We start from the raw sequence: 144179 nt of genomic DNA, 5'->3' as shown, positions 1-144179 counted from the left end.
TGTACATATATGTGTGCATGTTATCATCTGCAGTTTAATATAAGGGAAGCATGAAGGATAATGAAGTAATATCAATATTAAATATGTATGCGCCAAGTGGTATAGCATCCAAGTTCTTAGAGGAGAAGTTAAATGAGTTACAAGAGGAATTAGACAGTAATACTATACTAGTGGGGGATCTGAATCTCCCCCTCTCAGAATTAGATAAATCTAGCCAAAAAATAAATAAGAAAGAAGTGAAAGAGGTGAATAGATTACTAGAAAAGTTAGACATGATAGATGTCTGGAGAAAATTGAATGGGGATAGAAAAGAATATACCTTTTTCTCAGCAGTACATGGCACATTTTCAAAAACTGACCATGTATTAGGGCACAAAAACATCATAGTCAAATGTAGAAAGGCAGAAATAGTAAATGCATCCTTCTCAGATCATGATGCAATAAAAATTACATGTAAGAAAGAGCCAGGGAAAAGTAGAATGAAAATCAATTGGAAACTAAATAATATCATTCTAAGGAATGAATGGGCCAAACAACAAATCATAGAAACAATAACTATATCCAAGAAAATGACAATAATGAGACAACATATCAAAATCTGTGGGATGCAGCCAGGGAAAATTTATAGCTCTAAATGCTTACAAGAATAAAAAAGAGAAAGAGGAGATTAATGAATTGGGCATGCAACTTAAAAACCTAGAAAAAGAACAAATTAGAAATCCCCAATTAGATACTAAACTAGAGATCCTGAAAATTAAAGGAGAAATTAATAAGATTAAAAGCAAAAAAACTATAGAATTAATCAATAAAACCAAGAGTTGGTTTTATGAAAAAACCAATAAAATAGATAAAATATTGGTTAATTTGATTTAAAAAAAGAAAGAAGAAAACCAAATCACCAGTATCAAAAATGAAAAGGGTGATGTTACCACCAATGAAGTGGAAATTAAATCAATAATTAGGAATTATTTTGCCCAACTGTATGCCAATAAATTTGACAATTTAAATGAAATGGATGCATATCTACAAAAATATAAACTGCCCAGGTTAACTGAAGAGGAAATAAAATCCTTAAATAAACCCATATTAGAAAAAGAAATTGAACAAGCCATTAATGATCTCCCTAAGAAAAAATTCCCAGGGCCAGATGGGTTTATGGGTGAATTTTACCTAACTTTTAAAGAACAATTAATTCCAATATTATACAAATTATTTGGAAAAATAGGTGAAGAAGGAGTTCTACCAAATTCGTTTTATGACACAAATATGGTGGTGATACCAAAACCAGGCAAAGCAAAAACAGAGAAAGAAATTTATAGACCAATTTCCCTAATGAATATTGATGCTAAAATCTTAAATAAGATATTAGCAAGGAGACTACAACAAGTGATCACCAGGATAATACACTATGACCAGGTGGGATTTATACCAGGAATGCAGGGCTGGTTCAACATTAGGAAAATTATTAACATAATCAACCACATCAATAAGAAAACCAACCAAAATCATATGATTATCTCAATAGATGCAGAGAAAGCTTTTGACAAAATACAGCACCCATTCCTAATAAAAACACTAGAGAGTTTAGGAATAGGGGGAGCTTTCCTTAAAATAATAAACAGTATCTACCTAAAGCCATCAGCAAGTATTATATGCAATGGAGATAAATTAGGGGCCTTCCCAATAAGATCAGGGGTGAAACAGGAATGTCCATTATCACCCCTATTATTTAATATTGTCCTAGAAATGTTAGCTTTAGCAATCAGAGAAGAGAAAGGAATTAAAGGAATTAGAATAGGCAAAGAGGAAACAAAACTATCACTCTTTGCAGATGATATGATGGTATACATAAAGAATCCTAGAGAATCAACTGAAAAATTACTTGAAACAATTAACAACTTTAGCAAAGTAGCAGGATATAAAATAAATCCACAGAAATCATCAGCATTTCTATACATGACCAACAAAGTCCAGCAGCAAGAGATAGAAAGAGAAGTTCCATTTAAAGTAATGGTAGATAATATAAAATACTTGTGAGTCTACTTGCCAAGACAAACCCAGGAACTCTATGAACACAACTACCAAACACTCTTCACACAAATCAAATCAGATCTAAATAATTGGAAAGATATCAATTGCTCATGGATAGGCAGAGCTAATATAGTAATAATGACAATACTGCCTAAATTAATTTACTTATTCAGTGCCATACCAATCAGACTACCTAAAAATTATTTTATAGAGCTAGAAAAAATACTAACAAAATTCATCTGGAAAGACAAAAAATCATGAATATCCAGGGAAATAATGAAAAAAAAAATTCAAAGGAAGGTGGGTTAGCGGTACCAAACCTGGAGCTTTACTATAAAGTGGCAGTCATCAAAACTATGTGGTACTGGCTAAAAAATAGAGTGGTAGATCAATGGAATAGGCTAGGCACAGGAAATGCAGTAGTAAATGACACTAGTAATGTAGTGTTTGATAAACCCAAAGACTCCAGATTCTGGGATAGGAACTCAGTGTTTGACAAAAACTGCTGGGAAAACTGGAAGATAGTATGGCAGAAATTAGGCATAGACCAACATCTTACACCTTATACTAAGATATGGTCAAAATGGATACATGATTTAGACATAAGAGGTGATACCATAGGTAAATTAGGAGAGAAAGGAATAGTCTACCTATCAGATCTTTGGAAAGGAAAACAGTTTATGACCAAACAAGAGATAGAGTATATTATAAAATGCAAAATGGATGATTTTGATTACATTAAATTAAAAAAAAAATTTGTACAGACAGAAGCAATGCATCCAAAATTAGAAGGGAAGCAGAAAGCTGGGAAACAATTTTTGTGGCCAGTCCTTCTGATAAAGGCCTCATCTCCAAAATATATAGGGAACTAAGTCAAATTTATAAGAATCCAAGTCATTCCCCAATTGAGAAATCGTCAAAGGATATGAACAGGCAGTTTTCTGATGAAGAAACCAAAGCTATCTATTCCCATATGAAAAAATGTTCTAAATCACTATTGATTAGAGAGATGCAAATTAAAACAACTCTGAGGTACCACCTGACACCTGTCAGATTGGCTAAAATGACAAAAAAGGAAAATAATAAATGTTGGAGAAGCTGTGGGAAAATTGGAACACTAATGCATTGTTGATGGAGCTGTGAACTGATCCAACCATTCTGGAGAGCAATTTGGAATTATGCCCAAAGGGCGATAAAGCTGTCCATACCCTTTGACCCAGCAATTCCACTTTTGGGTCTTTTTCCCAAAGAGATCATGGAAAGGAGAAAGGGACCCACATGTACAAAAATATTTATAGCTGCTCTTTATGTGGTGGCAGGGAATTGGAAGTTGAGGGGATGCCCATCAATTGGGGAATGGCTGGACAAGTTGTGGTATATGAATGTAATGGAATACTATTGTGCTGTAAGAAATGATGAGCAGGAGGAGTTCAGAGAAATCTGGAGGGTCTTGCGTGGGCTGATGATGAGTGAGATATGCAGATGCAATGGTACAGAAGAGTTCCAGGGAACTCATGATAGAAGAGGATCTCCAAATCCAAGGGAAAAACCAAAAAAGAACTGTGGAATATAGATGCTGAATGAACCATACTATTTCTTTTGTTTTTGGTGCTGTTGTTTTTGATATTATGAGATTTTTCATCATTGCTCTGATTTTTCTCTTATAACATGACTATTGCAGAAATAGGATTGATGTTATTATGTATATGTATATATACATGTATATGTATATATACATGTATATGTATATATATATATATATATAACCTATATCAGATTACCTGCTGTCTAGGGGAGGGGGGGAGGGAGGGGAGGGAGGGAGAAAAGTCTGAAATTGGAAAGCTTGTATAAACAAAAGTTGAGAACTATCTTTACATGTAACGGAAAAATTAATTAATTAATTAATTAATATTAAAAAAACTCAGTTGGGTTGGGCTAGTAGGATGCTCTAGCTGATTACTTCACTGGGACAAATATTGAATGACAAGTAAAACTGTACCAACAACCTAACACAATAAAGCATCTAAATTATAAAAAAAAAGAAAAAGAAAAAGAAAAAGTTAGTCAATTAGCATTTAACAAGCACATATTTGTTCCAGGCATTCTGGTCAATAAATAAATGCTGAGTGTACAACAACAACAGCAACAGCAACAACAGCAACAACAGCAACAACAGGCTAAAGACAGTCTCTTCTCTCAAGAAGCTCATGTTTTTCTTATGAAAAGCCATTTTATGGGACTACATTCTTCCCATAGAGGAAGAAGTTAATTCTGTTTCAATTAAATGATCTTTCTTTTTCATGGTCATTAAGACTGCTTTTATTTATCAAACAAGCATCTATTAAGTACTTATACTGTGACAGACACTGAACTAAGTATTAGAGATTCAAAGAAATGTAAAAAGATACTGTCTCCTCAAGGAATTACATTTTAATGGGAAGGGGACTAGTAAAAGGATCCTATAACAGGTGGTATTTGAGGGGCTGCTAGGTGACACAGTGGATAAAGCACTGGCCCTGGATTCAGGAGAACCTGAGTTAAAATCTGGCCTCAGACACCTGAAACTTACTAGCTATGTGACCCTGGGCAAGTCACTTAACCCTCATTGCTCCACAAAAGCAAAACAAACAAACAAACAAAAAGGTGGTATTTGAGCTGAATCTTGAAGGAAGCTTGGGATTTGAAGAATTTAGGATGAGATGAGAGAATATTCCAAGTTAGAGTACAAATGCAAACAGAAGGCAAATAGAGTTTTCTTTGTTAATAACAACCACCATGTCTAGTCACCATGACTGGATTTTATAGGATGCAGAATGGAGTATTATAATATGTAAAAAAACTGGATAGGTCCCAGTTTATATAGGACTTTTAATATCAATGAGTTGACTATAAACTACTGCATAGAGTAGGGTAATAACTGTGATAATAAATATTAGCGATATCAGTAATAATAACATAGCACCTTTACATAGAGCTTTAAGGTTTTCAAAGTAGTTTATAAATGCCATCTCATTTTAACCTTCAAATAACCCTGGGAGGTAGGTTCTATTATTATCCTCATTTTTAAATGGAAACACTGAGGCAGATAGAGGTTATATTAAATATTATATATTTAGTTATATTCCTTTTTGGCTCACACCAAGATACCCTATTTTTTATATATATTCTTCCCTCTTTTGCTTTTCTTTTTTTTCAAGTAATAAACATTTTTGTTTATAGTTTTGAGTTCCAATTTTTATACCTCCTTCTTTCCCTCCCCTCCTTCCTCCCTAAGGCAGTAAGCAATCAGATATAAGATATACATAAGGTATTCTAATATTAAAAGAAGATGCATTATTTTAATTTATATTTGTGCTACTTCCCAGCCATGTAACTTTGAAAACTTACATAATCTCTCCAGGGGTATCTAGATGCCCTGGTGGATAGAGCCATGGGCCTGAAGTCAAGAAGACCTGAGTTGAAATCCAATTTCTGATACTTAGTATCATTGTAACTCTGAGTAAATCATTTAACTTCTGTTTGCATCAACTTCCTGAACCATAAATTGAGAATAATAATAGCACCTAGCTCTCAGGGTTGTTGTGAGGATCAAATGAGATTTATAAAGCACTTAGCATTGTGCCTAGAACATAGTAACCTCTACATAAATGTTTATTCTCTTCTCAGTGACTGTCCACATACAGAGCCAACTTTGTCCTCATATCATCACCACTTCTCATTTTGTGGTTCCTAAGGTGTATACGATGTTACCACCTCCATTTCTCCTTAATATGATGCATAGTGCCCTTCTTCTGACTACAGCTGTATTGGTCATAGTTTTTTGTACTCCTGTGCTATTACGCTTCCCCTTCTATACTTAATATACTTTCTTTTGTGTCTCTCTCCATACAGAAGTGTGAAGGAATGTCATAATTGTAGTTTTACCTAGTTATAACTATATTGAGAACATCATAGAAAAACATCCAGTTTCTAGGCATTTCTTTCATATTCCTATTTCTTCTCTAAGCACTTGTCAAACTTCATATACATTCAACTTTAAGCTGTCTCTTTCCTGTCCAATTGACTATTAAATCCTTTCAGTCCATCCTAGATAAGTTATCTTATACATTACCATATCAGTGTCTAAGTTGCTCATGTCCTTAACTAAAAGATTAAGCTCACAATCAAACACATCATTTCATGTGTAGGTCAGATCAAGGCACAGAATATCAGCACTATAAACTTTGTGGGAAAGTCAGTATACTGGGTCAGTTCGAGCAAAAAAAAAAAATGCACGTAAGAGAACCTTGAGAAGCAAACATATTAAATGGAGACAGATTCTGAAAAGCCTAAACTAAGCAATTAAGGAATTTTAAAGCACTACCTGACTTGAAGTTCCTTGAAAAGTGGATTAAGGAGTTTTGATTTGAACCTATATGCTATAGGAATTTTAGAGGTTTTAAGCAATGAAGTAGTTTGAATTAAAAAAAAAAAAACATCCAACAACATTATTATTGGAAAAATATGTACATATATAGGAGGAATTGGAATAGGAAGAAATTAAAACATAGGAAAATCTGTAGTTTGGGTATTTCTGATTTAAAGTGATAGTTGGCATTAACTGGTGACTTGGTGGGAATGAAAAAGGAGCAGGTACAAGAAATGTTAGGGAAGAAAAATCAATAGGACATGGGAAAATATTTGGCTTGGGGGCAAAGAAAAGAGAGGCATCAAAAATTAGGTTTCACAATTAGGAAGAAGGAAGGCCAGTAGCAAAATTAGTCATTCAGGAAGGAAAACTGATTTCATATGAAAAATATATTATTAGGAATGTTGAGTTTGAACTGATGATGGAATTTCCAAATATATAGTTTACAATCAGTTAATGATTAACTCTACATGGGCATTATATTGGCATTCTAATAGTACCCTTTGGAAAATTATTCCTTAACCCAAAGTGATAAATATAATAATTGAAAAGTCAAGGAGATATTTTCATTCAGGTATGCTCTTTGTCACCTTTCAACTGATGACATACATGTGTTTTCCAGCTCTATTTAATTTCCAATCCAGATTTCTGAGGAAATGTATCCAATAAAGAACAAAAACCAATAGTGCTGTATAAGTTAGGAAAAGAAAAGAATACAATTAAGACATAACTTTCAGAATTCAATGATAAATTTTCCTTATTTCTAGTCTGGATTTGACTTTAGTTATTTTGTGATTCTAATATTCCATTTAAAATTCATTATACTTGGCATATTTTTAGTATAACTTTTACCACAACGTATAAGGATTTATTTGTTGTTATGAATAACTAGAAATGTATTTTTCAGATGTTCAAAGATATGCACTTTTTAGACACCCCAGGGCATGGAAGGCTTACCAAGTTGAATTTTATGTGCTTTTCATGGTGTTAGCATATGTAAACATTTAATAAGCTATTTCCTTTGAAAGAACATCACTGTTCTAAGTGGAGTTTGTTTTTTTTCCATACTAAAAGCTATTTCCATAATCCTTCCACTAATTTTTTTTTTGTTACAAGGATAGGTTTAGAAATTGTTATTATAATTAATTTCCAGTGTTCCATGCTTCTATCTAAAGTACTTAATCTCTTTCAGAATAGCTCACAGGCAGAGATGGTGTGGAATACTGGATAATGTTACCCATCTTGGATTCAGAAACAGGTATGTTACTGTCCCACTATTCAGGCTTACTTAAATTTGGGACCACAGGCAATTCACTTAACTTTCCACCACAGGAAAAAAAATGGGAAAAGTGGTACCTACCTTAGGGTTTCTTAAAGTCTCAAAAACAAATATATAGAATTACATACTATTTATTAGTCAAGAGGGTCCTTACAGATGCTCTAAGTAGTCCAGGTTGGAGCTGGAATATCAAGGACTTTCATTGTTCCCCCTCCCTCCAAAAAAAAAAAAAAGGTATATACTTGATCTGAGAAGCAATAAGGGGGAAGTGGAACTTATTGAGAAAGTAACATGGTCAGTCATGGGTCCTGTGAAGTTTATTGTGCTGTTTCATGGAAACACAAAAATATAGAATTTTAAACCTTGGAGAGACCTTAGAAATTACCTAGTTCTATTCTCCCATTTTGTAGATGTGGAAAACATTTTTCATGTGTCAAGTATCTATCTAATTCTTTTGTGTTATAGAAATTCTTAAATTTACTTCTTGGTTTTAGATTTGTTTGAAATATTTTGGGTCAGAAATATTTTTAAGTTTGAGCAAATTTCTAATGCTGAAATATTTTGGTGCAGATTTCTATTTTTAATCTAAAATTATTATGCAAATCTAATAAGTAATTTAAAAACACATGATGTCCTTTGAGTCACAAAATAAATGCACAGTATTTCAAGAAATGTGTTTGGCAAATTTAATGTGGATCTGCAAGAATCCAGTTGTTTTTTTTCTTTTACTAATTCTTTCCTTTCCATTTCATCTGTGTTTTATTTGTTGTATACATCTTAAACTAAGCCATCCATAGAGCACATGATATAAGGGTGTTGGTATGTATCTGTTCTTACAACCCAGTATTTTAATTTATAGGCATTTAACTGCTACCACAATGTTACTCAATATTTGGGGAGGGAAATATACTTCAGGCCCTTTCATCTGAGTTATTTATAACTAGGCTGGATGAAATCCTAGGAAATGCATTCATTATAGTAAATAAACCCATATAAGATTTCATTAGATTTCTCATTTCCAACTTCTAGAAAATCCCTTCACAGAAAGATTCTTTCAAACACAGATTGGGCACTTTGAAAAAGATGCATTCAACCAAAATCTATTAAGCACCTATTTATTCAATGCACAATACTGTGTGTACAAAAATATGTATTGATTAGACCCATAATGAAGCTCATATAATAGGTAATAAAGATAAATGGATGCATATGTGAAAAAGCAGTATTAGAGTTTACCATATGCAAAGTACTGTGTGTACAAAAGAGAAACAATCCTTGCCCATTAGGAGCTTATAGTCTAATAAGGAAGGCAGCACATATAGGGAAGTGGTTCTTCAGTAAGGTTGTTTTGATCCAGATGGTGAGTGGAACCATAAGACAGTCTATTTACATGCCCCTTCCAGAAACAATGGTAGTGTTTAATTTAATACCGTTTGCTGAAGCAGAGGTAGATAGTTAAGATTCTCATTGTCTTAATGGTTTATAATCCTTGAACCCAGACAGAAATAAATTTGAGGCAGAAAGAAATGGGGTTGAGGGAGAATTAGGGAGAAGTACTGATGGGAACCTTAAATCCCTTAATTGTTTTTTTTTTTATCTGAATGCTGAATAATGTAAGGTGCTAAGAAAAAAGTGAACATTTATCCATTTCTTAATATGACTGAATTTTCACATATTTATGTATTTATATTCATGTTTTCTTTGTCTGCTGTTGGTTGGGAATGCCATTGATAAATAGAGGACTTCAAGGAGACATTTTTCTTTATAGTGAATTAAAAGTATCAAAAGGAAGCATGAAGTAGTGAGTAGAGAACTGGCCATGAAATGAGAATGAACTGAAAAATGCATTTTCTTTTAATTTCAGGTGAAGGAAAAATTTTTTTAAATTAATTTTATTAACCCATTAGTGGTCTAAGAAAAAAAGTGAAGCAGTTAAGTACCTACCGTATAGTAGTTGCTAAGTAATTGTTTTATTATTGTCAAAATTAGAAGTTAATCCTCACCACAGTGAATCATATTTTATTCCAAGTTTTGTGGAAATAATTTCATCATGTTCTTCAAACTGCTAGAACACCCCTGATATTGACATTTTATTGCTTTTTTCACTGAGTTGAGTGTTAATCTGAAATCACTGGGTTCTTTTTGTTTTGTTTGTTTGTTTGTTTGTTTGTTTTTTTTAGTGAGGCAATGAGGGTTAAGTGACTTGCCAAGGGTCACACAGCTCGTAAGTGTTAAGTGTCTGAGGCCAGATTTGAACTCAGGTACTCCTGACTCCATGTCCGGTGCTCTATCCCCTGCACCACCTAGCTGCCCCTGAAATCACTGTTTTGATGACTTCATCAAATCTAGTTGATGATTAGTACTATTAATTATGTGTAATATAACCATTAAAAAAAGCTGAAAAATGAGCCCAAAGTGTGCTGGGTAGGAACCCCATTTTCATGCAAAAACTAAGTTCCAAACTTCTTCCCTACTTTTTCATTTTCACGTAAAACTGTGTTCCATGCACCAAGAACACCTATTGGTGTTCTCATTTAAAAAGAAAGAAACAAACTCTTCTCTTTCCAAATGCACTGTTTCTGAGGTAGGTTAGTATTATAGTAAATTAAAAGAAAAAATGCAAGGAAGTCAAAGAATGCAAGATTCTTATTCTTTTGACTTTTAGTTTATTCATTCATCTCCCTTAATAAACCAATTTTGGCCTAGATGTTTTCTACTAAAGAACTGGGAAAGCATTGGGGTAGGAAAAGTGGAAATCCATCTATTTCTTTCCTTCAAACTTGTTAACCACATGGATCTCATTAAGTTTCAAATGAAGCCATGACTGAAAACATTAGTATGAGACCTGCATAGTTCTTCTATGGGATCTCTCTTGTAAGGGTGTTATCAGTCATTCTTTGAAATAATCCATGTGTTGCAAAGCAGTCCTGGCCTCTCTCAGTCTAGGATTGCTTTGGTCATTTGCATGATAGCTCTGAGGACCACATTTCAGAAGGAGCCTGGACACAGTTGTATGTCATCAAAGATAACTATTGGTATGGGGGAGGACTGACTTTCAGAGTTTAACCAAAGCTATTTGAGAACTCTTCAGGAGGAGATAGACCAGAAAAATATAAAATTACACACATAGACAGAATTTTTAGTAATATTTCACACCCAAATTATATATCTAGCTCAAAAATGTGAGGTAATACTTGTCAGAATGCCTGCCAAATAGGGAAGTGTGTTCCACCCAAATGATTTGAAAAGTGGTTTTGAAGATGGAATACCTACACAAAGTAAAGCATCTTTTTTTTTTTTTAATCACCCACAGGAAATTTGAACAGCCAGATGTTTTATTGCTGTCTGAAAGTATCTTACAGAAGAATTCAGGAAATGGAAATGAGGGAGTTCAAAGAATTCTCATATTCAAATCCCACTGATATAAATACTAAAAGAACAATTGTTTTGTAATACTGCTTAAATTTCTAGTCCAAGTTAAATTTTAGTATATCTTTAGTGTCATCTAATCTTAATTGTTTCTGAGAGTTCACTTATTTAGGATAGACATGCTACTGTCTTAGAGTTAGAAAATTTCAAAGCTGGAAAATAATTTTGAAAGATGACATAGCCCACTTCCCCAGATATAGTAGATTTATAGTAGATTTAGTGATTTTCCCAAGGTCATACTTTTATTCAGTCACAGAAGTGGAAGAAGAATCCAGGATTCCTGGTTTACAATTCCTTTATGATTAAGACCAAAAATGTTTTAAAGACCATTGAATGAAGGTAGTCCAGATAACTATATATTTAAGATGATGTATTTCATAATCATTTTTAAAATAAAAATCCTTCTCTGTTGCCTCATTCAATTCAATCCAACTTAAAATTTTAGTTAGCACTTAAAATCAATTCCAAGGGCAGCTAGGCAGCTCAGTGGATAGAACACCAGCCCTGGAGTCAGGAGGACCTGAGTTCAAATCTGGCATCAGATACTTGATACTTACTAGCTGTGTGACCCTGGGTAAGTCACTTAACCCTCATTGCCCTGCAAAACAACAACAACAAAAAGAATAAAATCAATTCCAAGTAATTTCAAAATATAGAAGCCACTAATAGATAAACTAGCCCATCTTATGAAGTTCATACCATCTCAGTATAACCACAAGGTTAGCCAAGTGATAAACTTTATTTTTCAGTCAATCAATCTACCTACTGAATTCATTTGTTTACAAATGCATTTTTATTTATTCATTCACCTTTTATTGATCTATTTATTTATCAATTCATTCATTTATTTGTTCATTATTTTTCTTGGTCACAGTAACTTATGGAGACCATCTGCTAAGGCATGGAAAGGATACAAGTCACCAATGGAAGTACCCAGCCCTTGGAAGGCACATTTTTTTTCCCCAAATTTTTAAATTCAGTGTCCTAAGCTATTAAATATTTCATTATTGTTATTTTTTGCAGGGCAATAGTGGTTAAGTGACTTGCCCAGGGTCACACAGCTAGTAAGTGTTAAGTATCTGAGGTCTGATTTGAACTCAGATCCTCTTGAATCAGGGTTGGTGCTTTATCCACTGTGCCACCTAGCTGCCCCACCTAAGCTATTAAATCTTAAAATTGCACCAAGATTTTGGGACATCTTATATAAAAATTTAACATAAATGAACAAAACAATTGCCAATTTTACTTTATATTGTTGAAATTTTTTTTCTTTGCAACAAACATTTATTTTATTTTTTCCATTTACATGTAAGGGTAGTTTTTAACATTCATTTTCATAAGATTTAGAGTTCCAAATTTTTCTTCCTCCCTTTCCTCTCCCCTCCACAACACAGCAACCAGGTTATATATGTAACAATCCACAAGTGCTCTTTTTATAAGTTCTTTTTATGGGAGTGGATAATATGCTTCGTCATTAGACCCTTGGGATTGTCTTAGATAATTGTATTGCTGAGAGTAGTTAATTCATTCATAATTGCTCTGAACAATCCTGCTGTCACTATGCACAATGTCCTCCCAGTTCTGCTCACTTCACTATACATCAGTTCATATGAGTCTTTCCAGGTTTTTCTGGTATCATCCTGTTTGTCACTTCCTACAGCACAATACCATTCCACTACAATCATATACCATGCTTTCTTCAGTCATTCCTTAACTGATGGACATTCCCTTGATTCCCAAATCTTAGCCATCAGAAAGGGTTGCTATAAATATTTTTATACAATTTCCCCCTCCCTTTTCTCTTTTTCATGATTACTATTGTTAACTGTTTCCCTCCATCCTATTCTCTTCCCCATGATATTTAACCTATTATTTATGTTCTTTGAACCTATCCCTTTTCAAAAGGGATTTGCTTCTGTCTGTAACCTCCCCCATCCTGCCCTTCCTTCTTTTGCACCTTTCTCTTTATCCCCTTCCCCTCCTATTTTCCTTCAGGGTTAGAGAGATTATTCCACCCATTTGAGTGTGAATGTTATTCCCTCCTTGAGTCAATTCTGATGAGATTGAGGTCTTTGAGCGAGTTCTGATGAAAATTAGGCTCATTTACTGCCTAGATTAAATAGATTACTCCACCTAATTGGGTGTATGTGTTAATCCCTCCTTGAGTTAACTCTGATTAGTTTAAGGTCTTTCAGCCTATTCTGATGAACGTAAAATTTATTTACTGCCCTGCTCCTCCCATCTCTTCCCCCACTCCTTAAGCCCTTTCCTGTTTCTTTCATATGGGATTTCACCCCATGCTACCTCTGCCCTTTCCCAACCCCCAGTGCATTCCCCTCACCCCTCAATTTAACCCTAAAGATGTCATCATGGGACAGCTAGGTGACATAGTAGACAAAGCATGCCCCCTGGACCCAGGGGAATCCCAACCAAAACCCAGGCTTCAGACACAAGACAGTCACCCACTGCACAACCCCAGGTATGTCCCCCAACTCCAATTTTTTATGATTCCCTAGGGTCTTGTATTTGAAAGTCAAATTTGCCATTCAATTCAGGTCTTTTCATCACAAATACCTCAAAGTTCTCTTTTTTCATTGAAGTCCCATTTTTTTTCTTCTGAAATATTATATGCAGTTTTGCTGGATACATAATTATTGGTTATAATCCCGATTCCTTTGCCCTCTGGAATATCATATTCCATGCCCTCTGGTCCTTTAATGAAGAAGCTGCTAGATCTTGTACTATACTGACTGAAGCGACACAGTATTTGATTTCATTCTTTTTGGCAGCTTACAATATTTTCTCCTTGACTTGAGAGTTCTGGAATTTGGCTCTAATTTTCCTAGGAGTTTTCCTTTTGAGATCTCTTTCTGGAGGTGATTAGTGGATTCTTTCAATTTCTATTTTACCTTCTGCTTCTAGAATATCAGGGCAATTTTCCCTGATAATTTCTTGGAACATGATTTCTAAGCTCTTTCCTGGATAATGGTTTTCAAGTAAGCCAATAATTTTCAAATTTTCTCTCCTGGACCTATTTTCTAGGTCAGCAGTTTTACTAAGAAGATATTTCACATTGCCTTCTATTTTTTTATTCATTTGAATTTGCTTTATTGTGTCTTGGTTTCTCATAAAGTCACTGGCTTCCATTTGTTCAATCTTAATTCTTAGGCAATTATTTTCATCAGAGAGATTTTGTACCTCCTTTTCCATTTGGCCAATTTGGCTTTTCAACTGTTGAATTCTTTCTCATGTCTTTCCTGCATCACCCTCAATTCTCTTTCCATTTTTTTCCTCTACCTCCCTAACTTTATCTTCAAAGTCCTTTTTGAGTGTTTCTATGGCCAGAGATCAATTCATATTTTTCTTGGAAGCTTTAGATATAGGAGCCCTGATGTTGACATCTTCCTCTGATGGAGCACCTCGATCTTCCTTATCACTGAAGAAACTCTCTATGGGCCTCATCTTTCTCTGTCTACTCCTCTTGCCTTTCTTTTACTTGACTTTTAGCTCCTTAAAGTGGGACACTGTTTCCAGGTTGCAGAATCCCAAGCTTCACAAGTCCCACATGGTATGATTGAAGCAGCAGCAGGTTCCTCACTTGCCTGGCCTGGTCCCTGTTCCTTTAGTCCATAGATGACCGCAAACCAACTTGCTCATCAACCAGCTTTGTGTGTTGTGGTTGTCAGCTCTCCTGAGACTGTGCTCCTCTTCCACCTGGGCCACTGCTACTCAATCCTACCTCCTGGTTCCCATCAGGGGTGAAAAACCCAAGTTCTGCCTCAGCACCAGCATAAACCCTTGTAATCTCCCCTGTTCCAAGGGTTCATCCCTCTCACCAGACTGTGAGCTTAGTTCCAGACGACACTGGTGCTTCAGCTGATTCAGATTCGCGGGGGTGGGGGGGTGGGGGGGGGGTCTCTTTCTCTGACAAGGCCTTCCTGGGACTGGATCTGTGTCAGGGTGACTGTGGGGTTGGGTTCCACTCATTTCTCAGCACAGCAGCTCCCTCCTTCCAACCTTTCAAGCTGTCTTTGGTTGGAAGATGACTTCAGCACATTCTTCTGTGTGTTTTGCTGCTCCAGGAATTTTCCTATGGCATTATTTGGATGTTTTTTGGAGCAATCATGTCATGAGTTTGGGAGCTCCCTGCCTTTCCTCTGCCATCTTGGCTCCACCCTGGAAGTCTATACTGTTGAAATTATAATTCTTTAACAGGAGCAATACCACCTCCCCTTCTACTGACTGATGTTTCCTTTGCCTAGATCAACAGCATAAAGGATCCTGACTGGCCTCGTTTTACTCCACCCTTCCCTCTTCAGACTTCCACATCTACTCCAGCTGCCTTTCTCATTTGTGGGCACTTTTATTCTTCCCACTTTCCAGATCCTTTTTATGTATTTTCCCTCATTACTATTGTTTTTATTGTCATTTTTTGCTTGTATTTTTATCTCAATGCTTAGCTAAGCAATGCTTAGCAAAGTACCTGACACATAATAAAAAAAACTTACTAAATATTCTCTCTATTTACCATCATTGTGACATTCTATTATTTATCTATATTAATGAAAAAATGCAATAATATTTATATTATAGATAAACAATGTCTCCATAAAATCAAAATATGCCTGTTATTGTTGTCCTTGATGGTTGAAATAGTGGTAATGACAGCAAATGTTTATTATGCATGTACCACATTTCAGGCACTGTGCTAAGCACTTTACAAATAGTTCATTTGATCAGCAAAACAACCCTGGAAGTAGTTGCTATTATATCCCCACTTTAGAGGAAATGGAGATGAAAACTAATTGAGATGCCTAAGGCCACAGGGTTAGAAATTACATAAGGCCAAACTTGAACCCAGATATTCCTGACTCCAGGGCCATAACTCTATTCATTGTTCCCCACAAGCTGAGGAAATTGATGCTAAATAAGCATTTTAAATTTTTCATTACTAGGGTTTTTGCTGACCCAGACATGTGGAAAGGACCATAGTGAGCCTTCATTGTATGTTTTCACTTCATTTTTTTTTGTTCAGAGTGAAATACAAAAAAGAACATTTTAATATATAAGGTGCCTCAAAAATATTATTGAAGTTTTAAATTTTAATCACTTAAAACAACATAAAACATTAAACTATAAAACAGCATAAAACTTTTGAGAATTATATATGTACATATGTGTATAAATTATTGATATGTATGTGTGTGGGGGATGTCTGTATGTATCTATTTGTGTGTCCGTGTATCAGGACTATTTTTTAAAAGGATGGTACATGAAAATGTGAATTTGTATTTCATAAATATAATTTCTAAACAAGCTACATATCATCAAAACATTGTTTTCCAAACTGACCTATTTAGCTATGCATTTTCATATATTATTTTTCTTTTGTTGCATCATTATTGCTGTTCTTCAGTGGAACGGGAAAAACAACAAAATCTAGGAAAGGTACCAAAAAGGAGTTAGATATTTTAAAAGTATAAGGGTTGTTTGAAAGCCAACTAGATAAGAGTGTAAAGATCTTTAAGATCTCCTAGCCTTTGGGGCTGGAGAGGGATGATTTTAATGATAAATATCTGGCTTGCCTTGACTATAGTGCTACTTAGGAAAGGGGATTTCCATATACAACTCCATCCAGCTCTATTTGGGTGCCAAGTCCAAGTGCTGCTATTTAAATAGAAGAATAGGATTTAACTTTCCTATGTGCCCCCTAGAGATCAGCCAAAAAGCTTCTTGAGAAGGGGATCTCTCCAAAAAGTTGCCTCTGATCTTAATCTGATAATGAAACTAGCCCAGAGATATTTGCTCTAAGGTTAAATTTCTCACTTTCAAAACTTCAACTAAACTATTCCCTAAGAGACTCCTTGTCTAGAAGATTAGCTTAGTGTTCAGAACTCTTTTTAATTCCGTAACTAGCCTCAGCTCTTCCCATCAGTGAAATCATTAGTCATTTCTTTTTCTTTCCTATCCCTATTTCCAACATTCATCCTTTAGCTATTTCCTGCCCCATGCCCTCCTTTGGTAATTTACATGATTCCCTTATGCCTACTCTCTATATCATACTCGAGGATTTTAGATATCTAGAGACATGAAAAAGGGAATAGGGACAAGAGGGCCAACCTTGGAATAGAGGGATTCAAGTCATGCCTTTGACTGTGTGACCCTGTGCAAATCACTTAAGCTTTCATGGTTTTTTTTCCACTTTATTTGCAGCACTTTAATTTTTGAATATACAATGACCTGTTGGGCATTACAATTCTCACCTCTTAGGATGACTTACATATTTTGGTAATCTATTCTCATGTGAGGACATTAAAGCAAAAAGCTAAAATATTTAAGTTTTCCCAAGCAACTATGACACTATGAGTTTCAGAGGAGATGCTGATTTGCATTGATAATAATAAACTGTTATTATTGGATTAACTTTAATATTTTAGCTATATTTAATTCTATTAAATATAATTAGATGATGATAATTTAAAAGTATATTTAGATAGCAATTAAATTGTGCTTTAAAGTTTTCAAATTGCTTTACATGTCCCCTTTTAACCTCACAACAAACATATACAATAGATACAATAATTCCATTTAACTTTTGGAGAAACTGAGCCTCAGAAAGGTTTAGACACATAAGCTTGGGCCCTGAGTTACATTTTGAATTCAGAAAAGAGAGGAAAATTTATATGAAATGATATAGAGTGAAATAAGCACAATTAGGAATTTAATTGCCCCTGGTCACAAGTGTAGAAAGTATCTGAATTTAAACTCTTCCTGACTGAAGTCTCCCATTCTATCCACAACACCACCTTGCTGCTTTTTCAGTTAATAGTACCTAGAATTAATATAGTTTTTATACACTAACTATACTGTTGTTTTTCTATTGTTTTTCAGGCATGTCTGACTCTGTGACCTCATTTGTGGTTTTCTTGGCAAAGATGCAGGAGTGGTTTGTCATTTTCTTCTCTGGGTCATTTTACAGATGAGGAAACTAAGGCAAATGGGATTAAATAATTTGCCCAAGGTCTCATAACTAGTGTTTAAGGCCAAATTTGAATTCAGGGAGATAAACCTTACTGACTCCATGCCTAGCACTCTTATCAATATATCACTTAGCAGCCCATTAAAAAGATAAATATTCTCTCTCTCTCTCTCTCTCTCTCTCTCTCTCTCTCTCTCTCTCTCTCTCTCTCTCTCTACCTACCTATCATCTGTTTACCTACTCATCTAATCTAATCTATTTATCTATCTGTCCATCTATCCATCCATCAATCTAAAACAATAATATATGACTTTATATTTGCACACACACACATGTTTATTAAAGATCTTTACATATGTTGTCTCATTTGATCCTCATAACAGTTCTATGAAGCAGATGCTCTAATTATCCCCTTTTTAAAGATGAGAAAATTGAAGCTTAGAGAGTATAATAGATACCTAGTAAGTGTCTGAGGCTGGCTCTGAACTCAGGTTTTCCTGACTTCAATTCTATCACTCTATCTACTATAGCATCTAACTCACTGATAAAGTGAGTTTTTTCTCCTCAGAAATTCCCTATACTAGTGAAACAGGCTAAACCAAAACATACATACACATTTACACATGTATGTGTGCAGCACCAAAAACACCCATAGTTGGGTTCTCAGAGGTACTTAACACTAAAATGTGAGCTAATAGTTTGAGGTATATATAATGAATCCCATGAATCTCACCTGTCATATGTTTTGCTTAGAAAGCAAAAGAAAGAAAAATAATTTATTATTGAATTCATTTTAGCTTCTCTTCCCTCACTTATTCTGCAGCTTAAAATAATTTACCATGCTTTTTAGACAACTCTGTTTGGTAAAATAGTGGCTCTCATAAATTATCATGCTGTCTCTGTTATTTCCAAAAGAACTCCTTCACTGTTGCCACAGAGGAAAACCAATTTTTGTCTTTTTCAAGAATTTGGTCAATGATGCAGGACACCTGAGCAGTTATAAAGGAACAGATCCTTCCTGAACTTGAACCTCTAGAAGGCCAAGTCTGCTTGGAAAGTGCACACTCAAGAAGCTTAACTGAGCAGCCAATCCCATTCTGAGGTTCATCTCTCCCTAATAAAAACAAGAGCCATGCTGCTTATTGCAAGGCAGGGGAACTATGGTCGACCCTACTTCCTCATGAGTCAGAGCTCATTTTAGCCCAATGAGGTGGTTTCTTTTTACATGTGAGATGGATGGAAAGAGCATTTGTTATAGCCAGATAAGAAGTAATCCTCTGGCTTTGAGTCAGATGGATTTGAAAAGTATGATTTTCTTGGAAGGGATATGAATCCCTTAACTGTTTTCTCCTGCCACCACAGGCACATCACTATTGATTTACAGCAGCATGATGCCTCATTTTCCATCTGCATGATATTTGTGAAAGGGAAAGCTTATGCTAATGTAATGTTCAAATGACTAAAAGCAGAATTTGTTTGTTTCCCTTCTTGCCTGTATTGAGTTTAGAGACTTGAAAAGGGAGAAGCAGTGAAATATAGTGGATATAAAGGAAGCCCAGAAAGCAGCAAGATCTGAATTCAAATCCATCTCTGACACATAGTATCATTGTGATCTTCAGCCAATCATTTGATCTCTCAGTGCTCTTGACCACTCTCTAAGTGATAGATTCATGGAGGATAGGTTTCAGGGGTTTCAATAACTTGGATGGGGGAACCATATTGTAAGGAATTAATTGTGATTTGGGGTTTTCATAACCCTATCTTTGCTTTATTATGGTCAAATTGAAAAAAAAAATCTAAGCTTGGGTGTGTACTTTGGGAGATAATTGAACAAACAAGAGGAACTCTGACCACAGGGAACATTGTTTTAAACTAAGTTAACTAAGTGTCCCCCTAATAGCTCCCCCATACTCAGGTGGGTCTGGTCAGATTATAATAGTGATAACCCATGTGGGTGTGTTGAGCCAATTGGAGACTGAGCATGGCTAAGAACCACCCCTCCCCTTCCTGTAGGGAGTCAGATTAAGTGGGATACAGTTAAAGAGGCAGTTAGAGACAGTTCTGAGGGAAATGGGGAAGGAAGGAAGGCAGAAAATTGGAGGAGCTGCTGGTGTTTAAACCTTGGAAAAAAACAGAAGAGACTACACAGCTAATTCTCCTTAGAGCTACAAATTTTGGGTGTGGTAAATTTGTTTTGTTTTGTTTTGTTTTGAGCTAGCTGGGCTGGAGGCAGGTGCCTGTTGCCCTTTTACCCCAGAGATTTATACATTATTTCTACTTCTATTAATCTCACTTGTGTTTTAAACTTGTTACCGTTAATAAATCTGTGTTTTGTGTTTTTGAAAGAGGCTGTTTCTTTTCTTACCCCAATATTAAGGCGAGCTGCCCAATTAACTCTTTTCATGCTAAATTTGGCCTTTACAATATGTATGTTTCACATATATGAACAAACATATATATATATATATACATATAAATAAACATTATACATACATACATATATACACACATACATACATATATAGATTCTGTCACCCTAGCTGTCAAAAACACACAAAAATAGGTAAATAGATTGATTGCTTGATTGATCAGTAGACAAATAGAAAAAGAAAGAAAGAAGGTAGAGAGGGAGGGAGGAAGATAGATGGAAAGACAGAGCAATGGATGTGTGGATATACATGTAGGTATGTAAATCTACATAGATATATAAATTTATGTTGCTGTTCAATTTTTTCAACTGTGTCTGACTCTTTATGACCCTGTATGGGATTTCTTAGGAAATAAATCAGAGTGGTTTGCCATTTCCTTCTCCAGCTCATTTTACAGATGAGGAAATTTAACAACCAAGGTTAAGTGACTTGCCCAGGTTTATACAGCTATTAAGTGTCTGAAGCTAGATTTGAACTCAAGTCTTCCTAACTCCAGGCACAGCACTCTATCTACTGTTTCAACTAGGCTCACTCAGCTTAAAAAAGGTTTATTGATTGATAATTTTTTAAATATATAAAATGCATGAGATTATGAAGTAAATAAATTATTTTGAAATTGCAATTATAAAAAACAAAAGCTTAATTCAGTGTCCTTAGGTTAAGAACCCATGGACTAAATTATGCTTAATAGTGTGTTTTCATGATGAGGAACTGAAGACTGGGTGTCAACTCTTGGGAACTCACTGAAAAATCATGGAAAACAAGTAACTGCAGCAAAATAAGGAAACATTGAACATTCAAAGTATTTTTTAAAATGTGAAAACTTGTAAGTACCACTCTAATTCAGAATATTTTTTAAAAGTTTTATCCCAGTTAATTTACACACTACTGTAATTGGCTGGCATTAATTCAGGAGAACTTTAACATTTTTATCAACTGAATTTTAAAATTGTTTTGTTCTCTGATCAGCACAATAACTAACTATGATTTCAGGAAGACCCAGTGATGAAGAATATTACTATTTTTTTTAAAGTGAGGCAATTGGGGTTAAGTGACTTGCCTAGGGACACACAGCTAGTAAGTCTTAAGTGTCTGAGGCTGAATTTGAACTCAGGTACTCCTGACTCCAGGGCCAGTGCTCTATCCAGTGCGCCACCTAGACTCCCCAGAATATTACTATTTATCCCAAAACAAATGCTTTTAATTTTAAAAGTAAAGAGAATTTTTTAAAAAATGGTTTATGGGTGCATTTTTTTTCAATTGAAGATCTTTTTAGGGCATAAAAATGTGGATTTTGTTTTTTGACTTAGATAATGATAAATATCTGTTTACCTCAAGGTAACATTCCATTCCATTCAAGTATCACAATTTGGTTATTCCTCAATTTATGGGTTATGCTTTCAGTTCTTTGTTACTATAAAAAGTGTTTCAATGTTTTTTATTTGTTTGTTTCTGGGTTTTTTTTTTTTGCATACATGGGACCTTTCTTTCTACCATTGATACATTAGTGATGTGTGCTGAGCAGTGGGATCTTTTGTTCAAAGGGTATATGGGTATATGTACCCACTGTTTCCAGGATGACTAGACCAATTCACAGATCCACTGAGACAGACAATTCTTATCTTTTTTCCATCTTTGCACATTTTATAAAAATCACAGTTGTTTGGTTTTCCATTTGCTTTATGAGTGATAACATTTCCTTTCTTCAATCTCTCTCACTCTAATACACATTTCAACGTGATTTCCTATAATTGCACAATTGGCAATGTCAACACCCCTACTTAAACCACAATGGATCCCTATTGATTCTAGGATAAAATATAAATCTCCTATTTGGCTTTTAAAGTTCTTTTCCTATAATGGGTCCCAACTCATGTTTTCAGAATCATACCTTACTCCTCTTCTCACATGGTCCAGTCAAACTGGTTTACTCTCTTCCTTACATATGGCATCAGTATCTCCTAATCTCCATATTTTTGTACTGCTTCTCTAGTACATTTCTTTTAGTTGACTTTTATCTTGGATATCAGACTCTATGCAGACATTTTTGGACCAATACTTTTTTCTCAATCAATGCTTACATTTTTATGATAATTCTGTTTATTTTGTTTTTACAAAAGCCTTTATCTATTGTGTACTTTAAAATTCTAAATGTGGGTTCTAATCTGTCCCCCCAGTTTTGGGGGGAAACTGGCTAAAATCACTGATAAATGAGTTTAGGCTTTCTAAGGGTTTATTAAAAGATATAAGATAGTAAAGAGAGAGAAAGATTGAGAACAGATCTCTTAGAGCATGGAAATCCTAGCCTTCCTAAACCTCCCACTTGAAGTCCTGCCACCAAACCATGTCTGGAACCAAAAGAGAAAGAAGCCCCCTGCCAGTTTCAACTTCCTCCTTCATGTTCTCCTCCCAGAAATGGGAGGTTCTCCAACTAATTGGCTAGCATCATTCAAATTCATTGGTTCACTGGACCAGAAGGCGGTTTTAAGTTAAGTTCAAAGTTTTTAGCTTCTGAGAACAATACCCTAATATAGTTAACTGGAAGTAGGCTAATCAGCAGTCAATCACTCTCACTTAATTCAATCAGTTTAAATTAATCTCCAGGTGGGCCTTTGAACATCAGCTAAATCCCCTTATCTACCACATTCCATTATCTTGACACACTATAACTTAATTAGGGAAGGAAAGAGGTATGCTAGAACCAACTCCTACTGGTTGACCAAACACTACAAATCAAGAATTGAAGGGTTGTTTTAGTGATTGTTTAGTCTTAAGAAAGCAATGAAGAAAATGCTAATAATACAGATTAAAGTTTAAGGTGTGTCATATGATTTGAATATTAAGGATTATGCCATAGGAAAAGTAAATCAGGTACCTTACCCAGCTATTGTTGGAGAGGGGGAGGGAGTTGTGAATGTTCAAAGCTAAAAGTATTTGTATAAACAAAATTAATAGAATTAGATATATTTATATATGTATGTATGTATGTACACAAACATATTTTGGTATAATTTGTTTCCTTTTGATAGTATATTTTTATGAATTTATAAACATTATTCTGCAATGGGATCAATATGCTTCACCAGACAGCCAAAGGAGAATATGATAGAAAACAGCTTAAGAACTTCTGGACTAAGGCTATAAGTTTCAGAGAAGCAGCTAACCATCATTGGTTTGAAGGAGTAAACTCCCTGAAGAAATTATAGGAATGTCCCTATCCCATTCTTGTACAGATCCTGTTCATGGCTATTTCTTATAATGAGGTTTGCCTTCAGGACTGAGTGTGCTTTGAGACATATGTTTTCACAAGGAATTTTTTGCACAGAATAGTGCCTGGAGGTATTCGGGCTATCAGATGGTTCAACTGACAGAATATTACAAGCATAGTCAAAATGTGTGTGGATTTTAGAATTTCAAAGTTAGAACGGACCTCAGAGGCCATCTAGTTCAACCCAAATCTCAAAAATGATTCCATTCTTCTGCAACTGAAAAGTGTTATGAAGCCTTTGTTTATAGACCTCTTGCTCTGTTAATTTTTCAGAAATGTGCCTTTTGTTCTTTCTTTTATGACACTGAGACAAGAAATTGAGAAATAATTACTAGCATAAAACTTGCCTTTGAAGCAGATTGCCAACTATTAAAATTACTATAGGGGCTAGCTTGAAATTTCAGATCGAGGCAGAATCACTCAGATATTATATTCCAACCCCTCATTAAAGCCATAGCCATTTTGTCTATATACCATTTGGCTCGAAATGGGGCTTAGAATATAGGCCTCAATTGTCTTTCATCTTTATGTAGCCACTCATTAAATCAATTTGTATCTACACATGCATGCATGCATGCACGCACATAGGCATACACACACAGTATTCCTGTTTTATACTATAATTGTATACATACATATAGACATTTATCTAAATGCATATACATATATGCTACCTGACATATATGTCTACCCAAATAATCAATATGGGAGGTCTCTTTTTTTGGTAATTATCTTTTCAAATAATATTTTATTTTTCCAATTAAATGAAAAGATAGTTTTCAACACAGATTTTTGCAAGATTGTGAGTTCCTATTTTTCTTCCTCCCTCCCCCCTTCCAAATTCAGCAAGCAATCAGATAAACAATCATATTAAACATTTTCCATATTAGTCATGTTGTAAGAAAAGAATCAGAACAAAAGCCAAAAAAATCCAACAAAAAAAGAAACATTGGATATAAAAATATTTTGCCAGCTTTCTAATTTCTTTCTAATCTTGGTTGTATTGGTTTTGTTTGTGCAAATACCTATTAATTAAATACAATCAAATTGATCCATTTTGCATTTTATAATGTTCTCTATTACATCTTTGGCCATAAATACCTCCCTTCTCCACAGATCTGTGAAGAAAGCTATTCTTTCTTTTTCTAAGTTGCCTTTGGTATAATCCTTTATATCTAGATTGCATACCCATTTTGACTTTACATTGGTATATGGTGTAAGATGTTTGTCTATGGTTAATTATCTTTAAAGACAATGTGAATATATTCTAAGAAATTTTTTATAATATTATTCCTTTCCAGTGATATAACATAGAGGAACAAAGTTAGACTTTGTTTTCAGAGACCTGGGTTCAAATACTAGCTTCTTCACTCACTATGTCTGTGACCTTGAAGAAGTCATTAAACCTTGCCTGATAGATTTAGTTTCCTAAACTGTAAAATGATTTAGACTTTCTATAAATTGGATTTATGGCCCCTGTGCCAGGCATGCCCTAGACTCAAGGGGTCCGTGCCCCCTACTGCATGGCAGGGGCCTTTGCAGGGGCCGCACCACACCGTGCCACACCTGGGGCCTAGGAATTTCCTCCATGCCTCTTAACCAGGCTCTTAGGCCCCTGCATCTGAAACCGAGTGGGAGAGGCAACTCAAGTCTAATTTTAGTGCTTACAGAATGATGAATGAAAAGACACTTTTGATCACTTACTATGTGCCAAAATAAAACATTAAACACTGTTAAGAAGTGTTGAAATGGTACCCATTCTCCAGAGCTCCCCTTCATATAGGAATGAAGAGACAACAGAGAGGAAGTTTCAGCTACAACTCAGATGCAAAGGCACCATTGTTGGTAGGGTTCAGCAACACACACAAAAATCGTTAGGCATCTTCTTTAATATCATTTACACTAACAAAATCTTCATATTCTAATGCTGAATCTTTTGATAGTGTAAAGGACTCTCAGGGAGAGAGTTTCTTTTCCAGGTCTTCGCTAGCTGTGATTATTGAGTCCAGGGCTATGACACTCATTGAAATAGCTGACAGGTCGCATCTCCACAGTCATTGCTTTCTGGTACAATGCACATAGTTTGGAAACAAAAATAATGGTCATAGGCATAACACTACTCTTTATGGTTATCTGTCAGTGGGAATTAGTGGTTGATGTTTGTGGTGATAATGAAGGTGGACCACTTCTACTCTCAGTGATGGTGGGTCCCAGGGATTTCTCCTCTCAGTGATGGCTTAGGGACTAGGCTGTAAGGAGGACCAGTGGTCTTGGGAGGGGGGCACTATTATTCACTAGTCTCTTGGGTTCAAATCTGTGGGCTCTCTCCATGAGAGTCTGTGAGGTAATTTCTAGCCAGACAGACTGTTGGTCTCCCCCAAGGAGATCAAAAAAAGTCATATGATTAAGAGATAAAACGTTCAATAAATTACAAACAAAAAACAAAACAAAACAAAACAAAACCTGGAGTGGTTTGTCATTTTCTTCTCCAGCTCATTTTACAGTTGAGGAACTGCAGGAAATAGGGTAAAATGACTTGTCCAGGGTCACATTCTGTGGTTAGCTAGTACATTCTGATTCCTTTCTCTCACTCAGGTTACCCTGGTGCTTCAAATAGTCTGTCTTGATTGCTCTGAAGGTGACAGTTGGTTAGCTGTAGTGAAGGTGACTCTTTCTCCACAAGAATTGCTTCATGCTATTATGTCTGGTTGAGGGCAATCAGAAGCAGACTAGTGATATGGTAGAAGCAATTCTTCTAAGGGCTTTTCTACCTAGCTGTCCACAATTGGTGTTGATAGTAACTGTACCCACCTGAAGGTCAGATGAGATTATGTAAATAAGTCATTTTAGGGGGCAGCTAGGTGGTACAGTGGATAAAGCACTGGCCTTGGATTCAGGAGGACCTGAGTTAAAATCCAGCCTCAGATACTTGACACTTAACTAGCTGTATGACCTGGGCAAGTCACTTAACCTTTATTGCCCTGCAAATAAAATCATTTTGTAAATGCATTTTACAATATTTCTATATCAATGGGAGTTATAATTATCATTGTAACCATACTGAGAATTAATAACTAAATTATCAATGAATCTACTATACTCCCAAACTGTTAAGGCCCAATACTCTCAGTATCTTTCTACTCCAGGGACAAGAGACCACTTGGAAAGCTGACCCAGATTTAAGAAACACATATTTTTGCTTGAGAGAGAAATTTAAGGGGTCCTATAAGCAGCTATATCACCAGAAGAAAATTCCTAGATTAAAACAAGTCTATCAAAAAAGACTTCTTTAAAGTGAAAATAAAAAATTGACAGTAATTTCAAAGATATGAGATGCATAAACATTTCTGAAAGGAGGATGGTAATGGATTATCAAGAAAGACCCTTTAAAGTCCTTCAGACTTTGCTCTGTGTTCACAAGAGAGCTAAGCAGTGCTCTTTTGCAACTAATAAGAGGTAAATTGGAGCCAATCCTTTGTTCTTCTCAGCTAACAAGAAACAGAAGATTCAAAAGAGTAGAACAGAAGATCCACATGTAAATCTTTTTAGGTCCCATCTGTTGATTCTACTCTAAATCAGGTCACATGTTCTCTCTTGTCTTCTTATTTTCTGCTATGTTATCATAGGAAGAAATGCCTTATCTTCTATAGTTCAAGCTGTGCCAAATCTGAAGGTGGGAATATCTCCCCCTTTTACTGGGAAGGAGTCAGTTTCCAAGGGATCCTCCAATATTCAAGACAAGAGTTGTCTCAGTTCTGTCAAAATGATTCCTTAGGTACAGCTGTTGTAAATCAAAGTGTCTCTGCCCTTCACAACAGAAAGTCAATATCTCAGTACAGTCAGTTTGGAACCCTCTCCTGAAACATTATTCTGGTTGAAATATTGCAAGGATGAGGTACTGTCCTCTACCTTTTGCCTAGAAGTCAACTGGCTGTCAGTTGCTAACTTTTCATATTACCATGGATGTCTGAGCAGACAGATCCCTAATGATGGACATTTGTTTTTTCTGAAACATAAACCAAGATAATTAACATTTCATGATAATAAAATAGTAATGGAAAATTACACAGTAAATGTGGTATGTTTGACCATTTAATTAATGCATTGCATATCAAATTTCTTAAATATTTTAATAGATTTTTTTTTGTTCTCCACAAAAGAGTTCCAAATTATTAGCAATAATCTTAGCAAAACTATAAGGTATTTTAAAGTATTTCAAGGTGAGCATATTACATTTTGTATGTTTTAAGTATAATTAAATAAAAATAGATATGATTATGCTTTAATAAAATGGAATGCAATGACTGTGAATCATTAAAATTATGGTGCTTTGTTTTGTTTTTGGCTTTGTGAAGATACATTTTCAGTTATTTTCTTTTTTCTTCCATTCAAGGAACTTCATCAATTTTAAATACTTCTTGATTTAAAGTGATGCCTTGAACCTCAGGGAAACTATAACTTTGACATGTTTAGCAGTTGCCATCACATTGACTTTTAAAGAAAGCAGGGCTTTCCATGACTTCATCTCTATAATTAAATTTCTCATTAAATTTCTTGAACAACAGAACTAATAGAAATAGTAAAGTATGTTTCTCTTATCAACTCAGATTTCATTTAACCAGTTAGTGGTTTACCTGCATATAACTTAATTTTCCATAAACTTTCACTTAGTTTCAAAAGTTATTTTTTTCTCCTGCTTGTCTACTGTGCTGTGTGCTAATGCAAGGTTTTTACAACATAAAAATAAATACATTTGCATGTATAATATAAACATATGTATAATGTGCTTTAAACATTTAGCTAATCATGTGTTTTGACTATATTATGTCAAGCACATAGAAATTTGGAAAATCTTGAATTACTTAATATTTTTGTTTGTATTTTTTTAGAAACATTTCATCTGACCTCTGACACTGGACAGCTACATTCTCTAGGTCATATGTTTGTCTTGGCTTGCTGGTTTGAAATGCAGGCAGCAATGGCCCCCAAATCACATTAGTCCTCAGGCTCATTGGGACTTAAGTGTAGAAGGGAAGGAGCCTCCAATCACGTCACATCAGAGACTACCACTGCTGTTGTACAGGTAAAGAAATAAATGGGGGTTAGGACACCCCAATTTTTATAGAATTGATGAAGAGATCCAATTATAAATAGAAAGTAGCAAATACATGTCAAAAATAAAGCAACACACAATTGGAAATACCTTTCAAGTCAGTCATTTTTCAGTCAAGTCTGACTCTTTATTTTATGACCACAATGGCTGTTTTCTTGGCAGAGATACATGAGTGCTTTGTCATTTCCTTTTTAAGCTCATTTTATAGGTGAGGAAACTGAGGCAAACAGGTTAAGTGACTTGCCTAGAGCTAGTAAATATCTAAGGGGAGATTTGAACTCAGGAATATATATTCCTCTACGACTAGTACTCTACTGAACCACCTAATTGCCCTGTGAATATCTTAGGGAAAAAATGAACAAAAAATGTTTCTTTTTCCCCTCAATAAAATTAAATGAAAAGATAAGAAGTATATAAATAATACTTGGTAATGTCAGGGCTTTGAAAATAAGAGAAAAGAAAAATGCCATTTTCTCTAAAATAAAATATCCCCCAATGAAAGATACAACTACAGAAACTGGTATAGAGAATAAAGGATTAGATCTGTATTTAGGGAGACCTGAGTTAAAATAAGACCTCAAACAGTGAATAGCTATATGACCTTGGACAAGTCACTTAATCTTGGTTTTCCTCAATTTTCTCATCTTCAAAATAGTAATAATAATAGCACCTACCTCTCAGAGTTATTGTAAAGATCATATGAAATAATTATAAAGTAGCACAGTGCCTAGAATATACTACATGCTATATAAATGTTAGCTATTATTAATATAATTATTTGTGTTTTGCTAAAGGTACATATATTGTGATACTTAATGATCATCTCCTATTCATATCTATTCAGCCACTCTATATACTGTAAGGGCCTAAAATTCAAGCTAGTCTGTCTAAAATATCTAAGGAGTGGTCACCAATAAATTATAAGCTTTAGAAAGAGTATTTAAGTGTTTAAGTATTTATTAAAGAACATTAGGATCAGAGAGAAAGGTAAAAATCTAACTATTTCTAAGAAACCCCATCATCCAACCCGCCATGGCGAGGTCAGGAACAAAAAGGACCTAAAGCTTCCTCCTTCCTACCAGAAGCCTCCGATGAAACTGGGAACATCCCCTGCACACAACTCCAAACTAATTGGCTGGTAGCTTTGATAGACAGTACCTATGAGCAAATGTCACTTCCGGATGCCAAAGAAAAGCCACATGGCTTGCCCTCAGATGCCTTCTCCTCATGGTGGAGCTTTCCTACAGTAACTCTCCAGCAGGTGGAGTCACTCCAATCGTTACAATACTTAATTGGCATCAGGGATATTAGATCTTGAATATGAGGGGATTGATAGAGGGGCTATATCTACATCCACTAAAAAATTATATTTCAATTAAGAAAGAGTAAAAGAGAAGATTCTGAAAGATTTAGGTAATGAACTCCAATTGTTTTTCACATAAATCTCTGGACCTCTCCTTTCTACTTATTATATTCTACCTAAGCTATTTATTTACCTATTTTTACCAGTTAATAGAGCCCGGTTTCTGAGTTCTTCGAAGCTTTGAAATTTATATTTGTGAAGGTAGCTGTGTCTGTTATCTTAGTTTTAAAATGACCAAGCAGTCGTAAAATAAATAATTCACCTTGTACTATGATGAATCAATGGGGTCAACAGAAGGGGTTTATACAACACAAGTGTTTCCACCAAACACAAAATATTTCAAATATTTGACAAAAAGAGTACCTCTCACCCTCAACCTTCTTCTCTTCCAATAATCTGGTTACAGAAAGTTGAAGAATGTTTTTTGTTTTTTTGTTTTTTGGTGAGGCAATTGGGGTTAACTGACTTTCCCAGGGTCACACAACTAGTAAGTTTTAAGTGTCTGAGGCTGGATTTGAACTAAGGTCCTCCTGACTCTAGGGCCAGTGCTCCATCCACTGCAGCACCTAGCTGCCCCATAATGTTCTTTTAAAAAAGACAATGAGAGTTGGAAAAATTAGTTTAAAATGTTACAAACAAAAAAGTTGTGAAAGAAAACATAACCTATAAACAATGGAAAATAAAGCTAGGCTCATATCTCTATTCATGTCCTCTTTGCTAGTATCACAAGATTAGGTAATAAGGGATAGAGGGCAAGAAGTAGGAAAAGAGAAGCATTTAGCTGAATTCTCCCAAATTTGCTTCACTTAATCTTGCTTTTCCTCAATTTTCTCATCTTCAAAATAGGAATAATAATAGCACCTACCTCTCAGAGTTATTGTAAGGATCATATGAAATAATTATAAAGTAGCACAGTGCCTAGAATATACTACATGCTATATAAATGTTAGCTATCATTAATATAATTATTTATTATTATTATAATACATTTAGTGATAAAGGATGTTCAAAGCATTTCTGTTGAAAATGCTAGAAACTTTGACATTTAAATACAAGAATTTAGTGACAAATAAAAATAAACATGAGTGAGAAATCATAAAGGAATTAATGAGATTAAATTGTTTACATTCCTATATGGAAAAATGATAGTAGTAACCTCAAAACAACATTATAATCATTAGGGAAGTTATAAGGAGTCTACTTAGAAGATATGAGTATATTTTGTTCTGGTGATCTCAAAAGAAGAATGGAAAGGTGACAAAGAGGAATGCACTGGAAGAAGGGGGAAGGGAGAGGAAGTATGGGCAATTTTTTCTCACTTAAGGGACATGCAGAGAATCAGAGTTCTGCTTACAGTTTAAAGAGCAAGCAGGTCCGTGGTTACTTACAGGCCAGGAAGGCTGAGAATGATCCTCTCTTTAAATCACACCACCTGGGACCCCTGAATCTTAGGACAATGTATCCTGGAAGTAGTGCTCCACTTTAAGAAGGAGTAAAAAGCCAAGGAATAGGCAGGCAAGATGGTCAGGAAGAAAAAAAACAGTAGACCATCGAAAGTTTCTTTGGTGACAAGATAGATCAAAATACACCCTCAGAAAAAGATAACAAAGCCAAAGTTTCTGCATCCAACACTTCCAAGACAAATATGAATTGGTCTCAGGACTTGGAAGATAAAGTAAGAGAAGTAGAGGGAAAGGTAAGAGAGGTAGGGGGAAAATGGGACGAGAAATGAGAGTGATGCAGGAGGGTCATGAAAAAAAAAATACAGCTTGAAAAGCCAAATTGGCCAAATGGAAAAAGAGATACAACAGCTCTCTGAAGAAAACCATTGCTTAAGAACTAGGATAGAGAAAGTAGAAGCTAATGACTTCATGAGAAATCAAGACACAATAAAGCAATTACAAATGAATAAAAAGATAGAAGACAATATGAAATATCTCCTTGGAAAAACAGCTGAAATGGAAAATACAACCAGGAGAGATAACTTGAAAATCATTGGACTACCTAAAAACCATGATCAAAAAAGAGCTTAGATATCATCTTCCAAGAAACTGTCAGGGAAAGTTGCCCTGATATTCTAGAAGCAGAAGGTAAAATAGAAATTGAAGGAATCCACTGATCACCTCCTGAAAGGAATCCCAAAATGAAAACTTCTAGGAATATTATAGCCAAATTCCAGAGATCCCTGGTCAAGGAGAAAATAATGCAAGCAGCTAGAACGAAGTAGTTCAAACACTGTGGAGCTAGAGTCAGGAAAACACAAGATCAAGCGGCTTCTACATTAAAGGATCAGAGGACATGAAATATGATATTCTGGAGGGCAAAGGAACTGGAAATACAACCAAGAATCACCCTACCCAGCAAAATTGAATGTAATCTTTCAGGGGAAAAATAGGACTTCAATGATAAAGAAGACTCAGGCATTTGTGATGAAAAGACCTGAATTGAATAGAAAATTGATTATTTAGTGTGCAATAGTAATCAGAAGTGTCTTGTTAATAGAGCCTGATCTCTGAGGAAAAAGAATTCATGAAGGATATTAAAAGGTTAAACTGTTTATATCCATACATGGAAAGATGATACTTATAACTCATAAGAACTTTCTCAGTATTAGGTCAGCTGAAAGAAATATACTTAGACAGAGGACATAGGTGTGAATTGAATATGAAGGGATGATATCTGTAAAGCATTAATTTTTGTTAATCCTTTTTTATGGGGCAGGCAGGGTGGAGTGGCTTATGTCTAGGGCCAGATTTGGACTCAGGCCTCCTGGGTAGAGGGCTGGTGCTTTGTCCACCATGTCACCTACCTGGCCCATGAAGACATCTTTGAAATAAAGTTAAGGAGTAAAAGGACTGCACTGGAAGAAAGAGAAAGTGCAAAATGGAATGGGGTAAAGTAGCTCACATAAAAGAAAAAAGAAAGTGGAGGGGATTATGGGGAAGGAGTGGGAGAGTGAGTGATCCTTACTCTTATGAGACTTGGCTCAAAGAGCGAACAACACACACACTCAAGTTGGTATAAAAATATATCTTGCCCTGTGAGAAGATGGGAGGGGAACAGGATAAGGAGGAAGAGGTGAACAAAGGGAGGGAAGATTCAAGGAGGGGTCAGTAAAAAGCAAAACACTTTTGAGGAGGGATAGGGTGAAAGAAGATGGAAAATAGAATAAATATCAAGGGGAGGGAATAGGATGGAGGCTAATACAGTTAGCGATAATAAGTGTGAAAGAAATTATGAGTAGGATGATATCAGGACTTATGAAAAATGCAATCCATCTTCAGAGAAAGAACTGATGGCATCTGAATACAGATTGAAGTATATTTTTTGGTAGTTCCTCTTTCTAAAGTTATTTTGTCTGTTTTCCTTCACAACCTGACTAATGTGGAGATTTTTGTATGCCTGCACATGTATAATTTAGACTGAATTGCTTGATTTCTTAAGGAGGGTTGGGGAGGGAGGGAGGAAGAAAATTTGGAACACAAAGTTTTAAAAATTCAATGTAAAAATATTTATTTTTTTACATGTTATTTGGGGAAAATTCTAAATAAATAAATACATTTTATAAAAAGAGACATGCAGAGACAATGTGGGGGTATAGGAAATGCTTGAACTTCACTCTTATCTGAACTGATTCCAGGAGGTAAGAATATAGAATACAGGCATTGTTGGATACAAAAATTAATTTTCCCCAACATGGAAGTAGGAAGAGAAAGACCTAAGAGAAAGGAGAGAATGATAATAGGGAGGTAGCTTAAGGAGGAATGGAAGCAAAACAGCCTTTTGAGGAGAGGAAAAGGTAAAGAAGAGAGTAAATAGAAGAGAACAGGAAAAAGGGAAATACACAACCATCATATTTGTGAATATAAATGGGATGAACTTACCCATGACACAGAGATCCCTTCAATTCTCTTATTTCTCATGACATTTTCCCTAGATTCTTCCTTACCATTTGTCATCTTATTTCCAAACAAGGCATCAAGACCTGTTTTCACTTTCTCTTTGTTTCCCCATATCCTAGCAGCATTTCAATAAATTAACATAACCAATTCTGTATTCACATACATTAATTTTTTACTATAGATTAGCACAGATGAATTAGTATTTAGGAAATTTATACATAACCAGAGACTGAGTGAATGGGATATGGAACAGGTCAGTTTTGAAAAGAAGAGTATAAGAAAGGCCTAGAATAAAGTATAGTTTAAGAAAGTAGGTCTAGGTCTTGAATATATTAGATAAGAGGTACATGGGAAGAATAAATGATGAAAAGTTAAGGGGAACATGAAGGTGCTTCATTCAACTTTCCTTGAACTCTCTCAACAAATGGTTTTGATCAAGTTGATAAAATGAAATAAAACAGGGATTTGCATTCAGAGAAAGGCTCATAGGCTCATAGTTTACCTCAATAATGTAGTGGAAAGATCACCAGATTTTCAGGCAGATGACTTGAATCTGAGGCCTTGGATATGCTTGAGTATATCCACATATCCTTGGAGTAGTCATACCCTCTGTTTGAGCATCAGTTTCCTCATCTCTAAAACAAAGGGATTAGATTAGATGACCATTAAAATCTAGATCTTCAATCTCTAAGTATTATGTTCATTAGATAATAATCAAGATAGACCAAACAAGAAAAAGGAGCCAAACTTTCAGGTTATTACACATGGTTAATATGAGGTTAGACTAATATGTAACCATGTTTTGGTGACAAATTATACTTTTTTTTCAAAGAAAATGTCATCCAGTAAACATTTTTATATATTTTGTTTTCCTTCAAAATATTTCCACTAAAATTATTTTGAAAATGTGTTATCTAATACAACTCAATAAAAATTTATTAAGTGCCAACTATGTGCCAGGCAATTGTATCCTGGGGATACAATTAATGAAAAGGAAGACAGTGCCTAACCTCAAGGGATTTATAACATAGAAGGAGAAGACAGTATACAAAAGATAGCAGAAAATCCAGATCTTTGCACACAAGGTGCAAGTTGAAAACAGGCAGGGCAGCTGATGCAGAGTGGAGTTAGCCTGAAAATTCCAGTTTCTACCTTTTATAAAGAAGACATTGGGAGGACTTTGATATTCCACTCACCATTCCTTCTATCCAAAAGGAGAGGAAGCTGAGGCAGGTAGTATCAGTCAAGGATTGAGTTAGTGGCCTGGTGAGGATATCACAGTTGATTAAATTAACCTGAGAGGTATCTTATTCCATGGAGTTGTATGAAACACCCAGAGCAGAAATTTTACATTCTCACTTTTATTTCTGTTCTTTACTGAGATTAAAATGTTGTTTTCCATCTTATTTAAGTTCCTGCTTATGACCACTTTTTCAGAGATGTCTTCTTTGGACATTCTAACCATTACTTTTCTCTTTTTCTTTTCTTTACAATTGGACATTTATAACATTATCCACACCATATAATTTCGCATAAACAGTCTAGAATTGTCCTCTAATTGCTGTATGTATTCAATGTAGTTATAAGTATCTTAAAACCAATTAAGAATGTTTTTATTTTTGGTGGCTCCTATATCTGTTATGTGTATATATGTTTGTGTGTATACATGCATACACATATATACAAATATATGTGTGTCCACACATGTATGTGTATGCATATATTAGTTTTTTATATATGAATACATATGTATACATATATTTTTTCCTCAGAGAACTGTTCTTATAACAAATTAATATGCATATACAACACATTTCAAAGAATAAAACTGCCTTTTTAGAAAAACAAAAATCTAGAATGGAATGCCCCATAGATAGTTTAATTTTAGGAAGCATGGCAAAATCTAGCATCAAAAGCCAAAACCAAGATTATCCCAAGAAAGAAGGACCCAAATGGTCAAAACAATCACAAATATCCTTACCATATGAATACCAAATTGATCTGAAGAGAAGAAAATCCAGAGAAATGAAATGATGTGATTCTACTGAGTCATAATTTAAAACATGCCTTCATTCACTCATTAAAAGGTTTGTGGGTAATGTGAGAGATCTCCTTAACTAAACCATCATAATTCAGACTTGGCATTTCACATTGCCCTGGTCACCAAAAGCCTGCTCTAGTTTATGATTACATATTTTAAGTACTGATGTATAGCAGTGATAGAAGCCAGTTACCACATTACCATAAATTAGGTATTGTCCTACAGGTTGCTAAACACCAGAAACATCAATTTTCTGATAATATTACTAGATCTGCTGGCCCAATAGTCTTTTGAATTTTTTATCAGTAATCCCATGTTTATTCAACAACAAAATTACAGGGAGTTTGTCAGCATTCTCCAAAATAATTACCTGTAACCACATGTCTTTAGAAATATTTCACTTGTACAATGAAGAATATATGAATATATTTAATTTTTCCTTTGAGGACATATTCTATTTCCACAATTTTTCACATGATATCACAATGTCTGGAATCTATATGTTATCCAGTATTACCATTGGTATTCATTCATATTGGGTTATTGAGGAGAAACAGTCTGGCATAGAGTACATCATGGTAGAGTGATTAATGTATCGGATGTGAAACTAGGATGATCTGAGATGAAATCTTACCTGATATATTACCAGTATAACCATGGTCATTTGCCTTATCCATCTCTCTGAGCCTGATTTTCATCATTTCTATAATAATGATAACCCTATCTATGTTTGTATTTACCTTATGAGTCCTTATCTACAAGGCATTACAAAAGTTTTAGTGGAGTTTTCATTTTTAGTAACTTAGAAGTAAAAGTACTACAAACTCACAAAAAACATAATTTGAAGATTTATCTATTTACATTTATTCAGTTTTGTTCAGTTTCAATTATTTAGCTTTTTAAAAATTTAACTTTAACATGATAGGCCATCTTTTCATTATGGATTGTTTATATCACTTTCTGAATGACACTTTTTCAGACTAGAGCATCAGTAGTTTGGCCATCTCTTGCTTGACCATTTCTGTTAGCTGATCTATTTGCATTTTTTTTCTCGGGCAATCACATCTATAATGTTGTGTTTCTGTATAAGACAGCACCATGATTTTGGATGTTTGTAATGTTAGAATTACAGATGCAATCCTTTCAGTCACTGAACAGCAGATGCTCAAAACTTTTCCAAAGTTCAAAAATCCATTTAGAATCAAGGAGGCTGAAGCAAGCAATTCCAAGTATTGGTTCACAAGTAAAAGTGGATTGTGCCCAGTTTACCAATCAGAAAGGACCTTAATATAAATTAAATAATAATTATCTATAATAGAAAACCTTACTGGCCTAGGGAGATGAAAAAGAATAGAACTAGTATAAAACCGTTAGAAATCTCTTAAGGGGCCAAAACATATGGCATACGTTGTACGCCCTTTGCATTTGGAGACTTATATTTGCTAGCAGACAGGAATTCCCCAGTATTTGTCTATTTAAGCTCCTGGAGAGAGATGTCTCTGGAAATGGAAATAAAACTATCCTAAGGGTGGTAGAAAATGAGACCTGGAAGAAGAATGAGACCTGAGAAAGTATAGTGAGAGTGGGAATCAGACACATATGTGCATACTTCAGACAAGGCAAGTTTAGAAATTGGGACAACAGCAAGGGTTGGGGTGTTATCACAATGTGAGATCTGAGTTTGTGATTACTGCTGTTTTGTGGATGCTACCATTGCCATTGCTGTCATTTCTATAACAATGAATGAATTAGAAGAGGAGTGAATAGTGAAATACTGAGAAAATAGGATGAAGACTCTAACTGATGCAGGCAGAAACTAATTTAAACATTATGTTCTGGAGCCCTATTGATACTGCTAAGAATAGAATGGCTTAATCTTCACTTTCCCATTCTTTGCATCATTGTTGTTCAGTCATTTCAGTTGGTTGACTCTTTTTGACCTTATTTAGGGTTTTCTTGGCAAAATAGATGTCCAGGCATCACATAGCTAAGTGTGTAAGGTTGGATTTGAACTCAAGGCTTTCCAATTCCAGGTCCAGAGCTCTAACCACTGAACCACCTAGCTGCCCAATAATTTGTGTCAATCCCACTCTAATTATCTCTTCCGTTTCACTGATATAAAGTGGTTAACTATTTAACAGCTGAATTGTGTATATGTCTGTAAAAAGGCATGGAGGTAAAGAAGTGATTAAGTAGAAGGGAAAAGAAAGGATCTTCCCTGAAAAAAATTAGGCCAAGAAACCATATAAAGCATACTTTATTTATTCAAATGTTTTAGAGCTTTCCCAAAGAAGAGAAAGAAAACATGTATGCATACCAGTCTATGCCAAAAGAACTTAACAGTTTCTGGTGGGGGAGCATGAAGTTAAGCTTTTTGAGGTGATTGACTCCAGGAATTTGTTTTTCACATTGTTTCTTCTAGCAACAAGGTGTTTTTTTTTGTTGTTGTTTGTTTGTTTTTGTTTTGTTTTGTTTTGGTTTGGTTTTTTGGTAAGGCAATTGGGATTAAGTGACTTTCCCAGGGTCACACAGCTAGTAAGTGTCAAGTATCTGAGGCCAGATTTCAACTCAGGTCCTCCTGAATCCAGGGCCAATGCTTTATCCAGTGCACCATCTAGCTGCACCCAGCAACAAGTTTTAAAGAAAAATCTTTTCTTGACAGATAGAGCCAAAGACTAGTAAAAATGTAATACTCTTGGGGAAACCAGAGGGAGTACATGGGAAAGGGTGCTGCTGCAACAATCCCACTTAATATGTACTTCTTCCGTTCTATCTCTCCTCCTTGTTTTGGTGCTGGGTCCATAGATTTGGTACATAAACTAGATATGGAGTTACAAGGAATTAGTGTGAGAATGAAAATAATGATGATGATGATGATGATGATGAAAAAGACAGTGGTTATGTCACATTACACTTGAATGGAATTTCTTACTTTTAATCAGTGAGGAAAATATACATTTTCCATTTCATAAAGCATAACAAAAGTAAGCCTAGAAATTATAATTTTTGCTTGAGTCCTCCCTTTTATCCAAAATATTGTTGCTTCTTCCTTTCCAATTTGTTTCAAATGAGTGTGATTAAAAATTATTATGGATTGGGATCAAATAAATGTAACTTAGCCCAACATGATGAATATGATTTGAAGAATCCCATAAGGGAAAAGGAACACATGGGCAACTCACAGTTGTCTTTCCTTATGCAAATATTAATAATGGTAACTGTTGGAAAGTTACAATCTATACAAATAAGTAGACTCCTTTTGATGTTTAATGCAATTGTCTTTGCAAAGCTCTTTGTCTTGTTAGATAAGAAATTCACCAGATTATTCCATTTTTTTCTCTATGAACTCCCCCAGCAGACTGGGGCAAAAGAGTAAAGTAGATGAGATATGTTACTGGACTATATCACTATAGTTTAAGCTCCTGTAACACAGGAAACTCCTTGACAGGGTAGTAACTATAAGGATATCCATAGGGAATGAAATTATAAATAAATTAATGAAATGAAATTATAAAGAAAGGTGATAGAAAGAATAAACTAGAACCAGAGTAGGGGGGGAGGGATCACTGAAACTGCAATATGTTTTATGTCATCAAGCCAAAAGCATCATCCTCTGGGGAAGGAAAGCTCCAGATGCATATTCTGTATTAATGTACCATGGGAGAGTGCCAAGAGAAATCCTTGATTGGCATGAAAGGGAGTGAGAAAGGAAAAACTGAATTTATCATCCTTAATAAATCTGGCCTCATCGCATTTGAATGTTATCCTCATCTAGTATAATGAAGCCTTATGATTTCATTTGATTTCTAACACAGTATTTCTTTGTTGGTATTATAAACTTGTGTTATGTGCCCGACTTAGTTTTTAAGAAAAGTTTTCTGAACTTTTTCTCACTGTTAATTTCATATATGCATATAAACAAGCATTTGCATGAATATGTACATATATATATATATATGTATGTATGTATGTATTTTTCCCTCAACTATACTTCTAATGGATTGTAAAGTTAGAAGAGACGTTAAAGCTATAAAATCTCATGTCGTGAATAAGAAATAGGCAATGAGGAGTTCTATGACCTCACCAGCAGAGAATTGGATGGCAGGCATAGGTTATTCTGACTATCATTAAAATAATTCTCCATGAGCACCCAGAAATTTCTTCATCCCTCATGCTAATGGGGCCATTCAGACATCCTTGGCCGAGCAAAATAACCCTTCCAGTTATGTCTAATATGATGAATAACAAGACACTTCTGATTACTATTGCGCACTAAATAATCAATTTAGTCATATAGTTAAAAGGTTTAGAATCATAGAGTCTAAAACATGGAAACTACTCAAGAAAAAGGTTGATTCAACCCTCTAATTTTATGGATAAAGAAAGTGCAGAGAGTAGTAGTGAAATAAATTGCTCTAAGTTCCTCAATCATTTAGTGGCAGAACCAAGAAAAAGACCCTCATCTCTAGGTATCATATATATATATATATATATATATATATATATATATATATTATTTGCTATAAACACAGTGGATACAAAGAATATAAACTCTTTAAATTACAGTTTGAGACTTCTTTCTCCATTCTTTTGTTCTTTAGTATGACCTTATTAATATTTCCATTCACTCACTAATAATAGAGTAAAAATTACAAAGAAAACAATGATATTTCCCTAAATTCAACCATCAGGGCTACAATAGGGCACTAGTGAGATCATTTCTAAGTACTAGCTAGAGGCCTCATTTATATAATGTTTTTTTAAGAAAATACTACTGTGGTAAAATATGAAAGTTTTTAACAGTCGGTTAGGATAACTGAAAGACGCCAGTTTTTCAAGGACCACCCTTTTGGGGAGGAGATGAACAGTCCGCCTGCTGCGCATGTCAGACTGCCTGCCGGGGTTTTTGGGTTTTTTTAGTGAGGCAATTGGGGTTAAGTGACTTGCCCAGGGTCACACAGCTAGTAAGTGTTAAGTGTCTGAGGCCGGATTTGAACCCGGCTACTCCTGACTCCAGGGCCGGTGCTCTATCCACTGTGCCAACCTAGCTGCCCCCTAGCTGCCCCCACTACTAAGAGGCAGTTGAGAGCCATTCTGGGAGCAGCTGGGTACTGTAGACAATGGATACCCTCTTTTGGTGAAATTACTAAACCTCTCATAGCTCTTACAAAAAGTTCTGTTCCAGACATTTTACTGTTGGATCCCCAGCATCTCTCAGCCATAAAAGAATTAAAACGGGCCTTGTTATCAGCACCTGCCCTAGGACTACCAGATTATAGTAAGCCTTTCACTCTCTTTGTGCATGAACAAAGGGGGATGGCTTCTGGAGTTCTGACTCAGTCACTGGGGCCTAACCAACGCCCTATAGCCTACTATTCAATTCAGCTGGACCCTGTAGCGGCTGGAGCGCCACCTTGCCTTAGAGCAGTGGCGGCCACAGCCCTTTTGGTAGAAAAAGCCTCTGATTTCTAACTGTGCAATGTCCTCACGAAGTGGAGGCTCTCTTACTACATCACAGGACACAAGCCTTTTCAGATCAAAGGCTGGCTAAGTATGAAATAACCCTGTTAGGTAATGAGAATATCACTTTAAAACGCTGCACAGTTCTTAATCCAGCAACACTAGTCCCTAACTTACCATTCTCGGGGGAACCGTTGCATGACTGTGCTTCTTTAGTTGATATGGCTGAAAAACCCCTTGACGATCTTTTTGATATACCTTTAGAAAATCCTGATCTTGTTCTCTATACAGATGGTTCCTCATTTATGAGAGAGGGAACCCGTTTTACTGGAGCTGCTGTAGTTTCTGATTATGACACCTTCTGGGCAGCTTCTCTGCCTTCCCATTTTAGTGCACAGGCTGCTGAACTTGTGGCTCTTACACAAGCCTGTAATATAGCCAAAGATAAGAGTGCCACCATTTTTACTGACTCGAAATATGGCTTTGGCATATGCCACTTTATTGGTATGATTTGGCGTCAACGAGGCTTTCTAACATCCTCGGGCAAGGCTATTGCCAATGGGAACCTTATCAAGGACCTCTTAGATTCCCTGAAACTGCCTTCTTCCCTAGCCGTTGTACATTGCCCTGCCCACACAGGGAATAGTGATCCTGTTTCAAAGGGAAATGCACGAGCCGATTCTGCAGCCAAGCTTGCTGCATTAGAAGCTCCTGAACATGTATTTAACCTTTCACCTTCTGAGGATATTCCTTCCAACCTAACCTATGATGATTCTGAAGTAGAAAAGTGGAAAAAGAAATTGAAGGCGAAACAGATCAATGACATCTGGGTGTCTCCGGAAGGTAAGCCATTTCTTCCCCGGAAATTCTACCACCAAGTATGCCTCTCTGTTCACAGAAAAGGCCATTTTGGTACACAAGGCATTGTAGACTCTATTAAGAGAACCTGGATAGCACCAGGTGTGACTAATACAGCATCTCGAATCTGCTCGGGCTGCTCCACATGTCAGTCTTATAATCAGTATGCTTTTAAGGCCAAAGCTTATGGAGGGCGTCCTCTAGCATATACACCTTTTGAGCACTTACAAATTGATTATATTACTATGCCAAAAGCAGGACATTATAAATTTTGCCTTGTTATAGTTGATCAGCTCACTCGGTGGGTGGAGGCCTTTCCCAGCCCCCCAGCCATAGCTGCCTTTGTTGCCAAAATTCTTCTTAAAGAGATAGTACCTCGTTTTGGCCCACCAGCCCGCATCGATTCTGACAAAGGCACACATTTCACTGATTCGATTTTATCCCAAATCTACTCTTTCTTGGGAGTGACTCCAAAATTCCACACGCCCTACCATCCACAAAGTTCAGGCCAAGTCGAACATATGAATAAAGAGCTTAAGAGTATGATTGGCAAATTATGTACTGAAACCCATTTGAAATGGCCTGATGTTCTACCATTGGCATTATTCTATCTATGAAGTAGACCAAGAGGAGAACTTCATATATCTCCTTATGAAATGCTTTTTGGTCACCCTCCTATCCAAGCTAAAACTTTTTCCCCAGTTTATACATCACTGGTGGGAGGTGATACTTCTGTTGCCTCCTATATACAGGAATTACAGACCAGGCTACGTGAACTCCATGAGGCAGGAGCTGTGGTCCAGGCAGGACCATTAGACTTTTCATTGCATAACTTCAACCCAGGAGATAAAATATATGTAAAGAATTTTCAGAGAACCAGTGGAACTCAACCTGCCTGGGAAGGACCTTTTCAGGTATTATTGACAACTCCTACTGCCATTAAAATTCGTGAAAAAGACTCATGGATTCATTGCTCACATGTAAAGCCTGCACCATTCATAGGTAAAGAGATTTCAGATAAACCTGAAGTAGATGCTAAAGAGCTAAAAACCCTAACGATAGCAACTGTTAAAGAGCAAAGAGAGTTCAGAGGAAACAGGCAGTTCCCATTTAATAATCCCACTGATCAGTTAAATGCTTTGGGACTCAGTCTTCGTAAAGTATCAGGAGACGGAAATTGCCTTTTTAGGGCTTTAGCAGACCAGCTAGAAGGTCACTGTAGAAATCATCTCAGACACAGACAAGAAGCTGCTTCTTATATGATTAACCATAGACAAGAGTTTGAGTCTTTTATAGTAAATGACTCCCCTTTTGAAGAATATGTTGATGAATTAAAGAAATTTGGAAAGTGGGGAGGAAATGATACAATTGTAGCATTTGCTAAGCAGCATCAGCTGAATGTTGTGGTTCATCAATTAAATCAGCCTTTATTGAAAATCAGTGGCACAGACAAAACTGATGCTAGAGAACTCCACATTTTCTACCATAAAGAACATTATGACAGCATTAGAAAGATCAATGACAATTCAGAAACCCCTGCCACTTTGGCTTGCAGAGAATTGGGGAACCAGTTAAAACAATGTGGCATACCCCAAACTCTAGCAGCTTAAATACCTTAAAATTTAACAAGCATTTCCTTCCACAGGCAAAAGCACTGAAGCACATGGCCTAGTTTTCTGGCCCACCTCAATTTCTCCCACCCTTTCCCTACCCTATACCTATTTTTTTTAATCCTTTTTGTTTTTTGTTTTGTTTTGACTTTTGAAAGGCACTGAAAAGACCTGGAATTCACCACACCTTTAAGTTCTTTAAGAGCACAAAAGGGTGCTTAGCGAATCTTTTGCCTTTTATTTTTGGTTTTTGGTTTTGCTTTGTTTTTGTTTTTTACTTTTGTTTCTTTTGCTTTTCTTTAAAAACCCGATTTTGTAAACTAAGTGAGTTTTCAAAGGCATTTTAAGTATATGCTATTGAATATTGAATCTTGCTAATTGAAGTCTTATTTCTTTTTGATGAATTAATCACCACTTTAAGTATCTGCTACTGTTATACTAGAGAATTCATGTATAAGATGATGTGGTCTACTTTGCTAAAAGAAGATTATGTAATAATGTCTAAAAGAAGATTATGTAACAATGTCTAATATAATCAGCTATTTACATTCGTTTATTATTTATATGTCATTATACTCTGGGTATGGTTTGGAATTATTGTATATATCACTAATATGTTCTCAGTTATGCAGCATAGCACACATTTTTACCATCATACTGTCTTTGGTGAAATTAATGAGAACGGAAGTATGGAAACTTATCATTTCAGAGACTAACTTGCTGTGAACTCTGATGCAGGCCCTGGACAGAATATATGTGCAACAAAAGGAGAGACAGGTATACGTAAGTCCATGGTTTGCTTATGATGGTGACTATGTAGAGCACAATTACTAGGCACAGTCCAGTATTCATCCTCTCTCCCTCCTAATTTAACCTAATTTAACTGAACTTACTTATCTTTTTATCTCACTCAGTTGAATTCACCTGTGGCCTAGCACAATCACTGGCTGTCTCGGAACCATGAGATATGGTATGATAACCTTTCCATAACATTTTCAGGTGTCATGAACACATACTAAATTTGACTTTGATCCAGACACATAGTGGTAAAAAGTGTTACTGATTGTAAAACTACCTCAACCCTCTATTGGAAGTCTAAGGATATAAAGAAGGGAATGTAATGGAATTTATTAATTTGATCATTGACAATGCTATGCTAAGGTTTTAAAAATACAGCAATTCAAACAGTTATAGAAGATAATCCAGCTTTCCAGACCAGAGTCCAGAGTCCAGAATCCAGACCAGAGTCCAGAATCCAGTTTTCCAGACCAGAATTCAGTTTCCTCCTGATGACATCTTACCACTTCAAGAAGACAAGAGAACTCAGAGACTTTATATGAACTGTTTTGCTTTATTAGCTTTTACTATCTCCTTTCTGTTATAATATATACTATCTGTAACATGTACTCTCTGCAGAGGCTCTCCCTTTGCAAGACTAATGTCAAAGCGTCGGTTCATGAGGAAAAAAAAAAATCGCCCCTCTGGACAAAACTTTCCTCTCTTCCTTTTCTGTATCGTTGTTCGCATATTATTAGTCAACAAAAGTTATTATATTCTTTTTACTGTTCCATCAAGGAAACATTCCGTTTCTTGAGGAAGCAAAGGGGGGAAATGTGGTAAAATATGAAAGTTTTTAACAGTCGGTTAGGATAACTGAAAGACGCCAGTTTTTCAAGGACCACCCTTTTGGGGAGGAGATGAACAGTCCGCCTGCTGCGCATGTCAGACTGCCTGCCGGGGTTTTTGACTTCCGGGGTGGAGAGAACGGGAGTAGGCCTTTTTGCCTGCTTGGCGGGACTCCTGACAGCGCGGCACAGACGGTCTCTCTTGCTCCAAAGGTGGCCTTTTCAGTTTGGTGAGTTTTTATAAGGAATATAGACTAAGCCTAGACTTAAGACGATTTGTATTGTATTTCTATTTTCCTATCCTTCTAATCAACATCACCTTGTGACTACCATACAATAAAGGCTCTATCTAGAAAACCAGAAGCTTCTTCCATTTACTAGTCTGGGAGATAAATTAGGGAAAAGTTAAGTAGGGGAGATTTATGATCTAATATCCAATTTTAATCTCACACTACACAAATAGATACATTTAAGTATACTTCTTTAATTGGAGAAATAGATAAATTTAGTCTTGTTTTTCTTTTTTTCCACAAAAGAAACTCTTCTGAATAAAAATGTCTGAGAGCTGTGTAGTTTCCTTTCCGTTTTCTCTCTGCCTTAAAAATTCCTCTGGCTTCCTGCACATGATTTTTAAACTGTTCCTACCCCCAGCTATGTATTTTAGATTTGGTAGATGAAAATTAGGTCATGTCAAGTTCAACTCATGTCATCCTTCTGGACATGGAGTCAGAAGACCTGGGTTTTAGCCCCAACTCTTCTACTTGTTGGACATGTGACTTTAGGAAAAGTCTTGGCTTCTGTTTATTCGTCTGTAAAATGGGAATAATAATCATGCATAATATCTTTTTTAGAGTCTGGTAAGAGTTGATAAAATTGACTGGAGGAGGATTTTGTATTATTTAAAAAAACTAATTTGATTAAACCAGGTGGCTTTTGGAAAGGTGTTGAAAACTCACATTGACTCATTTCCTATCACATGAAAACATACTTATGTATCCTCCATGTTCAAAAAAGCCCTCAGCTGATCCTTCCAAATCTTGATTGCTAAACTCCTTGACAAGGCCACCCGCAATATGAAATTTTCTGTTTTCTTCACATTCTCTTCTTAACCTATCATGATCCAGCTTCCAACCTCATCATTCTACTGAAACTACTCTTTCTAACATTACTTTTGATCTCTTTTTTTCTTGATCTTCTAGTAGCATTGATATACATATATAATGTTTAGAATTTTATTTTCCAAATTACAAGTAAAAACAACTATTGATATAAATTTTATAAAACTTTGTGTTCAAACTTCTCTTCCTCCCTCCCTTCCTACCTGGCACCCCTAAGAATTCAACAATTCAATATATGTTATACATGAGTAGTCAGGCAAAACATCTCCACATTAGCCAGGTTGTGAGAGAAAGCAGATAAAAACAAAATTTAAGATTAGGGAACTAGGAAAAAAAAATTATGCTTAAATCTTTTTTCAGATACTATCAGTTCTTTATCTGTAGATGGATTGCAATTTTCATAAGTCCTTCAGAGTTATATTGGATCATTGCCTTGCTGAAAATAACCACATTCTTCCCTGCAGATCATCTTACACTATTGCTGTTATTTTGTATACATTACATTTCACTCTGCTTCAGTTCATGTAGGTCTTCCCAGGTTTTTTTGATAGCATCCTGTTCATCATAACTTTTATATAATACCTTAAACTTGACAAAGAATTTTCTTCACAGTAGCCCAGCAAAGTAGTTACCATACATTGTGCCATTATAATCAATCATCATAAGTTTCCCTCTATCCTATTCCCTTCCTATGATATTTACTATATTTTCTATCTTATTTTACCCTATTCCTCCTAAAAAGTATTTTGCTTCTTACTGGCCCCTCCCCTGCTCTGCCCTCCCTTCTTTCACTCTTTCCTCCTTATCCTCTTCTCCTCCTACTTTCCTATAGGGTTAGATAGATTACTCCTCCCAATTGGTTGTGTATGTTATTCCCTCCTTGAGCCAATTCTGATGAGATTAAGGTCTTTGAGATCATTCTGTATTCTAATTTTTTCTTCCTCCCTCCCTCCTCAACCCTCAATATAAGGCATGGGTAGCAAGATGGTGCAGTGGATAAAGCCCTGGCCCTGGATACAGGAGGACCTGAGTTCAAACCTGGCCTCAGACACTTGACACTTACTACCTATGTGACCCTGGGTAAGTCACTTAACCCTCATTACCCTGCCCCCCCCAAATCTTTCAATATAAGTCATACATGTGCAATTATGCAGAACATCTTCACCTTCCTTGAAAGTGTTTTGCTTTTTACTGCTCCCTCTCCAAATCCGCCCTTCCTTCCTTCCCCCTCTTCTGCCCCTCCCTTATATCCTTCCCCTCCCCCTTTCCCTCAGGGCAAAATATATAACTATACCCACTCAAGTATGTATGTTATTCCCTTTTTGGGCCAATTCTGATGATAGTAAGGTTCACTCACTCCCCCACTCCTTCCCCCTCTTCCTCTCCCCTTCAGAAGCTTTTTCTTGTTTCTTTTGTGTGAGCTACATTTCCCCAGTCTACCTCTCCTTTTCCCATTCTTCCAGTGCATTCCTCTTACTCCTTAACATTAATTTGAAAATGTCATTATGGGTTAACTAGGTAGCACAGTGGACAAAGCACCAGCCCTGGACCCAGGAGGCTCCAAACCCAAATCTGCCCCCAGACATAAGCCACCCCACCCTGCCTGCCCCACACAAAACAAGGATAAACAAAAAATAAATGCTTTACAGATATCATCCCTTCGTATTTAGTTCAGACCTGTAACCTCTGTCTAAGTGTATTCCTTTTAGCTGCCCTTATACTGAGAAAGTTCTTATGAGTTAGAAGTATTATCATCCCATGTAAGAATGTAAACAGTTTAAACTTTTAATATCTTTCATGATTTATTTTTCCTGTTTACCTTTTTATGCTTCTCTGGTGTCTTGTATTTGAAAGTCAACTTTTCTATTCAGTTCAGATCTTTTCATAAAATTGCCTAACAGTCCTCTTTTTTATTGGATTCCCATTTTTTCCTCTGATAGATTACACCCACTTTTGCTGGGTAGGTGATTCTTGGCTGTAGTCTCAGTTACTTTGACTCTGGAATATCATATTCCATACCCTCTGGTCCTTTAATGTAGATGTTGCTAGATCTTGTTTTATCCTTACTGTTGCTCCCCAGTATTTTACTTCCTTTTTTCAAGCTGCTTGAAATATTTTCTCCTTGACTTGGGATCTCTGGAATTTGGCTATAATATGCCTGGAGATTTTTCATTTGGGATCTCTTTCAGTAGGTAATCAGTGCATTCTTTCAATTTCTATTTTATCTTCTGCTTCTCAAATATCAGGGCAATTTTCCCTGACAATTTCTTGGAAGATACTGTGTAAACTCTTATTTTGGTCATGGTTTTCAGGTAGTCCAATGATTTTCAAATTATCTCTCCTGGATCTGTTTTCCATTTCAGCTGTTTTTTCTAAGGAAATATTTCATATTGCCCTCTTTTTTTTATTCATTTGGATTTGATTTACTGGGTTTTGGTTTCTCATAAAGTCATTATCTTCCATTTGTTCAATCCTAATTCTTAGGCAATTATTTTCTTCTGAGAGCTTTTTGTATCTCCTTTTCATTTTGACTTTTCAAGCTGTTGACTTTTTTCCCATGACCCTCCTGCAGAGCTCTCATTTCTCTTTCCATTCTTTACTCCACCTCTCTAAATCTTCTTTTTCTTTAACTTACCCTTCAAAGTCCATTTTTAGTGCTTCCATGGCCTGAGACCAATTCATATCTTTCTTGGAAGATTTGGATTTAGGGGTCCTGAGGTTCTTATCCTCTTCTGAGGGTGCACCTCGATCTTCCTTGTTGCTAAAGAAACTTTCTATAGTTTTCAACTTTCTTTGCTTGCTCATCTTGCCATCTTTTACTTGACTTTTAACTACTCCATACAGTGGGGCCCTTTTTCCAAGCTACACTGTCCCAAGCTTCATAGGGTCCCAGGTGTTTTGGTTTAAGGAAGGGCAGCTTTTTTTCTTTCCTGGCCTGTTCTCTGGTCTGAAGATAACCTTAAGCCAACTTCCTAATTAACTGGCCAGCAAAACTTTGTGTGCCATGTTTCTTAGCTCCTATGAGCCCGTGCCCCTCCCCAACCTGGGTCTCCCACCTCTCAAATTTTCTTTCTGGTTCCCTGCTGGGTAGGAATAGCCAAATTCCTACTTAGGTCCTGCATATACCCCTGTGTTTTCCACCTCCCTGGCCAGTCATTCAGCTCTCTCACCCAACTGCAAGCTTATTTCCAGAAGATGTTCATGCTCTAGCTGATTCAGATGTTCAGGGGTAAGTTTCTGTGGTGCAGCCTACCTGGGGACTTTATAGGCATGATTGTAGGGTTGGACTCTTCCTGCAGGCTAGCATGGCCCAATATAAGCTGTCTCTTGCTGGAGAATGATCTCAGCCTGTCTTTTTGTGGGTTTTGCTGCTTCAGGCATTGCTTTAGTGCTGTTTTGGGGGTAATTGTGTCAGGAGCTCTGTGCATTTAATGTCTTTCCTCAGCCATCTTGGCTCTGCCAACACCTACTATTTATCTCTTAATTGACAAATCCAATGGCCTTGTCTCCATCCTCATTCTTTCTGTCTATTCCTTTGACACTATTATGTCAAGGGATTCTCTTCTCCTTAATACTCTATTCTCTCTAGGTTTCATTGATACTTTTCTCTCCTTGTTCTCATCCTACATATACAGCTCCTCATTTATGTTGCTGGATCCTTGAACTCCCTCACTTTCTCCTTTCATTCCACTTCCCCTTCTCTTCCTCCTTTTCCCTTTCTTTTCTATCTTCCTTTTCCTTTCATTCTTTTTCTCACTAATGGGTAGGCAAGACAAAGTATATGTTTTATAATTTTTAAAAATAAAGGGAAATATCATTCCCTTACAAGGGATGAAACAGCAGTAAATGGAGAGAAAATCATACTCCAAGGGAGAAATAACCCAGCCCATAAAAAGCTAGGCTGGGACTATAAATGAGTGACACCTCTTCTTGCCTATTCAACAGGCCAACAGCAAGAAGCATTGGTACACTTACAAAACCTAATTCATTAGGTCACTCTGAGCATTAAAAAAGATAGTGAATATTTAAACATAAATCATTAATTTAAATATTATATGTACATGTATATAGTTGTATGGTGTGGTAAAAAGTTTTAACAGTCAGTTAGATGATGAAGAGATGCCAGTTTTTTTTTTTTAGGACCACCCTTTTGGGGAGGAGACCGACAGCATGAGCTACGCACACCAGTCCGCCTGTGACGCACGCCAGATTGCCTGCTGAGCACTCGATTTCCAGGGTGCGAGCTTAAAAGGCAAGGAGAGAACGGAAGTGGGGGCTTTTTCCTGCTCCGCTGGTCTCCTGGCTGTGCTACACAGACAGAAGCGGACTGGAGTTTAACTCGGCCCGGCTCTCGGTTAACAGCACACGCTTGACTCGGCCTCTCGCCCCAAAGGTGGCCTTCCGCTTTTGGTGAGTTTTATACGGAATATAGACTAAGCCTAGACTTAAGACAATTTGTATTGTATTTCTACTTTCCTATTCTTCTAATCAACATCACCTTGTGACTACCATACAATAAAAGCTCTATCTAGAAAACCAGAAGCTTCTTCCATTTACTAGTCTGGGAGATAAATTAAGGGAAAGGTTAAGTAGGGTAGATTTATGATCTAATATCCAATTTTAATCTCACAATGGGTATATACATATACAAATCTACTTTCCTGAATTATATCTTAAAATTTAAAAAGTATATTTGTTTAATATATTTGACTGTATATATGCACATATATGCATATCCATGAATGTATATATGTATATGTGTAGAGATAGGCAAATAGGTAGGTAGGTAGATAGATAGACAGACAGATGGATAGGTAGATAGTTAGATATATTGACTGACTGACTGACTAACTTTCAAATTTGCAAAATATTATCCTAGAAAGGGGATTTGTAAATTAAAATCCTGGAATGAAAAATAATTAAAGTTTCAAATATGTTGGTTTTTGAATTGGCAAAAGATGTCTCAAAAAGGAGAATAATTTCAACTCATACTATTGCTGATGAAGAGTCACAAGATCATAATGACAAGAGTTGGATGAGACTTTAGCTGCTATTGAAACCAACACCTTCATTTTATATATGAGGAACCAGAACCCCCAAAAGACTAAATCACCAAGGAACACAAAGCTAATATGCATCAGAAGTAGGGTTTGGACTCAGGTTGTCCTGACTCTAAGTATAGGCCTCTAGTTTAACTCCATGCTCCCTCTAGATCTTGAATGAATAGAATATTCAATGTTTCTTTGTTTATGATATGATAACACAATTACAAGATGAATTTTAGCATTTTTTCATAGAAAATTAGGTTTGAATGTCACCTTGCAGAATGTAAGCATTAAGATAATTCAGTGTAGTCAGGTTGATCCTAAACCTGTATTCCTGCTGTCTTTAGGTTATTTACGATTGATTTCCCATATTTTCTTTTACTTTTGGTGAGTCAATTGGGGTCAAGTGACTTGCCCTGGGTCAGACAGCTAGTAAGTGTCAAGGCTCTGAGATTGGATTTGAACTCAGGTCCTCCTGAATCCAGAGCCGGTGCTCTATCCACTGTACCACCTAGTTGCCCCCACATTTTCTTTTAATGTTTCCCTAGTAATGTTTTATTTCTCTGGATTATATGACTTTGATAAGGCTCTGGAGCTTATTGCAATTACTTAGGTAGTTCCACATTAGAATTCCCCATGAGATCACTTTATTTCAAAATTGTTAATTCCAAATTTAATTGTAGATTAAAGAATATATCCTTGCAACCAAAGAAAGCCTCTGTGTAAATATTATACCAGGAGGATGCTTTGGCTAGCTTCCCATTCCTTTATTTTGTTATTATTATTATTATTAATTATTTTGGCAGGGCAATGAGGGTTAAGTGACTTGCCCAGGGTCACACAGCTAATAAGTATCAAGTGTCTGAGGTAGGATTTAAACACAGGTCCTCCAGAATCCAGGGCCAGTGCTTTATCTACTGTGTCACCTAGCTGCCCCCTCTTCTATTACATTATTATCATAATTTGGATGATTTCTTTCAGGTTAAACACATGTGGATAATGGAAAATGGGGTTTATTAGTTTGTTTTTTTGACATAGTTGAGATTATTTACCTTAGTCATACTTTTTACACTTCCCCTTCAAAAGGGTACTGATGATATTTATGTAATGAACACCTGTATAAAGGGAAAGAACTTACAACTAAAATGAGCATAGAAGAACAATTTCAGTAGTCATAGAATGAATGGTTAGACAAATATTTAATTTGTTCCAAAAGTTGCTCCTCTTGCTTTAAAGTTAAATAATTCTAGGCTTTCATTTGTATCATAACAGTATGTGGAAATTGTGTTCAGAGTTTAGAAAATCACCTCCTGAAAAGGGTAAATTAACACTAAACTACTTTTAACTTCTGTTTACTCTGTGATGTTCATCTCTATACTTCAAAAATCTGATCTCAAAGATTTGTTATTTATTCAGAAAGTGTTTCTTTGGTTCCTTTATTTCAATGGATCTTTTTAGTGGGGCAAATATTTGCTGAAAATATTTCATTTCAAGTATTTAACAATAGGGATGTTGTTGTACCAAACTGTGGACTTGTCTTCATTCTTTAATCTGTCTACTCACTGTGACTATTCTACTGCCATCTTTTTTAAGTGTAGGCCCATTTCTGAAACACTGACAAGATGAACTTCGTGCCCAAAGCTATATTATGCTGGCAGAGAAAGCACAATAAATTCTTAGTCTTTTCTAACATTATTTTTTTTATTAAAAAGCTGGATATTTTTTGGTCAATAAAAGTAGATGTAAAAAAAATAAAACAGCAAAATAACTTAGGAATTTGGTTTGTTAAATTCTATGACCTGATGGCAGCCTAATGTAGTTGACCATTTTTAATATGTAGATTTTTGCCATTTTGGCCTCAGTAAGCCTATAAAACTTGTTATATATCTATATAAATTTTTTACTGTTTTTATCTTTTCTTAATAAATTTCAAAGCTTGTTTATATCTTACTTTTAACACTAAGATTTTTTTAACCTCCCCCCCCAAAAAATGATACCTTGTTGTTTCATTAAATGAGAAAACATTATGTTTGGGGCTATAATATTATATATTTATTATGAATTGAAATCCTGTTGTGGTTTCCAAATAGGGCCATATCAGTCTCACAAAATAGAGACTTATTACAAAATTGTAGTTTTTCTTTTTGCTTCTAATATATTATACAGTTGACATTTTCTGGTTATCCAACAAACATTGGGTATACTTTTCACTCTTACATAAGATCACATATTTACATAAGATCACATATTTAGAGTTGCTAGGGACCTTAGAGGCTATCTAATCCAGTTACTTCATGTACCAGAAGAAGAAACAGAGATATTGTTTTTATGATGAGTATTCAACTGAGAGAGGTACTTATTTTATTTATTGGGTGTTTATGTAACAGCAAACAATATATTGTTTTTCTCACTGTTGCCTCTTGCCTTTTTTGTACTTTTCCTTTGTTGTTGTTGTTTATTGGTGTTGATTGTTGTTTTTCCTTCATTCTTGAAGAGGAACATGACATAAGGGATCTCAATGACTAATTCCTTAGTAGATCCTTCCCTTAGCCATAGCCTTACTACCATTTGGGAATTGCTTCTTTCAACTGATTCTCATAGAATTATGTACTTACTAAATTCTGATTTGTATGATATTTGTCTACATATGTTATTATTTCCATGAGATGATTGTAAGTTCCTTGAGGTCAGGGACAGTATTTTGTCTTTATACCCCATCTATTAGCTAGCATGATATAAATGTTTTATAAATTATATTAAATAAGAGAGTGTAGTTTAAAAGTTCTTGTCTTGAAATAGTAATAGTTTGCATTTATAATGCATTTAACTATATGCAAAGTGCTTTCTTCCATCAAATCTAAAAAAAGAGGTTTTGAAAGCATTGGACTCATTCTTTCTAGTATAGTAAATTGCCTTTTAATTAAGTATATTTGAAATATATTTAAACATTTCATCAACATTCTTCCTAAGCAGAATAAGAAACAAGCAGAAAGGGGGAAAAGGAACAAATAAACCATGACTTATTCATAAGTCATTTGTGATGGAAAATTTTTTCACATTAAAATTTCTTTTTAAAAAAGCCTAATGAAGAAGTATAAGATCACAGATATACCCTATACATTAAAATTAGAATGCAAACAAGCAAAACACTAAACAGAAAGCTCTAAAGATTCTTTAACCAACAGGCCTTTGGAACTAATGTTGAAACCTAAATTGAAAAACTGTACTTTGGAATACATTCTGAAAGGGAGATGATTTCTCTGCAAGCATATGAAGGGAGGGGAATTCCATAGACATTGAAAGAGATTGCACTTCCTTCCCTTCCCCCTTAAAGTAAAAATGTTAGAATCAGTGGAAACAGACCTTACTTTGGCCTCAATTGACCTTGACTGTCATGGGCTGACATAGCATAGTTGAAATTAGAAGGTCTAATTCTGTGATGAAACCAAAAGCCACTGTGAACTCGTACAGGGCCTCATAATTGTTTAAGGTTTCAACACTAGTCATTTGTATGTGGATATATGAATAATTGAATATGATACAAGTATAGGATGGTATTATGCAAAAAAAGAACCATGGAAAACCTGTGTGAGCTAAACAGACATGACAAATACTCAAAATAATTAATTGGTTATAACTTCAGAATTTTCCAGTGATTTGAATTTAGACACCCAGATTTTTGGGAGCTCTTCATTTAATAAGAATTTAAGAAATGGTGATTTCAATCAAAAACAAACATACACACATATCCCCATTAATACACATTAGCCATTTCAGCAGATACAACAAAATCCACAATCATAGAGTTAAAGAGTGCTCAGATACAAAGCAAAGAATAGGCTTGGAGAAAAATGTAGTAATAGAGGGATACTGGACAGAGAGAGAGAGAGAGAGAGAGAGAGAGAGAGAGAGAGAGAGAGAGAGAGAAATTGTGGATATCAGCTTTAAGACCTGGTAAAAACAAATGTTTCTCAATATCTTGCCTATGAAAAAGAAGGGGAAAATAAACATGGGGAAAGAAATGATAGACTTTTTTCTGGGCCTGTGCTCACCACCAGAACAGGCTCTGAGTGCTGGAAGATGTATAATTATTTGTAAGGAAGGGCTAGGATTTTTGAATTCAAAAACTTTTCATTTGCTCCTTTTGCTTCCAGCTTCTTAATCAAATCCTTTTCAATTTCTTATCCAGAATGTCTAGGTAACAAAGGGAAGAGAAGCAGCTTTTGTGACTTGAAAATTAGAATCTACTCTATACTATAGACAGTTGGGTATGGGTTTTGGGACCCGGGGCCTCCCTACTTCCACGATAGCAAAGTCATTAAGAGAAAGAAAATATAGGGTAACAAGAATATTGTGTAATGGTGACATATATTCACCTTTCCCAAGAATTTCTGGGCCTATCTCATCATGTATTTATACATGATATTAGTAACCCAGAGTTTTTTTCCCATTGTAAAGATAAGGAAAAAACATTAAGATGAAGTAAATTCCTCAAGGTCATATGACTATTTTGTGACTGAGTCAAGACTATAATCTAATTTTCCTCCTTCCCACTTAGCCACTTCTATCTTATCTATATCTAACCTATATCAATATTGAGATGTGTGTATGTATGTATGTATGTATGTATGTATGTATGTATGTATGTAGATAGTGGTCAGTGAATTGGTGACAAGTGCATTTAACTCTTTTTAAAATTAATTTAAAATTTTTATCTAATATTTGTCCAATAAATGTCCATTAAAAAGAGCTATACTTCTGATTATCATCATGAGATGTTTAGTGTAGTTTTATTTAAGGTGGTACAAGAACAGCTATAAGATATTATTCAGAAAAGAATAAAAGATATAGGGATAGCTCCAATAGAAACTTCTATGAAACCCAAAGATTCACAACATGCTTTACTCACAAATTTGGAAGGTAGAAGATATGTGTTATTACAGTATTATTAGACCCCTACTGAGACAGTGTATTATAGTTCATAGAGAGCTGGCCTCAGAGCCATATTGGTCAATCAAAAAGGGTTTTTCTTTTAGCTAAGAAACTCATTTATCCAAGTCAAAGAAAAAGAGAATGCAGAGAGGGTATATGCAGAGAATATATATATATATATATATATATATATATATATATATATATATATATATATATATATATATATATATATGTGCGTGTCTGTGTCTGTGTCTGTGTATATTTATGTATTTATATACACACATACACATATTTATAAGTATTCATTTATATTATTGATTTTATGCATGTACACATATGTATGTGCATATAGACATATACATACATAAACATATATACATATGTACATATAAATATGTGATAGATAGATAGATAGACCTAAGAATACAGAGTAAAAGAGTTCTCCCACAGGGAGAGAGGTAACAGCTGTGAGTGGGATTATCCCCGCCCCTTAGATATAAGTGATTTAACTATGGCAATAATCAGTTTATAGACTACAAACTTTGATTCAACATGTTTATGTATTATTTAGTAGCTTAAGTAAATGATAATAGAGTAAGTAAGACAGATATTGGTAGAGTTAATACAAATGCTCTGATTTCCATCAACCTAATTCTAATTGTGTTTAGGTGTCTACCAATTAGCTTAAAGGTCAGATACCAAAAATAGTAACTTCTGAGCTGAAAGGGACCAATCAGAGTTAGAAAAAATTTGGAACATTAGTATGATAGACAGACAGACAGACAGACATTGACAATCAACTCAGTGGAATTCATAAGATCATAATCGTTTATGTCAGTAAAACCAAATCCACTAGCCTAGCCAACTGGATAATGAAAGACTAATTGTTTCTTTCTCTCTACTTCATACTTATTGGACACACCACTTGAATTGTGTTAAAATTGTGGGGAAAGCTTAATATGTATAGATCTTAATGCTCAGGGTCTTTGGGTCTTAGACCTGAGACTGACTTTATTGTGAGACAGGATACCTCTCTCAATAAACCTATTTTCTTTGGCTTGGAGATTTAGGTTTTTCTTTGTCTAACAGCTGCTTAGAAATTTTCACAACATAGCTCAACCAAGAGAGAATTACAGGTCTCACCCAAGAGAACCTCCCAGAAGTCTCCAGCATAACAAACTAGAGATAGGGACATGATGGAGACTGTCAATGTTTTTCATGCTATCTTCTTAGAAGTTCCCCCTCCCTTCATCACCTTGAAGCATGATTGAAAGCTCCCACTTTTTCTCTCAAATCTGGAGATCATCAAACATTTATTAAGCACTTACTATGTCCCAGATCTTGTATAAAGTGCTGGAGATACAAAAACAAAAATGGCCCCTACTCCAAGAACTTTGTTTTTTTAATGGTTAGGATTTACATAAGGATTTAAAGTTTGCTAAGTGATTTGCATATGCTTCCTCCTTTGATTCTCATAACTCTTGGAGGTAGGTACTGTTTTTATCCCCATTTTACAAATAGGAAGTTGAGTCAAAAAGAGTTTAAATGATATATCTAGGGTTACACTTTTAGTACATGTTTGAGGCTGGACTTGAACTCAGGCCTTCTTGACTCAAGGCCATTTTCTCTCCATTGCAACACCTAAATAGCTGTCTTGACTGTGATTCTGGACAAGACATGTAACCTCTCAGCACTCTAGGCAACTCTCAGAGATTCCAAGCGTCAGAGAAGATAGATACTTGCATTGGTAGGGGGAATTTTATTTACCTAGGAACTCCCACACACCTATGGCAACACAGGTATAGTTCCTATCCCCATTTTATGGTTTGGGAAGCTAAGAATAAAAGAAGTCACAAGCAGTTATTGTTCACAGGCCTAAAAAATATCAGAGTATGGACTTCAACCAGATTTTTTGATCTAAAACAAGTGCTCTTCGAAACTCAATATGTTGTGGGGGGACTGATGACCTGGATTAGGGGAGGGGTGGGCGATTACCTCACCAAAAGAATTGGAGACTCATTGTGAATCTTGTAAAATAAAAAGAGATTTATTAAGAGAGAAGATGGCCTGGGGACAGATCACATGGTGACCGTCCCACTAGACTAAGAGAAGACCTGGTCTTTTGTATCTTTACAAAACAAGGAAAGAGAAGGGAATTACAAAGCAATAGGAAACACAAAAACTGGGGTCAGATAACTAGGAGGGGTCTTTGATAATGGGGTATCAGTAGGATATGAAGCATCTATACATATCCTCCATATCATCTTGCAGAGCTTGATATTGTTTACCAGCATACTGGGGTCAAGCTCTGCCACACCCCATACCAGAGGTAGGAGACAACTATTTTTCCCTTGGCCTAGGGGGTTAGAAATGTTAGTTTTATTGTGGTCACACTGTATTTCCACAACAAATATGCTGCTTTTAATATTCTCAGGCAGTCTTCTAAGCTGCTCAGTTATCATTCTATCTGTTTTGAAAGGTTGGGTCTAAGATATTCCTCGGGCAACAAGTCTTTGTGCTAAGCCTCACTACAGATCACTGATCTGCTTCTCATTACTCTGGTAACTCATGACTATCAACAGCAAACCCTGACCCAGTGGGATTACAGGACTTATTTCTGCTTGTCGTAGTACCCTGAAAAGGCAAAACCCATTTCTAATGAAGTGACTGAATAGAATTCATAGACAAAAAGCCATAGTTTAAGACACCTGCTGCTTCAAGGGTGGTGTAACATGCACGTGAAGTTCTTTGTACAAAGGGATTCTACAAAAATTGTTCAACGTGAGGTCATTGTTGTTTTTCAGTTGTATTTAATTCTTTGTGACTCCACTTGTGGTTTTCTTGGCAGAGATACTGGAGTAGTTTGCCATTTTCCTCTCCAAATCATTTTACAATTGAGGAAATAAGGCAAACAAGATTAAGTGACTTGCCCAGGGTCACACAGGGTGTAAGTGTCTGAGGCCCAATTTGAGTTCAGGAAGATAAGTATTCCTGTCTCTCAGACCATCTCTCTATTCACTGTGCCACCTAGCATAACAAAACATGAATAATTGTAAGGAAAGCTTCAGTAAAGTGATATACCTTCAAAAGAGGAAGGAGAAAAGGAAATATGGAAAGCATTCATCACTAAGAATATCACTTTAAGGAGATCAAGAAGGAAAAGGTCTCAAAGATCAAAACAAAATAAAAAACCCCATGATGTAACAGCACTTTTGTATATGTATACACACATATAGACCATTATTTTCACTGACAATTTTTTCAATTATATTTGTGTGTATTTGCGTATTTTAAGTTTGTTATTTTCAGGAACTCAGAGGTTTCACCAGAGATATCCTTGAAAAAAAAAGTTCAGCACCTTTACATCAGTCTAAATAGTAATACTTCTTTGATTTGTGTAGAAACCATATCTAAGCTCCATCTATCAGTTTATCAGCTTTGAATTAAGCACACTTATTCTCTTATACATTTTTTTTTAGTGAGGCAATTGGGGTTAAGTTGACTTGCCCAGGGTCACACAGCTAGTAAGTGTCAAGTGTCTGAGGCCGGATTTGAACTCAGGTACTCCTGACTCCAGGGCCGGTGCTCTTATCCACTGCACCACCTAGCTGCCCTCTCTTATACATTTTAATGAAATAAAAATGCATTTTACAATTAGCCTCTCTCATGTTAATTTGTTCCATTTATGAGTCATGAATTACACAATAGATAATAAGAATTCAAAGACATGGTTCCTAAAATGCCCACAACTCCTTGTTTTTAGCTGATTCCTTTGAAATTACTTTCTCACACTTACCTGGCCATTTTGACTGATTCCAGCCCCATCTATTCCACTTTATGCTCATATAAAAGTACAGAATTAATGTAATAAATTAGCAACTTCTTGCTAATGTACTGGTTTTCTCCAACATGTCATTAAGTTCCCAATGTCTCCTTTTAACTCTCCTCCCTGAGCAGCTCAGACATTCTCTTTAAAGGGGGGAAAACTTTTTATCACCAATTCTGTCCATGATATTTTAAGTTTATTCAATCAGGATGAATCTTTATAAATGGAGGGTGAGTGCAATTTGACTTTTTTTTCCTTTTACCTTCTGCATAATTTGAAATGCTTTGTTTGAACAAACATATTTCATTGTTCCATATCTTGTCCCCTTTCCCATGAAAGGAGAATATTTGCTAAATACCTTTGGGACTTTTGCAAGGAAAAGAATGGCATACATGTGGCATTTTCATCAATTCTCCTTCCTAAATCACATTACCCCTGACTATAGGAGAGAATAATATGACAGTTAGTAGATGTCTGTCTTATATCAGAATAAGACTGTAGTGACAAGGGTAAGTCTAAGATCACTTTACACTTTAGTGTACTCCTTTTTCACAAAGAGATACATTTGACAATAGGTGAAAATGCAAAAGTCATCTGCCACTATATAAATACTCATGAAAAAGTCCAAAGAAAAGATCCTGAGAGATCTGTTCTATTGGCTTTTTAATAGATCATCTGACCTGGTCATTGCCAAATTGCCAAAAATTCTGAAAGACCTTTAGATTAAAAAAAAAAACAAGCAGTTTTAATAACTGCAATTTTCAGTTGATTTATGTTCTACTTATAGCCAACTAACTCTTCCCCTTCTAGGGTCATGGAACAGGACTTACATGAATCTCTATCCAGCTCTATATCAGTCCCTCCAGAGTTCTGATTTTCAGCACTTGGACAAGTCTTTGTTCAGTTGCCTAGCAACTAGAAGAAGGACAACAGATAAGAGCAAACAATTTCTGTCAGCAGCCAAATCCCAGCCAGGTTTTTTTTCCAGAGTGCATATTGCCAAAAACAGAATCAGACACTTTGAATGAAGAATTTGGCTTTGCTTAAAAACATAATAGCTACTTGACTGAAGCACTACATTTTTCTTATTATCAGGTACTTATTCAAGATTACTATGAAGGGAAGGGGTATTTTGCTTTAATTTTATGATGTAACTGATGTAATAACACCTTGCCATTAAAAGAACTTGTGCAGGATCTATTCATAATATCATATAATAAATAGAATTATTAATTTGGACTTGGAATGTACCCCAAAGTTTATCTAGTTCAACTCTCTCATTTTACAGATGAGGGAACTGAGGCTTAGAGAGGTTTTCTTGTCTCTCTACATTCTCTCTGTTAATGGCTTTGAGCTCACATGATTTGGATTAGCATCACTAATGAAATAATCCCAAATCAACCTATCTGGCCTTGCTTTCTCTTCAGAGTTGTACTCCTTTATCTTTATCTATTGAACTTTTCCAACTAACATGTCAAATGACCATCTTAATCAACATACATAGAACAGTAGTTTTTGGGTTTTTTTCCTCCTGTAAATTCTTTATCTTCTGAATTTCCCTATCATGATTAAGCAGACCACTAACCAACTCAGTATTGTAACATCAGTATCATTTACTTCTCCTTACTTTCACTCACTTGTCTATCCAATCAGTTGCCAAATCTTGCTATTTTTCCCTTCATCTCTCTCACATCTATTCCCTCTCTACTCATAAAGTTAGGTGGGGTAATGAATAGAGCACTGGCCCTGAAGTTGGGAAGAACTGAGTTCAAATCTTACCTCAGACACTTACTAGCTGTGTGAACCTGGGCAAATCACTTAAGCCCTATTGTCTCAAACATCCAAGACCATTTCCAGTTGTCCTGATATATATCTTGCCACTGGACCCAGATGGCTCTGGAGGAGAGAGTGAGGTTGGTGAACTTGAATAGCCCTCTTTCACTTAAGTCCAATTCACTGAAAGTCATGACATCACCTCCAATGTCACTGTCCTTTTTGAGAATGGACAAACAACATCAACAACTCATATAGCTACCACTCCAATTAAGTCCTTGTCGCTTATGGCTTGGACTATGCTAGACTCCTGAGTTTTTTGCTTTTGTTTTGTTTTGGTTTATTTTTTCCCATCAAATTCTCTCCTCACTAGCATCCATTCTCCACACAGTTGCCAAAGTGTTTTTAACCCATAAAACTTTGGTCTGACCATATCACTACAATAGTTAATCAACTCCAGTGATGTCCTAGAAACTGTAGCATTAACTACAAATAAAGTTTAAACTGTCAACTGTACTAAAACTTATGAGATACCCTGTGTAAAACTTCTTTCTTCAGCATACAATATCTTTTGTAACTTAGTCCTGATCTACCTACTATGCAGGATTCCTCTTTAAGAACACTGGGGTCCAGCCAAGTAGCCTTTCATAGTTTTCCTTATACATAAAAGGGATTCTATGTACCAATTTTTGTTTTGTTTTCCCTTAAGAATTTCTCCATACCACAAACTCTTAGAATCTTTCAAGGTTCAGTTCAAGCATGAAGTTCAATATAAAGGCTTTATTGATTCTGCTAGCAACTAGTTTCATCCTCCCAAATTATCTGACATCCACTTTATTTATATCTATATATTTACATGTTAGCTCCCCTGGGTAGACTGTAACCTCTTTGAGGTTAGGGACTTTCACTTTTGACTTTGTATACCCAGTGTCTAGTACAGTGCTTAGTTGTATTTTATAATTTTTAAGATAATTTTCTTTTGGGAGTGTGGGGGGGGGGCAATGGGAGTTAAGTTACTTGCCCAGGGTCACACAGCTAGTGTCAAGTGTCTGAGGCTGGATTTGAACTCAGGTCCTCCTGAATCCAAGGCCAGTGCTTTATCCACTGTGCCACCTGGCTGTCCCCCTTAGTTGTATTTTAAAATAATTGCTGATGGATTTATTGATATATTATAAATTACTCCTCTTTGATTCACTTTTTTCTGATCCTTAGGAAGAATTTGTGATATCTCCTTCCTCTGGAACCCTTGTTTATATTTCTTTAAAGGCATTTATTACTTCTGTATCATGCTATAATTACTTGTGTATTTTTCTTCCTCTTCCTATCTATAGATTCTAAGAAGTTTGAGGTCTAGGACTAGATATTTTCTACCTTGTTATTTTGGTGTTATTATTAACACCAAATATGGCACTATGATATATATCTATATACACAGTACATATGCATGTATGTTTAAGTTTATGTGTACATGGGTGTATATATACACACATATGTATGTTTTTGTGTATGTGTACATATATTTAGGATGTACTTCCTAAATATTTATAACTCAATTGAAAAAAGAGAACTTAGCAACAATTTGAGAACATCTGTGAAATCAATATAACATTTTTAAAAATGGAAATTATGACAAAGCTCATGAAGACTCTAATTCTGTCATCTTCAAGATATTTCTTGAATGTAGTTTGCTGTAGAGTCTAGATAATCTATTGACACTCACTGGGAAGTCTTCCAGTATGAATCTTGTTGAATTAAATAGCAATAAGAAGTCATTATGGTTAAATCACAATAATTACTGACATCAAAATATTGGCTTCCAAAAATTAGACTTTAAGGCAATCCCATCTTGAGTCACTTAATTTTTCATATTTCCTAAATTATTACTTTGCTTTTCCTTCCAATAATTAATTTTGATCTTTAATCACAAAATAGAAATTGTGATATTTTTTTTAAGGACATGGAGAGTTTGATATATTATCATGTATGAGGACCAATCAGGCTGGTGGAGCTAGACCATTATGTATACAAAGTGGGTTCATGCACAATAAATCTGGAAAAGCAATTTGGGGGCAGGTTGCACAGGGCTATCTAAGAGAGGAGTTAATATTTGATCACTGAAGGAATAGGAGACCACTGAGGCTATTTGATCGGTAAATTGATATGTTCAGATATGAGCTTTAGGAAAAGCACTGTAATCACTTTGTGAAGGATGGAATGGAATGGATAGAACCTTGGAAAAGGGAAACTAATTAAGGTCTTATTATAATAGCTCAGGGAAAAGGTGGGAGGGCTTAGACTGTGCTAGTGGCTGCATGCTTGGAGAACAGGTGACATTTGAATAATGTGGAGGTCAAAATGACACATTTTGGTAACCAATTAGACATATGGAGTTAATAAATTTGAAGACTGGCAGATAATAAAGTTGAGGATCTGAATGGAAAGAAGTATGGTAATGCTGTCAACAGGAATAGAGAAGTTTGAAAGAGGGGCTAGATGTGGAAGTAAAGGCAATATATTAAATTTGCGATATGTTGAATAGAGATTTCATTGAGACATCTAATTCAAAAGACCTGGTAATAATTTGGTAGGGTGGCCTTAGAGCTTAGGAAAGATCAGGGCTAGAAATATACATAATCTAAGAATCATGAGCATCAAGATGATAATTAAACACATGTGAGCTGAAGAGTTCACCAAAGGAGATTAGAGAGAGAGAAAAGAAAGCTAGTGGAAAGATATCTTCTTTCTGGAGATCAGGAAAGATTTAATCAAGGAGGACGTATTTAACAAATCAATTGGTAATTATTTTAAAGCACAACCAAACACAGTACTTGGTACTGGTAAGCCCATAGTTAGGGATATATTGTCACCAATGCTTGTTGATATTTCTGACTTCTTTTAAGAAATCTCAAATAACAAAGTGTAAAGGAAGCCTTCCCAGGCTCTTCCCACCCCCACACCCCCATCTTGTGAATCTTTTGTTTTAAGTTTGCCTTCTTTCTACTATTTATCTATCATGAATATACTAACTTATTTATGTCTCCTTTATTATTATGTAAGAATTATGAGAATGGGGAATGTTTATTGTTGTTGTTGTTGTTTTTTGTTAGCTACAGCACTTAGCCCAATACAAAGTGTGTAATAAATGCTTGTTGACTCATCAACAATTTGCCCACTTATGATTGGGCAAAGGGAAATGAGAAAGAACTGTCAGATGATAGTAGGGGAATCAAGAGATGAGAGAGTATATAGGAAAATATATTGATCAATAGTGTCAAAGAAAATGAGGATAGAAATGATGAGAATCAAGAAAAAATCCATTAGATTCAGCAATTAAGAGAACACTGATAATTTCAGAAAGAATATATTCAGAAGAATGATGAGGCCATCAGTATTCATATTATATGAGGATCTGTTGGGGAAAAAAACACCTAGGGATATTTAGTTGTTTCAATTATAAAATAAAATCTAATTAGGTTCCTAAGTCTATGATCCTTCAGAACTATTTCCAAAGGCAATTATTGTTTCTACTCTCAGTAATTCATCAGTGACAGCTCCCTTCTGTGGTAGATTTCAGCAGTTGTCAGTGGCAGTGGATTCCAAAAGATAAAATAGTTAACAACTCCTGGTATCTTTTGTTACATTACAGATATGTCTCATCTCCTAGATGAAGTGTAGTAGATATGGTGCTAGACTCATGGTCAAGAGACCAGGGGTAAAAATTTCACTTTAAACATTTGTTAGCTTTGTGCTAAGAGACAAGCCACTTCCCTTAGACAAGTAGGTGTCATCTAAATTTCTCCCAGCTCCCAATCTAGGATTCTAAGGTTTTATGAACCCATGGGATTTCAGGGTATTTTTATTGATATAGTAGGAATAAGAATACATTTAATATATACCTGCTAAGCAGCATTTTTTTGAGGATTTAAACTCATTGAGCATTGGGAGGATTTGATCACTCTCAATTCAATTTGAAAAAAGCAAAGTTTATTCAAATTAAAAAATTAGCATTTAGCATACAGATGGCACAGTTCATAAGGCTCTGGACTTAGAGTCTGGAAGAACTAAGTTTTAATTGTGCTTCAAATAATTACTAATTATGTGACCACAGAAAAGTCACAACTTCCCTGAACCTCAGTTTCCTTAAATATAAAATGGGGGGGGTGATAATAATAATACCTAGTTCCCCTAGTTATTGTGAACCTAAAATGAGATAATATGGAAAGCTCTCTATAAACGTATAAGGGCTATATAAATGCTATAATTATTTATGTTTTAATGTTCCAATAAAATTAAAGTAGCCAATCTTATACTGATATATCAGAGAAATCTGCCTAAAATAGATTTTTTTTGTCTTATTGCTTTTTCTCACATTATTTTCCAATATGTCATTCCTCAGGAAGAGAATGTCACAATGACAAGAGAGCAAGGCTCACAAACCAGGAGACTTGGGATAAAGTCCTGCATCTGATTCATACTGGAGTTATAACTTTGGGCAAGTCTCAACATCACCTCAGGGACCATAGGTAAACTTTCTAAGATTAGACAGCAATGAAGTTGTCAATTTGCATTGGTAGAGAATTTCCTCACAAAGAGTTCTAAAGAACTCAGATCTGTATTCAACAACTATGTAAAATGAGATCAAATAATGGGATTTAGGAGATACTCAAAGACCCACCTGGAGATTAATCTAGACTGATTGAATCAAGTGAGAATGATCGGGGGTGGCTAGGTGGCACAGTGGATAAAGCACTGGCCCTGGATTCAGGAGTTCCTGAGTTCAAATCCGGCCTCAGACACTTAACACTTACTAGCTGTGTGACCCTGGGCAAGTCACTTAACCCCATTGCCCCGTAAAAAAAAAAAAGTGAGAATGATTGACTGCTGATTAGCCTACTTCAAGTTAACTGGATTATAATCACACCTGGCTAGCCCTTAAGAAGGTATTGTTCTCAGAAGTTAGACTGAGAACTCAACTTGAGAACACCTTCAAAACCAATGGATTTGGATGACACCAACCAATCAGCTTGAAGCAGTGTGTAAGGATCGCCCCTGTTCCAGACCTATAAAAAGCTTCCACAATCAGCTTGCTGGAGAGTTCCTGATTGAAGTAGGCTCATGGCGGAGGACTTGAGGAAGAACCCAACCAGGCTGGAACTCTAGGCTAGATAGGCCTTTTCTTAACTTTCTGAACTCCATGTTAATACTTGTATGCTTTAATAAATGTTTAATGCCCAAAGACTGGTGCTAAAGCTTCTAATTTAAGGTGTCCACAACATGGATTTTAAACATCAATATATATGTGCGTGTGTGCGCATGCTTGTTTATGTGTGTATGTATGTATGTATGTATGGGTGTGTGGAGACATATGCATATACACACACATATATGGAAACATCAAAATATATAAAACATTATAAAATAAAAAATATTATTTATGTTCCTCCTCTGAAGTTTACTATGGCTATAAGAACAATCCTCCATAATTCATTGTATCTACAACATTATTAATATAGATACCAAGACCATAGATTAAAATTACAACTCATTTATATCTACCCATGCTGTGCAGTTATTTTCTATGTACTCACAGACATTCACTCTTATGGGTTCACTTAAGGAATTAAGGTATTCCTCCAGATATTTTGACATTTTATAGTGAATGAGAGATTTTATGACTTAGACAACAGTTACCCCTTTTTTCTTGCTAAATAATCAGACAGTTACTTCTTCCAATCATATGTTTTGGTGACATCCTTTCTAATATTTCGCCTATAGAATTCTTTATTTGTGATATTTCACAGCCTCATCATACTGATTTTCTAATAGTCTTTTAGGTGATTCTCAGTTTTCATTCTTTAAAGACTATGATGTCCCATGACTTATAGCCATGCAACACCAAGAGATGAGTACTGAGGGGAAAAAAGGAAGAAAAAAACATAAAAAACAAACAAAAGAAGATGGAGAAGTTTAGGAAACAAAGTACAATTTCCCAAAGACAATCTAGTCTTGTGGTGGAGGAAATAACCACACTGATTAATTCCTGATTCCTGAGATATTGAATTATTTACATAAGTAATCTCATAGTGAATTGTCATGATTTCTTTTTTTGGCAACATACTTGAATTTTACATAAATTTTATGAACACATTTCTCTCTTCTTCTCCTTCCAGATCATCAATACATTTTTGAAAGCAGACTAGATCTTATACTGACCCATTTATTATCTTACTCAAAATATCCTTCCAACTAGATGATGAAATACTTATTACAGTTATTTTTTTGCAGTCTGAGTCAGTTTTCAATCTGTGAGCCTGTAACTAAGCCAGTTCAAGTTTACACACACATTCACTAATCTACATCATTGGGAATTTATTTTATACATATATGTAAACATACTATCTCTATAGAGAGAGCTAGTTTATTTTTCACCTAATTCTCAAGATTGAAAAAATAACAACCACCTCAAAAATGAGGAAAATGGAGTGACTTTGAAGTATGAGATTTGGAAGGGATTTGAAATCCATTTTAAACCATACTATTTCTGGCATGTATGTACTTCATTGAACAATATTCTATAGTAGATAATGTGCTAGACTTAAGATGAGAAGGAACTGAATTCAAATACCATTTCTGGCATTTTCTAGCTTTGTGATTTGAAATGTCATTTAATTTCACCCTTATTCATTAAATGAGAATAATAATGCCTCTGCTATACTTATCATTGGACTAATGTTAGACTCATCTGAGAGGATATTTGCAAAACATCTTGTAAACTTTAAAAGTTTTATGTAAATGTCAGTTTTTAATATTTCCTCAACCACCATGCTAATATAAACTTGTCGTCTAAATTATCACCATACTCCACTGTTTTCCTTCCCTCCAGTTATTCACTTCTTTAATTTATTCACCCTACCACTGCCATACTAGCATTTCTAACTCACGGTCCTGATCATGTCATTCATTCATTGACTTACCCTTCCAAATGGAACTCAAATTTCTTTACCTGATATCGACTGAAGGCTATACTAAGTGTGCATCTACCCTATTTTTCTACCTTATCCTTGGCTTCATACACTCTATAATTAAGCCAAACAAGACTGCTTGAAAAAAAAATAATTAGTAGGCTTTGAGAACTGTAAGTTAATGAGAGTAATTGCTCACAAAATTCTAAAACTTTTTTAAAAGTATGATCAGTGAATGATGTTTGGTGAATACAAAAAGCCAACATGACTTCAATAAAAAAGGCAATGCTAAATCACTCATTTCCAGATAACTGATTCAATGAAGGAAATAAATTAATTAGAATAAAAGCACAGGACCTTTCCAAAATCAAGTTTCAAAGAGGAAAAAGCCAAAAATCATTGGGTAGTCACAGAGAAATTAATTGATTAGATTGAAATGAGAGATAACTTCTTCTAGTGTCCTCTGCATTTATAATTCAATATACTTGAACTACTACCTTAGTATTCCTGGGAATAAATAGAATTCTGGTTTAGTCACTTTTGTAACTCAACTACAAGAAAAAAAATATGGATACTTGTAAAATCAGAGCTCATCAGAAGGTTAGATGGGCAAAAAGTCCCTTGATCTCCTCCCACTGTCTCTCCTCATGAAAGTTTAGATTTTAAACATTTCAGATCCACAGCCATTTATCATACCATTAAAGAATTCCAAAAAGGGAATACCATATCTTCCCTTGATTACTAACTATTCTAATATTTATAGTGTTCATTAATGGACAGGGGAATGAATGAATTGATGAATAAACTAGGAGTTATTCAGCACTATGTGCCAAAATTTTGTTAAATGATGAGTATGGAAGTACAAAAAGTAAGGAAATCCTTATCCACAGTAAGCTTATATTATAAAGGAATAAAGACATATAATGATCAACGTCCTGGTAGGTTATTTTGGTCAGGCCAGTCACATGGTAATGGATGAGTTGATCTATATGGCAAGAATTATCAGGTCATTTTCACAAGCAATGGTACTATTGATTGGATTACTGTACTCAGGAACAGAATAAAATGCATCTGAAAGAAAAAAAATACTTAGTACTTATTAGAAGGTCACAAATTTATTTTGCTAGAATGAATCCCTGCAGAAAAAATTATTCAAGATTAAAATTAGTAATATATATTAAATTAAAATTCAAGGCAAGATTATGAAATAATGGCCAAAAAACCAGAAATGCTTGACAAATGTTTAGAAAACCACGAATAACTTTTGATTATATATCAGGAAACCCACAGAACTATTTGATTAAGATATTTTCTCCTATGGGAAGTTAAAAAAACCCCACCAACTTTGGGACAACTAAACCAAATCAGTCAAAATACAAGATGAATACTAGGATGGAATTTTGAGCTGAAAGAAGGGTGGGGTGCATGACCTTTATTTCCTCCTCTTTCCCCATAGGATTCTTGGACCAAACGGAAATTAACAGCAATGTTTTCCTGAAATAACTATGTATACAAATCAAAACCAAATGCCTTATAATTTCATTGAAAATAGCTTCATATATGTATTTTAAAATAGCAGAGTTCAACCTAATATGTGTAGGAAAGGAGGTCTTTTTCCCAAAATATTTTAAATTTACAGTTATTCCAAAAACCAAGAATCTGAGAGAATGTATTCAGCAAAAAAAAAAAAAAAGAAAAAAAATCCTTACAAGCAATTACCTAAGAAAGGCCTACTGATTCTTTAACCAGGTTTGAACTAGTCATATCCTTTGGGGAAATTCTTTCCCAGTATGATACAAAATTACTTTGACACTGAATAGAAAAGAGGGAGCATGCTGTGGCTTCTCTTTAGCAGAAATCAACTTATGGTTCTCAGGAAAACCACTTAGATACCTGAGTCAACAGAAACCCTAATTTAACTTTTCAAATTCACTGCATCAAAGTGGAAAGATTTAAAAAGACATCCCGTGTTACTTTCTGGAACCTCAAGCTCAAATCCCTGCCCAACCAGTAAAAAGGTTTTTATGTTCAAAGGATATTTTCTACATTTACTGAGCCACACCACAAAGGAGGAAGGAGCCAAGTTTGATATAAAGTAACTAAACAAGAAGTTTGCTTGGTAAGGGGGGAACTGAGAAGTAAGAAAGTGTAAATCTCTATGGAGAGTTATATCTCTTAATCTTCAAAAGAAAATTGTGATCTTTTGGCTATCTGCTTTTAGTAAAGTTAGCTTGAACTCATTAGTACTGTAAAAATGGCATTTTCTACAGCAGTCTAGCCAGTGATGGAATATGCAGTGAAATGAGGTGTTTCTAATAGTCCAGTCCCTTGAGTCCTGACTCATATAGTCTAAATTCAGACTTCCATTTTAGGATTGCTGTCCTAAAAATGTTGAAAAGAGGCCTGTGACTTTTAAGTTTATTTCTTTATATTGTGAAATTAATGTTTGTGATATATTTATTTTCTTTTTTCTTCCTTTTCTTTTGTTTTGATTTTAGTCTAGACCACTAATTTAGTTACACCAGGGTAATCCTGGTGAGGAAACTTTCAGTGCAAATCAACAACTGATATGCAACATGTATTTTTAAGAGTGTTGCCTGGGGCACTGAGAGTTGCCTGAAAGTCACAGTTAATATGTGTCAGAGATGAGATTTGAACCAAGCTTTTCCTGACTCCAAGATCAGTTGTATCCAATACATTACATTGTTTCTTTGTGATGCTTGTTACAATTTAAAATTCCTTCCCTTAGAAATCCAGGAACTTAAAAGCAATACAAAGGAATAAGCAAAAACAATCTCTCTACTAGTACTTGGGAATTAGGACCTCTCTCTTAGCCCCAGCCCAATATGCTGGGGCTCAGATGTTGTGAAGTTAAACTATGAATCCTAATGAAGTTTGCCACATTATTTTTATAACATTCTTTTATATTTGACCTGAATTATAAAAGGTGCTAAATCCATCACAAAAATAACTTTGTCTTCTTTACATATCTAATTTCCCCTTTTCCTATCCAATATACCCATTGGAGCAGATACATATATTTATATTCATTTTACCCTCATGAAATGACTGTGATTTGTATCATGCATGGTTTGGCCATCTGAACAATTCATGGAGATATTAATTGTCCTCATTAATGAGTGTCCTCTATGATAAAGGCTCAAACAATCAGTGTCAAAGTTCACTTTAGTGTCTGTTTCACTGAATCCTGACTCAAATGTTCATTTATTTAAAATTATGTGTTAATAGATAGATAGAACGAAACCACAAAAACTAATATAAGGAATGTCCTTTGAACTTTTTAACCTTTAAATAAATGGTATAATATTGCAAGGAAAGCTAAACTAATCAAAACAAGTCCACATTCTACCACAGCAAGTATAAATGGTATTAATTTTTATGACCACTATTATTTCAAGGAAGGATCTCTCTCTCTCTCTCTCTCTCTCTCTCTCTCTCTCTCTCTCTCTCTCTCTCTCTCTTTCTCTCCATGTATCTATCTTTCTATCACCCCCCACGTATCACTTCACAAGACATTAATTGAAAAACAAAGAATTAGTGAAAGGTTGTCTATATTTCAATAACTCGGGGTAAGGTTCAAAAACACCTCATCTACAACACATAGCACATTTTGAAATTGTAGTTCTACCATTTTTGTTGCCACAAGAGGCTCACACTATCCTCTTCCCACCACCCTGCCACCCTCATTGAAACAGTGGATCTATGATCTCTCTGATGTTGGTGCTACAAGCAAATATGCATACCATATACCCATTCATACTCATTCCCTTATGTAACTTTTGTCCATATCTTCTCATGAATCCTCCAATATCTTGGGATCCTTCCTGGTACACTGAAATTTCCTGGATACTAGAGGACCATAAAAGAAAGGTAGATTGGTAGAGTGAGTAGAAAAGTATTTTTGAAACCAAGACAACCTGGATTCAAGTCTTGGCCCCAATATGTGGTATCTGTGTGACCCCAGATAAAAGTCACTTAAACGTCCAGTGCCCTAAACAACCCTCTAAGGGTATAATTTGCAAACAAAGTGCCAATATCTATGGGTAGAGAAATTTTTCCCTTACTTGGAATATCTTTATATAGAGAAAAATCACAACTCCAGTACCTATTGTAACCAATAGAATGAATAGTTTGACCATCTTTTATTCCTCATTCTTGCTCTGTGACTCATTTATCTTTTCCCTTCAATGAAATATTTCTCTAATGACATTCTTTATACCACTTATCCTGTACAACTCCCTATTTGAATGCGTTGCAGATTGTGCATTGCATGTGTCTTTCCCTTACCTTTTAGATGATCCTATAATTTTCTTTAAAAGATTGTCATATTCCATGATTGATGGTCATACAATGACACCAGAAAAATACTAGTATTAAAATACTGGATTTTGATTTATATAAGTGTAAGATTATGGAAAGAACTATCCAATATCCTTAATATAATACAATCCACTCTTTTTCCTGTTTAAGGTGTTCAGCTCATTTTCCATTTGGGTGTCTGTTTTGTATTCATGGATGTTCTATGGATTCTACAGTATGAACCATAAGCATTTTAACTCTGTGTGTCTCTCTTTCAAGTGCATGTCTTGTAAACAACAAATTCTTGGATTCTGGTTTCTAATCCATTTTGCTGTTTCTATCTGATGGGTGAGTTCATTGTGTTTCTTTCCATTCTATCCCCCCCCCATTATCCTCTCTCTCTCTCTTTTTTTTTTACATTGTACCTCCTCAAAACTCTATCTTCCTTCTGAAAACTACCTCCTTTAATGTACCCTCCCTTATCTTATTTCTTTATCCTCCTACTTCCCTGTAGATTTAGATAGATTTCTCTACCCAACTGACTGTGCATTTTATTCACTCTTTGAGCCAATACAAGGAGAGTAAGTTCAAGAATTGCCCACCTCTCCCCATCTTTGCCTACATCGTAAAAACTCTTCCTTTCACATTCCTTTTATGTAAGACAATTTCTCCCATTCTTCTTCTCCCTTCCCCCTTATCCCTCTTTCTAACCCCTTAATTTTATTTTTTTGAAATCATTTATTTCATCATAGTTGTTTCACATATGTTCCCTATGTCTATGAAGACTTTTTCAAACTGATGTAAGAATGAGATAGTGCTTGGCAATTACAATTATCATCTTCCCATATAGGAATGTAAACTGTTTAACCTTATTGAATCCCTTATGATTTCTCTTTTCTGTTTACCTTTTTATGCTTCTCTTGACTCTTGTATTTGAATGTTAACTTTTCTATTCAGCCCTGGTATTTTCATCAGAAATGCTTGAAAGTTCTTTATTACATTGAATATCAATTTTTTTCCCTTAAGTGCATATGCCATAATTTCATTATTACCCTTCCCCACCTTTATGGATGTGAAAATTGCTGAAGTAGGTCACATAAAAACAGCAGTTATCTCTGCTCATTCATGCTAACCTACCCTGAAAAGGCTTTTAGTATAGCTCTGCTATTATTTTCTTTACTTCTACTTGATTCCTCATTGAATTTACCCACAAAACCTCTTTCAAATATTTTCCATTTCTTTCTTTCTTTCTTTCTTTCTTTCTTTCTTTCTTTCTTTCTTTCTTTCTTTTTTTTTTTTGCACGGGGAAATGAGGGTTAAATGACTTGCCCAGAGTCACACAGCTAGTATGTGTCGAGTCTGAGGCTGGATTTGAACTCAGGTCCTCCTGAATCCAAGACCAGTGCTTTATCTACTGTGCCACCTAGCTGCTCCCTTCCATTTCTTTTCCAACCTCCTGACCCAATCCCCTCACAGATGCCTTGGCTTCCTACAATACTCAGATCAAAATCATTCCTTCTAATGTCTCTGCCCCTATGTTTCTTCATCTCTTCAAAATTTGTCTGAACCTTTACCCATTTTATTCTCCTCTTCTCTCTTGGAGGAACAGTCTTTCTTGTTTATAATAGTCAGCCTCTCATTGTTCCCTTGTTCTATTCCCTCCTGGATCCTTCAGGACACTACTCAATCAGATGATGTCCAGCCCTTTAGATTTTTAATCTTTTCTCCCCCCTCCCACCTTTTTCCCATTGTTGAGAAATGCGTTCAATTCTCTCATGAATGAAAATATTTAAAAAGCTCTATCAAGTCTGATATTCTTATTACAAATTAGCTCATCTCTCTTTCCTTCCTTTAACTAAAATTCTCAAAAGAGAGGCAACATAGTACAGTGAAAAGGGCAAGGAATTTACAATCCAAAGAACTAATTCAAAACTCTGTCACTTACTGTGAGACTTTGGGCAAGTTGTTTTCTCTGAATCTTAATTTCTTCATCTTTAAGATAAGTGGAGATTAGAGTCAGTGACCTCTAACTGCCCCTCTAGCACTAAATCTATATGCCTCTACTTGCTTTCTCCTTGGTTATTTCTCAAACCCTTGTAATCTGGTTTGGTCTTCTATCACAATCCTGAAATTTTACTTTTCTAAGATCAGTAGAGATTTCCTAGTTTCCAAAGAGAATGGGTTTTTCTTAATGTGCTGTAATATTCACTAAATCATGGATGTTATCAATATTTCTTTCCAAAATTATCTTCACACTTTGACTGTATTGTGGTACATTGGAAAGAAAAGTAGTCTTAAAGTCAGAAGATCTGGCTTAAAATCTGGCCTCTGATGTTTACTACTAATATGAACTGAGGCAAGATGTTGTGCCTCCTTGGACTTGCTTCCTTATTTGTAAGATGAAAGGGTTGTACTAGATGACTTCTGAGATCCATTGAAACTCTGACTATATTATCCTTTGACCACATTAACCTGTTTCTCTTACTCCATTTTTGACAAATTTTGTTTACTTTACTAGCCCTTCTTCATTCCCCATTTTTAAGTTAAACAAATTCCTAAAGCCTCAGAAACTGAGACTTCTTTTATTTTTTATCCCTTGCAGATCAAATCCATTCCCTGAGGTTTGATCTTTTTGTGCAAGACTTCAAAATGTCTATGTATTTCTCAAGTTCCAGGCCTACATTTCTTTTGTTTTTGTTGTTGTTGTTGTTGTTATTGTTTGTTTTTGTTTGTTTGTTTGTTTGGAGGCAATTGGGGTTAAGTGACTTGCCCAGGGTCCCACAGCTAGTAAGTGTCAAGAGTCTGAGGCTGGATTTGAAATCAGGTCCTCCTGAATCCAGGGCCGGTACTCTATCCACTGTGCAACCTAGCTGCCCCATACATTTCTTAATAATAGTAATAATAGGGGCAGCTAGGTGGCACAGAGGATAAAGCACTGGCCCTGGATTCAGGAGGACCTGAGTTCAAATCTGACCTCAGACCCTTGACACTTACTAGCTGTGGGACCCTGGGCACATCACTTAACCCTCATTGCCCCACAAAAAAAAAAGAAAAAGAAAAAAATAATAGTAATAATAATATTTCTATAATTCTTTACTTTTGCTCTTTTTTTTACATATATTATCTCATTTGATCCCCACCACAATTCTGTGAGGTAGGTGCTATTATTATCCCTATTTCAGAGATGAGGAAACAAACTGAGAGAGGGTAAGTGACTTACCCAAGGGTCACACATTTAAATTATCATCTAAATTGACATTTGAGCCCAGTTCCTCTTAATTTCAAGTCCAGCATCCTATCTATCCACCATGCCACCTCATGTTCTCTTTATTTCTTGCTATACAATCACTATTTGTCTGATCAGCACCTCACCTTTGAGACATCCATAATTAAAATCATCATTTTCCACTCCCAAACCTCAAACTTGTTCCTTGCTCCTGTGTTTGTTATCACCATCATACGGAAATCTGAGGCTTGAAACCTCAGAACTATCTTGGCCCCTTCCCTCTCCTTCATCTACAACATCCAAATAGATGTCAAGTCTAATCAATTCTCCCTCCACACAGACTCTTATATACTTCCCTAATTTTCCATTCACATTTCTAAAACTCCAGCTGAGGTCCTAATTATTCCTGGCCTGATTTCTTACAGTTGCTTTTTTCTTGATTCCCTGCCTCCAGTTTCTCCATCAAACAATCTATGCTGCTCATTGCCTTCAGACTATTCTCTCTAAAGGACAGCACTTATTATTTCACTCCCCTTCTTAAAATGCCACAAAAGAAAGAAATTCTTTACTTTGGCACTTAGACTCTGTATGTATGTATGTATGTATGTGTGTGTATGTATGTATGTATGTATGTGTGTGTGTATATATATATTTGTACTATGTTCCAAACTGAGGGACAGTGTGGTACAGTAGCAAAGCACCAAATTTAAAGTCAGGGGATCTAAATTAAATCATTTTCTCTTTCTGTAACTCATTTAGCACTTCTGTAAAATGACAGTTTGAACAAATGACCTCTATAGTCCTTTCCAGTTCTAAATCTCTTGTCTTACTTTGTCTTACTTCTCCCCAATAGGCTCTTATGTCTTTGCTCTCACTACTCATTTTCCTGGAATTCACTTCTCCCACTTTGCTTTTCAAAATTTAAGCCACTTTTTAAAGTTCAACTCACATATTGCCTTTTCTAGGAAGTTTTCAATAATTTCTCTAAGTGAGAAGTAATCATTCTTGGCTCTGTATACATAAATTCTCTTTTTGCACCAAATTGGAATCTCTGTGGGGGCAGAGAATATTGCTTGCTTTTCTTTATAACTGTGATCTTCTCTTGAAAAGGGGACATGGAAAAGTATATTTATTGGATTGAATTAATAATATCAAAATGAGTAAATCTGAGATTCTTAGAATTTGTGGGCAAGTTTACACTGTATATGATAAAAGTTGAATTAATATAATATTCATCAACATTTTCAACCTTATTTAAACTGAATATTAAACATCATTTCAAAATGAAAGAAATCATATTCATATATATACATATATATACATACATATATATATATATATATATATATATATATATATATTCCCTTACAATGTATTTTAAACTGCTCTGGGCTTTAGGGGAAATCTGAGTCATTATTTGTACCAATGCCACTAAAAAGAAAACAGAAAATAAAGGTTTACAAGTTTTGGAATCTTCTTAGACCTTTTGTTTCCAGAGTTTTAAAAAGAATTCATGGTCATTGTTCCAAGAAAACTAATCAGAGTCAGACTGAATCTAACTTTAAAAAAATTCTCCAAATGTATCTCATGCCTGCAAGCTATACCAAAAATAGAAATTATTACTTTTACACTTGTTTTTTGTCATTTGACAGCTGTGAATCTACAGAGGAATACCAATATTTAACCTTTCAAAATACTGGATTGCCAGCAGTGTAGTTTTCCTGATACTGACTGCTTCCAGGGTTACAATATGGCTGCATATTTATAGGTACAGAGTTTTTGTGGGCTAAATTATGGATTGACCCGTTATTAGGAATATTGGTTAGGGCCTTGCCTTGGTCAATTAGGCAAACTTAGGAAAATAAGACATAGGTTTTCATTAACACACCAAGGAAGTAAGCAGTTGGGATGCAGCCTATTACAAATAGTAATTTTATAGACAGGAGTAAATGACTCCCATATGAGAGAGAAATGCTTATTGGTGCATGTGTTATAAGGAAATGGGTTGTATGCCACCTCAACTCTTCCCCCTGTCAAAGTACACATGCACATGTGTATTTCTAGACCACCATTTCTTGTGGTTGTGCATGTACCCAAAGTTTAAGTAAGTTTTAAACATTGAGTCACTTAGGCTAATGTTGCACATACCAAATCATTGACTAAAATGTACCTTAGAAATCCTTGGGCTCTCATTTAGTGTGCCATTGCTTTAGTGTTTCCTGAAAACATTTTAAAAGTTCCAAATTTGCTACTATTCATGGGGAATACCTTATGTACTGAGACAACTTATATTTTTATTTGTTAAAATCCATATTTTTTCTAAATTTTATTGAAATGTAATTCTAGACATATAGAGACCACATTCAGTATTAGGCAGCTTCAAACATATTATTTGATGGACGAAGAAGGAAGAGTTGGGTTCAAATATGACCTCATACTATTACTAACTGTATGACACTGGAAAAGTTACTTAACCTCTCTGTTCTTTGGTTTCCTCACCTGCAAAAAGAAAGGGCTAGATGTAATAGCCTCCAAAGTCCCTTCCAGCTTTAAATGTATAATCTTCTAATACTACTTCATACATTTGTGGTGTGCTTCAACCACTGTGTAATGTTTCACACCTTTCACAGGAAGTTTGTGGGTACCTTTTCACTTTTTAGGCTGCCACTTTCATTATAATCTGCCCTTAAACAGACATTTATAGATAGGATCCCAGAAAAGGATCACAGCATGCTTATATTCAAGTCCTCTCCTGGTCCCAGGGTAGCCTTGTTGGTGGGTAATGTACCCTATGTATTCAATAATTTAGCTCTTATATCCCCACTGGTTTGCTTGCATTTACACCACCAGCCACTCACAAAGAGGGCATTTCAAAATGTTAAACAGAACCATTTACTTCACAATAAACAAATGATAATGAAGGCACAGTTATGCCTACATTAAAGCAAATGCTGCAATAATTAACATACCATCCTTCACACATAAATCTGGTTTACACTGACACAATTTCCCTGGTAGAGAGTAGACAACCATTTAAGAAAGTTCATGTGAAAGCTCATAAGGGGAGAGAACCTATGTTCTCAGTGTAATTCACTAAGTCATTTATCCATTTCAGAATATTTTAAGGACTTAAAGCCATTTCTCTAGTAACTTCTTCCTGCTGGCCTTTCCCTTACTACTTTCTGCATAGACATAAATTCTCTAACACCAACACCACCAACACCCCCATTCTTGAAGCAATGAAACATTTATATGCTTTTTTTTTTACATACAGTCATCCCTAAAAGGGAGTTGAAAACTAAAACATTTCATTTGACTAGCAATTCTGTTTCAGCCAGAAAACCACAAAGTTCTTCATGCCATGTCTATATAATACAAGCCCAGCCAGCTATTCACTCACCAGGATGACACATAACCTAATTAGATTGAAGAAAAAGAGCTCACAGCAAAACCTCTTAGTCTGACTCTGGACAAGGCAAATTAACCTAGTCAGTTATTCAGTCTCTGGGACCCTGCATTTTCCACTTAGATTTTAGGATCTTTTTATTCATGGCAAAGCAACTTCAAAACTTCTCCTGACTTTCTGCTTTTCTCTCTCTAATTATAGAGGTCAACAAAGATCAAAAGGTATTTCTAAGAGGAACCATCTCTTTCAAATTATATGAGGTACTGAAAGGCAAAAACTAGAACCAAAGATTTATTTAAATGAGATTCAGTCATCATAAAAGTTATTAGCAACTGTTGGCTTAAGTTTTTTGTTTTGTTTTGTTTTGTTTTTTCCTGGTGGGTTACTCCTGCTGATGAGTTCTTCAAATACCTTCAAGAAAGAGCCATTTTGAACCATTGTTCTCCTTCCATTCTTCAACCCCTTTACCTCAACACCCATATAAAAAATCAGAACCTCTTTGGTATAAATGAATCACCTTACACTTGTGAACTAAAAATTCAACAAATTCGTTGTATGAAATCTAATTGTTATCTAATCATTCCCTAAACTAAAAACAATTGTATTTCCCTTTCTTTTTTTTGTTTTACTCTCTTAAATCTTAAAAACTTTCTGAGTAATTGAGGGGAACATATTACCTTAGATCTTCAGCAATTAATCAGTTGTCAAAATAATCATCAATCTCTGTGTCTGTCTAAATTGTACTTCTTACAATTAAATTTTTATCATTTTTCACATATGTAATACTTTCTTTGCTCCCTTAATAAACTGTTCACATGGAGATGAAGGTCCATGATTTATTCTTTTCAATGGGATTTAGTCCTTTATATATATATATATATATATATATATATATATATATATATATATATATATATTAGTGAGGCAATTGGGGTTAAGTGACTTGCCCAGGGTCACACAGCTAGTAAGTGTTAAGTGTCTGAGGCCATATTTGACCTCAGGTCCTCCTGACTCCAGGGCTGGTTCTCTATCCACTGTACCACCTAGCTGCCCCATTCCTTGATATTTTTATATGGCTTAAACCAAATTCTTCAAATACTACTGCTTTTTATTACATATTTTGTCAGTTTTTATCAAATAAAGGTTTTTTCACTTATTTTAAGGATTAAACAATTTATTTATGAAACAAGTATTACCTTAAATCTTTTACCAATTGAAACAACTATTTTTATTTATTCAATAGTACTTTCCTACTCCAGTTAAAACAAAATTGCTCCATATGAAAGGTCGTAACCTATATCATTATCATCAAGTGGTATTTATTAAGCTCTTACTAGGTAACATATATTGCACCCAGTGTTGCAATTTTTTTCAAGACAGTTTTGTGGAGCAGCTAGTTGGCTCAGTGGATAAAGCACCGGCCCTGGATCCAGGAGGACCTGAGTTCAAATCCAGGTCTAGGTTCAAATCTCAGACACTTGATACTTACTAGCTGTGTGACCCTGGGCAAGTCACTTAACCCACATTGCCCTCCCCATCCCCCCCAAAAAAAGAAGAAGGTTTTATTCAAATGAAGAGAAAACATGTAAAAAATTGTTCACAAAAAATCAATACATTACAAATGAACAGTAATCTCAGAAAGAAGAAAGTAATTGAGGGAGCAGGGCTTGAAAGGGCTTCTTGCAAAGGATGAGATCCAAGCCAAGTCCTGAAGGAAGCCAAGAAAGTCAATAAATAGATATGAGGAAAGAGAACATGAGGATAGCAGGTCAAAAGGAATGGGTTCAGGAGATAGACAATGAGAGAAAATTCCACTCCCCCCCCCACTAGAATCTCCCTTAGTAACCTCAAACTTTAGTTCATGGTTATCTACAAAAGAGAGAGTGAGAGAGAGAAAGAGAGAAGGGGGAGAGAGAGAGAGAGAGAAGAGAGATAGATTTTTTTAAGTTCATATCCTCTTCCTTCTATGCAAATAGCCAGTTAAGATAAGTATTTTGAAAATAAGATAACCTCATTTTACCTCAGAGAAAATGATAAATGCAATTAAGTTGATCCCAAAGCTGTAGATAGGTAATCATATGAATGGAATCATTGTGAGGACTTCAGCCAGAGGTCAGACTTTATTGGATATCTCATTCTGACAAGTAGCCTTAGAACTATAATAAATGGCTATATTCCTTAAGCAGAGTAGACATTTTAACAAAGATCAGAATATTTATGGTGGATAAGAAAAACTTATGAATACAGAGACTATGAGATACTAAACTTTGATATATGGTCCTCACTGAAAATCATGGAATTCACATACACTCTGCTTAATGGCTACACTTGTCTATTTGTTATCCCCTTTACTTGACATTCTATCACCAACCTCTGTGCTTTTTGACATGCTGACACCTATGTGTCAAATGTTCTCCTAATTCATTTACAGCTCATTGAACCCCAGATCCCTTCAAAGCTTGTCTCAGGCACCATATTGGCCAATTGTTAAATTACTATGCCAAAATTACAATATATTTTGTTTTCTTTTTTTTTTTTGATGATTTTTTTTGGGGGGTGAGGCAATTGAGTTTAAGTGACTTGCCCAGGGTCACACAGCTAGTAAGTGTCAAGTGTCTGACCCTGGATTTGAACTCAGGGCGTATGCTCCTGAATCGAGGGCCAGTGCTCTATCCACTGCTCCACCTAGCTATCCCTTATATTTTCTTTTTTATGAATAATGTGTTGCATGCCCCCAGTAGACTAAAAGGTCCTTGAGAGCTAGGAATGTTCCATTTTTTTATATGAATCCCCAGAAATTATCACAGTGGCTGGCACACAGCAGGTGCTTAATAATATATTGTTGGTTGATCAATTGGAATGAAACAAAAGCATATAAATGAAAGGGCTGTAGGAAAGCTATCAATCACAGCACATATTATTTGAACATCAGAGAATTCACAATCCAGAGAAATATTATCAATGCAATGAATACAATCAAAGTGAGAATGAATTCAAACACATTTTACTGAGGAGAGTATTCACACTAGTTTGAGGCTCCATCCATTTATTGAATTTAAAAAAAGGCTTCCCTTACCAAATTAGCTCATAAACATAATTGTAACAATCAATCATCAAACATTTATTAATGGCATAAATATACAGAGAAAAGAATCCTGGATTTAGAGTCAGAGAAAAAGAATTCAAGTGTTGTCTCTGACATTTGATCTGTCAAATAATCTTGGACAGGTTATGGAATTTCTATGGCCCTTAGTTTCCTTTAGTAGGCTTGGAGTAGATACCTCTAAGGTCATTTAAGGTAGATGTAACTCTATATTAAAATGATTTTTTCTGAAGTTCTCATTTCTCATTGTTATTACAACATTACATATTGCATTACAACATTATTCTCTTTGTATATTATCTATCCTTCTTCCTTTTCCAGCACACTCATGAGCTGCTGTTCTTTGGATTCTGAGAAAGAATAAGAGGAGCATTATTCCAACTCCATTTACTTCCTACTGATGGTTGTGAGTATAGTTTCTTCCCTCTCAACTTATATTCTATTTATCTTTATTTTTACTTCACTATAAAACTAATATTCAAAAAGTTCTACTGACTTTTTGCTGTCCACAGTGCAGACAGGCTCTGAGGTTACTGAACACCTTTATTTATTTTTATTTTGGACCCTTGAAGTCCTTTTTGGGGAAAATATTTCCACTGAAAACAGCTCCAAACACTGGGTGGGCTCTTGAAGTTCCAGGAAGATTATTTTTTAAAGTCTTTACCAGCTGCCAGTATCAATGCAGACTGTCAAATTCACTGTCTTGATCTCTTGCTCCAAGTGGGTTCTCAATTATCACAGTCGTCTTTTTTTAAGTAAACGGGAATATGAATCATCAGCAAACTTAGCAACTCCTTAAATGTTAGGGTTCATATTACCTTTTTAAGGAACCATATGTACTTCTTTGGAAATTTGGATGAAGGCACAAGTAAGCAGATAAAGCCATTAACAAGAAAATTAATGACAACATTCTTAAGATAAGAAAGTACTTTGGATAAAAATTATTATTATAAACAATGACAAAAATTGGTTTGTTTTGATCCCACTTTTAAAACCTAATGTTTATACATGTACCATAGACACAAGTATTATTTTCGGTGCCTATAACAAGCAGTAACTAGGTGGACAACAGAAATTGGAGCAGTTGACAGAGTGGATAAGAGCAATGAATGTAAAATCAAGAAAGCCTCAAACTCTTGTATGTAATTCTGGGCAAGTCACTTAACCTCTATCCGCCTCAATTTCCCCATTTTTAAATTCATAAAAACATAGCACCTACATTACAAGGCTGAGAATCAAATAAGATACATGTGTTTATCTCTTTGCAAAGACTAAAGAGGTATATAATTGATATTATCAGTCTTAATATAATCCTATCATGACTTTTATCATTGTAGTTTTAATTGTTGTTCTTGTTCTAATTGTATGCCCTAAAATCAAATATATAATTGAAGATGGAAAAATAATTCAAGTCATTAAAACCAATTCAGGTAAATGAGAGAGGGAATTAGTTACTATAATATCTAAGTCATGGGTGAATGGCAGTGACAGATAGTAGATAGAGTGCTAGGCTAGGAATTCAAATCCCTCCTGTGGCATGTGCTAATTGTGGGACCACAGACAAATTAGTGAAGCTATCTGGGACTTAGTAACTGTGAGTATAAAATGAAGATACCAGTACTTGTGACTAATGCACAGTATTGTTATAAGGATCTGAAACAATGTATATGAAGTACTTTGTAAAGATTAAAGGGGAGAATATATAAATATACTTGATGTGTATTATGAACAATATTACCTATCTTATAGTGTCCTATTTTAAAATATATATTTCTGGACAATTAAAGGCTACACAACTTTTACACTGGTAATGGAATATATATCTTGTACCATCTATATTTTGGTGACTTGAGGCAAAGCTAAGCTATTCAATAATTGGGGATGTAATATCTGAAAATTTTCATTTATCATAAGAGCATAGATTCCTAGACTTATAAATTTAGGTTTAAAAAAGACTTGAGAGGGACTAGAAATGAAAGAGTTGAGAGAGAAAAGGAGGGAGAGAGTCAAGGCTAGAGAAGACAGACAGACATGGAGAGACAGAAACAGAGACAGAGGCAAAGTTTGAGAGATATATAGAGAAATAAAAACTGAGACCCTTACAATAGCAATATAATGCCATACCAAATAATTTCAATTTAGTGTGTATAGTTTGGTGTAGGATTCTGACACACAGTTCATTCTCCCAAGAGTCAAGATTTTTTAATAGTATTTAGTTTAATTTTTTTCGAATAACATTTGTACAGTTGCTATCTAGCTATAATGTCTAAAATTCTAATGAGTAGTCACCAATAAATTAGAAGCTCTAACAAGAGTTTCAACTTTTAATTATTTATTAAACAGCATTAGAATCTAATGATCAGAGAGAAAGGTAAAAATCTAAATATTTTTAAGACACCCCATTATCTGACCTGCCATAGTGAGGTCAGGAACAAAAAACGCTTCCTTCTTCCTCCCAGAAGCCTTTCCTCTGAACTGGAAACATCAAGCGTCACTTCCTGACGCCAAGGAACTGACCCCTCCAAGCCACATGGCTTGCCCTCAGATGCCTTCTCCTCATGGCGGAGCTTTCCTACAGTAACTCTTCAGCAGGTAGCATCACTCCAATTGTCACACATGTAAAGATAGTTTTCAATATTCATTTTTGTACGATTTTGAGTTCCAAATTTTTCTCCTTCCCTCCCCTCCCCACTCCCAAAGTCAGCTAGCAATCTGACATAGGTTATACATTATAATCATGTTAAACATATTTCCACATTAGTCATGTTGTAAGGGAAGATCCAGAACAAAAGGAAAAAAAAAAAGAAAGAAGAAACTAAACAACAACAACAACAAAAGTGAAAATAGTATGCTTTAATCTGCATTCAGACTCCATAGTTCTTTTTAGGTATGTGGAGAGCATTTTCCATTATGAGTCATTTGGCACTGTCTTGGATCATTGTACTGCTGAGAAGAGCTAAGTCTATCACAGTTGATTATCATACAATGTCGTTATTGTGTACAATGTTCCCTTGGTTTTTCTCATTTCCCTCAATATCAATTCACATAAGTCCTTCCAGGTTTTTTGAAGAGTCAAGATTTTTTTTTTTAATGAATATGTGACTTATGTTCAGGAAACCTGGGTTTACTATCCAGTTCTGACACTTAGTAATTTTAAGACTATGGTTGACTTAATCTGTAAAAGCTTTAATTCCTTTATCTTTAAATGAGGGTTTTAATACATGTGTTGGCTCATAAAACTTGTGGTGAAAGAACTCTTCAAAATTTGAAATCTAGGAAATATGTTGATTTTGTATAATTTCTATATACCATATAATGAGTTTTACCTAACATATGCAAAAAGAAAGTTTTTTTAAATTTTTTTAAATAAAGAACAATTCTTAAGCTACAGTAAGTGAAAATTCAACGATGAGGTATTTTTATGAAATGCTCCATGACAAGCCTATGCTATGGTCATATAAAGCAGTAAGACCTTTTATAAATTTCATTTTGTATATATAGGGCAATATGTCAGAAGATAATGAAGAGATGGCTTGAAGAAAGTTTCTGATATATCCAGGCTAAATACTACATATATCTGGGATTTTTAAAAAAAAAGTGTTATAGAAAAAGGACACTGAACTTGACTTCGAGTATTCAGTATAATATGTATTAACTTTGTGACTCTGGGTAAATCTCTTAAACTCTCTGAATATCAATTTCCTGATATATGAAATAAGGATGATTATATCTAACTTCTATTTTTGTTCACATGGTTATTTTGAAGAAACAGCATTAAAAGATAAAAAAGCACAACCTACATGCAAGCACATATTGACAAATCTTTGGAAACTACATGATTATACATGAATACAAAGTTAATGTCTCCTCTTGGAGAAACAACAACAACAACAACAACAATATTAACCATGATAATGATAATAGCAAACATTTGCTTAGCAGTGCTAAGGGCTTTTCAATTATTCTCATTTGAGCCTCACAACAGCCCAGGGCCACAGAGCTAGAAAGTGTCAAAGGTCATATTTGAACTCAGATCTGAATTTTAGGCCCCAAACTACTACACAGTGAAAACTGAAGAAACATGGCCCTCATAATAGATTCCTGCCTGGCTTGTCACCTTTAAAATCTTTGGGGATAACTCTACCCCAAGCCCAAGACACTAGGATAATAGCAATACCTGAGCCCAATCTCAATGACTGAGATATTCCCACCTTTTCATACCAAGCCCATCACAGTGAAACAGAAAGTCTGACAGTCATTTAAACCTACTTTCTATCCCCCACTGACATCTCTTTTATCTTCATTTCCCACAACCCACAACCTCATTATCCCCTCGCAAGTTACACGGCCCTTCCAGTGTGATTTCTGGAATGCCTTCTTCATAGGTAAAAGACTTGTTTTCATCTTAAAGTATTTTTTTATTTTCTGTTTGATGCCTTCTGTCTTTTACTCAATGAAAATGGGCTCCCTCCTGGTAGTTTCCCAAGTCAACATTTCCAGCACTGGTAGCACTTTCCTTCCCCCTCTTACTCACTGGTTCCAATTTTCCTATCACTATAACTCAATAATCATTTTAAAATTTCTGGAGGACTTCTCCCTTCTCTGGAGGAGATTGACAAATTATAAAAATATAACTTATTGTGTACCTCCATCACCTATACACACAGAAACACACAAGACACACACACACACACACATACACACACACTTTTCCTCACAATCTTCCCTTTTTTATGTTTTGAATACTGCCATTCTACGAGTCACTAAAATTTGTAATGTCAGTCATCTTTGATACTTCCCATTTCTTCACCCATGTACTTTAAGACTTATTGATTTCAGTTGCACAAAATCTCATGAATGTATCCTCTTTTCTTCACTAATGCAACCAACACAATAGTTGGAGTTCTTATCACTTTTTCCTCTAGCATCATAATAGCTTCCTTATATTCTGCTTTCTTTTTCCTTCTTCTCCAATAAATACACTACACAGCTGTCACAATAATCTTAAAGTATATCTAGTCATGTCACTCCCATAATCTGAAATCTTCAAAATTCCTCTTGCATCAAGGACAAAACACAAATTCTTAGCCTAGCATTTTAAGCCTTTCATAATTTCCCACCAGTTTATTCTTCCAGCTCTGTCTCTTATTGTTCTCTTCACACTTTCTACATTCTACCCTATGAAGATGACCAGGCATTCCTAAGGCTTAATGTAATTTTTCTTGTATCCAAGCCTTTGTATAAATGAACTCCCTTGAATAGACTACACTCCTTTCCCGACTTCTCCTTTCAGAATCCTTTTCTTTCTTAATCTCAGTGGAGGTGTCACCTCCTATCTTGAGCTCTTTTCCCATCATCCAGAAGTAAATGTTCTTCTTTTCCCTTCCTCAAACTCCCTCATATTGATTAATTCTAGGAATGCTCTATTTCTCCAGCAGAATGTGGTTTCCTTGAGCTTTCTGACAGGAACTCCCTCATTGTTATTCATTGACTTTCTAAGGCCTTGCTTACTCTTTGTTCAAACTGAATTATTCACTATTATTATTGAATTATTTTATAAATGGCATAGTATAACAACATAAACTAGTTACATACATTGTCAATCAAAATCAAGTCAACTAGTATTTATTAAGACTTAATATATGGCAGAGACTGTGCTAAGCACTGAGAATACACAAACAAGCAAAAAGATAGCTCCTACACTCAAGGTGCTTATATTTAAATGGGGGGAACAACACATTAAAAGGAAGCTGAAAAGGTATGTGAAGGTTGGGAAGAGAAAGTACTTTTGTGGTGGCATAATGGAGAAAGAAATTCAGAGTCCAGTTTAATCAACCAGTTCAAGAAGCTTCATTAACTTATTAAAGGATCTGGTTTTATTGTCTCATTCAGTTTAGTATTCATGGTAAACTAATCAAGAAAAGGCCTAATTATAATCCTAGTTGTTAGGGGCAGCTAGGTGGTACAGTGAATAAAGCACCGGCTGTGGATTCAGGAGGACCTGAGTTCTAATCTGGCCTTAGATACTTGACACTTACTAGCTGTGTGACCCTGGGCAAGTCTCTTAACCCTCATTGCCCTGCAAAAACAAAAAACAAAACAAAACACATAATCCTAGTTGTTAGAGTATGATTTGTAAAATTCGCATATATCTATAATGACTTTCTGAATTAAAAAAGCTTGAAACTTAAGCTAAAATTTCAATAATTCTCCTCCAAAGATTAAATTGATCTACTTACCTCCCTATCCAATTCAGTATATATCCACTGAAGACTATCTCCCAAACTTGGAATGTACATAAGCAGCTTTATAAAAATTATATTGGAAATCTTACTACTCAGAAAAGAGGGTAGAAGCCATGCCTGGACAATCTCATTCGTAATAATCCTGGCAATATTTAGTTCCATTCATGCCAGATGATCACAAGGCCACATTGGATTTTATAAATGTTATTTGTTGCCAGAAAAACAAAGGTACAGAACAGCATATACTCCTTCAGACATTAGGAAACAGTGACACAGTAAGTTTGGAAGCCTCTTCTATGTCTCATTTGTCCTAAAGTACATTTAAATTATAACTTTTAACAAAAATATGAATTAGAATGATTGAATTAGTTCATCATCTATTAAGTACTTTTCCAACCTTCAACCCTAATTTATTATATTGCTTAGTACATAGTCAGATATAGCCACTTAACAAAAATTGGATTCAAGAAATATCTGCACCAACAGTGTACCTAACGTGACCATGTCAGTGACTTGGAACTTTTTTGGAGCTGTGCTTGTCATTGTCTCTTGGATTTCAAAATATACTATTTTGTTTCTTCTAAAGGGACTTTTGTGATTTAAAAAATATTAAAGTCAGAGGGCAGCTAGGTGGCGCAGTGGATAAAGCACTGGCCTTGGATTCAGGAGGACCTGAGTTCAAATCCAGCCTCAGACACTTGACACTTAACTAGCTGTGTGATCCTGGGCAAGTCACTTAACCCTCATTGCCCTGCAAAAACAAAAACAACAACAAAAAAATATTAAAGTCATTTAATAAAATAAAATCATAAATTATATTTATAGAATCTTAGTCAACAAATATTTATTTATGGAAGACAAGAATCTTATTTTGAAGTCTTCCCTGTGAGGGAAAAGCACTTTTCCTGAGCTCCTACGTCTTTATGTGTTTCTTGATTCTTATGATCAGGATTGTTACAGTTATGAAAATTTAGATGACGGTGGATTGATATACACACAGGCTGCAACAGGTTACCAGCGTTAACTTGTATATAAGAAGCTATATAAAAGTAATTGGGATTGCCTTGCCTTTGCCAGGAGAGATTCAAATGAAGCACTGTCAGGCCAATCAGGAGGAAAACACACCTAAGTTTAGAAGACCCACACAGACCTCAGTAAGGGTCTTTGGCAGAAATGGAGGCAAGCCAGACACCTCAATATTAATATATTCAGTGCCCTAATAATAAACTATTATCTTGCTCAGAGGATTGCCTGTTTACACTTTTGATAAGTTTAAATCATAACACTATCTAGATAGAGACATAGATGTCTAAATAGGTAGATAAGTGTCTACATATGTGTATATGCATATATGTTTATAAAGGATGGGACTACAGCTATGGTTCTATTTGCAGAAAGAGTTCAAGAGGAAACTGTCCCTCAAAATGGGGACTGACACTAGCTCTGGAATTGATAGTCTTAGAAAGTTGCCTACAGCACTAAAAGGTCAAGTGACTTAAAGAGGGTTGTATGGGAAGTATATCTCACTTAGAAGCAGGACCTGAACACATATCTTTCTAGCTATATGGCACTATATAAAACTGTCTCTCTGTCTCTCTCTGTCTCTCTCTGTCTCTTTCTGTTTATGTCTTTGTCTCTGCCTCAGTCTCTCTCTATATATATGTATAGATACATATACAACACATACATATATGCACATATATCTTTGAATATGTGTACATAAGTATATATATGTGTGTGTATGTATGTATATCTGTATTATATATGCATAAGTGTTGTATGGACACACACATGCACATATCTGTATATATATATACACATGTGGGGAATATACATATACATGTGTGTATATGTATATATCATGCAGATAAATTATACATGGTATATAACATGTATATTCTAAATATGTGATATGTATATATGTATCTATATACATATATGTGTATATACTGTAAATATTTCTATATATAAGTATATGATATATCATCTAAAATTTCATTTGATATAATTAAGTGGTTTGTACATTTGTAAGCACTATGCAGATATGAGTTATTGTTCATATTATCCATTGTTTTATTAGTGGTACAATGATAAAAACATTAAAAATTAATAGGTTTCAAAATTAAGCCATTAAAAAATAGCTAACGCTCTGTATTAACAGCAAGCAGTTAAAATAAATGCATATAAAATTATGTGCCACTCATATTTTGAAAAAGTCATAGTTTCTTCTAGATAACTTATGTGTTAGCATCATTAACAATATGACTTTTAAAAATAGTACATTAATCAGTGTAATATTCAATAGCTGTTTATACTGCAATATAGTTCTATATTTATATTCTCTGGGGATGAATAGCATTTTTTATCATAAGTCCTTCAGAATTGTCTCAGATCATTGTATTGCTGAAAATAGCTGTCATTCACAGCTGATTACCTTACACTATTAATGTTACTTTATACACAGGACATGACATTTTCTAGCAGTTTATATAACCCTTCCCAGGTTTTCCTATGGGCATCCTGCTCATCATTTCTTGTAACACAACAATATTCTATCACAAACAAATACCATAATTTGTTCAGCTATTCCTCAATTGTTGGGTATACTTTCAATTTCCAATTTTTTTTTTTTTGCCATAAGAAAAGTTAAACAGGTCAAAAAAATTGAAGCAAGATATTCTAATGAAGGCCTCATTTCTCAAATGTATAGAGAACTAAGTCAAATTTATAAAAATAATAGCCATTCCCAAACTGAAAAATGATCAAAATATATGAAGTGTTCAGATGAAGTATTCAAAGCAATCTATAGCCACATGAAAAATATTCTAAGTTACTACTGATTGGAGAAATGCAAATCGAAATGACAAATGTTGGAGGGGATGTGGGAAAACCGAGATCTTAGTGCATTTTTGGTAGAGTCGTAAACTCATTTGACCATTCTACAGAGCAATGGAACTATTTCTAAAGGTCTAAAGAACCCTTTGATCTATCATCACTACTACTTGGATATGTATTCAGAAAGAGGTTTCAAAATCCAAGAGACAATGACAAGCACAGTTCCAAATAAGTTCCAAATCACTGCCATGGTTATGGCAGATAAACCATTAGTGCAGATATTTCTTGAAAGATCCTGTCTAGGCTCTATTTTGATCATGGTTTTTAGGTAGTGCAATTTTTTTTTTTGTGAGGCAATTGGGGGTTAAGTGACTTACCCAGGGTCACACAGCTAGTAAGTGTTAAGTGTCTGAGGCCAGATTTGAACTCAGGTCCTCCTGACTCCAGGGCCAGTGCTCTATCCACTGCAGCACCTAGCTGCCCCTAGGTAGTCCAATAATTTTTAAAAGTTCTCTCCTACATCATCTATTTTCCAGGTCCAGTTTTTTCCAATTAGATATTTTAAAGTACCTTTTATTTTTTCATTTTTTGTTTTGTTTGTTTCTCAATTTCTCATAAAGTCATTAGCTCCCATTTGCACAATTCTAATTTTTGAGAAATTATTTGCTTCATTGAACTTTTGTACTTCTCTTTCCTTTTGACCAATTTTTTTTAGAATTTTATTGTTCAAATTACATGTAAAAACTTTTGACATCAATTTTTTTTAAACTTTGTGTTCCAACTTCTCTTCCTCCTTTCTTACCCACCACTCCCAAGAACTGAAGCAATTCAATATAAGTTGTGCATGAGTAGCCATGGAAACCATCTCCACATTAGCTAGGTTGTGAGAGAAAACAGATAAAAACAAAACTTCAAATTAAGGAATTGTCAAAAAAAATGTGTTTCAATCTGTTTTCAAATACCATCAGTTCTTTCTCTGTAGAAGGACTGCAATTTTCATAAGTCCTTCAGAGTTATATTGGATCATTGCCTTGCTGAAAATAACCACATTCTTCCCTGCAGATCATCTTACACTATTGCTGTTACTTTGTATGCAGTACTTTTCATGCTGCTTCAGTTCATGTAGGGCTTTCTAGGTTTTTCTGATAGCATCCTGTTTATCATAACTTTCATATAGTACCTTAAACTTGACTAAGAATTTTCTTCAAAGTAGCCCAGAAGAATAGGTACCATACATTTTGCCATTATAGTCAATCATCATAAATATTTTCCTCCATCCTATTCCCTTCCCATGATATTTAGTCTTTCTATCTTCTTTTACCCTATTCCTGCTCAAAAATGTTTTACTTCTGACTGCCCCCTCCCCCACTCTGCCCTCCCTTCTTTCACCCTTCCCTCCTTATCTTATTCCCCTCCTAATTTCCTGTAGGGTTATATAGATTACTCCTCCCAATTGAGTATGTATGTTATTCTCTCCTTGAGCCCACTCTGATGAAGTTAAGGTCATTGAGCTAATTCTGTGTTCTAAATTTTTCTTCCTCCCTCCCTCCTTAACCGTCCCTATGAAATTAAGCAATTCAATATAAGTCATACATGTGCACTTATGCAGAACTTCTTCACCTTCCTCAAAAGTGTTTTGCTTTTTATTGCTCCCTCACCCAATCTTCCCTTTCTTCCTTCCCCTCTTCTCCCCCCACCTTATCTCCTTCCCCTCCCATTTTCCTTCAGGACCAAAATATATTACTACACCCACTTAAGTATGTATGTTATTCCCTCTTTGAGCCAATTATGGTGATAGTATGGTTCACTCACTCCCCGACTCCTTCCCCTTCTTCTCCCCTCCATAAGCTTTTTTCTTGTTTCCTTCATGTGAGCTACCTCTCCTCAGTCCACCTCTCCCCTTCCCCCTCCCCCAATGTATTCCTCCTACCCTTTAACCCTATTTTAAAGATGTCATCATGGGTTAGCTAGGTGGCACAGTGGCAGAGCACTAGCCCTGGACCCAGGAGGCCCTGAGCCCAAATCCAGCCCCAGACATAAGACACCCCACCCTGATTGCCCCACAAAGAACAAGGATAAACAAAAAATAAATGCTTTACAGATATGATCCCTTCATATTCAGTTCAGACCTGTGTCCTCTGTCTAAGTGTATTCCTTTCATCTACCCTAATATTGAGAAAGTTCTTTGAGTTTGAAGTATTATCTTCCCTTGTAGGAATGTGTGAGAACTAAGAAAGCATGACGTGACCTTTCTGAGTTTGCAAAGGACACATTGGCATCTGGAAGTTCATGGACCACCTGTAAGTTATGTCAATCAATGCACTTGAATGCTACCAGCCAATTAGCTTGGAGCTGTGTGTGTGGACCGCCCTCTTCCTGTTCAACAGGGGGCTTCATGTGGAACTGAGGGGCATTCAATCTCTTGGCTAGCTAGATGAAGGTGGCTTTCTCTCTCTCTCTCTTTCTCTCTGCTAACCCCTAATATACTTTAATAAATGCTTAAAAGCCTAAATTGTTGCTGAATGTATAAGTAAACTTACCTAGGTACACACACACACACACACACACACACACACACACACACTGGGAGGCAGGTAAGGACACACACATTAGATTTTAAACATCACAGTTTTGGTGAGCCATGAAGTGGAATGCTGAACCCCTTGATATTCTGATCTTCCACTTGGGTCAGTAATTTTCCCCTATTTCCCTATGTGCTTATCCCTTTAAATTTTCAATTGTGTTTCTTTTACTGTCTAAGTACCTAAGTATCTCCAAAGTTCCTTGTTTCTAATTTTAATCAGTTTAATCAGACAAATAGGGGATGAAATCATGTTAATGTTTTGGTTTTGTGGATTTTCTATTTTTATTTTAATTTTTGTTAGAAGAGTGAGCAGGGAGCTCACACAAGTGAATATAAATATCCTCCCCTCTCCCAACCACACCTTTTCAGAGAAACTTCTGACTCCTGCACCTTTTTCAAATTCTAACTCTAAGCATTTCTCTTAACATTTCTCCAATCCTTACTCATGCTTTTCTTTTGCATGCCTGAAGGCAACAACTCAGCCTCCTCTGGAAGGCTTTATCCCCCTAGCAACTGGGAAAGGGGGATCTAAGATAGAGTTCAAATCCAAACCTGCTTCACAGGCTAGAACACCAGATTGCACTGGTCCTTCCCCAGCTAAACTGCCATGTTTGAATGTGAGTGCTGTGCCTGTGCAGCACATAGGAGCAATGGTCCCACCCCCTCCCCTGATGCCTCCTCCTACTCCTCCCATGACCATGCCCCTTGATCCTCCCACCAGGGAGGTCAGAGATCTCATCCACTCTCCTCAGATCCTGAGCTAGTGAAGTGCCACTTCCTCTACCTGCACTTCCAGCTACTGCTCAGTTACGAGAGCAACCAGCCACTACCCCTACCCAGCCAGCCTCAGGCCAACCGCAGCCTTGCTGTAATTCTGAGACTGTCTGTTCTAACTCTTCATATGTTTCCCATAAACCAACCTTAGAGGAAAACCCTTTAGATTCCAGAAATGCTCATGTTGTTCATAATAATTTTCTTAATTTGTTTTGGTCTTTAGTTAGTAATCTTATAAAGCATTTGTATTATGAAAGGACCAACAGAGAAAATAAAGAGGTTAAAGAAAAACAAGTGAAACTTAAGCTGAATAAAAATGTACAAGATAATTATCATCATATTTCAAGAACCTGATCCTATTGCCATAAATGGGGACATATTTTTCAGAAATGCAGAAGTAGACAGCAAGATATATGATGTGATATGAGATATCATATGAGATATGAGAGTTGGGGATTTTAGATATGAAAATCAAAAATGTTCTAAATTCACTCAGAGAGATAATGTCAGTTCACATGTTACATAAGGATTTCTTTTCTATGCTATTACATCTACATTTTGAAATTAATGGTACGGGTTTATTTTCATAGAGATTTTCATTATTTTAAGATTGTGTTTTATACTTAGTTTTAACAATGAACATTTGCAAAAGGTTTTTATATTCATGTAATCAAATTTATATTTTTAATACTCTCATTAATATTAATTTCATATTAATTTAGAATTATCCAGTTAGAATTTCATTGTCTTTTTATTCTTCCATGTTTATTTTTTCTTTTCATCTATCTCTCTATTTTTGAACCAATGCAAGATGGTCTTGATTTCATAATATAATATTAAGTCTGGAAGTATTATTCTTCCATATTCTAAATTGTTTGTTTTTCCAACTGATTATTTGATCAAATTCTATAAAGTATTTCCTTGGTAAATTGATTACCATGAAAAGTGTAAATTAGTTCTAGAAGTACTATTTTTACTAAGTATAAAAACAAGTTATTATTTGGAATTATTGCATATTGTATATTATATTCTGAGTCAAAGCAAATTCACATTTTTTGCAGTCATCATTACCCTCAATTTTTAAATCCATATGGGAATTTGCCATTTAAGACATTAATTGCCTTCATTCTGAGTTACCAGATACCAGCTAGCCAAGATGCCAGCCAATCATAAGAGGAATACATACAAGAGCAGAAATTGAAGTGTTACAAAAGGGGAGACATGCATGAAGTCCAGGTAGTGCGCTGCCTTGGGAAAGGCCAAGAGAATGGCCATTGGCAAGGGTTGAAGTTGGATTCTCTTGGAAGTAATATTAAGTTTTAGGGAACATTTCAATTCTTGTTTTTATTATATGTATCATGTGTAAGAACTGGACAATAATTTAAAAATCTCTAAAAGATTCTGAATTTCCTTACACATGTTTTAGAGAAGTCTCAATGTTTGATTTGGTTATTGGCAAAACTATTTAAAGTTGTGTTAGGATCAATTTTGTAAGAAACTTTCCAGGTCATTACCAGTATCTAAATCACCTGAGAGACTTTACAATCACCCTGAAATTCTACAGCTGAGACTTGATACTTGATCATCAGCATCCACACCTGAAAGACTTTCAGTACACAAGTACACCCAGATGACATCCCAAGAACCATCTGAGATAAGATTTTCAAAGGCTTAAATGGACATTTGCCTGTTTTACTTTTCCCCATTACATACACTATTTGTAATACTCACCTACTAAAAGGGAGTGTCCCCTTTAGTTTTTCTTTGCTTGTAATGTACACCTGTTTAAGGGGAATGCACCCTTTAGCTTCTGTCAATGTATCACTTAATTTCTTTTCTCTCTTTTCATTCCCTTTACTTTGTTAGTCACAAGTACCTGTTATGTTATTGCTTTATGTAACATAATGATGGTTCTTCATGAAGCACAGGAGTGAGTATGAGAACCAAGAAAGCATGAAGTAACCTATCTGAGATTTGATGGAAGTTCATGGACCACCTGTAAGTTATGTCAATCAATGCACTTGAATCCTACCAGCCAATTAGCTTGGAGCTGTGTGTGTGGACCACCCTCTTCCAGTTTGACAGGGGGCTTCTAGGTGGAACTGAAGGGCATTCAGTCTCTTGGATTGCTAGGTGAAGGTGGCTTTCTCTCTCTCTCTTTGTTAACAACTAATATACTTTAATAAATGCTTAAAAGTCTAAACTGTTGCTGAATTTATCAGTAAACTTAACTAGTTGTCACCCCCACACTGGGGGCAGGTAAGCACACAAACATTAGATTTTAAACATCGCAAATGTAAACAGTTAAATATTTTAATACCCCTCATGAATTCTTTTTCCTGTTTATCTTTTTATGCTTCTCTAGGGTCTTGTACTTGAAAGTGAGATTTTCTATTCAGTACATGTCTTTTCATCACAAAAACCTGAAAGTCCTTCTTTTCATTGAAGTCCCATTTTTTCCTCTGAAAATAGTTTTGCTAGATACATGATTCTTGGCTGTAGTCCCAGTTCCTTTGCCCTCTGGAATATCATATTCCATGACCTCTGGTCCTTTAATGTAGACACTGCTAATTCTTGTTTTATCCTTATTGTAGCTCCACACTATTTGAATTCTTGTTTTCTAACAGTTTACAATATTTTCTCCTTGACCTGGGGGTTCTGGAATTTGGTTATAATATTCCTAGGAGTTGTGCTTTTGAAATCTCTTTCAGAATGTAGATTCTTTCAATTTATAGTTTATATTCTGCTTCTAGAATATCATGGCAATTTTCCCTAACAATTTCTTGGAAGATGATGTCTAAGCTCTTTCCTTGATCATGGTTTTCAGGTAGACCAATGATTTTCAAATTATCTCTCCTGGATGTATTTTCCAGGTCAGCAGTTTTTCCAAGGAGATATTTCACATTGCCCTCTATATTTTTATTCATTTGGATTTGCTTTATTGTGTCTTGCTTTCTCATAAAGTCACTAGCTTCCATTTGTTCAATCCTAATTCTTAGGTAATTATTTTCATTAGAGAGCTTTTGCACCTCCTTTTTCATTTGACCAATTTGGCTTTTCAAGCTGTTGACTTTTTTGTTATGTCTTTCCTTCATCATGCTCATTTCTCTTTCCATTTTTTCCACTACCTCTCTAACTTTATCTTCACAGTCCTTTTTCAGTGCCTCTATGGCCTGAGACCAATTCATATTTTTCTTGGAAGCTTTAGATATATGGGCCTTGACATTGACATCTTCCTCTGATGGTGTACCTCAATCTTCCTTGTCACCAAAGAAACTTTCTATGGTCCTCACATTTCTCTATCTGCTCCTCTTGCCTTTCTTTTACTTGACTTTTAGCTGCTGTATCCCAAGCTTCAGAAATCTCAGGTGGTATGATTTAAGGAGGAGCATGTTCTTCACTCACCTGGCCTGTTCCCTATTCCCTAGTCCAAAATGACCACAGACCAAATTGCTAATCAACCAGCTTTGTGTGTTATGGTTGTTCAGCTCCAACGAGGCTGTGACCCTCCTCCACCTGGGCCACTGCTACTCAAGCCTACCTCCTGGTTCCCAGCAGGGGTAAACAACCCAAGTTCTGCCTCAGCACCAACATAGATCCCTGTAATCTCCCCCCTGCCAAGGGCTTAGCCCTCTCACCAGACTGTGAGCTTAGTTCCAGACAACACTGGTACTGAGGCTGATTCAGAGGCTCTGGGGGGTCTCTTACCTTCCTGGGACTGGATCTGTGTCAGGGTAACTGTGGGGTTGAACTCTACTCCTGTCTCAGCACAGCAGTTCCCTCCTTCTGATCTTCCTAGCTGTCCTTGTTTGGAAGATGATTTCAGCACATTCTTCGGTGGGTTTTGCTACTCCAGGAATTGTCCTATGGCATTATTTCAATGTTTTTTGGAGCATGCGTGTCATGAGTTTGAGAGATCACTGTCTTTCCTCCACCATCTTCTTCTATTTTCTCGTCAAAGTCCCTTTTGAGTGTTTCCATGGCCTAAGACCAATTCATATTTTTCATGGAAACTTTGGATGTATGGGCCCTGAGGTTGTTATCCTCTTCTGAGGGTGTACCTTAATCTTCCTTGTGGCTAAAGAAACTTTCATTAATTTTCAACTTTCCTTGCTTGCTCATCTTGCCATCTTTTACTTGACTTTTAACTCACTCTTACAGTGGGGTTCTTCTTCCAAACTATAATGTCCCAAACTTCATGGGGTCCCAGGTGTTTCAGTTTGAGGGAGGGCAGGTTTTTCTCTAACCTGGCCTGTTCTTTGGTCTGAAGATAACCTCAAGCCAAATTGATAATTAAATAGAGAGCAGAACTTTGTGTGCTGTGCTGGTTCTTAGCTACTATGAGCCTGTGCCCCTCCCCAACCTGGGCTTCCCACTGCTCAAGATTTCTTCCTGGTTCCTTGCTCAGGTGAGATAGCTGAATTCCTCCTTAGGTCCCTCAGACACCCCTCTATTTCACACCCTCCTCTTACCCCCTCTCCCCACCCAGACAGCCATTCAGCCCTCTCACCTGACTGTAAGCTTAGTTCCAGAAGATGCTGGTGCTGCAGCTGATTAGGAGGCTCAGGGATCAGTTTCTCTGTCACAGTGTGCCTTGGGCCTGTATCAGGTGATTGTGTAGTCAAACTCTTCTTACAGCCCAGCATTGTCCCCTTTAATGTGTTTTTAGCTAAAAAATAATCTCAGCCTGTCTTTTTTGTGGGTTTTTCCCAATTTTACTTTTTAAGAATTTTTTTTTTTCTTCAGTGAATTTTTGTGCCTCTTTTTCCATTTGGCCAATTCTACTTTTCAAGAAATTTTCCCCATTGGATTTTTGTATCTCCTTTACCATTTAGCTTATTTTTTTTTGTAAGATGTTATTTTCTTCAATATTTTTTGTTTCTCCTTTACCAAGTTGTTGACTTTTTTTTCATGCTTTTCTTGGATCATTCTCATTCTCTTCCCAATTTTTCCTCTACTTCTTAGTTAATTTTCAAAATCCTTTTTAAGCCCTTCCATGTCCTGAGACCAATTCATAATTTTCATGAAAGTTTTGCATGTAGGAGCTTTGGCTCCATTATCTTCCTCTGAATGTGTTTTTATATTCCTTGTCACCATGTTAATGTTCGATGGTCAGAATTGTTTTGTTTTTTTGTTTCATTTTCAGAGCCTAATTCTTGACTTTTAACTCATTGTTCAATTGGGGCTCTGCTTCCAGGGCAGAACCTTCAGGAATTTTGTGTTTCTGTTTTCAGATACTTCTGGGAATCTGTAAGTTTCCAATACTTCCAAGGTGGTGTGGAAATATTTTTTGACTGATTAGTCTAATTTACAGAGGTCTAATCTGTTGATGACTAATCTGGGGACTTTTGACTAACTGGCTATCTGACTGCTATTAATTTAATGTGGGCCGTTTATAAAGTTCCACCACACTGCTCCACTCCCAAAATTGATAAGCAAAAGATTAAGAAGCCTCTCAACTAAATAATCAAAGCAGAGTTTATTTATGAGATACAATTTAAAATTAAGAATACAGGGAAATAAACTGTATAACCTGACTATATTCCAGACCTTCTCTTTCCACCTGCAGCGCCTGGAACTTTTTTTTAATACAATAAGGGCCTTTGCCACCTCTTGCCTTAGGGTATGCTCCACCTTTCTCTAACTTTCACTCTTTTTCTCCTTCACTCCAGCTTCCCTGCTTCACTTTCACTTCTAACTCCAAGCCCCTTTTGCTTTGTCTATCTCCCTGCGTCTAACTTTCCTCTCCTTACTGCCACTGCTGAACCACTGTGTTTCTCTCTCACTGACCTCTCCTTCTGCTCTCCTAGTGCTCCAGTGTCCTTCTCTGTTCCGTTTGTCTTGTCAGCCCCCCTAATCTTGTCCTTAGACCTCCATCCCTTCTTGCTCTTAGCTTTTTCTCCTTCCCCGGTCTCTTAGTGCTCCAGCCTTTCTGCTCTCTTAATCTCATCAGCCCCCCTTAATCTTGTCTGCCTGCCTCCCTGCCATCTAACTCCCAGGTCTATATCTATCTTACTTCTCTCCACTCAAATCTCAGGGCTTTTTGTGCCCCCATACATACCAAGCTAATCCACCAGCCAGGGCTGTGGATGGGGGGGTGGGTTATGCTCAAGCCTCCCATGCATACCACAACCCAGGCTACAGGGGCCTGTGCCCCCTGCTACGCACCTGGGACCTCAGCACGGGCTACGCCAGAGCCCGACCTGAACAGGGCTGGGATCTCTCGGATCCTCTCGGGGTGGAGGGAGCTGTGGCTCCTTCCCTCAGCTGTCTGATCTGGCATCTTGTACAGCCCACAGGGCTTTTTGGCTCAGCTGAAGCAGAGGGGGAGGGGCACCAGCACCACGCACACAGAAGAGACCCTGAGGGCCTAAGGCTTCCTAATCTCAGCCCAAAGGTAGGGTCCCCAAATCACAATAAATTTCCACAGTGGTATGATCTAAGAAAAGGTGTTTACTACTCTCCTGGCCTCTGCTCTGGTCTGTGAAAGACCACAAACACTCTTTTCTGCCCTCAAATTGTGATGATGGTTCCTACTCCACTGTGGACAAAATCTCTGCTGTGCTAGTGTTCCTCCTTACCCTGGGACTGCCAACCAGGCCTATGACCCATATCTGAGTATGAGCAAAGCAACAGAGTCCTGCCCCTAATGCCAGCCAAAAGACCCCTGTCATTTCCTACTGATCAGTCATTCAATCCCCTTACTGTCTGGAGACTGAGAGTTCCAGAAGCAGCATCTTCTGCTGCTGATTTAGCAGCTCCCAAGGACTGCTCCTGGGTTGCTGGGGTCTGGTCTCTGCTAGTGCAGCCTGCCCTGGATTATGCTTTACTCTCACCTGTGTACAATAGATGTTTCATGTCAACCTTCTAAGTTGCTTTTGGCAGGAAAATTATTTCAACCTGTGCTTTTGAGGTTCTGTTGATACAGGAATTGTTTTATGTCATTATTTAAAGGTGTTCAGAGGATTTTGGGGGAGAGCTCAAGTGAGCTGTTGCTTTTTCCCTGACATCTTGGCTCTACCTCCAACATAATTATTTTTAAAAGGCTACTATGTTAGTATATATGAGTTTATAACAACTGAAAAGAAAAATGGTGTCCATTCAAAAGAATATGATGTTTTTGTGTTTTCTAAATGTGTAATTGACTTCAACCCCTTCAGGAACTCCTCATTGACATTTTGTCTGTCCATGTGGAATATTGCACATGTCCTAAATTTTGGATATCATAAATTTGGAATTGGAATTGGTCTCTGACAGTTCCCACTACATTGTAACCACGATCCTTTAGCACATTTTCTATCAAAATCAAGTGTCAAGGAGTTTACACTTGTAGAAATTTCAAAAAACCCAGATGGACTTCATTAAAATTTGGCTTATTTGAGCATTATGAAAACATGATCTTATTTCTCCAAAAGGTATTTTTTTAATGTTAGTGTTAAGTACTGTAATATTTCTGAACTTATAACTTTATATGACCCGTTCAAAATAGTGAATAAGCAGTTCTGGTGAAATACATAGACATATATGAGAACATGGCCTGGGATCACACAAAAGCATTGAACCATTCAAATGTTGGAACTTTATTATATCATGTAAATGATCCTAATGACAGTATGGCAATGTTTGATACATGAAGATGACTTTACTGACCCTTATTTGGTCTTGCTTGGAGACTGAGTTGTTTGTTGTTTTGTTTTTTTTTTTAACAGTAGTGGTAATTTTCAATGCATATATCCATATTTTCTTACAAAGTTTCATTTATAATGAATAGCCAGCAGGATCCCTCTAGTGGTGCTATCAGGGCAAATTATCAGATCAAAACACATAAACAAACAACAACAACAACTCTGAAATATGTTGTTTGCCTACAGTGCTGTCTTCCTTTTCTGTATTCTTATCTTGATTCTTATCTTAAATACCAAGTATTTTTGTGCTGCTCTCAGCCCTTCCTAAAATAGCAACTAAAGGGTTAAATGACTGAAGAGACTTAACTTCCAAGGGAATTTTCATTGAAAGTTTGGAATAAGTTAACTGAATGGAATGAAGTTCAAATTGTTATATTCCAGGCATTAATGTGGAATTCTTTGGAGGGCAAAAATGGACCTTCTTGGAATTAAATATGTGGGATTTGTATATCCTCCCCATTTTCAATCTCTTGTCATGGATTATTCTGAAGCAAACTGGCCCACTGAAATAGCTATCATATTATTTTGGCCTCATAGAATCACCAAGTGTGCTGCATACAAAAGCAATAATAATCATTGTTTTCTAGTCGCAATTGTATTCTTTGTGTTCTGTTTATGATTATTTTTGACATTTGGGAGGTTTTGTTTACATGTTCCTTTACTATGTGGAAATACCTCAGACATAAAGTTGGTAGTTGTCAGTTATTGACTCAAATAAAAAGAAACTTGAATTCAATTCAAGGCAACAAAGTACAGAAAGCAAAGTCAATTGTAGTTTTTTATTTAGAATACAGTATTTGAATTCTACTTCAAACCTTTGAAGGTGAGAAGAGAAAAGAAAAGATTGCCAAAAAAATTAAAAAGGCTTTGGCTTAAGTTCCCAACTGTAGTAGGGAACAAAAAACCAAACTTAAAAAAAAAAATAAAGGAAGGTGTTCCAACAAGAGTAAAGGGCATAGTCTGTTCCAAACAAATAGAATGATATCACATTGTCATTATTAAAATATGTATCTGAAAAATCTCAGCAGGAAACATATAGACCCAATTAGTAAAACTCTTAAGGAATGGGATGGTTCAGTGGTTGTGTCATGAGGTCAAAGGTCCAATCTGAATTTAAAGAAGACAAGAAAAAAATCATGAAATGTTATGTGGTGGTCTAAAAGGGCAAAGGCCCACTGGTACAGTGGTAGCTGTCACAAGTAAGAAAAATTCTGGATAAAGAGCATTCATCTTGCTACACACATTCATTGGATCAAGGTAAAAAAATTTATTGATAAACTGAAGGATTACTTTGCCAAGTTGCTCTGGGCTCTCTTTTCTTGAATGTTTCCCCATTTAAATCAATCACTCATATGGTTATATTCCACTGAGTAAAAACTAATTACACAGCATAGCACATACACAATTTAGAAAAATTTGGAGAAAGAAGCACTTGGGGGAAACATAACAAAGAGTTGTTTTTCAGACACAAGCTTCAAAATGTCATAAGTTAATCTGATTGAGAGGGAGAAGAAATGAGATTACTTGCTTATGTATATTGACTACAACAATAAAACTAAGTCCAATAAAAATTATTTAGATATCAGTAGCAAGAGCTATTTTTTAATATTGCCATATATATATATATGTACACACATATTAGTATTGCCATATGTATATATGTACATATACACATACATGTACACACATATAGCTATATGTCTGTATGTGCCATATGTATGTATATGTATATACAGAGATGTATAAGGTGAGAATGAATATTTTTAATGAAGAAAAATATTAGAGAGATGGTTTCTGAGTAATTTAATATTTTTATTAATATGGCTGGCAGGTTATTAATAAAATGAAGTCTATGTCTCCCTCAGACCAAAGACTCATACTTCATGGTTGGGTTTGGTTCATATACCTTTCCCCCAATAGCAGGTCTATCACACAACAATGGAATCTAATCTGTTAGCATCTTTTGGGGTGGGGTATATTAAAATAAAGGAGGGGGATACATAACTCAAGTAAAGATGACATCAGGTAGAAATATAGAAAGCCCCCATCCAAGCTGACATAAGGGTTCCCACCTAGAACTGGTTCATGAAGGCCAAATCTCATCAGCAATGTCCTTTAGTTTATCTGGACAAAAGAATCTGTCTTAACCTAAGGCTTCTTTTGTTATCTTAGATTTGGGGTGGGTTTAACCTAGATAAGATTTGATAGAATCTCTCAAGGAGAGCTTGCCTTTGAGTTGTGGGGAAAGGAGAACTTAAGAGAGATCTTTGGTTCCCCCAAGATATTGATTATTATTATTATTATTTTCTCACATACTCTAGCTAGAAAAGGTATTAAGGCCCTTAAAATATTAATTTCATGTTTCTTTAACTCCCTAAGTTACAAAAAACAAAGATTAATTTTATCTGACTTTATAAGAACTTTCAGAGCGAGAGTGAGAGCGAGAGCAAGAGCGAGAGAGAGAGAGAGAGAGAGAGAGAGAGAGAGAGAGAGAGAGAGAGAGAAAGAGAGAGAGTTTTAAACACCCTTTGATGCTCTTAGGTAGAATATTTATTAAGGTCAATGGGATACTGACCTTGTTTCCTTCTTTCAAGATGGTGGACAGGTTGTCCAATAATAGAGTTCCTAATCCTCATATCCTAGCCATCCCTTTCTTTCCTGTTCTATTCTTTGGAGTAATATGGTAATTTGAAATTCAGGTAATTTTCTTTGAACTAGAAAGCAGAATGATAAGGGAAAAAGTTTTGGAGACAAGAATATCTGGATTAGTTTAACTATAATATCTGACATATTGGATGTGTGATTCTAGACAAATCATAGATTCATAGATTTAGAGCTGGATGGGACCTTAGATGTCTTCCACTCCAACCTCATCATTTTACAGATAAGGAAATTGAGGCTCAGAGAAGTGATGTTACCTAATCAAGATCATGCAGGTATGACAGACTTTAGATTTGAACACAAGAGAGGTCAATTTTGAAGTAACCTGTCAATGACCACTATGAAGAATATCAGTTATAGGTGAGTTGCTGATTTACATCATGGGAGAGTTTCCTACATGGATGAAATCATGGTTTTGTACCTCCCTATTAATCCTACTCACCATGTACCCACAACCAATCACCTGCCCAACCACACTCATACACACATACTGAAAATTAGTAGTTTCCAAAAAAGTAGGAACAGTAGCAGATATTTTGACTAAGTTATGCTTCTATTAGAGAACTGGAACATTTTAAAAAGGGAATAGATGTTTAAAATGGATCATCAATTTATCAAGTCAGAGAATGACCAAAAAAAAGCATAAACAGATGGAATTATCTTCAACAAATAAGTATTCCTGATTGATTTTTCCTGATTATTCATATCCCTAAGATCCCTTCTATATATCAAATGCTATGATTTTGTAATTCATTTTCCTTTTTTAATTTTTTTTTATTTTAATTTTTTTTTTTTGCAGGGCAATGAGGATTAAGTGACTCAACCAGAGTTACACCACTAGTAAGTGTCACATGTCTAAGGATGGATTTGAACTCAGGTCCTCCTGAATCCAGGGAGGTACTTTATCCACTGTGCCACCTAGCTGTCGCTTGTGATTCATTTTCAATATTAGCATCATCAGTTGAAGGGCAGATCCCATCACATTTGGAACAAGTATAAAATTAATATAATTAGTCAATTAATCTCTAAATATTTATCATATACCTACTGTGTGCCAGACACTGGTAATATACAGAAAAGGATGAAACAATTCTGGCCCTCAAGGCACTTCTGTTCTATCAGGGAGACTCTGTGTGTGTGTGTGTGTGTGTGTGCATGTGTATGTAAGTCCAAGGTTCAGGATAATCACAAAAGAAAAAGGGAGAAGTAGTAGAACATAGCACAGTAAAGAAAACTTGGGTTTGCCACATCTTATGAAAATTATAAGAAAACCTTGAGCTAAATAATTTTGTGATTTATTTGGATCAATGCATTTATTGGAATGAATTCAGCACATGGGGACAAATGGAGTGAGAGATGTATGGTAAATGAGTCTATGGCACCTGAACATGTCTGCCATGTAATGTCCACTGGTTTAGGTCAATTTCTTAGATGATTAGTGATGGCAGTGCTGATCATATCAATTCCCTAATGATTAGGGCTACTCTTCAGGTTTCCTTCTTATTTTGATACTGAATCCTGGAAGTGTTTGCAATGGCAGAAACAAGCAAAACATATTGACATTTCAATTATCCTTGTGACATGGCATGAAGTAATAAGAGCCAAGAAGCTCAGACCTCAGGAAGTCTAGCCTGAACTAACATCCTTGTATTTTTTCCTTAAAAAGTTCTTAAAACTTTTAAATTCCTGGATTCTCTTTAGAGGTTTTTGGTTTAAATCTTTAACATTGGTTCAGCTTAACTTTCTGTATCTAATTACCTTCTCTTTTTTTCACAATGAGTATTCTCAAACCTAATACAAAACACATTTTATAAGAAACAGACTGTTTCATATGGCAACTTGGCCAAATGATCTGAAAACAGGACTATGTGTACCTGGCCTTAAGTTTCCTGTGTATCCTTTGAGAGTCCCTTAACCTTTCCATTTCCTCTTCTCCAAATGGGTTTTAAAATTGGTCCATTGATACCTTAGGAATCTTGTGGTGATGAATCAATGAATTAGAGGAAAATATGCAGAAAATCATAAAACTACCTCATAAAATATATTATAAGTTTTCATTCAAGCCAATTTATTTATTGCCATTATTTACATAGCACTTAAGATATGCAAAGTGCTTTAATAATATTATTTCATTTGATTTTTGCTTCATTGATAGTTGATTTAATTTGATATTCTCTTAAGTGACTATACATTCATAAGACATATAGATTCAATTAAAATGTTGCTTTTTTTTCTAATATATGACCTGATATTTAATTGCATTATTTAAATAAGGTACTCAGTGGGTAAAAAATTGGATTATATACCTATACATTCATTCACACTTGCATTTGGAATTAAACAGAAATACCATTTCTGCCATTAATAATACTGCCTAACATTTATGGATTCCAACATAGTTTTTCCATGGCTATTCCATTTTATTTTTAAAAAACTACAAAGAAAGGTAAATAAGATAAGTATTTTGTAACTTATTTATTTATTTTTTTAAATTTTCTTTCTTTTTTTTTTTTTTTTAGTGAGGCAATTGGGGTTAAGTGACTTGCCCAGGGTCACAGCTAGTAAGTGTAAAGTGTCTGATGCCGGATTTGAACTCAGGTACTCCTGACTCCAGGGCTGGTGCTCTATCCACTGCATCACCTAGCTGCCCCATACCTTATTTATAAATGAAGAAACTGATGTTCAGTGAAGTTGGCTAGTCCAATATTCCCTAGGTACTAAATGGAGTAGTTGAAACTAGGATATAATCTGATACTTACTCCAGTGTGTTGTGGTAAAATATGAAAGTTTTTAACAGTAGGTTAGGATAACTGAAAGACGCCAGTTTTTGAAGGACCACCCTTTTGGGGAGGAGATGAACAGTCCGCCTGCTGCGCACGTCAGACTGCCTGCGGCGCACGGGACTTCTGGGGTGGAGAGAACGGAAGTGAGGTTTTTTTCCTGCTTGGCGGGGCTCCTGGCGGCGCGGCACTGACGGTCTTGCACTCTCCAAAGGTGACCTTTAGGTTTGGGTGAGTTTTTATAAGGAATATAGACTAAGCTTAGACTTAAGACGATTTGTATTGTGTTTCTACTTTCCTATCCTTCTAATCAACATCACCTTGTGACTACCATATCAATAAAAAGTCTATTTAGAAAACCAAAAGCTTCTTCCATTTACTAGTCTGGGAAATAAATTAAGGGAAAGGTTAAGTAGGAGAGATTTATGATCGAATATCCAATTTTTAATCTCACAGTGTGTTTTTTCATTATGCTACATTAAGTAACTAAGGAATTTCACCTTTCATTGTATTATTATTATTACCAAGGTTATTATTTTTGTTTTAATTGAGAAGTTATATCTCAACTGAAGTTTATTAATAAAGTGAATTATATTTGAATTTCCATGTATGTTTGAGTTTCCTAACACTTCTAGCTACTCCAGGGAGAAAAAAAAATATTTTCAAATAGTAAAACCCATGATCAAAGCAAAATTTTTTGATTAAATAAATATTTAGCTTTGAGAATAGGAGCTTAGAGAATTATTCTTTCCTGCTGTGAACATGTCAGTATAAAGTTTTTGCAGAGTAATGGAATCACAGAACCTCAGAGTAAAAAGATCTGAGAAGCCAAATGTTCTAAAAATGTACCTGAGCAATACTTGATTCTAAAACACCCAACTTTTGCTTGAAGACTTCAAGGGAAAGGGGAACCACAACTTCCTAAGCAGGCATATTTCCTTTTTCAATAGGTCTACATTTAGGAAATTTTTCATTGAATTAGACCATAAACTTTTTTCTCTTTTAAGACCCCCCCCCATTGCTTCTAATTTTGCCTTCTAAAGTCCAGCAGGCAAATTCTACTTGTCAAATCATACCATGCTTCCATCCAGACTCTTCCTTCACATCCAAAAATATTCACCTAAATGATTATTTCCATCTAAGAATTCATACATTAGATGTTCCCTTAGATACTGGGACCCCTCCATAGAATTGAATTGCTTCTCCTAGAGCATCCACTTATGTAAGGAGGGATACCAGGATACCATCTTTCAAGCTGACCTAAAGTCCCTTTTTTAGGGACTGATTGAATTTAGGAAAGAAAGTAAAACCCTGGCTTGGAAGTTGCTTTTTATAACTCTCTCCTTCTCAGTGTGTATCTCTTTGTAAAACTTAGTTCATGTTAATTGCTGGGTTCCTATAGTTGATATGGTAACATACCAAATAGATGATATAAGTGATAGTATTAGATGTTTCAACCACTTAAGATTACTGGTAGAAGAACAGTCAACCATTTGCTAGTAGCTTAACTCTGGAATCCATAGTTTTGGGAGTCTGAGTCTACAGTGGAGGGTATATACAGATAAGAAAAGGGACCAAACCTTTGTTTTCATTGGTAAAGGGAACTCTACAGAAGAACCTGCCTCTACCATCATCTTCTGAGCAAATTTAGGGATTTGTCTACAGTACTTAAATGGTTAAGTTACTTGCCCAAGGATACATAGCCAATATATGCTAGAGATAGCACTTGAACCCACACCTTTGATCTCTGAGACTGACACAAACCAAAAACCACTCTGCCTCTATGAAAAATAAATACAAGATTAATGGGTAAAGCGTTGTTTTGAAGGGGCACTATGTATGAAGCATACTAGCAACTGGGGATCAAGAATGTCTTCAGGTAAAAGGTGATGTTTGAGATGAGTTTTGAAGAAATTAGGGAAATGCAAACATGGGGAGAGAGAGCACAAAGTCATGAAGAGGGGGAATAGTGTATTGTATATGAGGAATTGTGAACAAATGTATAAGAAGGCTGGGGTCAGGATGTGAAAGACAAAAAGCAAAATTGAGTTTATATCTGTTTCTGAAGTAATAAAGAGCTACTATAGTTAACTGAGTAGGGGAGTGACATGGTTAAAACTATGTTTCAGAAAATTCATTTTAACAGCTGTGGGGAGAATGGATTGGATTGAAGAGAGATTCAAGGAGATCCTTTTGAAATCTCAGGCTCTGAGCTAACACCCAGTATACCATGGTAGAATGGCCCTTTGAAAGCATACAGTACTGAATATTCCAGAATGTAGTTTTGTAGGGAACTCAAACAAATCATTGAAAGAACCACAGAATATCAGCATTACAAATCACACATCTAGGCTCAGACCACAGAGCCTCTCTAGTCTAAAACTCTCACCTTTTAGATGAGGAAAATGATTTTAAGTTACTTGTCCAAGGGCATAAAGGTAATAAATGTCATAGGCAGGAATTGTACAGAGATTCTCTGTGGAACAAAAAGCCATTACTTTTCCCATCAAACATGCTTACCTCACATCGAAATATAACTAGGTATAAATATATAAATATGTGTTCATATTAAAAGTATTCCTTTTATAGGAACTTTATTTTCAAATCTTGTCATAATTTAATATTTTCATAAAACCTGTAAAGTTCTTTTGGGTTCTCATGGCTATTATATCTTTTTTTAAATGAAGGTTATGCATCCTTCCTGCTCATAGTATTATAATAATTTTTCAAAGCAAATGGCATTAGAAATTTATGTAGTAAGATTTTAAGGGGGCACCTAGGTGACACAGTGGATAAAGCACCAGCCCTGGATTCAGGAGGACCTGAATTCAAATCTGGCCTCAGACACTTGACACTTATTATCTATGTGACCCTGGACAAGTCACTTAATTCTCATTGCCCCTCAAAAAAAAAAAAAGAAAAAAAAGAGATTTTATATGGAGAGTAGAGGCAATAACCCAGTTGAACTCTTTCAACATTCCAAACAATTTAAAAATAATTGGTCAAATCAAATTAAGGAACAGCATAATCAACAAAAGGTCAAAATGTGACATCTTTACAGGCCAAGACTACCTAGGAAGTCAGGAGAGGTCTGTGACACCATGGTGAAGAATAGCCCAAAGTGCATGCAGCAGCAACATAGAGGTGAGCCATGGATGTGGCCAAGATAGTAGCATAGTAGCAGCTTGGGGAACTCTCAGCCTAGGGATCTTAGACAAGATGATTGAACAAATGGTCAGAAAGAGATCAGAGGGGACCCTGAGCTGACTCTGGGCACAAGACTGGCACTATTTGGCAGTTCCATTGCTCATACATAGTTCAGTGTTATAGTTCCAAGACAGAGAGGAGCACTAGTGTTTGTGGCTGCTGGGGAACAGAGGACTCTCCTGGGTAAAAATCAGAGCACAGATCAGGAAAGCAATAATCACCCCTTTTCCAGGATAGCACCACCTCACAAGCACTGAAAACCTGTAGATCCTAAGATTTAATTCTGAAAACATCAGCAATAAAAAGCCTAAAGATTGGGCTGTGCCTTCCCACCTCTTGGTGAGCAGATCCCAGCTTTAACATAAAGTTCAAAGTCAAGTAATAGTTTGGGGAAAGAAATGAGTAAACAACAGCAATAACAACAACAACAACAACAAAACCCACCTGACCATGGTGGAAGGGAAGATCAAGACTCAAACTCAGAAGAGTACAGTTAGAAAATACCATCAAAGCCTCAAAGAAAAACAATACAAATTGACCCAACAAGAATTCCTGGAAGAGTTTAACAACAACAACAAAAAGATAAATGAGGAAGAGGAAAAAATGGGAAAAGAAAAAAGAATGATATAAGAAAATTATTAAAAGCCAATTAACAGGGGGCAGCTAGGTGCTGCAGTGGATAAAGCACAGGCCCTGGATTCAGGAGTACCTGAGTTCAAATCCGTCCTCATACACTTGACACTTACTTAGCTATGTGACCCTGGGCCAGTCATTTGACTCTCATTGACCTGCCCAAAAAAAGCCAATTAACAACTTGTTTTTAAAAAGAGGCTAAAATATTGAAGAAAATGCCAGTTTTAAAAACAAAATTGACCAAATAGGGGAAAAAAGATAAATATTTACTAGAAACAGAATCCCTTAAAAAGCAGAATTGGACGAAGGGAAAAAGATGTACAAAAGATCACTGAAGAAAATGTATCCTTAAAAATGAGCATTGGGCAACTGAAAGTGAATGACTGCATGAGACATCAAGAAACAGTCAATCAAAATTAAAAGAATGAAAAAATAGAAGAAATATGAAACATCTCATTTAAAAAGCAACATACCTAGAAAATAGATTGAGGGAAGAACTATTACCTGACATCCATGTTTTTAAAAGTATATTAAGGAAAATTACCCCAATATCTAATATTCAGAGTAAAATAGAAATGAAAATATTTCACTGATCACTTCCTGAAAGAAATCCAAGGAATATTAATAGCCAAATTCCAGATTTCCCAGGTCAAAAAGAAGCAGCCTGAAAGAAACTATTCAAATATCATGGAATGACAGTTAGTATCACAAAAGATTTAGGGACTTACATGTTAAAAGAGTGGAGAACTTAGAATATGATATTCTAGAAAGCAAAAGATCCAGGATCACAACCAAGAATAACCTACCCAACAAAACAGCAAAATCCTTCAGAAGGGAAATGGATATTTAATGTAATGGAGGACTTTTAAATATTCCCAATGAAAAGACTAGAGCTGAATAGAAAATTTGACATTCATACAAAAGATTCAAGAGAAGCACAAAAAGTTAAACATGAAAGAGAAATCATAAGAGACTCAATAAAGTTAAACTGGCTACCTTCCTATAGGGGAAGATGATACAAGTAACTTTTAATAACTTTATCATTACTTGAAAAGTAAGAAGCAGTCTACATAGAGGAAAACTTGGTAGTAAACTGATTATGTTGGGATGGTCTCAAAAATTGAAGGGGTGGGAAAGAAGGATAAAGTGGGAAAAGGGAAAAGGAAGAGGTAGAAAGGGATAAATTATCTCACATGAAAGACTGTAGCAAGGAAAAGTTATTGACACGAAAATCAGAATGAAGTCTGTATCCCAGAAATATCAATAAAAAAGTGAAAGGACTTATATATAAAAAAAAATTAGTTATAGCAGCTCCTGGGAACAAAGGATAGGAAATTCAGGGAATGTCCATAAACTGGAGAATGTCTGAACAAGTTATGATAAGTGATTGTGATGAAATGCTATTGTGCTATAAGAAATAATGAGGGAAATATTTCAGAAAAAACTAGAAAGACCTACATGAGCTGTTGCAGAGTAAAATGAGAAGAAATATATCATTATACACAGTAACAGTAACTGTGAAAGACTTAGCTACTCTATTCAAAACAACGATCTGAGAAAATTCTGAAGGACTTGTGGTAAAATATGCTATCCACCTCCAGACTGAGGACAAGTTCTGAGCACAACCTGAATACATACACACACACACACACACACACACACACACACACATACAAACATACGTACATACATACATACATACAGGTACACATACTTTAATTTAAAAGCACCGGCCTTGGATCCAGGAGTACCTGAGTTCAAATCCAGCCTCAGACACTTGATACTTACTAACTGTGCGACCCTGGGCAAGTCACTTAACCCTTATTTCCCCACAAAAAGCAAAAACAAAAACAAAAAAGTCTAATATGAAAATATGTTTTAGATAAATTCACATGTATAATTGTTATCATAATACTTTACTTCTCATTGGATGTTGTAACGATTGGAATGACGCCACCTGCTGGAGACTTACTGTAGAAGAGTTCCACCCATGAAGCGAAGGTCTTTGAGGGCAAGACCAGGAGTCTTTTCTTTGGAGTCAGGAAGTGACGTTGGCTAGTGGGAGGAAGAAGGAAGAGACTAGCGCTCTGTCTCGCTCTTTTCCTTTGGACTCTGGTGGAGAGCGGAGCTAGAAATGTGCTCTCTCTTTAATAGACAGAGGAATGTAGGCCTTTCTCTCTTTACCAAATTCTTATTCTCCTTAATAAATGCTTAAAAGTCTAACTCTTGCTAAAGCTTATAATTTATTGGCTACCACTCATTAGATATTTTAGACAGACTAGCTAGAATTTTAGCCCTTAACAATGTGGGAGGAGATGAAAAGATGGAGAGCATTTAGAATTCATTTAAAAAAAAAGAATGTTAAAAATATATAATAAAGTTATAAAAAGGGAAATGTGAACAAAAAAAGAAAGACAGGCATCCATCTATGGACTAATGAGACAGACTCAATTTCTTTAATTGAAAACTAGAACTTTTTTAAAGCTTATTTTTAAAATATGTATTTTATGTGAAAACCCCCAAGTTTTATGCAGATACTAAGTGTAGCTTAGAGTTACAAGTATCCTTTAGCAGAGATGTCTGTGCTCATAATCTTTGTCTTGGTCAACTATCCCCTATTACTAGGAAGTAGAGTGAAGAAGGAGAACATTCTCCTTTCATTCTCCCTTCTTGCTCCTCTCACTCACTACACACACTGCTTATGCATTCTTAGCATTGCATAAAATCTACCAGGTTCTCATGAGAGGTCCAGACAAATCTTTAGTCTTCCTAACATCTTGATCTCTCTGGCACAAAATAAGAACAAAATTGCCTCCAGGGTGCTTCTCTGTTTCTCCTACTGTTTCTATTTCAGCCTACCAGGACCTCATTCTTTCTCTTTATTTTTTTTCCTTTTTTCAACTACCAAATCCAATCATTAACATACATATTATTTTGGACAGGAAAAAATTGTCAGTTGTAAAAAAATAATTCTTGGGTGTAAGAGGAAACAAGATGAACATATCCTAGAGCTTATTAAAAGTAATTTGTGGGGCAACTAGGTGGCGCAGTGGATAGAGCACCGGCCCTGGAGTCAGGAGTACCTGAGTTCAAATCCGGCCTCAGACACTTAACACTTACTAGCTGTGTGACTCTGGGTAAGTCACTTAAACCCAATTGCCTCACTAAAAAAAAAAAAAAAAGTAATTTGCTATAGAGAATGTCACAAATTCAATCACACCCAGAGTGACTGTCAATTGAGGTGAAATTTATTGAATAAGAAGTAAACTTTGTTTTACTTACCATCTCATGTATGATTGTCTACCATTTTCTGATACATTGCAAAGAAATCCAAAGTTAAAGATGGCTAGACTTCAGAAGAATAATTTTGCATATTTTCCCATTTCTGATAAACAGTGAAAAACATATAGGATTACAATCCAGAAGATTTAATCCTTACATGCTATAACTGTATGATTTGGATCAAGCCACTATTCCTGAGTTTTACACTCATCCTAAGTTGATTAAAGAGATTCAGATAGATGATCTTTAAAGTCCCTTTCAACTCCAAAGAATCATGCCTTCATGCCTTTACTGTTCAAGGATATCATCAGGACTATATGTTTTATGTAAAATACAGTGCTAGTTCCACTTAGAATTTGCATATAACCTCTCATTTATTTCTGAAACTTGGGAACCCTGGACTTAAAAGATAGCAATTAAAGTGATAAAGTTAAATTATAAATCATTCCAATTTTCAACTTATGAAAACAGAAAAATAACAAATTAAGCATCAAACAAGATTCCCTATGCTTGATACCCCTTTGTAGTTCCTCCCCCTCACATTTATGCCTCCTCCTGCGTGTTGTCTCCCACGTTAATTTGTGAATTTCTCAAGAGCAAGAACTGTCTTTTTCAGTATTTATGTAATAAGATTTAGCGCAGTACCCAACACTTAGTAGGTGCCTAAAAAATATTTATTGGATCAAATTTTTTAGTCTGTCCTCTCCTTGGTGGATAGAAGCTAGGTGGTACAGTAGAAAGAGTAACAGGCCTGAGGTCAGGAAGATTAATCTACCTGAGTTGAAATCTGACCTCAGACACTTACTAGCTGTGTGACCCTGGAGAAGCCACTTAATCCTGTTTGCTTCAGTTCCTCATCTGTAAAATGAACTGGAGAAGGATATAGCACTCCATTCAAGTATCTTTGCCAAGAAGACCTTAAATGGGTTCATAAAAAAGCAGACACAACTGAAAACAACTGAACAATGATAAAATAGGGCATTAAAAAACCCAAAAAGGCATGAAAAAATATTGAACAGATATTTTATGGTAGTATAATAAAATTGTATTTCTAAAATGCCATTGAATAAGTGATTTAGAAGTAATGAGATTAATTTGTTATTCTTAAAGAATAGGTGAATGAAAGAACAAATGAAAAATGATTATTTTATTAAAGATAGCAACAGATCAATATATAAAATATCAACATCCTATATCTCTAGGAGAAACTCTATATCTATAACATATTCAGCAAAAGAGAGAAAGGACAGAAGAATGAATCACATATTCTTTAAAAATAGAAAATCATATTTTTAAAATAAAAAAACCTCTAACTAAACACCAAACTAGAGATCCAAATAATCAATGAACATAGTGCCAAAATTAAAATCATCATAAAAACTATTCTGGATTAATAAATAAAATTATGAACTGTTTTTTTAAAAATATGTCAACCATTAGGTAATTTGATTTTTTGAAGAAGGAAGGAGGATTGAAAACAAATGAACAAGAAATAAATGTCATTGGAAAGTATTTTACACAACTACGTGTCAATAAAATAGACTATTTAAATTATTTGAATTGATAATTTAAAAAATCTAACATAAAATTTTGATACTAATAACAAAGAAATAAATTATTTTAAAAATACAATATCAGAAAAAGATATTTAAAAAGCTGTAAATGAAAGATCAGTAGAACCATTTGGATTTTCAAATTAATTCTATCCAACATTCAAAAAGTAATTAACTACAACATTAATCAAAAAATTTTAAATATGGACAAGGAAGCCCTTCTACCAAATTTCTCCTATGATATTAATTTTCTTTTAATAGCTAAACCAAGGAGGAAAACAAATAAAAAATATTGACCCATATAAATATTGAATATTAATGCAGGCTTTAAAAAGTTCTATCCCTATCTAGTACATAAATTCAATCCACAAAACCCATCAGTATTTCTATTTATCACCAACAACATTTATCAAGAAGAGATAGAAATAGTCCTTCTATTTAAACTATCTACTGAATATAGCTTGATTATGAGTTAATCTATCTCTCTATCTATCTGAACCATATGACTACAATTGGAACTTATTGTCATTATATATGATATTTGTTCTTGCTATTAGATCAATTTTACTTACAATATTAAGGAAAGATCAGTTTATACCTGTTTCTAAATGAGTATTCTGAACAGAAATTAGTATTGTATTTTTATCAATTTTTTCTGAATTTATTGATATAATCTTGTGATTTTAATTTTTCTTGTAATTAGCATAGTCAATCATTTTGAAAGATTTTTTAAAATATTGAAACAACTTTGTATTTTTAGTATAAACCCAATCTGATTATATAATGTACTATGTAACCTTTGAGATATGTTGCTATAGACTATTAATATCTGTCTTTATTTCTACATCTCCATATAATTTTCATGGTTATACAAAGAGACAAAAATAATTGTAGAAATGTCCGTTGCCTGTGGAAAGAGTGAAACAACTTGATTTTTAAGAAAGGTAATGCTACCTAAATTCATTCAGTACCATATTAGTCAAATGACCAAAGAATTACTTAAAATTACAGAATTTTTTAAAATTATAATGAGATTCATCTGAAGGAACAGGCCAAGAATCTCAAGGGACATAATGAAAGATAAACATAGAAAGAAAGGGAGCATAGTACCAAAGCAATTGCTGGAGCTTAAGTTAAACCACCAAACAGCAAGCTTTAAAATGATTTGGTGCTGGTAGTGAATTGGTGAGGTACATCAATATAAAAAAATTAGCTAAATAATACACAAATTTAAACAAACATAGTAATCCAGTATTCAATCAACTCAAAGACTCCAGCTACTGGGGGAAGGATTCACTTTATTATTTGACAAAACTGGTGAGAGAATTCTACCACAGTCTGGTAGAAATTTTGTTTAGACTAAAACCTCATACAACATACAAAAAAAGCAATAAATGAGTGAACAAAATGTGATATCAGAAATAAATTAAATGAGAAATGAAGAAATTGTCTTTTAAATGTAGGGATAGAGAAGAATTCATGACCAAATAATGGATAGAGAGGCTCATGAAAGAAAAAAAGTACAGATAATTTTGATCAATATTTTAAATGTATGAAACAAACCAAGAAAGTAACAATAAAAAGGAAAACTGTTAACTGGATGAAAATTGCACATAAAAACATAGTGCTTCATAATTATAAGATTGGAAAAAGTAAGCAAAAAAAAAGTTAAATGGCATGTAGCAGGCAATATTATGGATATGTGGATTGGTCCAGCCAATCTGGAAAGCAATTTGGAATTATGGTACCAGTAGTACTAAATTATTCATATGATTTGACCCTAATACTTGGCCTAGGATAAAAGAAATCAAAGAGACCAAAGAAAGAGGAAAAGTAACCATATGTACAAAAATATTCATAGCAACTCTATTGTTGATATGACGATGAGGATTTGATGTTATTGCTACTGTTTTGGTCTCAAAGAACCAGAAACGAAGAGTGTAACTATCAATTGAGAAATAGTTAAACAGACTATTATATATGTATATAATACAATGCTATTGTACTATCAGAAACTAAGAAGGGGAAAATTTTAAATGAACTTGGGATAGATTTGTATGAATTGATGCAGTCGGTAGAACAAAGACAACCATTAATAATATAAAAACAACTTTATAAAAATTAATAATTTTAAAATATTTAATTCTGAAAAACTACATTAACTATAATTCTAGAAGATAGATGATTAAAAGTGCTTCTCATGTTTAAAAGAGAAGTAATATACTTAATATGCAAAAGAAACATTTCAGACACAGTTAACAAGGAATTTGTTTTGCCTGACTATCCCTCTTTGTTGTAAGGATTTGTTTGGTTTTTCTTTTTTTTCCCTCTGTTGCATTTGGGAGGTATAATGGGAGAAATAAAATAAATACTTGGCATTTTTTAATTAAAAGTAAGTTATAGGGGGCAGCTCAGTGGCACAGTGGATGAAGCACCAGCCCCGGATTCAGGAAGACCTGAGTTCAAATTTGCCCCACCAAAACAAAACAAAACAAAAAAGTAAGTTATGGTATATACATATACCAGAATATAATTTTTTTTTTTGTGGGGCAATGAGGGTTAAGTGACTTGCCCAGGGTCACACAGCTAGTAAGTGTCAAGTGTTTGAGGCCAGATTTGAACTCAGGTACTTCTGAATCTGTGACCGGTGCTTTATCCACTGTGCCACCTAGTGGCCCTCCAGAATATAATTTTACCATAAGATATGATGCATGAGACGTATCTGGAGAAAAATATTACTGACAATGTGCAATCAGCAGAAGCAGAACATGAACTCTTCACTCTGGTGAACACAGTGACCACATTAATGTAAAAGAAAATAACTGAAAGATTATAGAAGTCTTATACATGCAGTAGCCATTCATGATTTCAGAAAACTGATGATGAAGATGAAATCTATGTCTTGGCATAGAGATAATGGGAAGGATATAACATACTTTTTCACACTTGGCCAATGTATTAAATTGCTTTGCTTGACTATACTTGATTTAGTTTAATGTTTCTATTTGGCAGGAGGCACTGCAAGTTAGTATGTAGAGGCAGATTTCCCTCAATTAACAGCTTAACATTAAGTGTTTACTATGTGCCCTGCTCTGTGTTAAGTGTTTGAGGGGGAAAAAATGAAAATTAAAAAAAAAAAAACACAACAAATCTTTATCTTCAAAGAGCTTCCATTTTAATGATGGAAGGTTACATTTGCATTAATAGGCATAATACACACATACATAATATGTATTGTATATACATATAGATATACATAATAAGTGAAAAATAACCAAATGAAGGCACCTAGCAACTGAGGGTGGACAAAAAAATAGGATGGGGGGATATAAAAAAAAACTTTAATTCACTAAAGAAAACAAAATCAGTTGAAAAGAGGATGCAAACAGAGCTGTTGTGTTACTATTATGCTAAATTTATTAAGCACTTAAATGAACTTATGAAACAGACATCAATAATTCACATGTGTGAAGGACTGTTAAATTCACAGCTAAAAGGAATTTTAAGAATGAACAAAAGAGATACCCAGCCCCATAAACACTACAGCTAGCATGGAGCTAGCCATTTCTCTTTTTGGCCATGTCAGTTAATTTAATAATGTTAGAAGATCTGAATTCCCCACCACTCCACCCTTAAGAGTGGACCAAGAAAAAAAAATCTTCTATTTATTCTATTAGTTCACTAGTATTTTAATGATTTGGTTTTGGAGATATGCTCAGTGACCCCCAACTTTAAAAAAAAATATTCCCCTTGTATAGTTTAAACAGAGAATCACAATCTCTTCTGGATGGAAGGGACCTCAGAAGTTATCTAATCCAACCATTCTTTTCCCAATCAAGAAAATTATCCCTTCTAAACCATACCTGAGAAATAGTTATTGTCTTTCTTTTAAGACCCTTAGAGGTGTGGAACACAATATCCCTTTTTGGAAATGCTAATTTTGAGGAAGGTGACAGACAGAGAGATAGAGACAGAGACAGACTGAAGCAGAGAAAGAGAGAGACAGAAACAGAGACAAAAACGTCAGAGACAGACAGAAACAGAGAGGGAGAGAGACAAACAGAAAGGAGGGGTAGATAAGCATATTGTATGTTTGACTGTGTGCATTATATGTGTTAAACTAAATTTCTGCAAATTCCATCTATCATTCATCCAAATATTATTCATAGCTCTTCCATCCCATGCTATGTAGAAAAAATTTAATATCTCTAGGACACCCCAGTTTTTTTAAACTTTTGACTAAAGCTATTGTGCATCATTCAGAACATTTCAAGTTCCTTCAAGTGATCCTCTCATGACAAGATTCCAATGTTCTTCACCAAACTATTTATTGTCTTTTGGATTATCCCCAGCTTATAAGTGTCCTTGCTAAAAACATGTATAGCACCTGAATACAGTACCTCCCTAGTTTTAAACATTATACCTTTTTAATGTAGTCTCTTTTTAAATAGGTTTCTTAAACTTCATATTAAATGTAAATTCTACTTAAAAAAACTAAAAAAAACCCTGTAAACTATTTAGCCTTCCCCTCAACACTCTACTCTGGTTTTAAGCTTTACTCTATTGAGAATAACCATATTTGTATGGTCCTAATACTCAACACACTGCATTTACATAGCAGGCGTTTAGTAAAGATCTGTTGAAATAATGAGTGAAGGAATGATTGAAGAATAGAGATTGTTGAATTAATTCACACTGAGAATTTAAAGTTTATAATATGATAACGAGGAGGGTTTGAATAGATGATAAGGAGAGAGAAAACTTGTTATCTTGGAGAAGTAAGTAGATTACAAATTCAACCTGAGTTAACAGCCAAATAATCTAATGTAATTTTAATGTGCATTAAGAAAGGTACAGTAGGACAGCTAGGTGGCACAGTGGATAAAGCACTGGCCTCGGATTCAGGAGGACCTGAGTTCAAATCCACCCTCAGACACTTGACACTTCCTAGCTGTGTGAACCTAGGCAAGTCACTTAACCCTCATTGCCCTGCAAAAAACCCCCAAAAGACAAGAAAGGTACAGTATCCACATTTGTGAAGATTATAGACCAGAATTGGCCACATTTGGAATTTTTTTTCATTTTGGGTGCTATATTTAGCAAAGATATTGATGTTAGAAAGTGTCCAGTGTAGGGTTACCAGGATGTTAAATGGTCTCAGGATCGTAAGTTTACAGGATTGATTGAAGGACACTTCATGTCTCAACTACAACAGGAAGCCTATTTACATCTCATCATCTGCCAGTGCTATTTTCTTAGAAATTACTTTGTTTTTATTTTATACTCCATTTCTATGCCCCAAATAACATAAGCACAAGGACAGGAATGAATTTATTTGTGTCTTTTTATCTACCGTGTCTGAAATAGTTGATAGATTGATTGATAGATAGATGATACCTAGATAGCTAGTTAAATAGCTAGATACCCAGATAATAGATAGATGATGGATAGATAGATAGATTAGATATATGATAGATGGATAGATAGATGATGGATAGATAGATAGATAGATAGATAGATAGATAGATAGATAGATAGATAGATAGATAGATAGATAGAGAAATATATGATGGACCTTCAGGCTGTGAGAGATTGGACTTGTTTACTTTTCTGCCAGTCATTAGAACTAGGATGAATAAATGGGAATGGAAGAGAGGCATACTTACATTTACTTTTAGGGGAGAAAAAGAATAAAGGCTGGATGATCATATGCCAAGTCTGTTGTAGATAGGATCCTTGTTTAAGTATAGGTTGGGCATGTCGACCTCTGAAGTCTTCTTTTACTCAGATTCTCTGATTTGACTCAAATGTCTAACCTGTCAAGAACATTTTCCCCTTGAGCTTTGTATTACTTATGTTTATTCAGCATGCTATATATTATTTATATTCAGAATTTGTTCAATTCACTAATAATAACATTAAACAGTATAGGACATACACATTTTCCTGAAGGTACAATTCAGAGTTAAAACTTCCTTCCAGTGATAGCAAACCATTAATTACTTTTCTTCAGATTTAAACATTCAATCAGTTTTGTATCCACCTAACTACACAATTTTCTTTGTCCTTTGACTTTTCTTATTATTATTTATACATCTCTAATGCTTGCTTCCATTTTCTATAAAGGAGTTTAAAAATTAGTTGGTGAGGATTTTGTTTTGTTTTGTTTTTGCAAAACGGTAGTCTCCTTAAACAATTCCATCTTTTCTACCTAATCAGTATTGTTTTTCTTTATTTCTTTAATTTTAGGGTTTTTTTAAGTTCTGAACTCAAACACCAACTAAATGAACATTTGAATACACATAGTAGAGCGTGAAAAGAAGTCTGTATATGAAACTATGAATTTCCATTATGTATAGGCCTCTTTCCATTTTTTAAAAAAATATACAGAAGGTCTCAAAGTCTCTGTAGTGTTAAGCCTTAGTAACTTCAGAAATATAATTGCTATAAATCTACAAAACCACCATTTGAAAGTTTCATTATCAATAAATTTTATTAAGTTTCATGAATTTTTAACATTTTATTTAATTTTAACAAGGCAAAATACTTTGTCATTAAGCATTGATTATGTGTCAGTTTCTGGATAACACACTGCTGTTGGATAGGTAGAGTGTCATCTTTCTTGTCCACATTGGTCAATTAATCCATTTCAATTCAATTTGTTCTTGTTAGGTCATATTAAAACTGTCATATGTACATCAAAACTTCATTGCTTGGATAATCTTATTGATAGCATTACAAATTCAATAAATTCATTCACAGAGAAATAACGGGAAATTTTTAGAATTTTAAAAAATTGATTAGAATTATGTATGAATTTTAATAAGATATACATTTTAATTACCATATCAAATATTTTAATAAATATGTAGCATTTATAATTCTGAAGCTATTAAAATTTAAAGCTGCATTAGGACCTTAGGAGATCATTTGTAAAATAAATTCAATGCATGACCTTCAAATTTGTCCTATGAATTTGTGATTACTTCTGAATTTCTGTTCTCATTTGTACAATAAAAAATGCTTAAATGGCTCCTTTTTTTTCTTTTTATTTATTTTTTCCAAACTATTGTTTGTACTTCCACAAATTCCACCCATACCTCCCAAAATAAAAAAAAAGAGAAAAAGAAAAACAAAGCTCTTAATATATAGAGAGAAAGAAATGTGTGTATGTGTATTAAGGTAAAATAAATTTCTATATTGGGCACATACAAATACACACATATACATGTATTTGTATATATTCATGTATGCATATGTATATGTATTGTTGTACATAAAAATTTATACATACACATATGTGCATATATAGACATATATGTATATCTGTATGCACACTTATGTCTTATTCTGTATCTTGCATTCATCACCCCTTTGTCATATGGCTGGAGACATTCTTCAACACTGATCTTTAGAATAATTTTTTCTTTATTTCTTCAGAATTACTCTCTAAAAGCTTCCAGTGTAAAATTAGAATGACTTCTTCTACAGAACCATAACCTAACTATGCTTTAGCCATAACCTAACTTTGTTCTCTGGAAATCTAGGGTCAGACCATGCTCAACTTTCTTTTCATTCTCTACTACAATTTCTTAAATGAAAGGTTCATTTCCTGCCAAGGTTTCCATCTTTTCTACTTGAGCATCCACTTCTTCATTGATGTGGTTTAGATTCAGAATTTTCTTCATTGGTTCTTTTCCTTTTGAAGTATAAAATTATCACTCATTATCCATCTCATCATAAGCTTCTCTGAATTGAGCAAATAAATAATTGTAGATGATAATTTTATGTCTTGATGCCGTAGGTTGTTATCTCTTTTACCATCTTCTCACACATTTCTTCTCCTTTGCTCATATCTTTGTCTCTTTGTATTTGAGTTCATCTTTCCTGTTGCTCACATTTGTGTATAGACATTGGAGAACATGGGTTTTGTTCAGTGGTTGAATTTCATAGGTTTTTTCCCTATGAATTTCTGCTTGTCACTATTTAGTATTCTTTTTAAAATGCTATTTACCCTTGTATCATATTTGATGGACATCTGCAAGTACTTTTCTCACTCCATGTTCATTTTCATTGCAAAATTTGATCAGATTTAAAAAGTCAAGGCAAGGGACAGCTAGGTGGCACAGTGGACAAAGCACTGGCCCTGGAGTCAGGAGGACCTGAGTTCAAATCTGACCTCAGACACTTGACACTTACTAGCTGTGTGACCCTGGGAAAGTCATTTAACCCCCATTGCCCTGCAAAAAAAAAATGTCAAGGCAAACACATTTTTCCAGTCCTTATTTGGCTTACACAGTACTTGGAGAGGAGCCCATCTTTCATACATTTTCACCTGTAGGCTACCAATCCAAATAATCTTCATTCACCATTTTCTTAACTAGTTGCTCATCTTCCAAATTTGATTTTCCTTTTCTTTGACAGACAGCAGTGATGACAGTACCACCTCTGCCACTAATGTCTTTTGTTTCTTATCCAGGCCTAATAATTCCTAGCAATACATTCTAGAATCCTACTGAAAGTATCATTTGTGATCACTTGAATAACCAGATGTAGTTAGTGGTCATCACATCTGACAAATATAGTCAGTTATATATTCTGTCACATCCTAGACACATGGACCAGGAAGACAACAAGCCTTTCTGTTTGTAATGTCATTTTAAGAAATAGCTAACTCAATACTCCTCAACTGCCACTGTTCATTTCCTTCTTCCTCTCTCCTTAAGTGGATAATATCACATCTGGAGATACATATCACCAGTACTTTCATCATAAGTATCTGCATCTTACTTAGAAAGTTCAGTTCTGTCTCCATGAAGAACCTGTTATTTAATACTTGAGTCAAAATGATCAGCATATTTTCTCCTCTTTAAAAAAAATTCATACTTCATCATCCTAGTGTACATTAAAATTCCTTTCTAGCTCCTTCAAAAACTTTTCTCATCACATTTAAGCCCTTCTACTTTTTTAAAGCAACATTTCATTCCCCCTGATTACATAAAGATCAAAGTACCCCTTTCTATGCACTTTGAAATAAGGTAAGCATTATTTGTACCTGGCACAAAGACAGAGAATTCTACTATTTGCTTTAAAATTTCCCTCATCTCTTTCTAAAAGTATGAGCTGGTAGCTCTTAGAGGAGACTAAAATGCAGGGAACAGCTAATTGTATATAAAAATTTTTTAAATGTTGAATATTTATGTAGGCCTGGTCCAGAAATTCATATATATGTATACATACTTGTGTGTGTGTGTATAAAAACTCTGGAACTTTAGTGCTTTTCAAGTTCATTTCACTCTTGAGTCATCAACTATCCAAACCCTAGCCAATGTAAGTGAAACACAATAGTTCAGGTATTCCCTGATATATGTATGAATGAAACATAGGGAATTCCTTGCCCTCTCCCTTCTAGGTGGTTGGAAATTTCTTGCATTTTTTTTCTCAGCCCTTTTTCCCCATGGGGATAGCTTTCTGCCAGTTCTTCCTCTCATCAGCCCAATTACAAACACCATTTCCTACTTCTTTCTTTTCCTTTATAGATTTCTTTATGCTGCAAGGATGTCATCTATAAAACAAGTGTTTTATGAAAGCTAATAGGTAAAATTGATTTGAATGTGTTTATCAAATTTGTCATTCTGAATAATGAATAATGTTTCCTGGAGCTCATACAATGAGTAAATGAGAGACCTGGAAACCCAACCACAAACTATTGACATATCTTCCAGTGCCTCTCCCACTTTAATCCATGTATGTCTTATAAGGGAGCTTTCCCCTTAAAATACACATATATGCATTCATACATATATAGCATACATACACATATATATATATATATATATATATACATGTTATATTTACTTCACAATTGTATTTCAATACTTTGAAACTACAGAGAGATGTAAATTAGTAGACTGTTTAGAAACTTCAGCAGTGAAATAACCTAATGGAAATGAAATTATGCTTGACCTTCTGACTTCTTGGAGTCACAGAAGTATCATCATGCTGTTATATCATTTAAGTTCCATTATGTTTCAGACTAGCAGTGCCCTCAAATATTGAATATCATACAATAATACTCTAAGAGGGCTCTGTGGTCCTTAAAGACAACAATTTCCACGTCCAACAGTGGTTAGAAATGAACCATGGGATCTTTGGCCCCATATATGAAAAATACTCAGTAGTCTATCTTGTCCCACAATTCCCCTTACCAATAAATCATTGGGCCATAAAGCATGCCACCTAATGCTTCTTTTGGCTTCATTTTAAATGAATCCAAGGATGGAATTTCATAATGGATTCATAGCTTAAGAGCTCCACGTGTTGGGATTTTTAGTCCTGGGCAGTTTCCTTCCATTTTACATCTACATTTAAATAAACCACTTAAAGCAATTTAGGACTTAATGAATGTCCTTGGAATGCAGAGCTTCTTACTTTGAGAGTAAGCTATCCAGCATTGTTCCCTATTATGTATCACAATTGCCTTCCACTCAGAGAGATTACTGTTTGAATAGCAGTGGACAAACAGAAAATACATTACTATTCCTTTTTATTATTTAATATTCAAAATGGTGTCTGAATCTTAACTGGCTTAATTTAAAAATCACTTTGTAGTCCACTAGCTCTATGTGCTCCTTAGTCTGTTGATCCTTTTCATTTTTATGGCTGTAGTCAATTCCAAGTTTTACATGATGCTTAAAGGCTGCGAAAATGTTACCCTGCCCCAACCCTAAGATCTCTAAGACCAAGCATCTAGTATCCAAAATTCCACTGACTTTAGTTTAAGGTATTGAAAAGCCCCATTAAAATGCAAATATGCATTCCTACAAGAGTAGGAGTTACACATTAAGCCATTATACATCTTGCCACAAGTTAGGGTATTAAATTACGCCCAATATTCATTGCTGATTTGAGGGCAAGAGGGGTGGAGAGCAACATGTTTCTGTCAATTATAAAGGACCTAAGGCTTGAAGAAATAGAGAACCAATTTTGCCTAAGACTGATCATGAATATAGTATAATTGCTTATTTTCAAACTTTTGTCTAAGGTGTTGGCTAATATTAAGGCATTGACTCATGTGGTTTTATATGGGATTAGTGTATTAATATTATAAGCAATTAAACTTAATGGCTTTCAGTTGGACATAAACCTAATCTTAAGGTTTCTAGTAATTACCATCTTCTTGATTATAAAAGGGAAATTGAACCAAAGTTTTGGTTAAATATTCAAGAGTAATTTAATATTAAGACATACTGTAAAATGTCAATGTAGCTTAACCAAGTTGATCAACAGTCAAGAATTTCAAGCAAAGAGAAAAAGGTTTCATTGCCACATGGCTTTGCAAGTACTAACAAACTAATGCTATTCATGGGTCTGATAACTCCATATCAAACTTAAAAAAAAATCAACAGTTTACAAAAGGCTTCCAAGAAATTAGAAAAAAATATATTACATTCCCTAAATAAATATATATATAAAAATAGGAAGGAGGAAAAAGTAGAGCAGCCATAGATCTTAAAAAGAGAAAACTAAATAAACTATAATGAAATAAGCAAGCTGCAGGAAATATTTCCACAATGAACAAATAACAGGTTTTAAAGAAAGACATCTAAAAGTGGGGAAAACATATCAAGTTACTTTATAATAATAAAGAAACAAAAATGGACAAATAAGTAACCTCCCAAAATAGATAGAAAAATTCATTATATTTCAGAAATTTCTCAAAAATAATTCTGAAGAAAATTAAAAACACAGAACAGATAATAGATTAATAAAAACCAATAAAGGATACTCATAGAGGACAAAACATATTCAATTCATATAGGCACATTGTTATTATAATTATAAGAACACTGCATCATGTTACTAAAATAATGTAGAATTTAATAAATCCCATGGATATTTTAGTTAAAAAAAGTACCATGAGTTTCATTACATGGAAACTACTACTGTGAATATTAATAGTCAATACTAAATAAGATAAACTTAAATTCAAATAAGATGGTATTTTTCCAAGTTCATTGACTGTCTAACCATACTTTTCATTTTTCTAGCACTTGTACTAAAATGCAATATTTCATTATAGGTGGAATATTTATTGTGTTACACTGGATACACTTTTTGACTATCTTTATTAATTGGTAAGTAACAAAATTTACTTACACATCTATATTCATTTATAAGCCCTTGGTAGTTTTGTTTTGCCCTCATCTTGATGGAGCATTTTGTTCTTATTTTCTTTTTGCAGGTGTTTTTCTTTTAAGAGACTGTCAGTTTAAGTCAAAATAAAATATATGATATATAAATCTTTGTTTATAAGAACGAGACCATTCTTTTGCTAAATGGAAATTCTATAAGTTACATACTAAACTGGCACCTAAAAGAAGATTCATAACTTGCCCATGAAAAACTTGCTATTTTCAAGTCAGAACATATTTTTTTCCTATCCTAACTCCCAATCTAATGTTCTGTCTAGTACAATTTGTAATGCAGTTGCATTGTCATCAAGAAATACACTTCATAGAAGTAGCTGGAGTTTAACTGGTTAAATGACATATCTTATATGCAAATCTAGTAATGTCATATTTTTTTTTTTTTACTGGAGAGAGAATCAGAAGTTGTGTCAATGAAACAATGGTTATTGTGTGGTCATTACTTTCAAGTGGTCAAGAAAGAACCCAATATGGGATCATTATCTTTTTATATGAGTAAAATTTATGTAAAGAGCCAAGAGGTATAATTTACTAACAAATGGAGTATATGCCACTGACAATCAGTTTTCATGTCTCAGATTCTCTGTTCTACTCTCAATAAGCCAACCACTTTAAGGCAGACATTTTTGATTAAAATAACTTCCTCAAATTTGCTAACTTCCTCTTCTCTGGGGTGAATCAAAACCACTCCTTGAATAATGTACTTTAAAACTACATGAAGGTGGGGCAGCTAGGTGGCGCAGTGGATAGAGCACCGGCCCTGGAGTCAGGAGTACCTGGGTTCAAATCCGGCCTCAGACACTTAACACTTACTAGCTGTGTGACCCTGGGCAAGTCACTTAACCCCAATTGCCTCACTAAAAAAAAAAAAAAAAAACTACATGAAGGAAGAATTAGATGGCCGATTGGTCTTTTATAGGTTAAGATCCCCTTTGGTATTTTTAAGGCACTCTTCTCTTTTTAAAAAATAGATGTAGGGGCAGCTAGATGGCACAGTGGTTAAAGCACCGGCCCTGAATTCAGGAGTACCTGAGTTCAAATCCGGCCTCAGACACTTGACACTTACTAGCTGTGTGACCCTGGGCAAGTCACTTAACCCCCATTGCCTGCAAAAAAAAAAAAATAGATGTAAGGCTTAATAGAAGGACAAAGATGTTTATTAGTTGAATACTATTATTTTACATGTTTTATAAACCCCAATTTTTCTTAATTTCTTATAATTCCCTTAGAATCTGAATTGCCAGAAATAATTAAGACATCACCGGGTTTGCAGACCATGAATAATTTATCATATTTTGTTAAAACTATAAATGTTACTTTATATTTATTATGCAAGTAAACTATGCAATGTGGACTTTTGTTTAACCAGACCTGGGATTTCATCAGTGTAGGGAGTCCCCAGTGAGGCAAGGTTCTTAAGGCAGATTGAAATCTTCTCTGCAATTTATATTCTAACTGAGCAACTCAGTAACTTGCCCAGAGGCAGAGTCAAAATATATCACAAGCAGAATCTGAACTACTCTTGATACCTACAAAGCAACCATTCTATTTACTATATTACTATGCCATTCATATATTGAATAAAGTACTAACTTGTTTTTTAATTTAATATTTTTGAAGGATGTGTGATTTTTTTTTTCCATTTGGAAATCAAGACGGAGACTTTGAATGCTGCCAATTCTTTTACTGAGTCTTTTCACTATCATGGTTCCATTTTCTTTTTTTTTAATTTTAAAAAAATTTAAATTTTTTATGGTTCCATTTTCAATCCTCTCTTTCCTAACATTATTTAAGTTTTCTCATGTATATATTTTCCTGATATTTGCAAGTTGGATCTGATTTTTATGTTAGTTCAACTTAAAAAAAAATCTATCTTAAACAAAAATATATATAGGCATATTTCACCTAAATTCAACATTACTTTCTAAAACATTAGATTCTAGCTGAGACCATATTAAAGAGGTACTTAACTCCATTGGAGAAAATGTTACAAACAAGGAAAATGTTATAAATGAGTATCCAGTTTTTCACATTATTGTGGAATTTACATACTAAGTGTTAATAATTTCTCTCTTGCTCAATCAACTCGTGTCTCCCCATTGACTAAAGAAAAATATTACCTCTTCTATATAGCTTTTGGGCAGCTATATATAGCAGATTGAGTGTGGGTCCTGAAATTGGGAAAACTGATCTTCTTGAGTTTAAATCTGGCTTCAGATACTTGCTAACTGAATTTCCATGGGTAAGCATTTAACCCTTTTTGCTTCACTTCCTCATCCGTAAAATGAGCTGGAGAAGGAAATGGCAAATCACTCTAGTATCTTTACCAAGAAAATGGAGTCATGAGGAGCTAAACTCACCCTAAATAACTGAAATGAATAAACAACAATAAACAACATATAGCATTTAAAGTCATTCACAATTTGACCCCAAATGAGACCCATTGAACATCCAATTTCTGGGATCAAGTCAAACTTGTGTTCCTCAAAGTTGACACATTATTTCCTGCCTTTGTGATTTTGCAATGGTAGATGGAATTCATATGTTCCTTATTCACATCTGTCTCATAGAATCCCTCTCTTCCTTCAAGAGACAATTGAAATACTATGTTCTTCACTGACTCTTTTCCTTATGGCTTCCCTCTAAAACTACCTAATATTTAATTTCATTATTATCATTGATATTTATTCTTTTAATATGTACTTTGTATATACTTACATGCATTCTTATTGTCTTCCTGAATTATTTCATTCATTGTATTTATTTCCTCAGTTTCCCAGAAGAGTTCCTGGCATGTAGTAGGCATTAAATATAATGTTATTGGTTGAATTAAAATTATGTTGATCATGGCAACTTTAAGTGAAATATTTCCACATTTCTCAAATATGTTACTCTATTGTGTTATAGTAGCTGGCTCAAAGAGATCTTATAAATGATCTGGGGACATCCTTGCATTTTACAAGTGAATAAGTTGAGACAGAGAGAAAACAAGTGACTTATCCAAGATTACATGGATAGGCAGTTATTGAGTTTTTTCAGTCATGTCTGACTCTCCATGACCTTATTTGCAGTTTTCTTAACAAAGATACTGGAGTGATTTGCCATTTCCTTCTCCATAGTATGCAATAGAAATATGTAGCATTCAAACTCAGCTCTTCTGATTCTAAATATAGCATCTTTTTTTTTCTTTTACTATACCAGGAAACTAGACATAAAATGTAGATCTGCCTAGTGTTGGAGTCAGATTTTATTGATTTTCCTGCATCTGGAAATTCTTTTCAAATCTTTAAGTCCAGATTGTTCTTTGTCCAGGATCCTACTTTTCTGACTTACTAAAAAGTGTCTCTTCTCTTTCATTCCAAGGTGAATGTATCAACTCACTCAGCTGTGAAGTCTATTCATTTCCATCCAAAATATTTCATATCTAAAGTTTTTTCTTCTATGAATCTTCTTTCACTTCTAATATATTTGTGTATGCTCTTTTGATTTGGTGGAGTCATTCCTTTTACATCCACTTTACTATCATATCATAGCTATTTTCCTGTAAGATATATAAACATAGAAGAGAGAATATATTTTTTTAAATCATATATATTCAGTAAAGAGTAGCGGGCAGATTATTTTGTAACATAACCTGTTTTCTTCATTCCTTAAACATCATAGTGACCACTTGATGCATAAGTTTGTATAATTTATTTCCAATTTAGTTCATGGCACAGTCTATCCTATAATAATACTCACATTTACAACTGATATTGACCAATAAACTCCAATCAATGATGTCAGAATCTACACTGATGGTTAAGACAAGGGAAATAATTAGAATTATTATGGTACCACTTAGTCTTTTTTTTTAAACTATATATCCAGCCAGTATCTCAATAAGGAATGCATAGTTAGGTTCAGCCTCAAGATTCTTGGAAAAAATATGCAGTGAAACTACTGACTATGAAGAATGCCAGCACCCAAAAACATCTTCAAATAATTATAAACTGTCAAAATATAGCTTTATCATAGAAATACAATATGTGGATGATTATAGATGAGATATTTACTTGATGATGAATTCTGAACTAACAAACATTTCACATCAAGGACTTTAGTAGCTGCCAAATTTGTTTCAAACTCTTCTAGCAATTACAAAGCACATTAACATCACTAAAGAATGGGGTGAGGTAACCAAGGGAAGATTATTTTTGGTATGCTGTACTTTGGTAGGCTTAGGGAAATTGTGGATCTGCAAAGCCAAAAGAAGGAGGGGGATTTTTATCCTTATTTGATATTTTGTCACAAAAGTTTCAGGTTAATCTTTATTCTGTTATGTTAGTAATCAATTAACATAAAGTAAAAATAAACACTTAATGACTGATTTGCTTTTATTAAAAATATCTTTCTTTTTATGTATCTGAGTTAGAAACTTTTACCACTTAAATTATATTGTCCCATAAAGGAAGTGAAGTCTGAACTCTGTTTCCTTCTTTGCCACCACCATGGGATACATTTCTCTTGTACCACCTACCAAATCACACTAAAGCTATCTCTGTGGCAAGGAAGAACACACACACACACATCTATATATCTACATCTATATCTCTATATCTCTATGTATATCTATATCCATATCTCCCCATATCTATCTATCATCTATCTATATATGCATATAAAAGCTAGTTTTGTAATGACTAGAACTTCCCTCAAAATAATTAATCAAATCTGTCTTTTTGGTATCAAAACAAAATTTCCAAGAAAATATATGTTGGAAATTCATTTGTTTTCTTCCTTAGTTTTTATCTTCAACATCTTCTCTATCTCCACATCCAAAGAACATGGAAAGAAGAAATATTTTGAGTAAAAGAATATTTTAAGTTTCATAAACTTTGTCATATATCCAGCACTATGGTTTTTCTCAAGAATATTGCAGAAGTCAGATTCTACAGTGGTAAATTGGAACAACTTAAACCTGTTCTTTTTAATCCAAAATTGGATATAGTGAAGAATTATGTAATGGAGGAGAGGTAAATTCTTTGAGAATTACAGGTAGGGACTGAATTCAAAATATAGATGTATAGTTGCTCTGGATTCTTTAAAAATAATGAATGCATTTGCATATGTTATTCTAGTTCCAAACTTTCTCCATTTTGGCCCATTCTACTCCAATTATTGTTATAACAAAGACTTGTAATTTAAAAGGAGTTCCTTTAAAAAATCTAGGCACATTCTTGAATGAAAGACACATTTTTTTGGTCATATATCTTCTGGAATCCTTCCCAACTTGGTAAGAAGTATATAACTTGGTCTTGGTATATTTTATTTTTTTTAGAAATAATGATCCTCTAAGATCACAACAAAATATGAGACAGGAGAGAGAGAAAAGGAAAAAGGAAAAGAAGAGAGACAGAGACAGAGACAGAAAAAATAAATGTAAGAGAGTAGAATATCTATCTCTCTGCACATATGTGAACCATGTATACATGTATGTATATGTCCTAATTATACTAGTTCTTTCACTCTATCTTTGAAACATTTCAGATATACTGGGGCTTTGAAAATATACTAATGAATAAAGTTCTGAAAATATTTATAATAAGAAGGTGCCATTGATCCCCTTTTCTAAATCTGCTGATATAGTCACAGTGACTTTCTATTATATTAATTACTATGTTTATCCTTGAGAATTTCCTTGCAAATCTTCTAGTAGAATTTATTCAAGATTGGTTAAAGTAAGAGAAAGAATTTGATCTTAAGCTACCAGAGTTGTGTACATACCTGTATCCAATCAACAATACTCCAAAGGGTCACTCTACTCATATGAGTTTTGATATCATTTTCCCTGGTTTCTTTAAAGCAGCAAACCGAGACTGGGAAGCACACATTTCATAATCTTATAGCTACCAGATAATCTGTAGGCATGAATAGGGAGTTATTTTTGTCAAATGTTATTCTCAATGACTATCCATTAGTGGCTGTAAATCAAAGAAAAGTGCTTGTCTATAGGAATTAACAATATTTTGTTCTTGCTCCAGACTGGTCACTGGCCGGTACTTTTGGCCTCAGCACATCTTTTAAACACCAATTCAAATAATTTGATACAGATTAATAAATCTATAAAATTGTATATGCAAATATACACATATAAACATACATGCATGCATACATACATACATATATACATACATATATACATACATCTCAAGAATACCAAACTCTCTTACCATGCCTCAAATTTATTTTCCTCATTATGCCTTCTGATTTTAAATACTCTATGGGTTTCATAGGAGTTAAGCACCAGGCTGAATCCATTTATCCCTAGCATGGTCAAAGTGGAGAAGAAACCATGGAAACAGTACTGGAATTTAGCATATGGTAATGGTGGAATAAAGCAGGAATCTGATTATTGACATAAGAAAATTAAGATGGGAATATGACCAGGAGCTGTTAAATGGCTCCAGAAACAAGGACATCACAAAATTTTACCTTCCAAAAAATTTCTTATCACCATAATTCCTAAATTCTCTAAGATTTTTACAATGCAAAATAATCTCCTTAATCACTGGGTAAAAGTTATTGAAATTTTAAATAGAGCTTGGCAGTTAACCAAACCTGATTTAACTTACCTTTGTAACCTTACAGAAATAACTTCACCACTTCATCCTTCACTTTCTTTGCCTTTAAAACATGGGTTATGAGTCATCTAGGAAGATGGAAAATTATTATCTTTTCATATACCTTTTTAAACCTTGAACCCCTTCCTCTAAAAATTACATAACATATATAGGGCAATAACAGATTATGATTTATCCATAGAAGAAATAAAACTATATTCCAAAAAAAAAAGAACTCAATCTGCAACCCAGATAAATTTATGAAGAACCTTGCCTGAAAAAGTACTTTGCCTTCATGGGCTATATTCAGCCCCAAGAAAGAAATATGATATGTTACTAAAGGCAACTATTATGCAGAATATGTTGGAGTATGGGATATAGAGCTAAATATCAGTGTTTATGAAGGAAATTGTTCATAGTAAGAGCAATTAGTGGAGTTCAGTTCTACAGTAAAGAATATATATGCACACACATTTTTTTCCAGCATCATTTTTTTATCTTTACAAAAATACATCATTGCCCAAATAGAGAGGAATTGTGAATAAATGCAAAAAGGAAAAATACTAAATATATAATTTGCAGACCAAAAAATGAATTTAAAAAAATAAGATGAGTAAAAGTAAAGCACAGAAACCTAAATAAAGATTTAATAATGACATCCTATATAATGACTGATTAAAAGAAAAAAGCATAGAAAAATTAAAAAGTATTAAAGAGAAAATTTTTGTTATATTTGTCAGTGTGACAAAATTTCTGGCATGCAGCTAAAAGAGAAAAATATATACCTAACAATAATTAACAAAATAGGAAAAGAATTGAATAGACAACTTAGAAAAAAGCAAAAAAAATATCAATAAAACAATTCAAAATAAGCAAAAGAGAAGATATTTTGTAAATTAAAGAAGAAATAAAGTGAGAAACAGAAAGACTATTAGAAGGGTAGGCAAAACTAAAAGTGGGTTCTTTGAAATAACTAACAAAATTAATAAACGTAGCTAAGATGATTAAAAAGAAGAAAATAAGATTAATAAGATAAAAAATGAATAAGGTGAACTCACAAAGAAGAAATAAAAAGAATTATCAGAAGTTACTATTCAGTTATAGACCTAAAACCCTGATAATTCAAGAAAATATTTTCCTTAAAAATATCAATAAACGTATAAGAATGCAATACATTCCCCAAGTGATAAATGATCAAAGGATATGAATAGGCAGTTTTCAGATTAAGAAATCAAAACCATCGGGGGCAACTAGGTAGCGCAGTGGTTAAAGCACTGCCCTGGATTCAGGAGGACCTGAATTCAAATCTTACCTCAGACACTTGACACTTACTAGCTGTGTGACTCTGGGCAAGTCACTTAACCCTCATTCCCCCCCCCAAAAAAAACAAAAACAAAAACAAAAAAAAGAAATCAAAACCATCAATAGTCATATAAAAATGCTCTAAATCACTATTGACTAGAGAAATCCAAATTAAAACAACTCTGATGTACAACCTCAAATTTATGAGATTGGCTAATATGACAGAAAAGGGAAGTTGGGACACTAATGCACTGTTGGTGGAGTTTTGAAATGATCCAACCATTCTGGAGAGCCATTTGGAACTTTGACTAAAGGGCCATAATGTAGGAATACCACTACTAGGTCTGTATCCCAAAAGAACCTATATCTATGAAAATATTCATACTAGCATTTTTCTGGTGTTAAAGTATTGGAAACTAAGGGAATGCCCATCAATTCAGAAATAACTGAATGAGTTGTGGTATAGAGCTTAATTGAATACTATTACATTATAATAAATGATGACCAGGATGCTTTCAGGAAAACTTGGGAAGAATTATATGAATTGATGCAAAGTGAAATGAGCAGAAACAGGATAACAGTCTTCACAGTAACAGCAAAATTTTATGATAATAAATGCTGAATACAGCTCTTCTCAGCAATACAATGGCTATTGTGAAAGCGTTATGATGAAAGATGCTAACCACCCAGAGGTAAGAACTGACAGAGTCTGAATGAATATTGAAACATACTTTTTAAACTTGATTTTTCTTGAGCATTTTTTTGGTCTGTGTTTTTTTCACATGATGAATATGGAAATATGTTTTGCATGATTGCACTTGTATAACCTAAAGAAAACTGCTTGCCTTCTCAAGGAGAGGAAAGGAGAGAATTTGGATCTCAAAATTAAAAAAAAATAAAAAATTCTACATGAAATTGGAAAAAATATTAAAAATAGATTAAATACCCACCTTAACAAAAAGCCAAATACATATGTTAAGCAGCTTAACCATCTATAAACAAAATATCAAAGAAGAAAAGATTGTATTTCAGAGGGATTTATAGAAAAGTTTTAACAAACTCTTTTTAAAAATATTTATTTATTTATTTTAGTTTTCAACATTTTTGAGATAAGATTTCCAATTTCAAATGTTTCTCCCTCCCTTCCCTCCCACCCCTCCCTCCCCTATCTCCTAGACAGCAGGTAATCTGATATAGGTTATATCTATCTCCAGCTATATTATATATAGATATAATGTTAATCATGTTAATATATTAATATTACAGATCATAGATATATTGACATAGGATATAACTACATTATATAGCATAACATTGATATATCATATATAATCACATTATCTATCTATCTATCTGTCTGTCTGTCTGTCTATCTAATATATATAATAACATTAAACATATTTCTGCATTAGTCATATTATAAGAGAAGAACAAGAGCAAAAAGGAAAAACCTCAAAAAAGAAAAACAACAGCACCAAAAACAAAAGAAATATTATGGTCCACTCAGCATCCATATTCCACAGTTCCTTTTTTTTTTTTTTTTTTTTGATTTGGAGAGCCTTTTCCATTATGAGTCCTTTGGAATTTTCTTGTACCGTTGTATTGCTGAGAAGAACGAAGTCTATCACAGTTGATCAACACATAATGTTGATGATACTGTGCATAATGTTCTTCTGGTTCTGCTTATCTCACTCATTATCAGTTCATGCAAGTCCTTCTAGGTTTCTCTGAACTCCTCCTGCTCATCGTCTCTTACAGCACAATAGAATTCCATTACATCCATATACTATAACTTGTTCAGCCATTCCTCAATTGATGGACAGCCCCTCAATTTCCAATTCCTTGCCACCACAAAAAGAGCAGCTATAAATATTTTTGTACATGCAGGTCCTTTTCCATTTTTTATGATCTCTTTGAGAAATAGACCCAATAGTGGTATTGCTGGGTCAAAGGGTATGCACAACTTTATAGCCCTTTGGGCATAGTTCCAAACTGCTCTCCAAAAGGGTTGGATCAGTTCACAGCTCCACCAACAATGCATCAGTGTTCCATTTTTTCCACAGCTTCTCTGTTATTTATTATTTTCCTTTTTTGTTATATTAGCCCATCTGATAGGTGTCAAGTAGTACCTCACAGTTGTTTTAGTTTGCATTTCTCTAATCAATAGTGATTTAGAGCATTTTTTCATATGGGAATAGATAGCATTGATTTCTTCATCAGAAAACTGCCTGTTCATATTCTTTGATCATTCCTCAATTGGGGATATCAAACTCTTAAATAAGTATTAATATCTATACTACAAATTATTCGGGTTTTTTGCAGGTCAGTGATGGTTAAGTGACTTGCCCAGGGTCACAAAGCTAGTAAGTGCCAGGTGTCTGAGGCCGGATTTAAACTCAGGTCCTCCTGAATCCAGGGCTGGTACTCTATCCACTGTGCCACCTAGCTGCCCCCTGACACTTACTAGCTGTGTGACCCTGGGCAAGTCACTAAACCCTCATTACCCTGCAAAAAAAAAAAAAAAAAGAAAAAGAAAATATTCTACCAAACTCCTTTTGTTATACTGTGCCAAAATCTAATGTGGGGAAGTGTAAAGTAAAGAAACAAAATTATAGACCCATTTCATGAATAGATATGAATTTAACTATATTAAAAGGAATTTTTGCAAAAGATGAGCCAATATAGCCACATTCTTTTTCATTATGATAAAATTGAATTTATACTATGAAGGTAATGGTAATATAACATTAGGAAAACCTTTGACATAATAATATGAAGAAAAAATCATCAAAGCATGTCATATGTAAGAGGATAGGAACTAGACTTGTGATTTCATCAGTTTAAGGAACTTCTGGGTAAGAACACAGCCTATCCCAATTCAGGTTGAAAACTTCTCCATAATTTATATTCTTAGAGAGTTGCTTATACCCCTGACAGGTTAAATGCTCTGGCCAGGATCACATAGTCCATGCATGTCAGAAGTGTGACTTGAAACCTGGTCTTTCCAGCTTCTAAATTAACTGTCTTCAACTATGACACATTGGACCTATAAGTTTCTTTGTAGAGATGTAAAAAACAAAATAAAACAAGCAAACAAAACACATATGAATATAAAAAATTCTATAAAGCATAGACTTGTGAGGTGGACAGGGATGACTCAATAACCTATTATAAATTCAGTGATGGAATAAAATGAAACTTATGGGTGACTCAACATTTGAGAAAGGAGGTTTACTCAGCTGTAACAAAGAAAGGATATGTAACAAGGATCCTGGAAAAATTAGGATGCATCTTAAATTCCTCTTCTATCCATATGGAAAAGCATCTGGTTAGCAAGGCAAAGTCATAAAGGTAAGTTTATCACATTTCAGGGAAAACTAATCTAACTCATGTTACAGAGGGAGGCAAAATTCCTGGAAGGTAGTATCTTCACATCTTACCACTTAGTGGTAAGATGCTATGGATTTTTCTAGAGGCCTTTAATCATTTAATGGATATCCTGGTTTCACCCCGATCTTATTGAGAATGCCTCTAATTTATCCTTATTACATATAATATATGCTGATGGTTTTAGGCAGATGCTTATTATTTGAAGGAAAACCCCACATATTCCTATGCTCTCTAGTGTTTTTAATAGGAATGTGTGTCGTATTTTGTCAAACACTTTCTCTGTATCTAATGAGATAATCATATGATTCTGGTTAGTTTTGTTATTGATGTGGTTGATTATGTTGATACTTTTCCTAATGTTGAACCAGCTTTGCATTCCTGGTATATAAACCCCACCTGGTCATAATGTATTATCCTGGTAATGAATTGCTGTAATCTCCCTGATAATATATTTTATTTATGTTTTTTGCATCAACATTCATTAGGGAAATTGGTCTGTAATTTTCTTTTTCTGATTTGCCTCTGCCTGATTTAGGTATCAATACCATATTTGTGTCATGAAAGGAATTTGGTAGAACTACTTCACTTATTTTTCCAAATATTTTGTATAGTATTGGAATTAATTGTTCTGTAAATGTTTGGTAGAATTCACTTGTAAACCCCACTGGCCCTGGAGATTTTTTTCTTGGGCTGTTCATGGATAGCTTGTTCAATTAATTTTTCAAAAAATGGGCTTACTTAAGGATTTTATTTCCTCTTCAGTTAACCTGAGTAATTTGTATTTTTGTAAATATTTATCCATTTCATTTAGACTGTCAAATTTATTGACATACAGTTGGACAAAATAGCTCCTAATTATTGCTTTAATTTCCACTTCATTGGCGGTGAATTCACCCCTTTCATTTTTTATATTTGTAATTTGTTTTTCTTCTTTCTGTTTTTTAATCAAATGAACCAAAGGTTTATCTATTCTATTGTTTTTTTAATAAAACCATCTCTTAGTTTTATTGATCAATTCTATAGTTTTCTTGCTTTCAATTTTATTAATTTCTCCTTTGATTTTCAGGATTTCTAATTTAGTATTTAGTTGGGGATTTTTAATTTGTTCTTTTTCTAACTTTTTTTTGTTTGCATGCCCAATTCATTGAGCTCTTCTCTCTCTTTTTTATTGATGTAAGCATTTAGAGATATAAAATTTCCCCTAAGTACTGCTTTGTCTGCATCCCATAGATTTTGCTATGTTGTCTCATTATTGTCATACTCTTGGATGAAGTTATCAATTGTTTCTACGATTTGTTGTTTGACCCACTCAATATTTAGAATGAGGTTATTTAGTTTCCAATTAATTTTCAGTCTACCTTTCCATGGCTCTTTATCACATGTAATTTTTATTGCTTCATGATCTGAGAAGGATGTATTTACTATTTCTGCCTTTTTACATTTGACTATGTGGGTTTTGTGCCCTAATACATACTCAATTTTTGAGTATGTGCCACATATCACTGAGGCAAAGGTTTATTTCTTTCTATCCCTATTCAATTTTCTCCAGACATCTATCATATCTAAATTTTCTAATATTTTATTCACCACTTTAACTTCTTTGCTATTTATTTTGTGGTTAGATGTATCTAATTCTGAGAGGGAAAGGTTCTGATCCCCCCACTAGTATAGTTTTGCTGTCTATTTCCATTTGCAAATCATTTGATTTCTCCTTTAAGAATCTGGATGTTATACCACTTGGTGCATACATGTTTAGTACTGATATTACTTCATTATCTATGGTACCTTATAGCAAGATGTAGTTTACTTCTTTACCTCTTTTAATTAGATATATTTTTGCTTTTGCTTTGTCTCAAATGAGTTTTGTTGCCCCTGCTTTTTTTACTTCAGCTGAAGCATAATATATTCTGCTCCAACCTTTTACCTTTACTCTGCGTGTATCTCTCTACTTCACATGTGTTTCTTGTAAACAACATATTGTGGAATTCTGATTTTTAATCCACTCTGCTATTTGCTTCTCTTTTATGGTAGAGTTTATCTCATTCACATCCACAGTTAATATTACTAACTGTATATTTCCCTTTGTCCTCTTTTCCCCTTTGTTTGTACTCTTTTTTTCTTCTTTTACCCTATTCCTCTTCACCAGTGTTTTGCTTCTGACCAGGGCTTCCCTCAATCTGCCCTCCCTTTTATCAACCACCCTTCCTTTTCTTTCCCCTTTTTTCCTCTGCTTCTTCCCTCCCTTCTATCATTACCAGCCTTTCTGCCTTCCCCTTTTATTTCTTTAAAGAGTAAGATAAGTTCCTTTATAAAAATGGGTGTGTATGATATTCCCTCCCTGAACCAAATCGGAAGGGTATAAGGTTGAAACAATGCTCACCCCCTCCCTTCTTTCCCTCTATTGTAATACATTCTTTTATTTACCTCTTCATATGATGTAATTAACCCCATTCCACCTCCACTTCCCTAACCTCCCCCTATTCTCTTTTTATTCTGCTTCTTAAGTTTCTTTATATCATCATATCTGTCAATTTAAAAACAATGCCTTAATAGAAATATAGACTCCAAGAGTTAAAAGTATTATCCTCCCTCATAGGAATGTAAGTAGTTTAACCTCATTGAACAACCTTTTATCTTTACCTGTTTACCTTTTTATACTTCTCTTGAGTCTTGTATTTGGAGATCAAATTTTCTGTTCAGTTCTGGTCTTTTTTTTTTTCAGGAAACCTTGGAATTCCCCTGTTTCATTGAATGTCCATCTTTCCCCCTGAAAGATAATTAGCAATTTTGCTGGGTAGTTGATTTTTGGTTGTAATCCAAGCTCCTTTGCCTTCTGGAATATCATATTCGAAGCCTTGTCATTCTTTAATGTTGAAGCTGGCAGGTCCTCTCCAATCCTGACTTTGGCTCCATGATATTTAAATTGTT

Source organism: Dromiciops gliroides, chromosome 5, assembly GCF_019393635.1.
Source record: "Dromiciops gliroides isolate mDroGli1 chromosome 5, mDroGli1.pri, whole genome shotgun sequence".
NCBI classification, from domain to species: domain Eukaryota; kingdom Metazoa; phylum Chordata; class Mammalia; order Microbiotheria; family Microbiotheriidae; genus Dromiciops; species Dromiciops gliroides.
This window is presented reverse-complemented; position numbering follows the sequence as displayed.